The sequence below is a fragment of the Mesoplodon densirostris genome, chromosome 14, assembly GCF_025265405.1.
Source record: "Mesoplodon densirostris isolate mMesDen1 chromosome 14, mMesDen1 primary haplotype, whole genome shotgun sequence".
NCBI classification, from domain to species: Eukaryota; Metazoa; Chordata; class Mammalia; order Artiodactyla; family Ziphiidae; genus Mesoplodon; species Mesoplodon densirostris.
In genome coordinates, this window is record NC_082674.1 from 66,379,620 (window position 1) to 66,522,306 (window position 142,687).

The window sequence follows — 142,687 nt, forward strand, 5'->3', positions numbered from 1 at the left end:
TCTTTGGGAATAACGGGGTTGGGATATTGTGCTTTGGAAGTTTTATGTGATTAGTATCGTTTTCTTGCTGAATAGAAATAGAGACTCCAGAATAAAATAAGCTCAGTATTTAAGATGAAGCCACTTTTTCTACCCATCGGAGCAGTACATTTTACCTGACTGCAGCGCTGTATACACGTGGGACAGAACGTAGGAGGAAGGGTAAAGGTAAAATGTTGTCATTTTCATCAGAGACGGAAGTGGAGATGCCGTCTGACACTGTGAATCAGAAGCAGAGATCTCAGTGTGTCCAAAATCATGAAGGTAATCATGGAACTAAAAGCACATTACAAACCTTTAACTCGCCTGCACACAAATAAAACAAACACACAAATCCCGCAGTAAAAGTTACCTTACTTAAGGGCCATCTTTAGACAACCAACTTATACTGTTATCTTCTGCTGCTTTTAGTAGGGCAGCTGCCCCGAGGACCGCACTGGGGTCTCAGAGTTGTGACTTGCTCCTGAAAGCAAGTTGCTTCTATGCCATAGAATTCAAGTCACCTGCAGAACCCTGACTACGTGAGTGTGAAAAATATGGTTTTCAGCCTTTCCCTCTTTACAGGAAACATGCTACAAGGGAGAGTATGGGACGGGCCATCTCCAGTGTCTGCCCATCAACAAACTTAGACGTACAAGATGTACAGTACGTGCAGAACATTGCAAAACTCTATCGAAGGACACTGAGAGCTTGACTAAATGGAAATATACACCTAGTTCTTTAGTGGAAATAATTAATAGTGTACAGATGCCAGCTGTCCCTAAGTCACTGCCAACCAAATTCCAAAGCAAGACGTTTTGAAGTGCAATATTCTAGAAACTCTGAGTTTAATCCACAGCTCAGTGATGGCTCCACGCTAGCTGTCTGAGAGATGGAGAAGACATGGAGGAAAAAAGGGGTTCATAATTTCGTATAGGAGTAAGATCAGCAGAGAATAGATGACCCTTCGATCTCCAGACTTGACTGAATGATTACATTAATCATTTGTGGGTTAGTAGCTTGCTGGTCTCTAAATTCTTTAAATGACTCAAGTTGGCACTTCAGGTGGAAATATTTCAATGTCATCACATTAGACAGGTCTTGACGTGGGGCTCCCGGGCAACAGGTGACAGCAGCTCTGTCTTGACCCTGTGATGTTGCTCTTCCCAGCCAGGCTAGCACAACCGAAGTGTGTTTCTTCCGGTGTGGGTGTTGGCAGTGTGACCCACTGGAGTGTGACCGGCGTGGTCCCCGAGGTCGGCTTCCACCTGATGTCAGTGCAGGGGCCTGTGGGAGGGGAGAGGGAGTCGTGAGCGGGAGGGATTGAAGGCACAGCCCTGTGGTCTGCAGAGACCCCTCTCCTCTGTTCTGCTCCCCGAGGGGGGACAAGCAACCCAAGGTAGCTGAGGTTGGAATATGGGGTTTCTTGAACCTGAGATTATGATATCATCACTATTGCATGCATGCATGTGTGTGTGTGTGTGTGTGTGTGTGTGTGTGTGTGTGTCTAGGGGCAGGGAGCAGGTATTAGCTTGTTTAATATTTGCTACTATCCTCACTGTACAGATGAGGAAACTCCAGCTTGCTGATGACCTTCAGTCCCCTTCCCAGATCTCACAGTTGGTAAGTGTCAAGGCCAAGGGCCAAGCCCAGAGCTGAACCCTAACTCACAGAGATGGGGCTGGAGAATCCACAACCTGCCTCTACCCAGAGAGCTGGGCTTGTCTTTCCCTCACGCATTTGTATGTTGATGAAGCACGTACATATGCAAACCATCACATGCTGTATTCTCAGGGGTAAGATGAACGGCCAATAGCAGTTACCTTAATAAAGCGGCCCACTCTTTTCTTTTTTCAAGCAAAAATCTCACATATTTATCACTGAAGCAGCCTATAATTGCGGAAGCATAAAAGCAAAAAAAAAAAGTCAATAAAAGCAATAAAAACTAATAAAATGTGTCCAACTGTTCAAAGGGTAGCAGGTTTTCCAGCTTGCTGTGGGAAAATCTTTGTGACCCAGTCCATGTAAATGTGCCCCGCCGCTCATGAGATTCCTTATGGATGGACCCAATGTGGCTGATTTCCTGATTTTGTTACCAGTTTTTATTCAAATCCATTGGGGATGGATTAAAGTTAGCAACTAGTCCTAACAGAATGGAAATATCGGTTATCACTATTATTTAATAAAGGAACGGAAAAGAGGTTATGCAGGCGGCAAGTCTAGATTTTAACGTGACCTGCTGCTCGCATTGTTAAATTTCACTTCGAAGCAGACCCAGGGTCATAATTAAGCGTTCTAAGAAGAGCAGCTGTTATCAGGTAAGATGGTTTGGGATGCAAATAATCCCAGGCCCACTGATGGAAAGCAAAAGACATCGAGCGTCCACTGTCCCTGCGAGTCCACAGAAAGGGCAGGCACGGCGGCTCCGTCCTGTTCTCAGGTGCCAGGTGCCTTGTCCTCTCTGTGCTGCCCTCATCCTGGCTGTTGTCCCAATGTCACTTCCCACACGGCTTCACCATGATGAGGGCTGTCCGGGTACCACATCCAGACAGGATGATGTCTGCTGGGAGGAGAGATGCTGTCCTCCCCGGGCCTCTCTAATGACCGAGGGAAACCTTTCCAAGAAGCACCCATTGACCTCCCTCAATTCCCTCAAGGCTCATTGGGTCGCTTGGACCAGTTCCTGAAGAGAAAGTGCAAGTGTGCCTTGGATCAATCACATTACCCGTCTCAGAAGAAAACTAGGCTCTGTTAAGCTGGGAGGGGGAAGAATTCAGGATACCGGAAGGGAGAGATGGCAAAACGATACGTATGGTACCCGGTCCTGAGGGTAAGCCCCCATGCATCTCACTTGGAAAGAAAATAGCACATGAGGTGCACTGCTTTCCTCCATCATAAATCACGATGAGCGGGGTGATTTACAATCACCCTTGTGAGCAGCTGACAGCAGGCTTTTAGTGACTCATTTGAATAGATGCCCATCAATTTGCTGAAATCTATTTCTATTCAAATGAAAAGAAAGAGGTGTTAATTAACAGGAACTGTGGTCACATTTTCAGTAATTGTGTTCAAGGCAATTTCTCCCAAGTGGATGCTCGCTGTGGGAACTGGATGAACTTGGGGAGCAATCGGGGTGGTAACATGATAGGAGAAGAGGCCACGCATCCAGATTCTGACCCTATAAATGTATCTGGTAAAACCGTACAAGTGCCTGGTGGGATTGCTGGTAGTCATTTGACCCCATCCACCCCTCCCATCTGAGATCGGGGGCATTTCCCTGCCTGTGTGGCTCTGGGTTACAATCAGAGGATGAGACACGAGTGAGGTTTGGAAGGGGAAGTGCAGCAGGGTCCCCACTCTGGGGGGCGGGAACTGCTGGTGGGACGGGCACGGCTTGCAGATCTTTCCCCGGGCGCCAACGTGGTGGGCACAGCAGCCCTGCAGGAGTTCCCGTGGGTGGAGGTGGCGGAATTCCAGTCCTTTACTGGACACTACTCCTGGTGCTTAGGCTGATGCTTTTACTGTCAGCTTCTCTGACCTTTGCTGGCAGCATCCTTGACGTGCCTCTTCCTGCAGTCGGGAAGCCCCCGATGATGCTGTTGCGATTGCCTTGAAGCCAGAATGCAGAGTGGAGACTTTTCCTCATCAAACCCAGACAGGTCAGGTCCTCTGGCTAATCTCTTCCCAAATCCACCCCTACACACACACACACACACACACACACACACACACACACAACTACACACACACACACATCTATACATCCAAATCAGAAAGGAAACAGCCTGCTGGGAGATTGATTGGGGTAATGTTGTATCTCTAGATCAATTTGGGAGAATAGACACTTGAACAATACTGACCCTTCCAATCCATGAGCACACTCTATCTCTTTTTGGAAAGTAGACTCTGCAGCAATTATTAGTTAAAAGGCAGGTGAGGGCTATGGTGTGTCCGTTCTACAGTACTACCCTGTTTCTGTTACAATGCCAGCAAGTCTCAGAACAAATGCTACAACCCGACCAATAACTGTCAAGTAGCATACAAACATCCTAATCTGGTCTCTGAGTCTCTCCTTGTAATCCGTTAAGCATACACACTGCAGCCTTCTCTGCTGGTTAATTCCTGATTTCCGGTGAAATGCCCTTGTGATGGCACATAGCTGATACTTCACTTACTGTAGGTTTCCTTTTAAGGCTCTGGGCTTCAACTCCTGGCCTCCTGTAGCTTTTCTTTGATCCTGTTTAAAAAATGTTTCCTGCAGTCCCATTGTTTCCTGCAGGGCTATGTTTGATCTACTGTGTATGGTTGTATATTCTTACTAATGCAGCATCAAAATGTTTCTATCAGCAGGGTCCTGCCGGGCAACTTCCCTCCGAAAATACTGCCTTTGTTGTTTTTGCTATAAATGATAGATCTGTCTGCAGCCACCGGACTCAACTCATTGGGGCTGCATTTTGTCCAAGCTGAGCATTTCAAAGAAAAGGAAATGGTAAATTAATTAATACTTGTAACAGTCAAATTAATGATAATAGCACTGCTTGTAAAACAATAAGTCCAGTCACTTTGAAAAAGCTCTTAATGATTGACTACTTATGTTTTTAAAAACTTCCAACAGTCAGATATTAAAATGCAAAGAAATTTGTTTACTCTTGTACTGGAGATCTATAATTTAGTCATCAACAGGTAATTATGCAGTGTGGTAGCATGATTATAATGTGTGTCAATTTGCTTGGCTAATCACTAAGCCTTCCTACAATCCTAATACACTTTTTAAAATAAATTTTATTTATTTATTTATTTATTTTTGGCTGTGTTGGGTCTTCGTTGCTGCGTGCTGGCTTTCTCTAGTTGCGGCGAGCGGGGGCTACTCTTCGTCGCGGTGCGCGGGCTTCTCACTGCGGTGGCTCCTCTTGTTGCGGAGCACGGGCTCTAGGCGCACAGGCTTCAGTAGTTGCGGCACACGGGCTCAGTGGTTGTGGTGCACGGGCTTAGTTGCTCCGCGGCATGTGGGATCTTCCCCAACCAGAGTTCGGGCCCGTGTCCCCTGCATTGGCAGGCGGATTCTTAACCACTGTGCCACCAGGGAAGTCCAATACTAATGCATTTTTAAGGGCAAAGCGACTCATCTTAAAACTGATTACTAAGTGTAACTTTTCAGTGACTTCTTAATAACACCTGTGTAGGGGAACAGACTATGCCACTCCAAAATAGGCCATTTTGGCATATTGGTTATTTTTTTAATTAAAGTTACTTAAGAAACAGCTGGTATAAGAACACTCTGACCCACTTTGTCCCCCTGAAAACAGAAAATAAATCTCCTATGTGAAGGTGCTCTCCCTGTGCAAGAAGGTAGAAAGACATTCTTTTTTTTTTTTTTTCTGCGGTACACGGGCCCCTCACTGTTGCAGCCTCTCCCATTGTGGAGCACAGGCTCTGGACGCGCAGGTTCAACGGCCATGGCTCACAGGCCCAGCCGCTCTGCGGCATGTGGGATCTTCCTGAACCGGGGCACGAACCCGTGTCCCTTGCATCGGCAGGCGGACTCTCAACCACTGCACCACCAGGGAAGCCCGAAAGACGTTCTTATCGCCAGAGATGAGGCTTTTAGGGCTGAGAAGGCTGTGCAGACCAGACCTTGTTACTCCTCCTTAATTACTACACCAACCCCAAATCCCTTTTGTCTGGTCAGTTCTTCACAGATGTATTGTTTCTTTGTCTGAAGGTATCAAAGCTACCCGCTTTGGTCACTTCTTTGAATCTCTTATTTTTTATGAGCTCCTGTATGTACAAAATTAAATTTGTTTTTCTCCTGTTAATCTGTCTTAAGTCAATTTAGTTATTAGACCAGCCAAAGAACCAAGAACGGAAGAGGGCAAAGTTTTCCTTCCCTCCACCTGTAATTAGGGGTCCATGTTCTTCATCTTTCAAGCCTTTGGTAGTGAAGCAGGTGTTTTCATTTGAAAGGCGTCCAGCTTTCCCTGGAAAGGGTGTCAGAGCAGCTGCTTCCGGGTGCGTGTGCAGAGAGCTGCAGGGAAGGGCGAATCTTGTGGATCTGGTGGCATCTTGAGTTTCTCCTGATGTGCTGGGTCAGCTCACACGGAGCGACAGTGTTCTTGGTGACGTTTGACAACAGCCAACTCTTGGGACGTCTAGTTCTTGACCCTTCAGAGAGGTTGATAAAGGACAGTGCTTCTCTATTAGGAGACACCCAGCAACGTCTGGAGACATGGTCGCCCGGCAGACCCAGGAGGGGGTCTTCTGGCATCTGTGAGGAGACACCACAGATGCCGCTAAATATTCTCAGAGCCCAGGATGCCCCCCATCCCCATCCCCTCCACAGCAAAGAATTTCTGGTCCTGATGGTGGCAGCTGAGTGTGATGCCGGGCTTTCTGCTTCCTTGGAGGCTGCATGGGCCTCTCGGGTCAAGGCTACCCAGCCTCCCAGAAGCCAGGTTCTGGCAGCACAGCAGCTGGTGTGTGGAAAGGTCCGTTCCGACCCGCCTCTGCTTCGCTCCTCCACGCGGCCGCACCTGGAGACCCTTACTGAGCTGTGTTCCAGTCTCAGGAAAACCAACTGTTTATCAGGTTAGGAAGCTAAACGCTTTAGGCTTTTTTGCTTCTAATTTGTTCGGAGAGGGCAAAGATTTATATATTTTAAGCTGATTAAAGTGAAGGAAGTATTTCCTTTGGGATTTCTAAAAAACTTCCTGTCCTCTTTTTCTTCTTTTTTATAAAAATTTCTCATGCATTTCAGTGTCTGCCGTTCTCCACTGTGTTGTAGATAAAAGAAAGGAGTCTGGATAGTGGGAAATCTTTTTCCCCTGTAGAGAAATCCTTCACCAGGATAATCCTCCAAAGGAAGTAACAGCCATTTAAAATGGGTTTGGGGGGACTTCCCTGGTGGTCTGGTGGCTAAGACTCCACCTGCCAATGCAGGGAACACGGGTTCGAGCCCTGGTCCAGGAAGATCCCATATGCCGCGGAACAACGAAGCCCATGAGCCACAACTACTGAGCCCGCGTGCCACGACTACTGAAGCCTGCGTGCTTAGATCCCATGCTCCGCAACAAGAGAAACCACTGCAATGAGAAGCCTGCGCACTGCAATGAAGAGTAGCCCCCGCTCGCCGCAGCTAGAGAAAGCCCGCATGCAGCAACAAAGACCCAATGCAGCCAAAAATAAAATAAATAAATAAATTTATTAAAATAATAATAATAAAATGGGTTTGGGGACTGAACAAACTGAAGGCATAGAGAAACCCTGCCCTGTGTAATGAGTCTGAGCTCCTCATTTTGCAAAGCCTCTTCTTGCTCGAGGAAGAAGCAAAGATGGTCAGGACCACGGCTGGGAAGGAGCCCCTTGTGGCTGGGCTGTGGGACTTGAGCTGGGTTTCTCACTGACTTTGAATAGCTTGGCTTGGCTATTCACCTTTCCCTCTGGTACCTTCAAAACCCTGCCTCAGAGACATGAAAATCGATAAGAAGACATTAGCAAAGCACTTTGGACCCCTTGAAGGCAATCTCAGAGATGGAAGCTGTACCATTATCCGCATCAAGGTCGGCACAGCCATAAATCAGAGGGACGCACTGAGCAGAGAGCTCTGTGATGGCCTCATCTTTTTCAGAGCTACTCACTATTAGCAGCTAATATGGGTCCATATGGAGAGCTTGTCACGTAGCTCCTATTACCAGCCTAATGGTTTGTCTGGATTCCTCTTCTTGCAGCTCTAACAGAAAAGACGGGCAAATAAATTTTTGAAAGGCCTGGCATGAGCCCCCAGTAAACGCCAAGCACATTTTCAGTTTGATACACTTTGCTCAATGTTCAGGATTAGTTTCATTGGTAACATCTTAGCACAGATGTCACTGGTTTGTAAAAACTGGAGAGTACAAAGGTAGATAGAAACCTGGAATAGTAGAGCTTGCCTCAGAAATCTTTTAACATCTCATCTTATTTGACTCAATGTATTAGTTATTAAGAATTATAAAACACATTCTTTTATATAGAAGGGATCAAAATGGACTACAAGATTCAAAACATATGTTAAACCTAAAAAAGACAAGGAAAGTACACAGAGATAAGAGGAGAAAACAGAGAAGTGCTGCTCCCATGGAGGAGGATTAGAGCGAGGGATACATTCGTTTGTTTGGAATCCAGTGATTGTGTTGCGGGGAGTCTCCTTGGATAAAAACGATTTCGTATGGAAGGAAAAGATACTTACACATGCTCCCAAAGGACACTGGGGCTTTGGTCAAAAACAGCAGCAGCGGGCTTCCCAGGTGGCGCAGTGGTTGAGAGTCCACCTGCCAATGCAGGGGACACGGGTTCGTGCCCCGGTCCGGGAAGATCCCACATGTCACAGAGCAGCTGGGCCCGTGAGCCATGGCCGCTGAGCCTGCATGTCCGTAGCCTGTGCTCCACAACGGGAGAGGCCACAACAGTGAGAGGCCCGCGTACCACAAAACAAACAAACAAACAAACAAAAACAGCAAGAAAATTTAGCTGGAAATTATTTAAGGTCACAGAACACGGTTTGGAGGATTAAGCATCCACATGGGTTTGCAAATTTGCTGTTCCGCATCCCGAGCCAGAGGTGGACCTGTTTAATATTGTCAGGCGGGAGAAAAAGGGTAATAGAAAAAACACTGAAGTTTGGTTGATTTCAGAGACTCACTTGTCTTAAAAAAAATTAAACCTTATCTAATGAGTTCAAGAAAGATTTAAGAATATACACTGCATCGTGTTTAAACAATCTGAGTGAATGAAAGAGAAAAGTGTCCTGGGGGTGGGTAGAGGGAGGGGAGGAAAGTGGGGAGGTGACACCTGCAGAGGGGAGGGGCCCTCAGAATGGGTCTTGAACTCGTGTGGGTCACAGACCCTCTGACAGCCTGATGGAAGCTTTCTCAGAAAAATGATACGTGATTTTGCATATAGTCTCTGAAACACATCCTCATTCACAAGCTGCAGATGATCAACCCCTGGGTTTGGTGGGAAGTACCTACCAGCATCAGGAGACCAGTGTTTGTGGACAATCCTTTGGAATCCTTACAACTTTTAAAACTTTGTGGTAAAATGTACACAACATAAAATCCATCATTTTAAGCACTCTTAGATGTAAAGTTCAGTGGGTCTGTAAACATCTCTTCCTGTCCCCACGTTTAATTCTTTTGTAGATATACCCAGAAGTGGAATTATTAGATCATATGGTAACTGTTTAATTTTTCGAGGAATCACCACACATGTTTTCCACATCAGTTGTACTACTTTACATTTTAATATAACATGGGGTTGTAATAGGGGAGAACATTTTGTATTCTCTTACAAGTTAATCACTAAAGGGATGTTGCCTATAAGCTTAAATTGCACACAATGGCCCATCTCGGACCCCTGCCTCCCAGGTAATGAGCATTCAGCTAAAATACCTGTGTTTAGCTCCCAGGAAACCTCCTGAGCAGGCCCACCTGTGAGTGACTGCAGGAGGGAGAAATTAACACCTCCCCTCTGGAGCCTGAGGGGAACCAGGAAGTGCTTGGCTTTAGTCCCGCCCCCTTTAGTATAAAAGGAGCCTGAATTCTGACTCAGGCAAGACGGTTCTTTGGGGGCACGAGTCCACCATGTTCTGGGTTTGGGGGCTCTCTGAAGGAAGTCGTTATTCTTTGCCCAGCAACTCGTCTCTTGATTATTGGCCTCCTGTGGCGAGCAGTATGAACTTGAGTAACAGAGTTCCATTAAAAGTTTTGTTTTGGGCCTTCCCTGGTGGCGCAGTGGTTGAGAGTCCGCCTGCCGATGCAGGGGACAAGGGTTCGTGCCCCGGACCAGAAAGATCCCACATGTCACGGAGTGGCTGGGCCCGTGAGCCATGGCTGCTGAGCCTGCGCATCCGGAGCCTGTGCTCCGCAACGGGAGAGGCCACAACAGTGAGAGGCCCGCGTACCGCAAAAACAAAACAAAACATAACAAAAAACAGCAGCAGCAAAGTAACTGCTAACAAGCTGGAACCTGGCCTGGGGGATCAGGCAAGGGCAGACGCAGGTCTAGCTGGCTTGTGCCGGGGCCAAGGGTCCCAGAGATGCCTCCGCAGGCTGCTTCAGGAGCAGGGCTTTGCACAAGAGAAGTCAGGAGAGCCGAGAAAGTCCGGGGAAATTACTGTCTTCCTCACGAAATTGTGGGTATTCAGACACAACTATAATTTGAAACGATACATGCACCCCTATGTTCATAGCAGCACTCTTTACAGTAGCCAGGACGTGGAAGCAACATAAATGTCCATCAATAGGTGAATGGATAATGAAGATGTGGTACATATATACAATGAAATATTACTCAGCCATAAAAAAGAACGAAATAATGCCATTTGCAGCAACATGGATGGACCTAGAAATGATCATACTAAGTGAAGTAAGTCAGAAAGAGAAAGACAAATATCATATAATATCACTTATATGTGGGATCTAAAAAAATGATACAAATGAACGAAACAGAAACAGACTCACAGACACAGAGGACAGACTTGTGGTTGCCAAGGGGGATGGGATTGGGAGTTTGTGGTTAGCAAATGCAAACTATTATTATACAGATGGCTAAACAACAGAGAACTATATTCAATATCCTGTGATAAACTATAATGGAAAAGAATATGAAAAAGAATATATATACATATGTAAAAATGAATCATTTTGCTGTACAGCAGAAATTAACACAACATTATAAATCAACTATACTTCAATAAAATTTAAAAAAAAGAAACTGTGGGTATTTAGCAGATGGTCAAGAAAGGGGCATGGGCCAATTACCAGTGAATCAACAGAGTGTTGTGATCCTAGGCAGAGTCAGCGTGAAGTTTCCTTCAAGACCAGAAGTTAGGGCTTCCCTAGTGATGCAGCGGTTAAGAATCCACCTGCCAATGCAGGGGACACGGGTTCGAGCCCTGGTCTAGGAAGATCCCACATGCCGTGGAGCAACTAAGCCCACGCACCACAACTACTGGGCCTGCGCTCTAGATCTCAGCCACAACTACTGAGCCCATGTGTCGCAACTATGGAAGCCTGCGTGCTTAGAGCCTGTGCTCCGCAACAAGAGAGGCCACCACAATGAGAAGCCCACTTGCTGCAACTAGAGAAAGCCCGCACGCGGCAATGACGATCCAACCCCGCCAAAAAAAAAAAAAAAAAGACTGGGAGTTAGATACTTAGAGAAGTGTTATCATCATTGGACTTAATTCTCCTGTTTCTTTTTTCCTTTTTTTTTTTTTTCTGTCAGGGAAGTTATTGTATGTCAGGTCTCTGATCATTCGCCACTAAATTAAGCATTTCTTACTTTTACAGACAAAATGACTTGAAAGTTAATGTAAGTTGAACTCAGTCACCCAGCAGGGTCCTAGCTATGGCCTCCAGCGCATGAAGGCTGGTGCGTGAATTCTGAGTTTGTCACGTAAACTTTATACTTAAATGACAGCTTGGCCGGGAATAAAATGATTGGCTTACATGTGTCAGACAATAAAAAAGCATAGGAGGATTTCATGTTTTACCTTGTATCCAAAAAACACAGTATAGTTCAATCGAGTCCTAGTAGACTTTATAAGTCAAAGGATTTCCAATCTCACAGTTCTTCACATGGAAACAAGGATGGGCAGTCTCTATAATGAATTAAATGAACTGTTGAATTAGACATTTTTTATCTCTGTTCCATAACAATCTTTTTTTGGTTGATATACAGATCAATCAAGAGAATTATCACAAGGAGAGAATAGAAAAATTACGTTGTTATTCGACCCAGAAATTCCAATCCTGCTTTCCTACCCTGGAGAAATGTTCACACATATGCTAGCAGAACTATATGGAAGAATGTTTATTTCAACAATGTTTACAAGAGCTTAAAATGTGGAAACGACCCAAGTTGCCATCAGCAGGAGAATAAATAACTGTGGTTCATTCATCTTGTGTGATGCTACACATCCATGAAAATAATGAGCCACAGCGAGACAGAAGAAGCATGACTAAATCCCAATTATATGCTGAAATAAGATGAAATGTTGCAGAAGAAGGCATGAAGTATATTATACATGCGAAAGCCTGAAAACATGCAGGGGAATACTCTACATTGTATATGGACACATAGAAAAGTACTGAGGAGTAAGGATGTGCAGTTATAAACACTGGATTCTAGAGAGCGGCCAGTGGAGCTCAGAGGGGCCGGGGAAGGAGCGCAACGCAGCTCAAAGGAGCGCAAGGCGGTGGGATCCAGAGCCCATTATCTTTGTGCCGTTTTGTTTCATAATCTCAGGCTGGATGTCTATTCTATCGGTCCTCCAAGTCTGTATGTCTTGCGGAATCGAGATACTTACTATTAACTAGAGAAAACTATATTGTTGAGTAAAACGTAACGTCTGATGATTGAAGTAGACCTCAGTGTTTTTACTAAATCCCAAGGCAGCTCAGTGGTTCACAGGACCTGCTTCACACCCAGTCGTTTCCCCACCTCCTCCCCATGCTTCTCCAGTGCCTTCTACTCCCTTCCTTTCTCCTCCCCAGCCCATGGTGATCTGAAGGTTTACATGTACATCCTGTCCTGTCTGTCTGTCTATCCATCTATCATCTCTCCATCCATCCATCCATCCATCCCCTCTACCTGTCTACATGTCTGTCTATATTGAGTGTTAAAAATTCAACTGAGTAAGTGTTAATGATCTTATTGGCTTTATTCAGCGGTTCGTGAATTGGGCAGCGTCCCATCTGCAGATAGAGAGGAGCCTCGAGCAGCTGGACAGATGAAGGACTTTCATCGTCAGAAGGGAGCAGGGACAAGGAAGTGACGCTGGACAGAGCGGGTTGGTTATTACAGGGTCCCTTTCCTGTAGGGGAAGGACGGCAGGAGTCTACCAGGCAGCTGACCAGTGCTGGTCAGGCGGTTCCTGACCCACAGGGTTAAGATTCCATTTCTGGGAGGGTGGAAACTGTAATGAGGTCTCAGTTTGGTGATGTGGGTCTTAGCTAAGTGACTCCATTTATGAGGAATGCTGATTTATTCTGCTGATTTCAGGTTGTCTTAAATCCCTCTCATTGTTGGAACTGGTTCTAAAATGCTGTACACACTGAACTTGGGAAAATCTCCCCAGACCAGGGTGGGAGGGAAGCATGACCCCAGGAGACCCCTGAGGGGCTCAGCACCAGTCGCCCCAGCTGTGCAGCAATTTCTGAGCAGGAGAAGCTGTCAGACGCTCCTGTGATCTTCTCTGGTTGCCGAGCAAGTCGCTGCCTTATATTTTATGCTGATTTTCTTGGAAGAGCTCAGCCACCGTGCCCAGTTCCAGCCTCACTCATCGCTGCCACCCCCATGACTGCCTGGAACTATTCATCCATCTGACATCAGCCACCTGATGCTTGGAGTGGGATAGAGTCAGACGTGGGGAAATGGGAGGAGATGAAATCCTGCAGTGTGTGTGTTTCTAAGAGTTGCCCAGAGGGTAGCAGCTAAATGTTTAATCCTGTAGTCTCTTTAAGGCATTATTAAAGGCACTTATCTGGGGGTGTGGGTTGTTATTCTGCTGCTATTTTGAGAAGAGTGAACAAAATATTGTATTTAGCTTTTCCCTGTATTTGAACACATGACGTGATCGGGGTGATTCGGTGACTGGGCAGTTTAGGACACTTTGCAGACTTTGCAGATGGAATTAGCAGGTTAGGGTGTTACTGTTGCCAGATCCAAAGCAAGAAATGGGGCTTCCCTGGTGGCACAGTGGTTAAGAATCCACCTGCCAATGCAGGGGACATGGGTGTGAGCCCTGGTCCAGGAAGATCCCACATGCCGTGGAGCAACTAAGCCCGTGCACCACAACTACTGAGCCTGTGAACCACAACTACTGAAGCCCACGCGCTTAGAGCCCGTGCTCCACGACAAGAGAAGCCACCGCAGTGAGAAGCCCGCGGACTGCAACGAAGACCCAACGCAGCCAAAACTTAATTAATTAATTAATACATTAATTTTAAAAAATTAAAATTAAAAAAAATTTAAATCCTTAAAAGAAAAATCTACTCTGTTAGCAACTTCCAGGTATAAAATATAGTATCGTTAACCATAGTCACTAATGAGCTCATTTTAACTTAATCACCCCTTAGAGGCCTTATAACCAACTACAGTCACATTCTGAGGTGGGGGGCTAGGGCTTCCACATCGGAGTGTGACGGGGTACACAATCCGGTCCACAGCACTGTCAGTGAGCGTGTTCTCTATGCTCCTCGTGCAAACAGAAGCGGCAGCTGCCGTGCCCAGGGCAGAGGCTCGATGGACCAGCCGTGCTGGCACAGAGCGACCGCAGCGGCTGGAGTCCCAGCACGGGCGCATGGCTGGCTGGTCACGTCGCCTTCACGGCTGGTTTGACAGCTGTGTCCCTTCAGCACCGACCGTGGGGGTCCCCTTGTGTGCCAGGCAGTCTGAGGGTCACAAATTGTTGTCTGTGTGTCTGATCCACAGAGCTCAGGGGGTCTAGACGTCGGGCAGAGACTCCTGCTGCTCGTCGCTGTCCTGAGAAGCCCCTGGGCCTGCACCAGGGCGCTGGGCACTGGGCCCCGTAATCTTCTCCACAGCCCCTTGTGGAGCTGTCACTGAAGCTCGGGGACGTGGAGTATGCTGCCCGAGGCCAGGCTGCTCCAAACAGCGGGTCAGGATTGGACCCCAGGCCTTCTGTGTCCAAGTCCACACTTTCCTCTTAGAGCCTGGTACCATCGGGGAGAGGGCCTCCCAGGGACAGAAAGGACCACGGGGACCCTGCTTGTGGGGGTGGATTTGGGGCACTTAGCCCTACCCCCGAGAGGGAAGGGCCGAGAGAGCTCCCCAGCCCGTCTGCCCAGCGGCTCCGATTCCTTCTTCCTTCCTCGGCCTCTGCCCTTTGCTGACCTCCTCTTCTTTACCCGGTGGGCCTGGAACTCACTCTGGGGTGGGGACCAGTGGGGGGAGTGGCCTGTCCACCATCCTTCTGGGCCCTGGGCCGCCTGGCTGAGGTGGGGAGACCACAGAGGGGACTGGTAGGGAGTCTGCAGTGCTCGGAATTCCTGGCCCTCGGTTGATGAACACACACGTGATGTCAATTACGCCACAGAAAAGCTGGAAGAAAAGGAAAGTACGCACCTGTCAACTGGGGATGTTCTCTCAGAAACTGTTGGGGGGGCTTCCCTGGTGGCGCAGTGGTTGAGAATCTGCCTGCTAATGCAGGGGACACGGGTTCGAGCCCTGGTCTGGGAAGATCCCACATGCCGAGGAGCAACTAGACCCGTGAGCCACAACTACTGAGCCTGCGCGTCTGGAGCCTGTGCTCCGCAACAAGAGATGCTGCCATAGTGAGAGGCCCGCGCACTGCGATGAAGAGTGGCCCCCGCTTGCCACAACTAGAGAAAGCCCTCGCACAGAAACGAAGACCCAACACAGCAAAAAATAATTAATTAATTAATAAAACTCCTACCCCCAACATCTTCTTTAAAAAAAAAAAAAAAAAGAAACTGTTGGGGTTTTGACATACAGACTGTCACAGTAAATGCAACATGAGGCCAGCGTGGGTTACGGCAGAACCAGTAAGCTGAGGAGCTGCAAGGGACAACTGAGCAATCAAGTAAAAATAATTATAGAGACTAACAGGAAGCCCAGAATTGCTGAGTTTTGTCCTCTTCTGTATTCTGCAAGTCCCGGGGGGCGGGGTGGTCACAGTAGGCGCTTCATGAAGAATAATGCGATCCATCCCTAGGAAGGCAGAATCTCCCCTCCCCACTGTGAACTGTTGCCCCCTCACCTCAGGTCAAAATTCTTCCTGAGTTTTCTATACAAGAGAAAGATAAGAACACCCCAAATTTTGACTTCCAGAGGAATGGTGAAATCAATTATTTTCTCTTACTTCAAAGATGATATATACTTGGTATCCAAGAAATTTTCCCAGCGTTAGTAAGATTGGAGGTTTGCAGGAAGATCTGTTAATATCTCATCAGCAGCATCACCAGCAGGACCCTCAGATCATCAGCAAAGCATCACTACAGTTTTGATGCTCCCATGAAAATGTTTAGAAGGGAGCCACACCTCTGAGTTGAGTTTATACAATCTTCCGAGTAATCTCGCCACGACAATGCACACAAACCTTAGACAAAACTCGGGCCAAAGGGAAGCCGAGTTAGACATAATTTAATATTTTGTCTAGACATAATTTGATTGTGTCTGATGCAGGAACCAGGCACAAAGTGGAGGAAATGGAAACTTACAAACAACCTTGTAATATGCGATTCTGATTCATTCTCAAAACCAAAACAAGTCACTAATGAAACTCCTTGACTTCAGAAGACCTGAGCAGTAATGTGAGTCTGATCCAAATCTACAGAAATTGTACCAAGATGTAGCTATATTTTCTCCTGGGCTAAATCATCTTATAGGACAACTTAGGGGGAAAAGTATTTCTTTAATTTAAAATCATATAGGCCACGCCCCCCCAAACAGTCTGGTGGTTTTCCTGTATATTTTGGGCAGTTAATCTGATGGAATTTCTAACAAAATGTGTCGGGTTAAAATAGATGTGGCCTCATGTCATTGTCTTCTTTCACTCTTTTTACTCCTGAGTCGGTTGATTGATCGGTTGGTTGGTAAATTCTAAGCAAATCTTCAAAAGTGAATGAAAACTCTGTGAAGCATTCTTTCAACAGACATTTAATCATATAATACTTTTCCTTAAGCAGTTTTCAGTTACTTATGTAGTGAAACAGAAAAAAATACATATATAAGGATGAAGGTACTCTTAGAAAAATAGAGAGAATTAACTGCTTAGATGTATGATGATATAGAGATTAATATTAAAATTTTAAGTGTTATAATAATATTGTAGTGATTTTTTTAAAGATCTTTATCTTTTAACGATACAGTCTGAAATATTTATAAATGAAACGCTACCATGTCTAAAATATGCTCTGAAATTAAGGGTAGAAAGAGTGGGTGGGATAAAAATGAAAGCAGATCAGCCATGACTTGATAATTGCTGAAGCTGATGATGAACTTTTGCATATGTTTGAAATTTGCAATAACAAAAAGCATTTTTGAAGAACTTTCAGGACAATCCAAAAATGAAATTGAAAAAAAATTTCATTTATAATAGCATCAAAGAGAATAACAGAAAGAATACTTAGAAATAAGTTTTTAAAAAGAAGTACAAACTTATATGCTAAAAACTATGAAACAAATTAAGTAATGTTATCTAAATAATTGGGGAAAGATCCCCTGTTCTTGGATCCAAAGACTTGTTAAGATGGCAATATTCCTCAGACTGATTTACAGATTAAATGCAAGTCCTATCAGAATCTTAGCTGACTTCTTGTAGAATTGATAAACTGATTCTAAAATTCTTATGGAATGACAATGGATCCAGAATAGCCAAAAAAATCTTTTTTTTTTTTTTTTTGCGGTACGCGGGCCTCTCACTGTTGTGGCCTCTCCCGCCGTGGAGCACAGGCGGACGCACAGGCTCAGTGACAATGGCTCACGGGCCCAGCTGCTCCGCGGCACGTGGGATCCCCCGTACCGGGACACGAACCCGCGTCCCCTGCATCGGCAGGCGGACTCCCAACCACGTTGCCACCAGGGAAGCCCCCAAAATAATCTTTTAAAAGAAGAACAAAGTAGGAGGACTTACACTGCTCAATTTCAACACTTACTACAAAGCAAAGTGTTACCAACCTGGGTCCTTGACCCTTTAATCAACAGAAATTGATCCCAGATGAATAATGCAGGCAAGGCTTTACTGGGACTCGTGCTGTAGCACCAGGGAGAGAAAACAAGTAACGGGTGCCCTTACTTGCTCCCTGAGGGGGGTGGTGAGCTAGTTCCTTAAACAGGTTGAGGGTGGGAGAAGGACGGTGGTCATAGACACAGAGCAACTAGATATCAAAATGAGAAACCCATAGAAAACATTTACAGCTAAATTAGGGGACAAGGTATCCCTGTGTGCCCCAAAATACAAACAGGTAGGAACAAGCCATCAGCATCATGGAACACGCCTGTGCTTGCAGCATCTGTGTAGGAGAACAGAGAGGGAAGCTGACAGAGCATGCAAACAGTTCCTCCTGGGAGATGATGGATGCCTCCTGACTGGAATTGTTTCAAAGGTTTTGATTTAAAGGTCTAAAATTATTTGCAATTTTTTAAAAGCAGAGATCCTAGGGAAAGAAGAGCCAGCATACATTCCAGCTCTGCATAGCTTTGTATCACATTCGAAAGTGCCTCCGGGGAATTCCCTGGCGATCCAGTGGTTAGGACTCCGTGCTTTCACTACCGAGGGCCCGGGTTCAATCCCTGGTTGGGGAACTGGGATCCCACAAGCCACACGGCGCAGCAAAAAAAAAAAAAAAGGTTTAAAGTGCCTCCTTCTTCCCCTTGTCCTTTCAATCATACTATGTCCTGTAATTTTTTTTAAAATTCCAAGTCAAAACTCATCTCTTGAAGAATCCTTTTACGATCGGTCCTTCCAGGTTTTAATCCCTTCTCCTGGATGACTCAGGATGACCCCCTCCGGTTCTCAGATGCCTGATTTCCATGAATTCATTTCCTCTTGTTGAGGTTTTGTGCTTTTTCTAGCTCAGCCTGTCCAAGGAGCTGAGGTTTTCCTGGAGAGGAGGCTGTTTTCTCTGCATCATCCCTCGGTGAGCAGGAGAGATTAAGTAGGACTCAGCAGGAAGGTGATTCTGATGCCAGTTCCTGCACGATCGTGGGCAAGTGGGGACCATTCCTCCGCCACTTCAAACAGTCCGCCAACAGATGTGCCACCTCTGCTCATCAAAGTGCTCTATATTGCTTTAAAACACTGAGGCAATCACTAAAGAAAATGGCAGTATTTTTTCTACCTAATCCTGAGGAAAGTATTGAAAGTATTGCCCTATGCACAGTAAATTTCCCAACAGCTTTTCTTTTTTAAAAATTGTTTTTAATTTAAAAAGCAAAATTGGGCTTCCCTGGTGGCGCAGTAGTTGAGAGTCCGCCTGCCGATGCAAGGGACACGGGTTCGTGCCCCGGTCCGGGAGGATCCCACATGCCACGGAGTGGCTGGGCCCGTGAGCCATGGCCGCTGAGCCTGCGTGTCCGGAGCCTGTGCTCCACAACGGGAGAGGCCACGGCAGTGAGAGGCCCGTGTACCACAAAAAAAAATTTAAAAATAAAAAATAAAAAGCAAAATTGTGTCTAGGTGAGCCGGAAGTGACGTCCTGAAGCACGTTTTCAGCAGCCCACTCCAAACATAATTGGTATTTGGCTAAAGGAACGAAGAGAGGCAGATATTATGTAAATCCACTTGGCCAAGCATAGTTTACAAGGCTGTCCCCCTCCAATAAAGGGTGATATATGATACTAATTTGCAATTTAGATACTGATTAAGGGGCTAGGCAATGCACCATCTTTTCCAACATCTTTTCCAAACAGCTCCAGAAATCTTCTTTCCATTTCAAATAGGTTTAGCTTCTCCTCCTGGGAAAGGAAGAACCAAAGACAGGCTATTAACGGTTTTTTTTGTTTTTGTTTTTGTTTTCCAAGGCTTTTGAGTTTTCACTCTTAAAATCATCTGGTATCACTATGTAACCGTGTAGTTAGAGTGATTAAAAATTAATTGGACTTCTAATAATGAACAGATTTATAGTAGATAAGGTGCCTATTTAAAACGCAAGGTGTCTGCCTCTCAGTTGCCTGATAATAACCATTGTCAAAAGCAGACTTTGTGAATCGTGATGTTGTACATCTGACAGCTACTTTTTTCTTTGCTGATGGGAAGTTAATTACTCAACACACCCCAGAGAAATCAACCTCTTTAAAGGCTAATGCAAACTTCACAAAATAACAAATTGAAAACGTAATTTGCCTGTATCACCCACTTCCCCGGAGTCAGTTGGTCGATAAGTATTCACTGGGCATTCACACTCCAGCTGGCACGCACGTTAACAACTGGAATTCATTACCTGCTCATCAGAAATCTGGCCCTAGCAGAGAGACGACGTTACCGGTCAGATATACGAATCACAGTTTATGCTTCCATGAAGCAAAAGGATGCAGAGGGAGAGGCTTAAGGAGTAATGGAAGGCAGCTTCTTTCTCTCTCCTCCACTGCTCACCAACAATAGCTCAACGCACAGGTCCTTGTATTTTCTCCTTGCAGATCCTTCAAGTTCTACAGAAGCCTGGAATTAAGCACTTCAGAAATTACTAGTCCCAGCAGGGTGATCTACTTCTCAACCTGGTCTTAGCTGATTGCCAGTGAAACCCTCTGTTCAGATGCTCCGGGGCACGTCAGCCAGGTGGACCAGGGAGGTGCCGACCAGAAAAGCTGTCGCATTGTAACAGGGAAGAACAAATCTGACCTCATGTTGGATCTGTTTCTTTTACTTTAACACTTTGTATTCTACTGCTTTTGCTACAAGTTAAGAACCGTTGCCTGTAGTCTGAAATATACAGCATAGCCCATTCTCAAGGCTCTGACTTTAAAAAGCTACAACACTTTTCCATTCCTAGAGAGATAAAAAGTTGCAGAACAGAGAATAACATTTGTCCCGCTGGAGGTTTACAGGAACATCGTGACCTGACCTACATGGACAGCTGCAAGAACAAAGGATTCCAACACCAAGAAGTCTGCAACAGCCAGCCACACCCCTCCCCTTTTGATATAAAAGAAGCCTGAATTCTAACTCAGAGAAGATGCTTCTTTGGGACACTAGTCCACCATCTTCTCAGTCCACTGGCTTTCTGAATAAAGTCATCATTCAATGCCCCGATAGCTTGTCTCTCTATGTATCAGCCTGTTGTGTGGTGAGCAGGATGAGGTTGGACTCAGTAACAAGCTGAGATCTACCATAACCTTCAAGGTCCTTGGCCCCTTTGTCTGCCTCAGCCCACACTCTCCAGGGACCCTGCTCGCCCATCAAAGCCAACCTCAGACACCAGCAGGGAACGAGGCAAGTTCCCCAGAACTCGCTCCTACATCCCCGGACACACGCTCACAGTCTGGCCCTCTCCGGCCCCTCCTGGCCCCGTCACCAGCTTCCCCACTTATCCCCTGTGGCTGGGACCATCCCCTGGATCCTTGTCTGGCTTGGCAGGGTGGTCCCAGCTGTGCTCTGGGGCTCTCAGCCCTGCCCAATCCCTAGGGTTTTTGGTACTCCCGTTGTCTTGAGTGAACAGACCGCTTCACAGCCCACGCTGACTCCCAGGAAACCCAGTCCCAGCCCCAGCTCCGTGTTCCTTCAGTAATGGACTTGTAGGCATGGGGGAGGGGGGCTGCACCCCCTGAGTGTGTTCTCAGTGTTGTTGCCTCCTCAGCAAGTTCCAAAGGTAAAACGGTGATTCTCCACTCCCTTGTGCACCAGTTAAGGCCACGGTGAGAAGAGACTGGAGGAAGACCATGAGTGCCAGTCTGGTCCTTGTGCGGTCAGATGGAGAGGGGCACACAGGGTCAGGGTTCCCCCAGGCCCCCGGCCTCGTGCCCCTGACCTCAGATCCAGGCCAGGTCTCTGCTTGGAGGGAAGGCCCTGCAGGGAACAGGCCCTGGGAATGAGAATGCAGAAATCAAGAGGCCAAAACCCTCTTCTTTACTTTGTGTTCTTGTTTCTCCCTCTGGTTCTTTTCCTGGACATCTGCCATGCAGGGGGAGGTGCATCTCACAGGCCCCTGGCTTCACGCTGGTTTTGCAAGTCCCAATTCCTCCCCTCCTGATCTGCCAACAGTAACTAAGCATCGTCCACAGGGTCAAAGACCACGGCTCCGGGGGCAGCCACTGTGATGCCCACCTGCAAAAGCAGGAGTTGGTGTTCCTTCTTCTCTTCTTCAAAGACCAGGGTGTACGTGGGTCTGAGGAAGCAAGATTTCTATTCAAAACAAAGAAACATTTATTGCCACTGGCTAAGCACCAGGTCCTGTGCTCAACTCTTTTCATATTTACCCAGTATCTTTTGTTTATCCTGTAGGCAACTTGAGTATAGAAACTTTTAGGAGTGTAAATGTAGATTTGATCAAATGTCTACTCATAATAGTTAAGTTATTTAGCTGTAATACGTGTTATAAAACACATTCAGTAATACATAAATTTAGAGATAATTTTTCCAGCCTTTCATTACTTCAGTTCTATCCAAACTCTTCATGTGGTATTCGACATACCTGCCTCTATCACCACCAGAGTCAATTCTGAGCCTCTAAAACAATTTTCCAGAGCTCATAACTTTCAGTTCTTGACTAAACTGAGATCTGGAAGTTTCTGAACAGTATATACACTGCCAGTGGAAAAATCAGCCCCCTTCACAAATATCCGTTCTCATCAATAACTAAGATAGTTGCTTGTTTTTTTGTTCATCCTTGACGTGATCTCTGTAATTTGAATAATTACACTATTCCTTTCTTAACTGATCTGTAAAAAGCCTGTGTGCAGTGACGTTCAGTAGCTGCACGGGCAGGTCTTGCCTTCACACTAATATCAGTCTGCTGGGGGTCTCTTCTTTTTTCTTTAAATAAATGATTCCTCAAGTGACCTCTATAAGCATCCCAAACTAGGATACTTTCAGGCCCTTTCAAGCTTAAATAGTGTTCAAAATAAGCTGAGATTGCATCCCATTTGATGAATCTTTGTACTGCCTTAAATATAAGGTGACTCCTGAGGAGTGAGCTTTAGGGAGGAAAAACTTTTGCCTTATATTGGGGAATATATGATATATTTTCTTGTTTGAGCATCACAAGGACACAATGAAAGGTTATAGAAGTTAACAATTTTATATCAGCATACCCTCCTCACTGCTAGGGATTCGATGGTTGTATTGAAAACAAATGACTTGGGATAACATCTTATATAATTGAGCATTTTAATACACCAGGCACTTTTCTAAGTGTTTTACATGTACGAACTCATTTAACCTATAAAACAACTCCGTGCGGCAGGTATGATGATTGATCCCATTTAAAGTAAGAGGAAACTGAAGAACCAGGTAATTTGTCCAAAGTCCTTGATCTGAACCCATGGAGTTGTCTGATTCCCTATCTTTTACTTATAAAAGGTCAGGAGGCTTCCCTGGTGGCACAGTGGTTAAGAATCTGCCTGCCAATACAGGGGACACAGGTTCGAGCCCTGGCTTGGGAAGATCCCACATGCTGCGGAGCAACTAAGCCCATGTGCCACAACTACTGAGCCTGCACTCTAGAGCCCTTGAGCCACAACTACTAAGCCCATGTGCCACAACTACTGAAGCACACGCACCTACAGCCTGTGCTCTGCAACAAGAGAATCCACCTTAATGAGAGGCCTGCGCACCGCAACGAAGAGTAGCCTGTGCTCGCCACAACTAAAAAGAAAGCCCACGTGCAGCAACGAAGACCCAACACAGCCAAAAATAAATAAATAAATAAATAAATGGCCAGACAGCTGCATGAGAACATATATTGTATTCCTTCTAAAAAAAGTCTAGAATCCCAATGGTTGATTACATATTAGAGCTGCCTGGGCTGACCCCAGAGCAACTCAATTTAAATCTCTGGGTGGAGGGGTATTGTTTTAGAAATGCCTCAGGAGATGTGCTGCAAGTTGAAAACCTACATGGATGGTTCTCAAAAATCTAAATAAAACTCTGAATAACTCATTATGACCATCGTCATCATCATCAGTTTCCCTTTCAATTGAAGCAAGTATCAAATTACGGACCAAGCAATGGGGAAGCCATCAAAATAAAATAGAGACACCAGAAGGCAATCACACAGAGCTGGAGGTATTGTCTTTAGGAAGAAAAGGTACAGCCTCTTCTGTGCAATAATATAATCCGGTGTCTCTAGGTTTATAATGTGTATAAGTCCCCTCCTTATAATACGCATTGGCATTTTATTTTTGAATTGTGGGGTCATTTTAACCCATACAAATGACGGTGCTTCTTATCTGCATTGATTCTACCACCCAACAAATTTGCTGAATGCCTGTCGTGACCAAGGCACCAAGGAAAACAGAAAACAAGGAAGATGTGTCCCCGCCCTCAAGAATCTCAGTCTATTAGTAGAAAAATATGTGAACTTAATCATTACAATTGAGTTTCTATATATAAACACCATAAGAGATCTAGACATAAAATGTTAAGAAAATGCAAAGCATAAAGGGATGATTTCTAACCAGGGGATCATGAAAACTCTCATAAAAGAAGTAGAATTTGAGCTGGGCATTGTAGATAATGACGGATTTCAAAGGGCAAAGAAAAGAGCAGAGTATTAACTCAGAGCATCGTGTCAGTCAACTCTGAGAGGACCGAGAGAACAGTGGTTCCGTGTGATTGGCGTTGGGTTAATGAGAGAAGTAGGAGGGAGAAAAGCAGATAAAGTGCACAGGGGTTGGGGGCCTGGTCTCTTTGCTCTCATATCCATTGCTAGCCATTGCCCTGCTCCGTTCAGTACCACACAGGGCACTGTGCATGCAGCCTGCATCTCCCAGCTCCAGGCCAGCTGGCCTCCAGCTGGGTTTGCCAGGAGACACAGCAGGAAGAGAGGCCAGGTGTGTGCATCCCTTTCTCAGCTCCAGCAGCAGTTGTTTCTCCCATGGCCCCAGCTTCCGCTGGACAGGAAGGTAGTGCCTCACAGCATCTGCCAGAGACCCTGGATTCTGGGCTCTGGTAACAGGGGCTCCTGACTTTGTCCTTTAGACAAGGAGGGTGTCTTAGTAAGCTGGGGATGCTATAACAAAGTACCAGCGACTGGGTGCTTATAAACAACAGACATTTATCTATCCCTCCCAGTTCTGGAGCTGGAAGTCCAAGATCAGGGAGCCAGCACTCTTGAGTTCTGGTGAGGACCTTCTTCCAGGCTGCAGGCTGCATCTTCATGCTGCATCCTCCAAAGGAAGAAAAAGAGAACTGGTTGTTTCAGCCTCTTATAAGGGCACTAATCCCATTCATGAGGGCTCCACCCTCATGACTTAATTACTTACCAAAGGCCTCACCTCCTAATACCATCACATTGGGGATTTAGGCTTCAACATATGAATTTTACGGGGACACAAGCATTCAGCCCATGCAGGGGGTGGGGAGTGATTTTTCACCCTTGCCAATCACTGGGGTGCCTCACCATCCCAGTCATCACCAGAATTATAAACTTTCTGTATTATCTTCCCCAGAATTTGCTGGATCTAAAATATTTTGATAATATATGTCAATTATTTCTCAATAAAACTGGAAAAAATCCCTCCCCCCCAACTTTTTTGAGTAGTTTCTGTTTTTCTGGTTGTACCCTGATTGAATCAAGTTATTATTTAGTGAAAAAAAAACCCAGGAGGTCTTTAAGAACAAGAGGAATGGAACAGAGTTGGGTTTTGAGGTAAGACTGTCAGTAGAGACCTAATGCTGAACACAAAACCTCTTCCCACCTTCTTGTCTGACTTCTCTGTAGCATCCGGGGCTGCTGACCAGTTTCCATCTTCCTATTCGCTCTGCTCTTGGTTCCAGCAATTCCACTCTCTGCTTTCTCTACTCTTCCTTTCCAGAGTCCTGTCTTTAGTCCTTCTTTATTCTCGCTCCAGTCTGTCTCCCTGGGCAAAGTAATATGCATCCATAGCTTTGCCATCATTAAATTCAGCCGAACACCAAACCTGTGTTTTCATCTCTGGCAGCTCTTCTGAGCTCCAGATTCTAACTCTTATCACCCACTGGACACCTTCCACTGGGTGCATGTCTCAAACTCAGTATGTCCAAAATCAAATTTTTCCCTTCTTCCCACAGAACCTGTTTTTCCAATCTTTTCCAGCTAGTCTTGGTGTCAGTCTGTGAGTAGCAAACTCAGTATTTGTATGTTGGGAATGTCTTCATTCGTCCCTCTGAATGACAGCCAGCTAGGTATAGAAGTCAAGGTTGACTATTATTTTTCCTTAGTACTTTGAAATTGTCCCATTTTCTTTTGACTTCTATTTTTTGTAGTTGAGATGTTTACTCTTAACCTAATTGTTATTCTTTTAAACTTGCTATGTCTTTTACCTTTTGTAGCATCTAGAAGTTTCTCTTTGGAATTGATGTTTCACAGGCTCTTTAGTAGGTGTGTCTTAGTATGGATTTTTTTTTTTTTGGTTTTGTTTACATGTGTACTCATTATTTTTTTTTATTCTGAAGAATTATGAGACATGATTTCTTTAAACACTACTTCCACCCATTTCTCTCTCTTCTCTCTGGAAGGTCTGATAAACACTGCTAAAAGTGTAATTTGAGTTCAAATATATATATGCACTGCAAATTCACAAGAGAACAGAGATATCATTTCTCATTTCTTATTTTAACTTTTGACAGCATGAGAAGTGTACAAAGCAGCTTGATGTTATGTGTGGTTTAAACATTATTGGTTATTGGAATGGCTTTACCATGGTTTGTTTGGCATGTAAGTGTTGTTTTGCCTTCTAATTTTAGGATGAATTCATTAATAAACATAATCAAGTCTACAGCAGAAGTTAATTTTCTGCTGATATTCAATGTTTGATAATAGGGATTAAGTGTAGGTTGTTTTGTTCAGAAATTCAATCTCAGCCCTGAGCTCAACACATCGCAGTAGAACTTTACCACTGCCAAGCCACTGAACTGCTGTTCAGTAGGGCCATTCAGGATATTCAGCTTCTATTTCAGACAAAAATTCATGAAACTGATCATGCTTAAGCTCAATAGAGTGATTGAAGTCCTCTGTTGACACCATTGCTTCAATAGCACATATATGTTCACAAATTTTCCACCAAGTACCTACTAATGAAAAATACAGTGAGTAACCATAGGCTTTAAACACTTTTCATTTTCACAAGCTTTTTAAATTTGTCTAACTAAGCTGTTTTTCTGCTCCACACGTTTACACCACCATCACATGTAACACATCTTAACAGATTCCCGTTTGGGTTATACTGAGTCAGTGTTTTCTCAACTTCTTTCGAAATATTCTCACCCCCGGCTCTTCCACACAGATGATTCACAGAGCCGATTCTTCATTTACCCCCAAACTCACCATTGATTTTCCTAATAAACGACAGCTGAGCCGTACCAGTAACATTTGTTGATTCCTCAAGAGCAAAAGAAAACCACGTGAAATCATTTGTCTTTTTGACAAATTGACTACTGATGTTACTTCCAACGTCCCCAGCTCTGTGAGGAATCATTTCTCACCAACAGGTGAATAGCTTTAAATATGTTTATTTTCTCTGGACACATCTCTTTAGCTGCTGCAATAAAATATGATTTAATTAACTCATCCTTGGTAAATAGTTGTCCTTGTTTAACCAATGAGCCATTAGGAAACTTACTTGGCAGGCTTATCGCATATTTGTGCAGAAATTCTGATCGATGAGACATTTTGTTTTACATGTTCTAATTCTTCTGCCCCTTGCTTTCCTGTGGATTGGGAATATTGATTTTTTTAACCCTTTCAGATGTGAAACCGTTCTCCACTTGGAGGCCACACAAAAGCAGATCAGCAGGCTGCTGCTGGTTGAGCCTGTCCTATAATCCTGGAACTGCTGGGACCACATGACCCACCTTCAGGGGGAGTTCTGTTCAGCACAAGAGAGAATTAGAACGTGTGTGTGTGTGTGTGTGTGTGCGTACACGCGTGTGTGCGTATCAGAGACAGTGAGGCCCCAGTTTTATTGTCCTCCCTTTGATTTTGTGAACCCTTCCAGCATCCTTCTCTTGGGGACAGACTGGGTTGATTTTCATCATTTGCAACATAACTTTCCTAACAATAAACTGCATTGATCAATTGCCAGTGTCCTCAGATGGAGTGAAAACCTCTGTTTCTCAAATGCTGAGAGAGGCATGTCTTTAGTGACACCGCCCTGAGGGCTCCCTAATCTGATGGAGTGACCAGAGTCTACATCACGTTTCTCTTGGCAACTGACTTTTTTGGGGCACCGACAACTAAGTCACGACAGTCCTTATAAAGTGGCATAACACATTCTAAAATCAGAACTCCCCTTTTCTTCACTAGTGAAGGCAACTGTCAGCAGACCTTCACATAACATTTTCTGTATGATATTCATGTCTCTGAAAATGCTAAAAATTGAGAGACAATTATCAGAAAAGTTCAAAGAGTTAACAAATCCAGATGTGAAGGAATGTATTGAAATCAACCAATAATGTTAATGGCTAGTTATGGATACTCTCAATATAGCATCAATATAAAACTTTTGAAAAAGCACACGTTTTGCCAGTGCCTATTTATCGGTGTAACAGCTATTCTGAGATAAAACAGGCACTGTTCTATTTTACATATATTATCCCGAATCCTGACAGCAACCCTGAAATGTGTGTGTTATTCAACCCATTGTACAGACGGAGGCTCAAGGAGGTGAAGTAATACATCCAGAGTCTCATCAGTGGTGAGGCCAGAACTGGAACCTGGGGTCATCTGACCTGCAGTCCTAAATACAGTATCAGGCCCTTCCCTCCACGCTCGCAGTGTGGCTATGGCCGTCCTTGGCCTGGGGGTGCCGAGGTCTCTGTTTTATAAAACACGCTTACATGCTGGGTCACATCTCCCTCCTCAGCAGGAGAGGACACAGGAGTAGGCAGATCATAAAAATCCTGGGTGTTACCGCTGTCATCGTGTAGTCACGCTTCACACTTGTGACTTACTGTATTTTGGGACATAAGTCACAATAATGTGCCTGTCTCTTATTTTCAAAAAAAAAAAAAGATGCTGTGGTAAGGATGGCAGGGGGAACCTCCATGAAAGGGACCACAATTTAATAGACACACACAGACCTTTACACTCTGTGAAGCTTCGTAAACGTTATTAAGCCAATTAAATCAAACTTCTAAGAAGCAGCCCACACAAACTGTGTACAGGGTGCTGTAGTCTTATGGTCTGTTATACAAGGCCCTTGTTTCTTTATAGTTATAACATTGCTTTCATTTCCGCAAATCAAAAATAAATGACCACCTCCACTTGATAAAATAATTCAGAAAAATTTCCCTTGGGAGATTTTGACAGACACCTTTAAAAAGACTTTGGTGGATATTTTAGTGTTACTTTATTACTTTTTCCCCCCAATCTTCAGCAGCTTTATTGAGGTATAACTGAAATACAATAAACTGCATATATTTAAACAAGACATTGTGAGAGATACATACACTTACACATGAAATCATCACCACAGTTAAAATAAGGAACATATCTGTGGCCCCCAAAACTTTTCTCTGATCACCCCCTTCTCATACCCGCTCCTCCATAACCAAAGACCTGCCAGGTAACCTCACGGATAAATCTCAAAAGAACTATGCTAAATAAAGCCAGACAGAGCAGGGAATATACTGTATGATATCATTTTATATAAAATTCTAGGAAATGCATGTGAGTGACTTTATTACTTTTTACTGTAAGCATACATTCAATGAAGCTGGAGAGAATACCACATTAGAAGATTAACATTTTTGTTACGTAGTTACAAGTCGAAGAAGTTCGACCACTTATCACTGTAGAGTGAAGATGAAAAGTAGGAGTGATCCTCTTTTTTTATGGTAAAATATAACACGAAATTTACCATTTTAAGCATTTTTAAGTAGATCATTCAGTGGCATTAAGTACATTTGCATTGTTAAACAACTATCACCACCATCCATCTCCAGAACTTTCCATCTTCCTTAACGACCTTGTCCCCCGTAAATGGTAATTCCTCATTCCTCTCTCCCGCAGCTTCTGGCACCCACTCTTCTACTTTCTGTCTCTCTGAATTCGTCTATTCTAGGTTCCTCATATAAATGGAATCCTACAGTCTTTGTCCTTTGGTGTCTGGCTTATTTCACTCAGCATAATGTCCTCAAGGCTCATCCATGTTGTAGCCTTTGTCAGAACTTCCTTCCTTTTTATGGCTGAATAATATTCCAACGTATGGAGAGACCACATTGTGTTTACCCACTCAGGTAGTGTTATTTTAATTTTGTTTAGAAATTCACCCAGGGATATCTCTTTTGAATGTTGTTTTCTCCAACGAAGATCTCCCTTAAGCACATCAAGCCTTCATTCGGGACCAGCCTCTTCTGGGATGTGAAGGAAGAAAGAAAGGCATTGGCTTTCCTGAGCTGCTGTGTCCTCATGCTTCACCTTGAACCTGTATGTTACACCGGGCTCACTATCTTTAAAATGAATAAACTGACGTCTACTTGCTCTGAATCTTCTGCCTGTCTTCCTCCCTACTTCATGTTTTATTCTGCTAAAATGCCTTAGCTTTGCCCCATTAACATTTGAAAATTCCCCCATCCTGGCCTTGAGTTCTGCACATGACCTCCTGATGGAGATTTGCTACCATCCCAAGATCTCTGCTTTCCCCTTATGTTGGTAATTTAAAAGCAATCATAAGGCCATATCTGAGGAGGACAGTAAAGTAACCGATTGTTTCCATGTTGCCCTTCAAAATGATCACCTTCTCAAACATCCATGGACTTCTCTTCACACCTACTTTGCCAGTAACATCGCTCTGCAGTCATGGCATGCTTTCACAGCTGTACCACCTCTGTGCCTTACTTCAGTCACATCCCAACTTCCCTGCCACTGCCTGGACTTGGGGTCCTGACAGCAAAGTGGAAGTGGAAGATGTGGGATGTAGACCATTTTATGTAGTTTTTTCATGCATCAGCTGCATGCCTGCTTGCAGAGCCTTAGTAGGCAATAATTGGTTACACACCAGAAAACCCAGTTAGAGAAAGTCCAGTTGTTATAACTCCATGGCTCCAGATGCATACAGAGAAGCTGTTTTCTTGCTGTCTTCTCCCCTACCTTCTCACTGCATCACTACATCCAACACCTTAGTCCTGGCCATGTATGTCATGTACAGTTGTGCAGGTTGTGCACTGATTAAAGGCACAATATCATAGAGAACATAAATTTATATAATTACTCTGATAACCTCCTTATAGATGGAAGTCAGGGGTATTAAGGAAGGGGAGCCTTTTTCTGCTTCCAACCAAAAGGCCATGTGACCTAACTCTACTTCTGAAGACCCCTTGCATGTGCATACTGGCATGCACACACATGCATGCACACAGAATGTTCTTCTCTCCTGACTGCTCTTTGTGCCTAAAAAATGCCATTTTAAGCCTCCTTCTGCACAACTTAAAGTATCATAAGGTCTGAAAAGCACGGCTTAGTAGTGGTTATGCCTAATCCACAATTAACCGATTGCTTTGCTGTTGCTGGTCCAACAGCGCTCTGAGCAGAGCCTAGGTTGGTTCTGAGGCCCTACTGTTACCAGAACCTCCTCCAGTGCCTTGTCTAGCTCCTGGTCCTTTTGGTCTGGGACACAGGACCGGCCTGAGACAAGACAAGAAATGAGCTGCCTGCAGGCTACGTTACGGAGGCCTTTCCTCCAATATCAGGGTTTCGTACTTGAAATTCAGCACAAAATTCCTGAACTGGAAGGAACTTGCAGATAGAACCAGGACAACTGAGAGTCATAGGCCTCCCAGGCCCTGTCCTCCCCCCAGAACCATGCAGGTATCACCAACATCACAGCACTTTTCCTGCTGCATCTGGATGCAGGAGCCCTTCCAGACTCAGAGCTCCAGACATCTGCTACATTCCTGCCTGATTGGTGTGCATCTGAAACCTCTGTGCCAGCTTGAACCCTTGTCCAGGGTCTCATTAAAACACAAACACCTGGGAGGAAAAATACCTTCAGTCTCATTGAGCAACACCTCAGGAGGACCTGTCACCTGGCATGTGACTCCAGAGTCCTACAGATGAATCCTTTCCCCTTTGCTGTCTACAATCAACTAGAACTTCGATTGTTCTACTTCTGAAATAATCCTCAACTGTGTCTGCATGCCCTTTCCACCAGGGCTGCTAGCATTTTCCTGTTCCTGCCCACCTGGACTGCTGTATCGGACTTCTACACCAGGTGCCTCTCCTGTGACTGTTCTCACTCCAGACACCACCGACAGGAAGCCTGCCTGGACTATGGGGGCTGCTGCCCGGGGGTGGACAGTCATTCCCACTATCTAAAAGTCCAGATGCTTATTCTGATCAGGCTTAAGAAGATATTTTAAGGGTGACACCAGAGTATTTCTTAGGGAGGGAACTATATTTGCTCAGAAAGACACTTTTATTAGCAGGTTTACATGAGGACGATGGGCCCGCTAGCTAGGAGGGGAAATAAAGTGCACAGCATAGAAATAAACAGGAATTCCAGGATTGAGGTGGAGCAGGGGCTGGGGAGGTGCGAGAGCAGACGACACAGGAGAGGAAAGGGGTGTGTGTGTGTGCGTGCACGCCGGGGTGGGGAGGGACGGACGCCTGCACAGATGGCCAGCAACTAGGAGGTCACAGAACTCCTGCATGTGTACCGTGTACTGAAACCGGACAATTACTTAAATGGATGTTGGATGGTGTGGCCAGGTTTCTCGCTGCTGGAGTATGAGTCACAGCTCAGCAAGACCAACGTGGCAATGAGCACAGCTGGAGACATCAGGGTGGACTCCTGTTTAGACACAGATCACTACCTGTAGTAACATGTGTCTATGCACAGGGTCGTGTACACACACATCTCCACTCTGTCGGCTGCAAAGGCCCAGACACAGCAACACCCAGGCTATGAGCACACGGAGCCCCAGATCTCGGTGTCTAGACTGCTCTCCAGCAGAAGGAACCGGGGCTCCTTGGAGAAACAGGGTCTCTAGGGCTGAGGTAGGAAACACACCGCATGAGCCTGGAGTAGGAAATGCTCAAAAAAAAAATCCACAACTACAATGATGAGGGTACATCAGTGGGGGCACTGGAGTTCCCAGTGCTCAAGCTGGAATAATTGGAGCAAGAGAATTAAGTAGTGCGGCCTTATACCTCAAAGTATAAAATCAATATCCATGAGTCCATACTGATACCAATGTGTAAGTGACTAAATAACTGGGGGAGAAGAGACAAATCTCCCCTCATGAAGAATTCCAAGTGATTTATAGACACCACAGCCTCAAGGAGATGGAGCAGAACGCCCCATTCCTTACTGAGGGCTGTGCTCTGTGACTTCCTTCCAAGGAGGACAGACGGAAAGGGGAAAAAAGAGGAACACCTGATAGACTCGACCTCAGCCAGGAGATCAAGGTCAATGTCAACAGCCACAGGTCATGCTGACAGTATGAAGCCTTGATAGGAAGTGACAAAAATCCTATGCGAATGCAAGATGCTAATAACAGGGGGAAATGGGTGGGGCTCTATAGGAACTCTCTGGACTATCTTCTCAATTTTTCTGCAAATCTAAAACTTCTTAAAAATAAAGTGGTTTTTTTTTTTTTTTTTTTTTTGGCTGCGCCACAGGGTATGCAGGATCCTTGTTCCCCAACCAGGGATCGAACCAATGCCCCCTGCAGTGAAAGCACGGAATCTAAACCACTGACTGCCAGGGAAGTCCCGAAATAAACTGCTTTTTCAAAATAGACTCAGAAATGGGAATGTAGCGATGCGATTTTGAGTTATTTTCATTGCTGGGATGTTAAACCCTCCCGTGTCCCAAGCCAGAGATAAAGTCTAATGCAGTGGTCCCCAACCTTTTTGGCACCGGGGACCGTCTTCGTGAAAGACAGTTTTTCCAAGGAAACGGGGCGGGGGATGGCTTCGGGATGATTCAATTGCATCACATTTGTTGTGCACTTTATTTCTATTATTATTACATCATCTCCACCTCAGATCATCAGGCATTAGATCCCGGGGGTTGAGGACCCCTGGTCTAATGCACTATCTCATCCTGGTGTGACAGTGGACTGGGAAACAAAGCAATAGGGCCATGAGGCCCACCTCCTGAGACCCATGGGAGTCACACCCTCTAGAATGGGACTCCAGTGCAGGCACTACGGCCGGGGACCCAGCAGGAGCACAGCGGTGACCTGCAGCAGCGCCGGCAGCAGCTTCATGATGGGCAGCTCAGGGGCTAACCTGAGACCAGTTCCTCTTTCTCAGATTGCTTAGAGGAAGATGTGTTGGCCCAGGTCTAGTCAGGAAAACTACTCTGAGTCTTTCAAACAGACGGCATTCAGTATGGGAGTTTGGGCTCAGGGCTGTCGCAGGGTTGAGAAGAGCACAGAGGAGGGATTCTGGAGAAGCAGGAAGAACGGGTGATGCCCAGCGGTCAGAAGCTGGGGATGCCCCTGGCGGTCAGCTTGTGGGCAGCCCAGAAAAGAGGCTTGATTCCGGGGGGGCAGATCTTTGAAAAGATGCCTCCTCACCTTGGGCTGCTGGGGCCTGGAATCCCCCCACCCTCAGTAGCAAATGGCCAGTGCTAGCAACTTCCAGCAACCACTAGCGGTGGCCATGCTGGACCAGCCAGAAGCAGAAGCTGTCTCTTCTTCCGGCTCATCTTCCACCAGGGCTGACTATTGCGGGTCCTGCCAGGGAGCTGGAAGATGCAGTGTGGACCACCTCCTGCCCCTCTAACCCCCCTCCAGCCCCAGCAGATAAAACAGAGACCAGAGGGTGAGATAGTAACCCCTGACAAGGGCAGGCACGGCTGACTCTAGGTTTGTACTAACCCTCAAGGCCTTTCAGAATCTTTCCTTTCCAACATTACCTACACCTTCTCTTCTCCCCAGGCTTCTCCAGCCAAACAGGATGCCCGCTGTGCCCTGGGATCCTCTCCCTCCCCAGCACCTCTGCCCACTGTGTGTGTACCTTACTCCTGCTTTGAAATTCAGCTCACGTAGGGCCTTCTGCTTGCTGTTCTCACCTGGAAGGGGAGGTGTACTGGTAAACAAACAAAACAAAACAAGCCCTGATCTGTAGCAATTGCTCATTCCCATGGGATAAACACCCCCAGAGGGAGAGTGGACAACTTTGTGAGCCTGTAGCTGTATCAGCCAAACGACGGGGCACACCACGCTCCCTGGGAGCGATGCCTCTCTCCTGTGAAATGCCTTAGCGACCCATCTGACCTGCACCCCTGCCCCGGCACCACTTTCTACCACGAAATATGGTTGCTTCGGTGGGCCTTCGCTCTCCTCCCAGGGGAAGGCACAGGTTGAAGCGCTCCCACTCCCACACTCTCAGCTGCTTGGACACTGACAACTTTCAGAGCTTGTTTCCTGTCTATTAAACACGGCAGCATCAGCAACCCTGTGTTTTGGGGCTGTTACAAAATTCGGTGATATAACACGTGAAAGCATCTCCCACAACAGTCCCTGGCTCGTGTTAGAAGTTTAATAGATGGCAGCTTTTTGTTTTTGTTTTGGCTGCATTGGGTCTTCTTTGCAGCGAGCTGGGACGCGGGCTTCTCACTGCAGTGGCTTCTCTTGTTGCGGAGCACGGGCTCTAGGTGCATGGGCTTCAGTAGTTGTGGTATGCGGGCTCAGTAGTTGTGGCGCACGGGCTCAGTAGTTGTGGCGCACAGGCTTAGTTGCTCTGCAGCATGTGGGATCTTCCCGGACCAGGGCTTGAACCCTGTCCCCTGCATTGGCAAGCAGATTCTTAACGACTGGGCCACCAGGGAAAGTCCCTAGACTGCAGTTTTCTATCTGTCTTAGGCTTTTAACACTCTAGGACAGGAGCCCTATTATGATTCATTTTTTAATCATCCCAAGTGTCAAGAACACTGCCTTGTAACTAGTCATGGTTGAAAATATTCTTGTTAACATATCCATTGAGAAAATGGAGTAGCTGATAGCAAGGGTGAGGCAGGGAGGGGACGGTGAGCCCAGAACTTACTGGGGCAGAGGGTGTGGGCAGCAGGAGAGGGAAGGGAAGCACCGGGAAGTGACCTGCCTAAGCCCACAGGTTTCCCTGTTGAGCCTGCGGCGTCTCCATGGCACCTCCCTCCCCTCGGGCCTTCCCTCTGCGCACACTTGCTGTTGATTAATCCCTGATTCTGGCTTTGGTTGAGCTGGAGATCAGTGTCTTGGGCTACACACGCACAGCCTCCTGGGTGGTAATAAGACAGCAGTGGATGCTCTAACTGCTGCTGCTGATGGTATTTCCATATACTGAATCCTCCGGGGTTGGGGACATTGGCAGCAGTGTCTGGTGGCTGAAAAAAACGCTCAGGTAGGACTGCTGGGTTTAGGGAGTTCTGTACAGAGATAGCATGTATTTCACAATTTCTGGGCTGCTTGAACTAATAAATACCTACCAAGAAAATTTCACCTACAACCCAACATGCTTGGAACCCACATACAGCTTCTATCAGATTTTGCCTTAGGGCAAGCGTCAAAATCTTTTCTCACATCTCTGCTCGTCACCTTTTATCTAAAAATCATGAAATTCCTACTGTATAGCACAGGGAACTATACTCAATACCCTGTAATAACCTATATGGGAAAAGAATCTGAAAAATAATAGATACATGAATACCTACAAGTAAATCACTTTGCCATACTCCTGAGACTAACACAACATTGTGAATCAACTGTGCTCCAGTATAAACTAAAAAATTTTAAAAAATTAAAGTGATCATGGTAAATAAGAATAAATGAAATCAAAATCAAAATCATGGGGGAATCTCCTGGAGGTCCAGTGGTTAGGACTCCTTGGTTTCACTGCACAGGGCCTGGGTTCCATCCCTGCTTGGGCAACTAAGATCCCACAAGCCTTGTGGTGTGGCCACAGAATAAATAAATAAAATTAAAAAATAAAAATCATGGAATCATAGGAGCCTAGGAGCTCAGGGCACTCCCTGCTCTAGACACTTCTTTGCAGAAATCATAGATTTAACCCAAACTCAAGATGTTAATGATGAGGAAACTAAGACTCTCAGACAAAAAGCGATTTGTCCCAGGCTGGTGTGCTCTGGCAGTCTATCCAGGGGTCTCTCTCTGCCTCCAAAGGAAGTGTCACCTGGCATTCTCCTTGGATACTGCAGAGGTGGGGCTGGGGTTTGGGGAGGGTGGAGGGCTGGGTGTCCTGACAGGTGGCCAGTCCAGGTGTGGGCACCATCCTCAGGGAGGGGCTTAACAAGTTTCCTCTGACTCAATGACTCTCCACGGCTAATGGGCAGACCTGGGATTGGGAAGGTTGTATTAGAATCAGAGTCACAGCATTTGTGCTGAGTGGTTCAAAAGATGTAACCAATTACTGCCTTATTGCTAGTTGTGGTGTTTTTCTTGGAGGTTCACAACAAAGCTGAAGAAGGGTATTCGATTAAGTTTAGCAAAAGAACCTGGCATTCCCAGAGGTGAGAGGCGCTGCCGGCCGCTCTGATTCTCCCGGGCGGCTGCTTCCCACTAGCTACCTATTTTACATTTGGTAGTGTATATATGTCCATGCCACTCGCACACTGCGTCCCAGCTTACACTTCCCCCTCCCCGTATCCTCAAGTCCATGCTCTACGTCTGCATCTTTATTCCTGTCCTGTCCCTAGGTTCTTCAGAACCTTTTTTTAAGATTCCATATATATGTGTTAGCATACGGTATTTGTTTTTCTCTTTCTGACTTACTTCACTCTGTATGACAGACTCTAGGTCCATCCACCTCACTACAAATAACTCAATTTCGTTTCTTTTTATGGCTGAGTAATATTCCACTGTATATATGTGCCACATCTTTATCCATTCATCTGTCGATGGAAACTTAGGTCGCGTCCATGTCCTGGCTATTGTAAATAGTGCTGCAATGAACATTGTGGTACACGACTCTTTTTGAATTATAGTATATGATATGCTCAGGGTATATGCCCAGTAGTGGGATTGCTGGGTCGTATGGTAGCTCTACTTTTAGTTCTTTAAGGAACCTCCATACTGTTCTCCATAGTGGCTGTATCAATTTACATTCCCACCGACAGTGCGAGAGGGTTCCCTTTTCTCCACACCCTCTCCAGCATTTATTGTTTGTAGATTTTTTGTTGATGGTCATTCTGACCGGTGTGAGGTGATACCTCACTGTAGTTTTGATTTGCATTTCTCTAATGATTAGTGATGCTGAGCATCCTTTCATGTGTTTGTTGGCAATCTGCATGTCTTCTTTGGAGAAATGTCTGTTTAGGTCTTCTGCCCATTTTTGGATTGGGTTGTTTGATTTTTTGATATTGAGCTGCATGTAAACTCCTTATTTTTAAAAGAAAGATGTTCCAGCCGATCAGAAGGAAAAAGGCAAGGGGTCTGGACTTCATCGATGTTTAGGGGACTAATCGTTGTCGCTGCCACTATTCCAGCTACAGAAGCCGAGAGAACAGTCAGCTTTCAGAGAGAAGCGGTAAAGAACTCCAAACACCTGCCCATCCCCGAGTCCGCCCCGAGCGCTCGGATAGGGGTCGGAAGCACACAGTCCACGGCGGCCCAAGACTAGCGCTTGGGACCGCGCACGCGCACGCGCCGCCCGCCGGGGCCGCCGCACTGCGCCTGCGGGGCGGGGCGTGGCGGGCGCGGCGCATGCGCGCGGGCCCCGCCGGCAGGAAGCGGGCGCGGGGCGGGGCCTTCGGGCCGCCCCCGCCTCAGCCGCTCAAGAAGCCCAGCGGCCGCAGCGCGCGGCCCGGGATGCTGAGCCAGGCGCTCCTGCGCCTCGCGTCCGCCGTCAGCCGCAGGAGGATGAAGCTGCTGCTGGGCATCGCGCTGCTCGCCTACGTGGCCTGTGAGTGCGCCGGCTATTTCTTCCCGCCCGCGGCCTGCTCTCTCCTTCCCTCCCTCCCGCTCTGCGCGCGCGGCCGCCGGCCGGACAGGAGGCGCGGACCCTTGGCCCGGCTGCCCCGCCGCACGCGGGGCTGCGGGCAGCGGTTCCCGAGCGTGCCGCGTCGCCGGGCTGGACTAGGGGGTGCGAATGCTGTCGCCTGGCAGAGCCCCCGCGCTTGCTGCCTGCTCTTAGGAAAATTACTCCGCGTTTGGCTGCAGGGGAGCCCCGTGTCGCCGGACCCCGCCGGCCCGCGGCCGAGCCCAGGGGTCCGACGCCCGGGGGTCCCCGCGCCCGGGATCTTGGCGCCCAGGTTCCTGGACGCCCGGGGGTGCCCCCGCCCAGGTGTCCGCGCCCGGGGTCCTGGCGCCTAGGTGTTCGGATGCCCAGGGGTCTCTGCGCCCAGTATCGGAGGGTGCGGGTGCCGGTCGGCCCAGCACGGAGGCGCAGCCCCGGGGATCCCGGCGCCGCTCCAGCTTGTGTGGTTCTCCCGTCATCACTCACCGCGGCTGCCGGACCTAGGGCAGGAGGGGCACTTTTCAGGCAGAGGGTAGACCCTGTGGTTTCTTAGAGGCAGAAGCTGTCCCTTTAAAAAAAAATATTCGATGGGAATGTATTTTCATTGCTGTTATTAATACTTCCCCAAGTACCAAAATTGGACCAAGTGAGCTTGTTTGAATCCTAGCCACGAGAGTGATAACACGCTGAAACGAAACACCTGCTCACCGGTTGAGTTACCAAGATCTGACTCCCGAGGTGAGGGAGGCTCGGCAAAGTGATTTCAGTTGAGCTCTAGGAAGATGCGGGTGATTGAGACCCAGCCTGTCTGCTGCAGCCCAGCTGGGGGCAGTTAGTTGGGAGTAGTCTTCCAAGGAGGAAGAGCTAGTCTGAAGCTCTTCAGTCTTCAGTGAGACAGCCGAGAACCCAGGGGAAAGACCGCTTGAAGTTGTATAACTGTCGTTAGGACAATAATTATATCTAAATTGTCTGTGAGCTTCCCCATAGGTGCGTGAGGCTGTTTCATTGTGTCCTGTAACTATCTCAACAATCCTAGGAAATAGGTACTATCGTTATTCCCATTCTAGAGGTGAGTCTGTTAAGGCCAAGAGAAATCAGGCAGATTTAAGGATGACCACACAGATGATAACCTATGGAGACCAAGACCAGAGCCCGGCAAGGCCGGGGAGCTGGGGCTAGAACCCAGGGCTGCAGCAAACTCCCTGTCGATTTTGGGTCTTCTGAAGGTAGGGGGTTGTGGAATGCCATTCACAATTCTGTAGACCAGGAAATCCTACTGAGCCCTTACCTTTGTCTGTTCAGCCCTTACTGCTGCTTGTCCCTGTGCTTAGTCCCAGGGGACCCCAAGGAGTGCAAAACACCTGGGCAGTGTTTCTCAAACTGCTCTGTGTGTCAGAATCACCTGGAGGGTTTTCAGAACACAGGTTGCCGCCTCCCTCCTCAAGTTTCTGATTCAGTAGGTCTGGGGTGTGGCCCAGCCATTTGCATTTCTAACAGCTTCACCTCAGATACTGTTGGTGTGGTCTGGGGACCCCACTTTAGAACCTGTGGCCTAAGCAAGTGAGTTGAGTTGGCCACGAATTAGATGCTCGCCCAAATGAGGGTTAAATTATGAACAGGTAGGAAGGAAGGGAGGGAATGCACGGGAGCTTGTGCTGGGAAGTGAAGTGTGTGTAGGAGTGACTAGGCAGGCGGAGGAGGGGTTGGTTCCCAGGGAGCAGCATGTGCAGAGGTCCTGTGGCAGCCAAGAGCAGGGCATGTCCTTTTGAGTGTGGAGAACTGCGGTGTGGCTGGAGTATGGACACGAAGCAGCTACGAGGCTGCCCTGGCAGGCGGGTTGGAGCAGGCGGGCCTGGCGGAGGCCCCGTGCCAGCTCCCGACGCGGGTGAATTTAGCTGTGAGGTTTTAGACTAGGGTGGAGACAGTGCTGGTAACAAGCAGGGTTGCTAAGTCCCCGGGCACTTTGCAGGGAAAAGCATGACCTTGTGGCTCCCGACTGACGGCGTCCGAGGACATCGAAGGTGTCCGTGAGCCATGATGCCTGTGACGTCTAGTCTCTGCTCTCCTTGTTAATTATCTTTCCCTTTTGTTTGAGAAAACGCCCCTGCTCCCAGATGACACACAGCCCCTTCTGGAAATGCTCTTGTGCCCATGCGGGCCCAGCTTCCTTGCTGGCACATAATTCTTCAGTCCAGGCCCAGGGGCTGAGCATGGGCCAGCTTGCACTGCACTGAGGTTCTTCTCCACGCATGTGTTTTCTTCTCGGTAATGGGGACTTCAGCCCTTGTAGCACTTAGATCAGTGCTGTTAGCTTCTTGGAAGAGCTCAGAGGTCTGAAAGTCATGCCAACCTGCTAGGTAGATCCCTAGGCAGAGACTCAGCTGGAATTACCTTTAGTGTTTTTGACAGGGCTAGAGTTTTAAAAGTCACATAGCCTTTGCCAGGTTTGTTGGTGTCCCCAGGCACTGTTTTCCTCTACCCGGAGGCAAGCACTTCACTTCCTTGAGCTGATGATTTTGGTGTTTGTCCTTGTGCCATAGAATTCTAGATACTACCTAGTGGCTTTCTTCTTTAGAAGACTGTTTTTTCTCCTTGCTTCCCCCCCACCAACCCACGCATCTGGTGTGATTTTAAGTAGCTCAGCACTTAGTGTTTACGCGCATGACTAAATGTTGTTCACCTGAGCCTGTGAACTCACCTTTTCTTTTTCCCGGAGCTAATGACTCCACTCTCCAGGCCCTATACTTATTAGACTGCAAGCTTTGTCGCTCATGTCTTTCTCCCCCAAGACGCTGAGCAGCCTCCTGAGCTCCCTGAGGAGGGGCCTTCGGACCTTGTGCCCCTGGCCTCAGCCCCGCAGCCCCGTTGGCCTGGAGATCCTGTCCCCAGATGGCCACCGCCTCATTTCAGCTGGAGGTCAGGGAGGAGCACTGGCAGGCGTTGGCCGCGTCTTCTCTGTCTTCACATTTAATTGACAGGTGGGTGGTGAGGCTCCATCCCTTCTGGGTCCTGGTGCCGAGGCTCAAGCCAGCTCCCGTCTCTCTGTGACTTGGTTTCTCCCGGGAGATGCCAGGCCCTGCCCTTCTCCTGCCCCTGGCGCCATCCTCCACGGCACACCTCGGCTCGGCCCCTCCACACTCGGGTGTGCCCCGAGTGTGCATTTATGGACGTGCGGTTGATAACTGGCCTCCTTCAGGACCACTGTTCTCAGCATGTGAAGTCCCCCTTCCAGAGTGAGGCCTCCGTGCCGCGGGGGGTCAGGGGCACCTGCGTACCCGCCCGCCCGCCCAGGGATGCGCACCCGGCCAGTGACGTGTGCCCACGTGCCGGGTGCTTCCAAGCCTGGCCGCCCAGGAGCCTCTCTCTGCGGTTCTGGGAACCTTCCGAACTGTCCTTTGGAGCATCACCCTGCGGGTGTGCGGTGGCCTGGTCTAGTCCTCTTCCTTTCGTCTCTTCTGTCATTTTAGACTTTTTGGAAACTTTGTCATCTAACTCTTTTTAGTGATTGAGAACATTTATGTTTGCTACCATTTTTTGTTTATGAGCGTTCTCTTTCTCCCTGAATTTAAAGAACCAAAGAGCGTGGTCTTTGTCAGAGTCTCCTCTGCACGGTGGTCGTTTGCTCACTTTTCTTCCCCTGGAGGGTCTCTTCCCCCGGTGGCTTCCTTTTTCCTTGGAGGCTTTCCCGGAACGCTGGGCCATCTGCTCTGTTTGCACGATCGATCTTGGGCGCCGCGGGGGGGGGGGGGGCGGGGCCCGGCTGCCCCACGGACCCTCAGCTGCCTCACTGGTTGGTGGAGCGCTCAGCACCCTCCGGGCAGCAGTGCCGGCTCTCCCGGGCATCCCAGGGACCCGGGGCGGGGCTGAGTGGTACCCTGATCGTCCCCCAGCTGACGGGGCCCCGTGCCGCAGACCCTCTGCCCTCCCCTCTGCAGAGATGGACCGGGCGGGGCTGGAGCCGGCAGGGTGCCCCAGGTCCGTGTGCAGCAGGCAGGGCCCTTCTCCAGCCTCGTCCACGCGACCCGCCCCCGGCTCCCCGTTCTCTTGGTTCCCCTGCCCTCTTCCTTCTTCTTCACCTCCCAGAAGCGCTTGTCCCCATCCCCGTGCACCTTGGGTTTATACCCAAAACAACAGAACAGAGGCGAAGCTTGCTTTCTGACATTTCAGAGGCACTCCTTCAGGTCTGGAGAACCCGAGTTGTGACAGTAACAGCGCTCATGTAGGTTTGGGGGTGTCCTGGGTTTTGTTGGGAGGACACCGTATTTGTGGTGCTTTCCTGCCCTGTCCCTGTTATTCCACCAAAAAGACACTAAATCACCCCTGAAAACCACGTGCAAGCATGTTTTACATGTGTTAGCTCTGCACGTGTGATAACAGACATCAAGCTTCTCTGAGCTGGGACTTCTGTGAGAGTAGTTTTGCCCTTGGTCTGATTAGCCCTGCATAATTGGCGATCGCTAAGTCACTCAGCAGACAGGTGCTGGTGATGCCAGTGGACTCCTGGGGGAAAAAGGGGGAAAACAGGCGAACTTGTGTAAGCGGTGCTTCCGGATTCCCCTGAGCCCAGGGGTCACTATGCTTGTTACCGCAGGTTCCCAGGGTCCCCCCAGACCCAGAAATAGGAGGCTAGAATCACCCCCCACCTTCTTGGTGGCCGGGAGGGGCAACCTGGAAATTGTTTTGACCCTCGATATCTACTGTAAGAATTTCCACACCTAATTTCTATTGTATTGAAAAAATAATTCAGCAAGCACCTAAATAACCCTCGGCCTACATATGCCAGTTCTTTTTTTTCCCCACATTTGCTCATTCTTTTCATTTTTACATATACTCCTTTGTTGAAATATTTGAAAGTTGTAGACAGAGTAATACTTCATGTTTAAATACTTCAACATGTGTCTCCTAAGATCTGCATTTTCTATGTAATCTGATCACCATTATCATAGTCTAAAAATTAACAAATAGTATCATCTGATATGCAGTCCATATTTGAATTCTCTCCGCCTGCCCCCGTGGTACCATAAATGTCCTTATAGCCTTTTCTGTTTTTTGTTTTTTTTTTAATCTAGGATCCCGTCAGGGTTTACACTTCGCTGTTATGCCTCTAACTCTTGTTTTTTCATGACATTTACCTTTTAAAAGCACAGGCTGGTTGTCCTTTAGAAACGTCTAACCTTCTGGACTTACCTGATTGTTTCCTCAGGATTAAACTCAGGTAAATATTTTTATGATAACGCTGGTCCATTTGCATTACATCAGGCTTGTCCACTCTCAGTGCTGAGTTTGATGCCGGGAGGGGCTGGCTGCTGGCCACTTGATTTCCAGGATCCGTTTTCCCAGGACCCAGCCAGGCGTTCTCTGAGACTTACAAGCCAGCGCGCTCAGCATCCATTGCCAGTCCTCGCCTGGATCAGTTTTATATTGGGGATCCCCAAAACGGCAACTTTCTAATTCTGTAAATCCTCCTCTGTTTATTAACTGGCGTTCTTCTGGACAGAGAGACCGAGGCCTGCCCCTCTCTCCTTCTCCTTCCCTTCCTCCCTCCTTCCCTCTCTCTCCCTCCCTCCTTCCCTCTCTCTCCCTCCCTCCCTCTCTCTCTCCCCCCACTCCCTCCCCCTCCCTCCCTCCCCATTCTCCCTCTCTCTTCCTCTCTCCCTCCCTCCCTCCTTCCCTTTCCCTCCCTCCCTCCCTCCCTCCCTCTCCCTCCCTCCTCCCCCCTCTCCTCCCCCTCTCCTCCCCCCTCTCCTCCCCCTCTCTCTCCCTCTCTCCCCCTCTCTCCCTCTCTCCCCCTCCCTCCCTCCCTTTCTCTCCCTCTCTTCCTCTCTCCCTCCCTCCCCCTCCCTCTCCCTCCCCCCTCCCCCTCTCCCTCCCTCTCTCCCTCTCCCTCCCCCTCCCCCCCTTAGCTTTCTGGGGACTGCTGTAATAAATTGCTAGGAACTAGGCGGCTTTAAAACAAGGGAAATTGATTCTCCCACGATTCTGGGGGCCAGAGTCAGAAATCGAGGTGTCGGCAGGGCCGCGGTGGTCCCCTGAAGGCACCTTCAGGCTGCAGGTGCTTCATTCCCGGTGCTGGTCCTGTGGCCCCTCCCCTGCTGTCTGTCAGGTCCCTCCGTCCCTTATAAGGTCACTGGTCACGGGTTCGAGGGCTCAGCTGGATAATCTAAGGTGGTCTTTTGGTCTCAAGATCCTTAATTACACCTGCTAAGACCCTTTTTCCAAGTAAGGTTAGATTCCCAGGTTCTCGGAATTAGGATGTGAACATATTTTGAGGACCACCATCAATTTATACCCCTTTTTTTTTTTTGAAGTCACTATGGACTAGAGGTTCTCTCTATCTTTGAGCACTTCCTTGATCTCCAGATGCTCCAGGCTCATCTTGTGTTTTCTGTGCCCCAAACCTGGAATCAGCCATTTCTCCAAGGAGCCCTGCTTCCTTTCAGTGGAGAGTGTGGATTAGAACTCAGGGTCTGAGCACTCACCGAGGTGTCCTTGCTTCCAGCTCTTGCCGTGGACAGAGCCAGGACAGGTACGGATTTTTTCCAGTTGTGAGTTTATGCCGATGCCCCCAGTTTAAATCGGAATGGGGTTCTTCCTCCCCTGCCCACTTCCCATATTGCCATTTCCTCCCTCCCACTACGAAAATCTTGTTCCTGACATCAGGAACAACTCATTTGCTCTGTACTACCAGCCACACCAGTTTCAGAATCATTGCCTCCTTACCAGTACCAACGACAAGCTTAAGAAAATTCAGAATTTCTCTGTAGTTCTTTTTGTCCTTAGAATCTATCTCACTCAGGGTGTACAGTTATTGTGTTCAAAAGCTCCATGAAACATGTTTTTCTATGCCTGATACAAGTCAGGTTTATTTTTTTTTTCTGTTTGTGCTCCGTTTATTTTAGGATTTCTCTTTTCTTTCTGATTGTTAAAGTGTGTAAGCCATTTCCGTGGTTCAGAAGTCAAACTGAATAAAAAGCTATGTGCAGATGTGTCTTGCTGCAATCGCTGGCCTCCACCCTCTTCCCACTGTTGTTAGTCCATTTTATGCATCTTTGGTTTCTTTTTGCAAATCCAGGCATTAGGCTGTGTGTATACAGACACCTGCTACTCATTGTTACCAGAAGGTGGTGAATCACATAGACCGTTTTGCCCTCTTTTCCTTTCCTTCACAGTATTTCTTGGAAGACTCTGCTATCAGCGTGTGGAGCTCACCTTTGCTCTGTGTATCTCTCCTGTGTGTGTGCCCTGCATTCTCCGTGACCAGGCTCCTGAGCAAAGCATTTTCCTTGTTGCAGATACTCTGCTCTTGGAAATACTGCTGCAGTGAGTAAGCTTGTGCGTGTGGTCCCCCGAGTCATGCCCCAGAACAGCTGTCTTCCCCACACCCCCATCAGAGCTTGTGGACAACTCACCAGGCAGAAGTGGTCTCTCCTGCTTCAGTGTGCATCCTCTTCATAGGAGTGACGTCACGCATCTTTTCAAGTGTTAAAGGATGCTAATGTATCTTTTTTCGAGAACTGTTCAGCTTTTGCCCATTTTTCTGTTGACTTTTTGGTTGTCTTTCCCCTCATTTTTAAGAGCTCTGAACACATCGGGGGTGTTAGCTGTCCTTTGTGAGGTAAGCTGCGGCTGTTTTCTCAGGCCTCGAGTGGTTCCGAGGAAGATATCTGTGGTCTTGGTCCCCGTTTCTGGCACAGAACTCCTAAAACCCTTGGGGTTTCCTGAGCCATAGGGGTGTCTTCTATTGTTCCTAAGATGCCCCTTTTGATCACCCCGAGTTTTTGCTTGTGGGTGACTCAGGGTGGGCCCTAGATTGGCCTGGGACGGGGCAGGTCACTGTCAGCCTCATCCCGCCACCTCCGGGAAGGGGGTTGGGGGCTGGAGATGGAGCTTTGTAAGAAGTCCTCAGCAGTGAGGTGTGGGCTCCTCGGTGGGTGGGGAGCTGGGAGGGCGGTGCCCGGAGAGGCCGTGGAGGCTCTGGTCCCTCCCTCCGAGAGTATCCATTCGTCTGTTCCTGAGCTGCATTCTTCCTGATAAACCGGTCGTCATAAGGAGACTGTCTCTCTCAGTCCTGTGAGCCTTTCTAGCAAATTATCAAACCCAAGGAGGGGGTTGTGGAGCCCTGACTTGCAACCAGTTGGTTGGTGAGAAGCACAGGTGGCCCCGGGCCTGGCAGTGGTGAAGTGCGCTGTCCTGTGGGCCTGAGCCCCTCACCTGCGGGGTCTGCGCTCAGGGCGGCTCGTTGGCGTCCAGGGGGCCGGAGCGCTGGTTGGTGGTGTGGAAACCCCACACGCTGGGGTCAGCTGTGCTCTGGGGGTGGAAACACATCTTAGGACGATTTTTCCGTTTGCCCACGTGGTTCTTAAGAACGTGGTCCAGGTGTTTGGCGGGAGGTGAGAGGCTTGGGCTGTGAGGGGCGCGGTGCCCTGGAGGCCCGGGGGTCAGCGGGTGGAGAGGTGCACGGGGTTGGACCCCGGAGCCCAGGGCGGAGGTGACAGGTGCAGGGACTGGGGGCCCTTGGGGCCAGGAGGCAGCGCTGGAGGTCTGCCCCGGTGGGAACCCTTCAGTGAGAGGAGCTGTTGTTGGAGGAGAGCCGTGCAGCTGAGGAGCCAGGATGTGATCCACCTGCCCCAGATGCTCAGACTCGGGGCCAAGAGCCGCCTGCGTTGCCCCCCACCCGGGCCTGTGGCTGGGTGTCGCCCGCAGCTCTGCACCCTCCCTGGGCTCCAGCCTGCCGGGCGTGGGCTGGCAGGTGTGAGCCTGGTGGGGCGGGGGGAGCCCTGCCGCAGGGACGGAGTCCTGCGGGGCGGGGGGCGGCCGGGGTGTCCCGTGGGGCTGGCTTTGAGGGGGGCACCCCGCGGAACCCTGCACGCTGGAACTTCCGTGTGTGCATACACGTCTCCCTTCATCGTCTTCCGTTTCCTGCCTTTGTCCGTGTGGGATGAACATAATAGAGTACGTGTAATACGCGTGGGTCACGATCACCGGAGTGGGCGATGGGAGTGGTGTGGAGACTTGGAATCGGAGCAGGGGCGGGATGGCGACGAGTCACCTGGAGAGAAGGCGGGAGTGCCGCGTGAGAGGGCGGACACGGAAGAGCAGCCGCGCGCGTCCTGCGCTGGCCGGAGCCTGACGAGGGGACCGGCACGGGGCCGGGGCCGTGGGCTCGAGGGACTCGCTGGGGCAGGAGCGCGAGGGTCTGCCGGCCACCTGGGGGGAGGGGCGCCCAGAGCTGTGCCCATCACAGCAGGAGAGGCGGCAGGGCTCCTGTGACATCGGTTTGGTTTTTATTTTAGTTTAATTTTTATTTTATATCGGAGTACAGTTGATTTACAGTATTGTGTTAGTTTCAGGTGTACAGCAAAGGGATTCAATTATACGTATGCCTATATTCTTTTCAGATTCTTTTCCATTGTAGGTTATTACAAGGTATCGAAGATAGTCCCCTGTGCTATAGGGTAGGTCCTTGTTGGTTACCGATTTTGTATACAGTAGTGTGTATATGTTCATCCTAAACTCCTAATTTGTCCCTCCCCCCTTTCCCCCTTTGGTAACTAAGTTTATTTTGTGTGTCTGAGAGTCTGTTTCTGTTTTGTAAAGAAGTTGTTTAACGGTTGTCTTAGAACGCAGAGCCTTCGGAGGCCTTGAGCAGGGAGGGGAACAGAGGTGGGCTCTCAGCTTGCGGGGAGATCGGCCGGAGCACTTTTTAAACCCCGATGGCTCCCCATCCCCTGAGTTTCTGATTGGGGAGCCCTGTTGGGGCCTGAGAATCTGCATTTCCGACGGGCTTCCGGGGAAACGCTGTGTAGCTCTGGTCCGAATGAGCCTCTGCCCTGTCTACCTCGAGGTTCCCGGGGGCCAGGGGCTGTCCCCTCTCCAGGCTCCTCAAACAGTGGGGAGTCCTCGAGGTGACAATTGGGTTTGGGGTCTCTACTGCCTGACCGGCTCGGGGATCTCACTGGTCACCCTGCACTTTGCAAGTGTGGTGCTGCCCTACCTGGACGGACGTGACGCTTCGGCTCCCCTGCAGACCTGAGGGAACTTATTTCAGACTTTCTCCCTGCGGACTGTGGAAATTGCAGTAATACCAGAGCCTAGAAAGGCCTTCCTCGTGTTTCTCAGACTGTCTTCTGTGTAAATACACCTGCATGAAGTTTTGAACGTGTGTCTAGTGTGAACAAGCAGAAATGGATTCTACTAAGTCTCTCATCTCAGTTAATAAGTGACATTTTTACACGTAAAGACTTTCTAACGGGACCGATGTTATTAACGCCCACAGTTTCTTGCGTTTTTAACCACTTTGGGGCAAAAATTATTCCCATGGAAATGTTGGTGCAGCTTTCTTAGGAGAGTCTCTGGGAAGGTGTGAGTCACTTAAAGGTGTTCTGTGCTGAATTTTGGGACCCGCCAGCTGGGACTCTGGAGGCTGCGGGGTGGGGAGCTGGAGGGCTTGTGCTGGGGCTCATCCCGGAGGCCGTCCTGGAGGAGGCGTCTCGGGAGGGAAGCAGGGCTGGCGCAGGGCCTCCTCACGGGGCCTGGGAAGGACGCCAGCCGCCAGCCTGCCGGGGCTCCCCAGACCGCCTCATCCGGGCAGCTTCCATTCTGTGTAACCGCTGGCACGAACGCAGGTCGGGCCGGTGGGGCAGGGTTCTGGGCCAGCTCTCCTCAGGTCGGGGGGCAGGAGGGCTCCCCATTCCGTGGCTGCTGTCCTTCGTGTGTGGTGCTGCCTGACCCTTAGCACCTGATGGTTTTAGGGAGACCTGGAGGCGGGGAACCTCCCTCCTCTGACAGCCCCCTGCCTTACCTGGAGAATTTTAAACAGAATCGTATCTTGTGATGTGAACCGTCTGATCGGTTTAGGATGCGTGTCCTTGTCTGCTTTGAAGGCCTTCAGTTGAGCCACCGCAGGGTCTATATCTGTTCCTCGGAGGCTGGAGTTGTCAGGGTTCGTGGGAGGTGAGCAGGGCTCCTCTTTCCTGGGCGCGTTTGATGCTGTGATCACACAAGGCAGGCAGCCTACGTGGTAGGGATGGGGGCCCCTGGGACCTCAGCCACCCTTTCTGCCCAGGCGGGAGGAACTTTGCCCGGATCCTGGGTCGATGGGAGATTAAAGCACCTGTCGGTGCTCTGGTTCTGGTTGTTTCGCTGCGTGACCGACCACTTCAGGACTTGCTGGCACAGAGCAGGGGCTGTTTCACCACGCTCATGGGTCCGTGGGGTGGGAATTTGAAAAGCAGAGTCTGTTCTCTGGTGGCGTCTAGCCTGACGGTTGGGACTCACACAGCGGGGCTGGAGGGTCCCCTTCCCGGAGACTCGGCTGGCAAGTCTGCCCCTGAGGACAGCTCGGCCGGCGTGGTTGTTGGAGCCCCTGTGGGTGACCTGTCTGCCCTCGGGCGTTCGCGGTCCTGCTGGCTGGCCCTGGGCTGCAGGATCCGGTGTTTCAGCAACCGAGGCCCACGTGCACGCTGGTTCTGACCGGCTGCCCAGACTGTGGGGAGGGCCAGGACCCCTCCTCTGATGGGATGTGTCACCTGTGGCACCAGGGAGGTTCTCGGTCTCTGAACATCACGCTGACGCTGCGGAGTGCGGCGGACGGGCTGGGCCTGGCCTCTGATGAGCCCCGTCTCAGGACCCGGGAGGAGCAGGGGCTGCCAGGGGAAGGCACCGCACCGCAGCGTCCTGGAACTTTCTCTGCAGACGGTGCGTGGTTCGGATGAGCCCAGGAGCCTGGGCGGCACGGGTTTCCATTGTGAATCCACCTCTGGATGAAGCGTTTCTTACCTGCGCAGGTGGAGCATCTTCCTCGATCAGTGGGCTGCGTGGCCCTGAGGATTTCACGTGGTCTCGATGCTCAGTTTGGGTTTGATCACGTGTCCCACGGGCATCTGGGGGGAATGAGCTTAGCAGCCCGGTTTGGGGAAAACAAGGCACCTCTCTCCGTGGGAGTGGGGATGAGCCCGGACCCTAGACGGGCCATGCAGGCCTGGGAACGAGACCCCCGCATGGCCCTGTCACACGGCTGTGGGGTGACCTGACAGGTCACAGGTGCTCCTCTTGGCTCTGGTCTTCAGCTGTGACGTGGGAGTGACAGCGTGACCTTGGGCTTGGAAACGGTGAGCCCGGGAGGCCCCTGGAAGGGCCCTGGGGTCATTCCAGCGCCACCGAGTCCCTGCGCCACCTTGGCCTTGTCCCGAGACCCAGGCTGGGGCCGCCGGCCTCCTGCCCCAGGCCTCCGTTCCTGCCCCCCGTTAGACACCTCTCCCCGTCACTGTGGGATGGAGGGGGAGCCGAGAGTGCGCTTGTCCCAGCCGTTACCCCTCCCGCAGCCGCCCCCGAGCTCTTAGCCTGTGACAGCACCCGTGTCACACCCGCCCTGACCTCCCGGCCTATCCTGACACCCCATCCTCTGCTTTCAGCTCACTTCTCCTCTGCCCGTCTGCCCCTCACACCCCTGCTTCCTCTGGTGCTGAAACCCTGCTGCCTTCCCCACACTGAGTGATGCTGGTCACCGGCTAACCAGGGGCCAGCTACCAAAGGGGAAGCAGTGGTGCCCACATTCAGTTCATGGGCAGAATCCTCGGGGGAGCTTGTCAGGAACACAGCCCCGGAGGCCCACCCTGACCTGCAGCCTCGTCTTCCCTCCCCAGGGACCTCTGCTGCCGTTCTCCTCCCAGGGCATCCCTCTCCTTCTGAGCCCAGAAGGTGGCTCTGCTTCTGAAGATAAAAAGGACTAAGCAAGTGATGTTTGTAAGAAAGGAAAAACATTCCCTGACCTCCGTTGGGCTGGTTTTGGTGCCTGGCCCGCCCGTGCTTGGTGTTTTGAGTGTGAATAAGGAAACTCCTGCTCTTGCAGGGAGACCCACCGTAAGCCGCCAATTAAAAAGAGGTGTGCCGTGGTCACCATGGCCACACAGGGGGCCACAGCATCCCCTGCAGCGGGGAGGTGGGGGCTGTCCCGTGAATGGAGTGCCCAGCCGAGGTGCCCGGAGACCCCTGTAAAGGCAGCTGAAGTGGTGAGGAGGTGCGGAGTCCTGTGGGAGCAGGGGGCTGCAAGGAGGTCTGATGGTGAGGAGGGGGGGCGGTCACGAAGCCCTGGGGTGGGCGGGGAAGAGCAGCTGGGGAGGAGGGCGCGTGTCCGGGTGCCCGCGAAGGGGCATTTCCTGCCCACCGTCCGCATTATCCATTTGTAAAGGGCGGTGAAGCTCCTTCGGTGCGCGTCTTCCCCAGCAGATCCCAGGGCCGCCCACGCTTCCCGAGGGAGAGACAATAAAGCAGAGCCCTGGTGGGGTGGGGGGATGACTCGGGAGACTGTGTGTCTACTTCCCGGGAGGGATGGCAGCCTTACCTGCTCTCAGGTGGTCTAGGTGACCACAGGAGGACCGAGAAATGTCTCCAAAATGGACATTTTCAACAGATTCAAGAAGAGGTTAAGAAGGAGAAAACGGAATAAACTAATAACCGAGGGAGGATTTGGGAAGATGGTCAAAAGGCTGTCACCACTCGGAAAGCACCTTAGGGCTGGGTCATTCTCGCGTGCAGTTAGTTCCCTGGCACAGAGAGAGGGGGACGCTTCTGGGCTGTTTTGACGAGGAGCTAATCCTAAAGCCGGAATGAGACAAGGTACTCATTTCAGGTCCACAGTGAAGACAAATGTCGCAGGGTCTGCACCTCCTGGTTCACGGACACCTGGCATCCCAGGTGAGCAGTGACCCAGATACAGACTGGGGACAGGGGGCATGCAGCTTATCAGGGGCTCAAGAATGTTTTCCGTCCTTTTTACAAAGCAAGGTAAGCACATAGATACAAGGAAAAACTAGTCACATCAGCACTTGAACTCAGTATTTTGGCGTCTTCAGATGGTCTTTTTTTTTCTGTGTAATTTTTAGTAGCAGATATATTTTCTTGTCTGGGGCTGTCACACCTGCATTATCAGGTTGCAGCATGGTTTTGTTGCCGTATTTTTATTGAGATGTAATTGACATATAACGTTTTACTAGTTTCACGTGTACCTGTGATGATTCAGTGTGCGTGTGTATTGGGAAACGATCACCATAAGTTTACTTAACATCCGTCACCACACAGTTACAGATTTGTGTGCATGCGTGATGAGATCTTTGAAGACTCACTGTCTTAGCAGCTTCCTTCAAATACTCAGGACAGTGTTGTTGACTACAGTCACATGCTGTACACGACATCCCCAGGACTTATTTTAACCGCACTTCACACCACCCATCCCTCACCTCCCACCTCCCACGTCTGGCAACCGCTGATCTGTTCTCTGTACCTGTGAGCTTGGGTTTTTGTTGTTTGTTTTTAGATTCTGCATGTAAGTGAGATCCTACGGTATTTGTCTTTCTCTGACATTTCACTCGGTGTAATGCCTTGAGGATCCAGCAATGTTGCCACAAACGGCAGCATTTCCATCTTTTTACGGCTGAATCATATTCCATCGCGTATATGCACCATACCTTCTATACCCATTCATCCGTCATTGGACACTCAGCTTGCTTCTGTATCCTGGCTATTGTGAATAGTGCCGCGGTGAACATAGAGGTACATGTATCCTTTGGAATTAGTGTTCTCATTGCCTTTGGATAAATACCCTGGAGTGGAATTGCTGGATCGTGGTAGTTCAGTTTTTAATTTTTTGAGGAACCTCTGTACCATTTTCTGTAACGGCTGCACCAGTTTACATTCCCACAGTGAGAGAACCAGGGTTCCCTTTCCTCCGCACCCTCACCAACACCTGTTATCGCTTATCTTTTTTGATAATTGTTAGTCATATTTAATGACTTTATGATTTTATCACGTGAATGGCTATATCATAATTTATGTAGTAGTTCCCCAATTGTAATGTATTTTGGTTTATTCTTTTTTTCTTTAATTATAAATAAGACTGTGACTTGTGAAGGCAGCTTTCTTGTGTGTATACTTATTTCCTGAGGATAATCCTCAAAAGTAAGATCACGTGGTCCAAAGGCACAAACATTCTTTGTTTTGTAATGAGTCATGAATATAGTACAGCCTCATTTTAATTTCTCCCATTTCTTGCTTACTTGCCACTTTCTACTTATTTATTGCTTATCTTTTCGATCATAGTTTCTTCTTGTATTTGAAGAGGGCTGTGCTTTTAGGGTTTCATCATTCCCCTTGTTCACAATGGGGGTCTCTTGGGAGGAGCATGATTTTGGACACTGAGAACTCTCCAGTAAACGTTTATTAACCCCCTGCTGGGTATCGGCAGATGCAGTGAGAACATGCCTAGTGTCGCCCTTCACCTCAGGGCTTTCCCAAGCTCACAGAATTGCCAGCCCCAGACTCCAGGGTGTGTGTGTATTTGCTCCCTGCTTTCCCCAGAGTCTGGTAGCACCTGAGCGCTCCTGGCCTCGAGAGGTGCGCATCACTGGGGGCGTGGTCACGTGGGGGCCGTGTCGGGATGCGGACAGAGCCTTAGCGACACCGTTCTCTAAACGTGGGCGTCTCTCTGTGAGGTACCCTCTGGTCAGTAACTTCAAGTGCGTGTCGTGATCTACTGTGTCTGTAAAGTCACCCCTGGTAAAATCCACTGCGGCAGCCGGACTGGTTTAGACACGGTTACTCAGGTGTCTGCCGTCAAGGAGGTGGCCCAGCAGATGAGGCTGTGATGTAGGGGAGCTGGGTGAGGGCTGAGAGAGAGGACGGCCACAGGGTCAGGCCATCCTCTACTTCTCTGAGTCTCGGTCTCGTCAACATTGGACGGGAGAGGTTGGACTGAGGCCTGGGATCTCTTTTATTCTTTGAGTTCTTTGATTCCCATGACTGGCTCTTCCTCAAAGGCTGGGGACGTACTGCATATCAAAGCACATGTGCACCATGGCACTCCAGGCCCCAAAAGGTTATGCCAGAGTTAGGGGTATATAGGGTCATCTTTTCGCTTACGTTTAGTCGCACTTATTATTTTATTTATGTAGGTATGTATGTATGTATTCTTGGCCGCACCGTGCAGCATGCAGGGTCTTGGTGCCCCGACCAGGGATCGAACCTGCACCCCCTGCAGTGGAAGCACGGAGTCCTAACCGCTGGACCTCCAGGGAAGTCCCAGGACTTATTATTTTGAAAGTGTGCATTTTATTGTCTTCGTGAGCTACAGTTTTCATAGGCAACTTTAAGATATTGGTTAAAAATTAATATTATATTAGTTGGAGTCCTTGAATGTTGTGAACTTAAATATTGACTTTTCCTTTTTCTTTCTCTTACAGCTATTTGGGGCAACTTGGTTAATATGAGGTAATTGTTTTTAATAACTCGGCTGTTATGTTTGGGTTGAAAGGATACATTTCATGGTTATACATATACACCACGATGTCATGGGCTGATTGAAGACGACGTAAAAGCGGAACTGAGCTTCTTGCTGTTCACACGTCCAGCTCGTCTTCTCTCCTGGGGTGCTCTGGAGGACGCAGCTGGTTATCACGCTGACCCCAGTCCAGCTCAGATGTGACGGTGAATCTCGAGGCAGCCGTGGAGGCTCCTTGGTGGTGCCCGCCTCAGGCCTCCCTGGCCTTGTAGACAGAAGAGGGTGGACCTGAGCTTTCAGGCTCCTGAAATGTAAATGGCATTTCTGGGCGGCTTGAGCAAAGCACTCAGGGGCACCTTTCCAAAGCCTCTTAGGGAAACCGAGGCTGCCCTCACCCCCAGGAGCAGACCAGTGGATGCTTGAGACCACTGTCCGTCCCAGGGGAGGGAGGGCCGGGGGACCTTCTGGCCTGAGTGAGCATCGTTTGTGTTGCTCAGCAGAGCATGAGGGCCACTTGTAAAAGTCAAATCCTTGTGTCAGTATTCTTAAAAAAAAAAAAAAAAAAAAAAATCAGCGAAAGTAATAAGTATTACTGTATTCACTGTAAAAACAAAGTTGGTGCCCTGAGTACAGTTTTACATTTAAAGAAAAATCCCCTCCACTTTGTATTTCTTGGTGTGACAATCGAAGAGCAGCAGTCGCACCGCGGTGACAGCAGGTTTGGGAAGTCGGCGCAGCTGCGGGCAGCCGGGGAGGGTCGCTCTGCCCCCACTGGGCTCTTCACGTCCCGCGGGGTTTGCAGGGCGGCTGGGGCCGTGTTGACCCAGTTCCTCCCGCCGGGGCTGGTGTGTGTCTCCTGACAGAGGCCCCTGTGTGTGGCTGGAGGGCTGCTCAGGCCCCATTAAAGGAGCTCTGTCTTTGCACTTGGAAAAACTCCATTTTGCATTAAATCCCAGGAAAGCCCAGCAGAGAAACTTGTACTCCCTATAGACACGCTTCCTGCCTCTAATTTACAATCCCTTGTTGGGTGGAATGTGAAAGTGAGATGGTCTTAGTTGAACAGAAGCGCCCCGTAAGGTGGCGGTGAGCCTGGGGTACGGGGCTGAGGGGCTACCTCCAGCCCCCTCCTCCCTCGCCATCCTGGGGGGTTGGTGCCCAGGACGGGTCCTCAGGGAGGGAGGGGGCAACATGCAGCCTTTGGCCTGTGTTATGGTGATTTGTTCAGAAATACACCTGGGAGTCACAAAGTCTTTCAACTGGTCTCAGTTTTGTAGTTTTCTCCTCAACAGGTCCATCCAGGAAAATGGTGAACTCAAGATTGAAAGCAAGATTGAAGAGGTTAGTCTCTTTTCCAAACTCTGCCCCTCCTTTTCCTGCTCATTTGTCCACTTAGTTCCTTTGCTTGCGCTGGTATCTTTATTGTGGCCGCTTGATGCCGACCTGTGATTCTGAAACCATCTCGCAAGAAATCATTCCCTCATTTAAGAAGAGACTTTCTGTTTATTAGGCTGTGGCCGCACCTCTGTGTCAGCATTTGTCCATTTGTAAAGGTGCAGTCTGTTAAATTCTGCCCTACAGGCAAGATGGATTTACGCTCTTATGTGACTTTTCAGGGGAGCCTTTCCAGGCTTCCTTAGAGGAACGGCAGTGAGGACCTTCACCAGGGATGGGGGCAGGGGCCGCCCTCCACTCACCTGAGCAGGTGCCAACAGGAGACACGGCCCAACTCGTTTGCGAGGACCCGGGGACACACAGAGCAGGGCGGGCGCACAAGCGGACACACAGAGCAGGGTGGGCGCACGAGCGGACACACAGAGCAGGGTGGGCGCACGAGCGGAGGGGAGGCTGCGGCCTGCCTCACTGAAAGCCGGCAACTCTAGCCCACTTCACACCTTCTGGTTAAAATAATTGCTCGTGTTTTAGTCCAGTGTCGGTGCAGACAGACTGTTGTAATATGGGCTGTGGGAGGGCTGGGGGCCGCTCACTGTGATTTGGAGGCACATACCGGTCATCCTGTGCAGCCCGGCCCTGGCCCGCGAATGCTGTGGACACACGGTCTGCGACGCAGGCGCTGTGCTGATGGCAGGCGACACACCGGGGGCAGCCCCCAGGGGTCCTCTCTCTCACCTGAAGAGAAGCGGGGGTGGTGATCACCTGTTTTCACGAGCCTGAACCACCTTTGATGTTGCCCGTGAGGTCGGGAAGGAAAAAGGTGAATTTCCTGAGAGCTTAGGCATCTCTGGAGTGAGAGATTCCAACACGCGGTTCAGTATCTCGATTCTAGGATTGTGAGTCACGGGGTCTTAACCTCAAGCTGGAGGTGAATCGTAGAAGGAATTAAAATCTGTTTCACATCACGTCCTGTCCGTCTGGAACATCAGAATGGGTGCATGTGGCGGAGGACTGGGTTTCTGCTTGAAAACTGATACTGGTTATTTTTGTTTTAGATTGTTGAACCACTAAGAGAGAAAATCAGAGATTTGGAAAAAAGGTATGTGTACCTTTTCTTTTGTGTCTAAGAAAATACTTATATCTTACTGACCTTAGAAGGTCAATATCTAATGTCAGTTCATCTCAGCTGAGTAATTAACTCTGTAATTTCAAAGATACAAGGCACTTTCAAGACGGACTTTTCCATGAGAACGTCAATTTTTACTCTAAAATTCGGATGCATTGTTTTTAAATCTTTTTTTCCTTTGCTCATTAAAAACTATTTCTGATGGAAGCTATGGGCTCTCTCCAGAAAAAAAATTTATTTAAATGATTTTTTTAACATCTTTATTGGAGTATAATTGCTTTACAATGTTGTGTTAGTTTATGCTGTATAACAGAGTGAATTAGCTATATGCATATGTATATCCCCATATCCCCTCTCTCTTGCGTCTCCCTCCCACCCTCCCTATCCCACCCCTCTAGGTGGTCACAAAGCACCGAGCTGATCTCCCTGTGCTATGCGGCTGCTTCCCACTAGCTATCTACCTTACGTTTGGTAGTGTATATATGTCCATGCCACTCTCTCACTTCGTCCCAGCTTACCCTTCCTCCTCCCCGTGTCAACTCCATTCTCTACATCTGCGTGTTTATTCCTGTCCTGCCCCTAGGTTCTTTAGAACCTTTTTTTAAAGATTCTATGTATATGTGTTAGCATACGGTATTTGTTTTTCTCTTTCTGCCTTACTTCACTCTGTATGACAGACTCTAGGTCCATCCAACTCACTACAAGTAACTCAAATTCATTTCTTTTTATGGCTGAGTAATATTCCATTGTATATATGTGACACATCTTCTTTATCCGTTCATCTGTCGATGGACCCTTAGGTTGCTTCCATGTCCTGGCTATTGTAGGTAGAGCTGCAGTGAACATTGTGGTGCGTGACTCTTTTTGAATGATGGTTTTCTCAGGATATATGCCCAGTAGTGGGATTGCTGGGTCGTATGGTAGTTCTACTTCTAGTTTTTTAAGGAACCTCCATACTGTTCTCCATAGTGGCTGTATCAGTTTACATTCTCATCAACAGTGCAGGAGGGTTCCCTTTTCTCCACACTCTCTCCAGCATTTATTGTTTGTAGATTTTTTGATGATGGCCATTCTGACCGGTGTGAGGTGATACCACACTGTAGTTTTGATGTGCATTTCTCTAATGATTAGTGATGTTGAGCATCCTTTCATGTGTTTGTTGGCAATCTGTATATCTTCTTTGGAGAAATGTCTATATAGGTCTTCTGCCCATTTTTGGATTGGGTTTGTTTGTTTGTTTGTTTGTTTTGCGGTACACGGGCCTCTCACTGTTGTGGCCTCTCCTGTTGCGGAGCACAGGCTCCAGACACGCAGGCTTCACGGCCATGGCTCACGGGCCCAGCCGCTCCGCGGCATGTGGGATCTTCCTGGACTGGGACATGAACCCGTGTCCCCTGCATCAGCAGGTGGACTCTCAACCACTGCGCCACCAGGGAAGCCCGGGTTGTTTGTTTTTTTGATATTGAGCTGCATGAGCTGCTTGTGTATTTTTGAGATTGATCCTTTGTCAGTTACTTCGTTTGCAAATATTTTCTCCCATTCTGAGGGTTGTCTTTTCATCTTGTTTGTAGTTTCCTTCGCTGTGCAAAAGCATTTTTTGCGGTACGCGGGCCTCTCACTGTTGTGGCCTCGTCCATTGCAGAGCACAGGCTCCGGACGCGCAGGCTCAGCGGCCGTGGCTCACGGGCCTAGCCGCTCCACAGCATGTGGGATCTTCCCGGACCGGGGCACGAACCCGTGTTCCCTGCATTGGCGGGAGGACTCTCAACCACTGCACCACCAGGGAAGCCCCTGTGCAAAAGCTTTTAAGTTTCATTAGGTCTCATTTGTTTATTGTTTTTATTTACATTACTATAGGAAGTGGAACAAAAAAGATCTTGGTGTTATTTATGTCATAGAGTGTTCTGCCTATGTTTTCCTCTAAGAGTTTTATAGTGTCTGGCTTTACATTTAGGTCTTTAATCCATTTTGAGTTTATTTTTGTGTATGGCGTTAGGAATTGTTCTAATTTCATTCTTTTGCATGTAGCTGTCCAGTTTTCCCAGCACCACTTGTTGAAGTGGCTGTCTTTTCTCCGTTGTATACTCTTGCCTCCTTTATCAAAGATAAGGTGACCATATGTGCATGGGTTTATCTCTGGGCTTTCTGTCCTGTTCCATTGTTCTATATTTCTGTTTTAGTGCCAGTACCATACTGTCTTGATTACTGTAGCTTTGTACTATAGTCTGAAATCTGGGAGCCTGATTCCTCCAGCTCCATTTTTCTTTCTCAGGATTGCTTTGGCTATTCAGGGTCTTTTGTGTTTCCATACAAATTGTGAAATTTTTTGTTCTAGTTCTGTGAAAAATGCCAGTGGTAGTTTGATAAGGATTGCACTGAATCTGTAGACTGCTTTGGGTAGTATAGTCATTTTCACAATGTTGATTCTTCCAATCCAAGAACGTGGTATATCTCTCCATCTGTTTGTATCATCTTTCATTTCTTTCATCAGTGTCTTATAGTTTTCTGCATACAAGTCTTTTTTCTCCTTAGGTAGGTTTATTCCTAGATATTTTATTCTTTTTGTTGCAGTGGTAAATGAGAGTGTTTCCTTCATTTCTCTTTCAGATTTTTCATCATTAGTGTATAGGAATGCAAGAGATTTCTGTGCATTAATTTTGTATCCTGCTACTTTACCAAATTCGTTGATTAGCTCTAGTACTTTTCTGTTAGCATCTTCAGGATTCTCTGTGTATAGTATCATGTCATCTGCAAACAGTGACAGTTTTACTTCTTTTCCGATTTGTATTCCTTTTATTTCTTTTTCTTCTCTGATTGCTGTGGCTAAAACTTCCAAAACTATGTTGACTAATAGTGATGAGAGTGGATAGCCTTGCATTGTTCCTGATCTTAGAGGAAATGGTTTCAGTTTTTCACCGTTGAGGACGATGTTGGCTGTGGGTTTGTCATATATGGCCTTTATTATGTTGAGGTAAGTTCCCTCTATGCTCACTTTCTGGAGAGTTTTATCATAAATGAGTGTTGAATTTTGTCAAGCTTTTTCTGCATCTGTTGAGATGATCATATGGTTTTTATCCTTCAATTTGTTAATATGGTATAACACATAGATTTGCGTATATTAAAGAATCCTTGCATTCCTGGGGTAAACCCCACTTTATCATGGGGTATGATCCTTTTAATGTGCTGTTAGATTCTGTTTGCTAGTATTTTGTTGAGGATTTTTGCATCTATGTTCATCAGTGATATTGGCCTGTAGTTTTCTTTCTTTGTGACAACTTTGTCTGGTTTTGGTATCACAGTGATGGTGGCCTTGTAGAATGAGTTTGGAAGTGTTCCTCCCTCTGCTATATTTTGGAAGAGTTTGAGAAGGATAGGCGTTAGCTTTTCTCTAAATGTTTGATAGAATTCGCCTATGAAGCCATCTGGTCCTGGACTTTTGTTTGTTGGCAGATTTTTTTTTTTTTTTTTTTTTTTTTTTTTGCGGTATGCGGGCCTCTCACTGCTGTGGCCTCCCCCGTTGCGGAGCACAGGCTCCGGACGCGCAGGCTCCGGACGCGCAGGCCCAGCGGCCACGGCTCACGGGCCCAGCCGCTCCGCGGCACATGGGATCCTCCCAGACCGGGGCACGAACCCGTATCCCCTGCATCGGCAGGCGGACTCTCAACCACTTGCGCCACCAGGGAGGCCCTGTTGGCAGATTTTTAATCACAGTTTCTGTTTCAGTGCTGTGATTGGTTTGTTTATATTTTGTATTGCTTCCTGGTTCAGTCTCAGGAGGTTGTGCTTTTCTAAGAATTTGTCCATTTCTTCCAGGTTGTCCATTTTATCAACATATAGTTGCTTGTAGTAATCTCTCCTGATCCTTTTGTATTTGTGCAGTGTCAGTTGTTACTTCTTTTTCATTCCTAGTTCTGTTGATTTGAGTCTTCTCCCTTTTTTTCTTGATGAGTCTGGCTAACGGTTTATCAATTTTGTTTATCTTCTCAACGAACCAGCTTTTAGTTTTATTGATCTCTGCTGTTGTTTCCCTCATTTCTTTTTCATTTATTTCTGATCTGATCTTTATGATTTCTTTCCTTCTGCTAACTTTGGGGTTTTTTTGTTCTTCTTTCTCTAATTGCTTTAAGTGTAAGGTTAGGTTGTTTATTTGAGATTTTTCTTGTTTCTTGAGGTTGGATTGTTTGCTATAAACTCCCCTCTCAGAACTGCTTTTGCTGCATCCCATAGGTTTTGCATCGTCATATTTTCATTGTCATTTGTTTCTAGGTATTTTTTTTTTTTTTTTTTTTTTTTTTGCGGTATGTGGGCCTCTCACTGTTGTGGCCTCTCCCGTTGCGGAGCACAGGCTCCGGACGCGCAGGCTCAGCGGCCATGGCTCACGGGCCCAGCCGCTCTGCGGCATGTGGGATCTTCCCAGACCAGGGCACGAACCCGTGTCCCCTGCATCGGTAGGCGGACTCTCAACCACTGCGCCACCAGGGAAGCCCTGTTTCTAGGTATTTTTTTATTTCCTCCTCAGTGATCGCTTGGTTATTTAGTATCGTAGTGTTTAGCCTCCATGTGTTTGTATCTTTTACAGTTTTTTTCCTGTAATTGATATTTAGTCTCATAGCATTGTGGTCAGAAAAGATACTTGATACGATTTCAGTTTTCTTAAATTTACCAGGGCTTGATTTGTGACCCAAGATATGGTCTGTCCTGGGGAATGTTTCATGAGCACTTGAGAAGAAAGTGTATTCTGTTGTTTTTGGATGGAATGTCCTATAAATATCAATTAATTGAAGCTTGTGTTTACTTATTTATTTTCATTTTGGCTGTTCTGTCCATTGGTGAAAGTGGGGTGTTCAAGTCTCCTACTATGATTGTGTTACTGTTGCTTTTCCCTTTTATGGCTGTTAATATTTGCCTTATGTATTGAGGTGCTCCTGTGTTGGGTGCATAAATATTTACAATTATTATATCTTCTTGGATTGATTCCTTGAACATTATGTAGTGTCCTTCTTTGTCTCTTATAATAGTCTTTATTTTAAAGTCTATTTTGTCTGAGTATTGCTACTCCAGCTTTCGATTTCCATTTGCATGGAATATCTTTTTCCATCCCCTCACTTTCAGTCTGTATGTGTCCCTAGGTCTGAAGTGGGTCTCTTGTAAGCAACATATATATGGATCTTATTTTTGTATCCATTTAGCCAGTCTATGTCTTTTGGTTGGAGCATTTAATCCATTTACATTAAAGGTAATTATTGATATGTATGTTCCTATTACCATTTTCTTAATTGTTTTGGTTTTGTTTTTGTAGGTCTTTTACTTCTCTTTTGTTTCCTGTGTAGAGAAGTTCCTTTAGCATTTGTTGTAAAGCTGGTTTGGTGGTGCTGAAGTCTCTTAACTTTTCCTTGTCTGTAAAGGTTTTAATTTCTCCTTCAAATCTGAATGGCATCCTTGCTGGGTAGAGTAATCTTCGTTGTAGGTTTTTCCCTTTCATCACTTTAAATATGTCCTGCCACTCCCTTCTGGCTTGCAGAGTTTCTGCTGAAAGATCAACTGTTAACCTTATGAGGATTCCCTTGTGTGTTATTTGTTGCTTTTCCCTTGCTGCTTTTAATATTTTTTCTTTGTGTTTAACTATTGATAGTTTGATTAATATGTGTTTTGGTGTATTTCTCTTTGGGTTTATCCTGTATGGACTCTCTGTGCTTCCTGGACTTGATTGGCTATTTCCTTTCCCATGTTAGGGAAGTTTTCAACTATAATCTCTTCAGATATTTTCTCAGACCCTTTCCTTTTCTCTTCTTCTTCTGGGACCCCGTAATTCGAATGTTGGTGCGTTTAATATTGTCCTAGAGGTCTCTGAGACTGTCCTCAAGTCTTTTCATTCTTTTGTCTTTATTCTGCTCTACGGTAGTTATTTCCAGTATTTTATCTTCCAGCTCACTTATCCATTCTTCTGTCTCAGTTATTCTGCTATTGATTCCTTCTAGAGTATTTTTAATTTCAGTTATTGTGTTGTTCATCCCTGTTCATTTGTTCTTTAGTTCTTCTAGATCCTTGTAAAATGTTTCTTGTATTTTCCTCATTCTGTTTCTGAGATTTTGGGATCATCTTTACTGTCATTACTCTGAATTCTTTTTCAGGAAGGTTGCCTATTTCGTCTTCATTTATTTGGTCTTGTAGGTTTTTACCTTGCTCCTTCGTCTGTGACATATTTTTTGTCATTTCATTTTTTTTTTTTTGATGGGTGGGGTTGTATTCCTGTCTTAGTGGTTGTTTGGCCTGAGGTGTCCAGCACTGGAGTTTGCAGGCAGTTGGATAGAGCTGGGTTTTGATGCTGAGATGAGATCCTCTGGGAGGCCTCACTCCAGTTGATACTCCCTGGGGTCTGAGGTTCTCTGTTAGTCCAGCGGTTTGAACTCGGAGCTCCCACCACAGGAGCTTGGGCCCAGCCTCTGGCCTGGGAACTGAGATCCCGCAAGCTAGTCGCTGGGGGTTCCTCCTGCCCCCTTAGGTGTCTGTGGTCCCCCACCGGTGCCTGGTAGGTGCCCTAGTTGTGTGGAGACACAAAGTTAATTGATGTTTTTCAGGAGTCTTCCTGAAGCCCGACCCCAGATCCTATGGGAAAGCCTTTCCTCTAAGGCCCTCTGTCAGTTTGATTTCTGCAACCTGTGATGATTCAGACAAATGTCCACATCAGTGTCATTGGTCCCCCCGCCAATAAAATGCCCAAATAGTCTGAATGTTGGTAGAAGGAAGGATCTAGGGGTGTTGCAACCTTCCTTTCCCAAGCCCTGTGGATTTCTCAGTTCCTGCAAATTCGTGGCACACAGTTTGAGGCCACGTCTGCCCTCTTTTGGCTCCAGCAGGTGGTCAGATGGTTTCTAGCACCTGTTGACCAGTCTCAGAGGATTCCAAAGTAGGAATGCCATATGTTGGGCCTGGAACCCAGGACCACATGGAAGCACCATGGGACGTAAGGGATGGGGAGCCTGTGATCATCCCATTCAGTCATTCGTTTGCTTTTGTCCCCCTACTGACAGTACATCGGGAAGCTTCCAGAACTGAGTCCAGGTGAAGTGGCTGGGAGGGAAGAACGGTATTAGATCGTGGACACTCTTACTTGAATCGATTTCCAAAAGAAGGTCCTGGGTCCTGCTCATGCTTTGTCTTGGCTCCATCTCTGTCTTGGCCTCAGGCACGGGGACCTCTCCCTTGAGTGTGTGTAGCAAACTCCCAAGTGTCTGGAGTAACGGTTGGGTCTTAAGAGCTTTAAAAAAGAAAAATGAAGACATTCATTCATTAAAGTTGGTATATATTTTTTTCCCCTGGGACGTGTTTGGACGATGTGCTTAGCCTTGTGTGAGCCTGTTATCAAGTCTAGAATAAGAAGGAAGAAATGGAGAGCAATTTTGTTTGATCTCGGTGTTTTCATTAAGTGATCAAGGAGAAAGGAGGATGGAGAAAACTCATCAAACTCGATGTGTTCGTTCGCTCTCTTCCTGCCCTCAGCTGATAGTCCTGTGCAGTCAGCAAGCTATCAATTCTTAACTGGAGCAAACGTTGTTCCTTGTTTTTTTAACTGATTCCATCACGAATAGAAGGCTGTTATTTGTGCTTTAATCTCTCTTGCCACTATTCGGTGCTGAAATGACACTGCCTGTAACATTTCATTGGATGGGAACCAGAAATCCTGCCTTTGATAGGACTGCTGTAATTTGAGGAATGTTAATTGAAGCTTTTTAAAAAATAAATTGTTTACAGTAAGAAGTAATCCACCACAAGTTTTACCTTGGCTGAAAAAGAAAGAAAAAATCTGCCCACCAGTGATCATTTTCTTTAGAGAATAGCCTTAACTTTCTTATGAAAAGAAAGTGAATCATTTCGGTAACTTTTCTAAGGCAGTGGCTTTACACACAGGATCTCTTGAATTATGAGAATTATACAGTTCCCTTTGGTACTTCTGTGATGTTCTTGTTCCTTTTAACTCGGGAAGAGAAGCACACGTATGACTGTAATCTTAAATAGTTTTCTGGTAACTCATTCCTGTGAAACCGTGAGAGTTCCCTGTAAGCTGGGCACCGAGGGTGTGTGCTCGCCCCGCGGGGCTGCTTTGCTGTGACTCAGCCTGAAAGGGTCCTGTCCCTCCAGTGGGTGAGCCAGTCAGGTGACAGCTGGGCCCTGGTTACTGGGTGAGTCAGAAGGTCAGGTGCGGACGCGACCTTGTGGAAGTTGGAGGAGCTCAGTCTAGTTTCATTCCTCCTGACTTTGTGAGATAGGAATGTTTACATAGCCATTCTGACCCCGGCAGCATAAGAATGTCACTGGGAGGAAATATGTGATCACGTATACGTCACTTGGGGGCAGAGGGGCCCCAAGAAATAAGGACACAGTTGACAGGTCAGCAGCAATTTACACAGGGAGGCACAGGGGTCAGTGCCGTCCTAGCAGCCTGGGTCGTGGACTCTGCCGTGTTTTGTTTTGTTTTTAGAGAGTACTGACACCTGGGCCCCACTCCCTGCAATGATGCTCTTATTGGCCTAGCATGCAGACTGGGCTTTGGGAGTTTGCACATCTCCCCAAGTCATTCTAATGTATAGGCAAGTTTGATTTCTTTTCTTTCTTTCTTTCTTTTTAATTTTTTTATTGAAGTCTAGTGGATTGACGGTGTTGTGACTCTGTGGTCTTTGGGTCCTCCTAACCTCACGCTGCAGTTCGTAATAGTTGGATAGCATGCTGTTTCATTCCATCTCCACATCTTTAAACATTCTTTGAATAGATAGCAGGTAATAATGCTAATTGAAATTCTGAGTAAAAGTACCTAGGCTCTCCTAACAAAGAGGAGGGTTAGAGTGTGGAATGGGATCACTAGTGACCATGGGGTCCATCTGGGGGTAAGGAAAGGCCCGTTACTGAGTTCACGCTTCCTTCTGCCTGCTTGCCGCGTCTCCCTCAGAACTGCAGGCTTCAGGTGGGCGGCCTCCCTACCCTGCCCCATGGCTGCTGTGTCCCCAGCGCAGGGCGTGGCCTGGAACAGGTGCTCCGGAAAAGGTGCCTGAACACACAAATACGTGGGTGAGCGACACCTGGGTAGGATTTTAAAGGGGCCCTGGCCTTAAAGAAGCCCACACCTCGCCCTTGCCCTGTCCACCCCGCTTGGGGCTCGGGGCTGAGCCAGCCCCCCCTCGCACGGCCAGCTGGGTCACCTGGCTGTCACCACAGCCTGGGGGTGCACACCCAGGAGGAACCTGGCTCCTACCTAGAGCTTTGTGCCCTGAGTCCTCAAAGTGAGGAACGAGGGCTGTGAGATCATTTTTTAAACGTTCAGTAACATGATCACCCACGTGGAATCTGAAACTTGGTTGTTACACGTCGAAGAGAAACAGGGCACGAAAGCAGCCAGCGTTGCGTTTCTTAAATCAAGGGCTTATTAACACACACTGTTTGAAGTGGTTTTCTTAGTCATCCTGCACCAGTGACTGTGTGTCAGGCAGCTGTGTCTGCTTCAGTTTTATTTCTTTTAAGTATATTTCCTATAAGAAAACCATTTGCTCTTCCTGCCTGGTGTAAATAGCGTATCTGGTTTCATGTTAAGCTTTCATGCAAAGCACTGTTCCAAGCTCACCACTTGGATGAAAATCGGTTTCAGTGGACAAATTGGTCACCTCTTCCTGGATGCACGAGTCTTGTCCTGTGTTCCCTCCGCCCACTTCATTCCCAGGGTGCGGCCCTGGCCCCCCCACTCCCCGTGACTCTCTCTAAAACCCTTGAGCCTGGAGGGGATGAACCCTCGGTGGGTGGGTGAGGCATCAGGACGGCCTGGAGGAGAAGCGGGCTGGTGGGCAGCGCGGGGAGGGTGGGATGGAGCTGAGTCAGCTGGGCCCGTGGATGCTGGGAGCTCAGACTGAGGCTGGAGCAGGGGTGTCGGGCCCTCGGAGAACGGGGTACCGGGCAGGTGGGAGGCTGCCCCGGCCAGTGCTTGCTTTGTCATCCTCCCTGGCGCCGCTTCATCAAGCGCTTGCTGTGGTGGCCGGGTTCCAGGACAGCTTGCGGGCAGCCCTCTGGCTCGAGGGAGCAGGAAGCCTGAGGTGCCCAGAGCGCCTGGGGGTCTTGCCCCAGGGCTGTGGACAGGGTCACAGAACTGACACGGGAAGGCTGGCATTCTCACCATCCCCTGGGAGTCTCCCAGCTGCCTGCCTGTGTTGGGCGTCTGCATGGCGAACTTGACCTTTTGAGAGTCCGGAAGCTCCTATGGGGGGTGGGGATCACATGCACTGCCAACCCGCCCAGCTCTGTTGTCAGCGAGCTTCACTCCTCAGGAGACGAGAAGCACCTGCTTCAAGGTCTTCTGTCTGAGGACCTGTCCTGCTCCGTTCAGTTCAGCCACTGTAAGGAGGTGCATTCCACGTCCCGGCTGCGGCGTGCAGCGGATGATGACAGGGCCCCCGCCCAGCACATCTGCAGTTAAAATAATAACTTTAGGGCTTCTCTGGTGGCGCAGTGGTTGGGAGTCCACCTGCCGACGCGGGGGACGCAGGTTCGTGCCCCAGTCCGGGAGGATCCCGCGTGCCGCGGAGCGGCTGGGCCCGTGAGCCATGGCCGCTGAGCCTGTGCGCCCGGAGCCTGTGCTCCGCAGCGGGAGAGGCCACAACAGTGAGAGGCCCACGTACTGCAAGAAAAAAAAAAAAAAAAAAACTTTAGAGCTGTTCTCTCCACATTTTTTAAAAAGCCCTTTTGTTTCTGACCGAATCACTTTAAGAGTGGATATTTCAAGTCTCTATTTATCAACTCTCTTTTGAAACTTTATATGTCTTTTATGCTGCCCCAGTCCTGGAACATCCATGTGGGTTGGGGACTGGTGGCACCTTGATGGGGTCAAGAGGCATTGAAAGATAAGGTGAGACCCCAGACAGGGGTTCAGAAGGACCATGGTGGGCAGAAAGGGCTGATCCCCAGTCGCTGTGTCCAGGGCCCCCAGCTGGGTAGGGGAGGCTGGAGTTGTGAAACTGCCCAAACAGGGGAAGAGTCTTACTTAACACCTTCTCTTCCTCTTGGGGGTACAGTCGGCAGGGTCGGGTCTGTGACTCCACACAGCCGATTTCTTCCTCCCAGGCCTGGGCATGGCATCTCGAGAACGCCACCCCCTCCCGTGTTTTGTGTTCAGCTCTTCCTGCCGGTGGTACTTCCTGACGTTTTCCCTGTCCGGGGATAGCATCACATGTCACACCTGTTTGATTGTAAACAAGGACCAGGTTGATCTTGAACTCAAGATTAACCAGTGCTTGCTTGGTTGCCGCAACCCTCTTTTGGAGAAGAGAGGGGGGCAGATAGTAGCAGTTCTCAAATCCGGCATTTGTATTGGTGGCAAGTAGAGAAAATACTCACATGAGATGTTTGACTCTTTGTTTTATAATCTCTTTATGTTATACAGCTTCACCCAGAAATACCCGCCTGTAAAATTTTTATCAGAAAAGGACCGTAAAAGAATTTTGGTAAGTTTACACATCTGATTCATATTTGTAATCAAGAAATTTGCTTTTTAAATGGAAGTGTAATTCACAACCCATAAAAGTCACCGGTACAGTGTATACAGTTCAGCGTATACAGTTGTTTATGGTTTGTTCACAGAGTCCTGCACCAGCTCCACATCCTAATTCCAGAACATTTTATCAGCCAAAGAAACCCCATAGCCATCAGCAGTCATTTCCCATTGCATCCCCCTGCGCCCCCAGCTCCTGGCAACCATGGGAACGACTTTCCATCTCTATGGATTTGCCTGTTTGGGGCATTTCAAACGATACAATGTGTGGTCTTTCTCGTAAACTTCAATGTTTCCAAGGTTCGTCTGTGCTGTAGACGAATCCGGGCTTCATTCCTTTTTAGAGCTGAATAATATTCCACTGTGTGGTCGTACCACACTTTGGTTATCCAGTCGTCAGTTGATGGGCATTTGGGGTTGGTTGTTTCTCCTTTGAGGTTATTGTGAATTAATGCTGTTGTGAACATACGGCTGGGTACAAGGTTCTATGGGCATAGGTTTCCTCTCCTTTGGGGTATATGTACACCTAGGAGAGGAATTACCAGGTTGTATGGTGACCCTGTGTGTAACTTTCTGAGGAAATGTGAAACTTTCCAGAGCAGTGGTTTTTAAACCCTTTGCTGGTTCACACACCACCTTGATAAATACACCGGGGGCTTCCTCGGCTAGTGGTCTGCTTGTTAAACGCGAGTACAAATTCACCGGTGAAAGGACCCCATGTGCGTGCCATGCAGCAGAGTGTGTCCAGAGAGATCGACGCCTTTGCATTTTGTAAAAGTGCCAGCTTTGTTGAGATATAATTCATGTACTGTGCAACTCACCCCCTAAAGTGTACAATTCAGTCGTTTTTAGTACATTCACAGGGTTGTGCAGCCATCATCGATTTCAGAACATTTCGTCCCAAAAGAAACCCTGAGCCTGTGAGCAGTCACTCCCCATTTCCGCAGCCCCTCCACCCCTAGGCAACCACGAATTTACTTTCTGTCTGTGGACATTAGCCAATTCTGGGTATTCATACAGGTGGAATAATGCACTGTTTGGCCTTTTGTGACTAGCTGGCATGTTTTTAAGATTTATTCATGTTGCAGCATTTATCTGTACTTCATATCTTTTTATTACCAAATAATATTCCATTGTATGGATAGGACACATTTTATTTATCCATTTATCCTACGAGTCATGTGGCAGCTCTTTAAACTTTGGAGAAACTGCCAGACTGTTTGCCACATCGGCTGCACCATTTCACATCCCATGAAATGCAGCAGTGTACGAGGAATCCGATTCTCCACGTCCTTGTCAACACTTGTCGTGATAGGTCTTTGTTTGTAGCCCTGCTCGTAGGTGTGAAGTGCTCTCTCACTGTGGTTTTGATTTGAGTTTGCTGATGGCTGACAATGTTGAGCATCTTTTCATTGGCTTACTGGCCATTTCTGTATCTTCCATGGAGAAATGTCTACTCGGACACTTAGCCCATTTTAAAATTGGGTTCTTTTTCTTTTCATTATTGAGTTCTTTATCCTAGATCTAAGTTTCTTATCAGATACTTGATTTGCAAGTATTTTTTTCCCATTCTGTGGGTTGTCTTTTTGCCTTCTTGATGGTACTCTTTGAAGTTTTAAATATCGATGAAGCTTATTTTTTCTTTTGTTCCTTGTGCTTTGGTGTCACATTTAAGAAGTCATAGCCTAGGGTCTTCCCTGGTGGTGCAGTGGTTAAGAATTCACCTGCCAATGCAGAGAACATGGGTTCGAGCCCTGGTCCAGGAAGAACCCACATGCCGTGGAGCACCTAAGCCTGTGCACCACAGCTACTGAAGCCCGTGCACCTAGAGCCCGCGAACCACAACTACTGAGGCCACATGCCACAACTGCTGAAGCCCACGCACCTAGAGCCTGTGCTCCGCAACAAGAGAAGCCACCACTACAAGAAGCCCGTGCACCACAACTGCTGAGCCTGTGCTCTAGAGTCCGTGAGCCACAACTACTGAGCCCGCGTGCCACAGCTCCTGAAGCCCACGCACCTAGAGCCCGTGCCCTGCAACAAGAGAAGCCACCGCAATGAGAAGTCCATGCACCACAACAAAGAGTAGCCCCTGCTCACCGCAACTAGAGAAAGCATGTGGGCAGCAATGAAGACCCAAAGCAGCCATAACTAACTAACTAACTAACTAACTAACTAACTAACTAACTAACTAACTAACTAACTAAATAGATAGATAAATAGATAAATAAATAGATAAATAAATAAATAAATTTAAAAAAAAAGAAGAAGACGTCACTGCCTAATCCAAGGTCACAAAGATTTGCCATGTTTTTTTCTAAGAGTTTTACAGCTTTAGTATCTTACATCTAGGTCTCTGATCCATTTTGTGTTCATTTTTATACATGGATTTAGATAAGGGTCTCCCGTCCTTTTGCATGTGGCTGCCTAGTGGTCCAGCACTGTTGGCTGACAAGACTAATCATGGCCTGTTGAATTGTCTTGCCACCCTTGTCAAAAATGAACTGACCATAAATGTGAATGTTTATTTCTGGACTCTCAATTCTGTCTGTTCATCTATATGCCTATCCTTGTGCCAGTACCCCAGTGCGTTGATTACTGTAGCTTTGCAGTAAGTTTTGAAACTGGGAATTGTGGGTCCTCCACCTTTGTTCTTCAAGATCATTTTGACTGTTCTGGACCCATTACAGTTCCTTGTGAATTTTAAGACCAGCCTGTCAGTTTCTCCAAAGAAGCCAGCTGAGATTCTTACAGAGACACATGGAATCTGTAGGTCAGTTTGGGCAGTATTGCCATCTTAACAGTATTGTCTTCCGGTTCTTGAACATGGAGTGTCTTTCCATTTATTTAGGTCTTCAGTAGTTTCTTTTAACTTTTTTTTTGGTAGTTTTCAGAATACAAATTTTGTACTGTCTTTGTTAAATTTATTCTAAGTGTCTTATCCTTTTTGATGCTAGTATAAATTGAATTGTTTTGCCAGTTTCATTTTTATATTGCATATTCTCTTGGTAAATAGAAACAATTGATTTTTGTCTTAATGTCCTGCAACCTTGCTCAACTCGTTGGTGAGTTCTAATAGTTTTAAGTGGATTCCTTAGGGTTTTCATGCAGGTCATGGTATTTGTAATTATAGGTGGTTTAGCTTTTGCCTTTTCAATATGGATGCTTTGTATTTCACCTTCTTGCCTAATTGTCTTGGCTGGACGCTCTAGTACAGTGTTGAATAGAAGTGGGCGGAGCAGACGTCCTTGTCTTGTTCCTGATCTCAGGGGAAAGGTTTCAGCCTTTCACCATCAAGGGCCCTGTTAGCTGTGGGTTTTCAGAGATGCCTTTCATCAGGTGGAGGAAGTTCCCTTCTCTTCGTAGTTTTTCATTTTGCAACCAACCTTGCATACCTGTGATAAATCCCAGCTGATTACCATGTACAATCCTTTTTTATATATTGCTGGATTTGATTTGCTAATATTTTGTTGAGGATTTTTATGTCTATGTTTATAAGAGATATTGGTCTTGAATTTACCTTTCTTATGAGGTCTTCTGGTTTTTGTATCAGAGTAATAATGGCCTTGTAGGATAAATGGGGCAGTGTTTTTTCCTCTTCTACTCTTTGGGAAGACTTTGAAGATCTGGCATTACAGTTGACCCTTGAACAACATGGGTTTGAACGGTGCCAGTGCACTTATATGTGGATTTTTTTCAGTAAAGACACACTACAGGGACTTTCCTGGTGGCGCAGTGGTTAAGAGTCCACCTGCCAATGCAGGGGACATGGGTTCGAGCCCTGGTCTGGGAAGATCCCACATGCCATGGAGCAACTAAGCCCGTGCACCGCAACTACTGAGCCTGCACTCTAGAGCCCACGAGACACAACTACTGAGCCCACGTGCCACAATTTCTGAAGCCCACACACCTGGAGCCCATGTTCCACAACAAGAGAAGCCACCGCAATGAGAAACCTGCGCATCGCAATGAAGAGTAGCCCCCGCTTGCCACAACTAGAGAAAGCCAACACGCAGCAATGAAGACCCACTGCAACCAAGAAAAATAAATAAATAAATACATAAATTTATTTACAAAAAAAAGACACAGTGCAGTCCATACTACACAGTCTGGTTGGTTGAATCTGAAGATGTGGAACCACAAATGTGGAGGACTGACTGTAAAGTTATCTTGAGGGGCCTCCCTGGTGGCGCAAGTGGTTGAGAGTCCGCCTGCCGATGCAGGGGATACGGGTTCGTGCCCCGGTCTGGGAGGATCCCATATGCCGCGGAGCGGCTGGGCCCGTGAGCCATGGCCGCTGAGCCTGCGCGTCCGGAGCCTGCGCGTCCGGAGCCTGTGCTCCGCAACGGGGAGAGGCCACAACAGTGAGAGGCCCGCATACCACAAAAAAAAAAAAAAAGTTATCTTGGATTTCCCACCGTGTGATAGTTTGGCACCCCTGACCCCTGAGTTGTTTGAAAGTCAACTGTAAGTCTTCTTTAAATGTTTCGTGAAGTTCACCAGAGAAGGCATCTGCACTTAGGCTTAATTCAATCTCTTGTTACAAGCCTATGCAGTTTTCTGTTTCTTCCTGAGTTAGTTTTGGTAGTTTGTATCTTTCTAGGAATTTCACTGCTTTAGCTGCATACCCTAAGTTTTGGGAATGCTGTTTCTTCATTGTCATTCATTTCAAAGTATTTTCTGATTTCCCTTATAATTTATTCTTTGATCCATTAGTTACTTGGGAGTGTGTCATTTAATTTCTACATACTTGTGAATTTCTCAGATGTCTTTGTTATTGATATCTAATTTCATTCCTTTGTAGTCAGAGAACATACCTTGTATGATCTGAATCCTTTTAAATTTGTTGAGGCTTGTTTTATGGCCTAGGATATAGTCTCTCCTGGAGAATATTTCATGTGCTCTTAAAAGGACTGTGTGTTATGCTGCTGTTGAGTGGAGTGTTCCATAGGTATCTGTTTGGTCCAGGTGGCTTATCATGCTTTTCAAGTGTTTTATTCCCTTGTTAACCTGCTGCATAGTTCTGTCCAGTATCGAGGATGAGGTATTGTTGTTTGCCGTTTTTGTTGTTGAATTCTGTTTCCCCTTCTGATTGTTTCAACTTCACTTCATGTATTTTGGGTCTCTGTTGTAGGTGCATAAATGTTTGTAACTGTTGCATCCACTTGATGGATCGACCCTTTTATCCTTATAAAATGCCCCCTCTTTATCTGTGAACATTTTTTGTTTTAAAGTTTATTTTGTCTGATAGCATTGTAGCCACTCTGTCTTTATTATTGTTGTTTCTATGCTGTGTTTTATATTTTCACATTCAGCATGTTATATCTTTGAGTTGACAGTGTCCTTGTTAGACAGCGTGTGGTTGGATCTTATTTTTTCTACTGTTCTGCCTTTTGAGTAATTGTTTAATCCATTCATATTTAATATTATTTTCGACATAGTTGATTTTTATTTTTGCCACTTCATTTTGTTTTCTGTTTGCCTCACATCTTTGTTCCTCTGTTCTCCATTACTGTTTTCTTTTACATTAAGTGAATCTTCTCTTGTATAACATTGGAATTCCTTTAAAGTTTTTTTTTTTTTTTTTTACTGTATTTCAAAATTTTATTTTGTTCCTGGTTGCTCTAGTGCTCACCACATACGCCCTAACTCATGACTCTGCTCCAGGTTTATACTGTGGTCCAGTGAGGCGTAGAAATGCCCCCCACATTAGTTCTGTGTATTATTTCTATCCGTGTTACAAACCCAACACACTGTTATGATTATTACTTTATACAAGTTTATATCTTTTAAATAAGCTGAGTGAATAAAGCAGAGAAAGGATATATTTATGGAATTTGTTAACATTAACCTTTTTATAACATTTTTATCAACCTTCATTTGTTCCTGGGGGTTTGAGTTAACTTTGGTGTCATTTCCTTACTGCAGACAACTTAGCTCTCACCTACCTTCTTTGCACTATTGTTGTCAAATATATTTCTGTATTCTATAAGGATAAATAATATAATTATATATATTATTTTGTTCAAGTGGCTTTTTCTTTTTTGTTGTGGTAAAATATATATAACAAAATTTATTATTTTAATCATTGTTAAGTGTATAGTTCTTTGGCTTTAAGTGTGTCCACATTGTTGTGCTAAGTAGTTTGGTCTTTAAATTTAAAGCAATTAAGAGGAAAAGGAAAAAAATGCAATTATATTGCCTTCTATAGTTACTCAATTACTTTATTCTCCCCCCACCCCCCAGTATCATCTGCCTTCTGCCTGAAGAATTTAGTATTTCTTGTATGGCAGGTCTGATAGCAATGAATTCTCTCACTTCTTACCTCTCTCTGTTTTTTATCTCTGTAAGTTACCTTTGGTGTCTGTAAGATTCTTGGCTGTAGTTTCTCTCTACTGCTTTCTCCATCATTTGTTATGAAACGTCAGCTGTGAGTCACACTGGGGTTCCCTGCACTTCAGGGGTCATTCTGTTTTCCTCTTGTTCAGTTTCCTGCGGCTGCTGTAATAATTCCACCAACCCCGTAGCTCAGAACAACAGGAGCTCCCAATTCTGGATGCTGGAAGTGTAAATCCAAGTTGTCGGCAGGGCTGTGCTCTGTCTGGAGGCTCTGGCGGGAGTCGTTCCCAGCCTTTCTCTGCACTCTTGTGCGGCCAGTAGTCCCTGAAGCCCTACCTTGTGGGGCATCACCCCGGCCTTTGCCTCCATCACCAAGCGCTTCTCTCCCCATGTCTCACGCTGGACTCACGGTCCACCCTGATCCACTCTGACCTCACCTGAACTAATTACACCTGCAATAGCCCCGTTTCCAAATAAGATCACGTTCTGAGGTTCCCAGAAGGACATACATTTTGCAGGACAGTACTCAACCCAGTGCACCTGCTTTCAGACTTCATCTTTGTCTCTGGTTTTAATCATTTTTAGTGTGACGTGTCTGTGTGCATCTACCTGTGTTTACATTTTCCTACATGGAGTTAGTGGAGCTTCTTGAAGTGTAGATTACTGTGTTTCATCAGTTTTGGGGAGTTTCAGCCATTATTTCCTTGAGCATTTTTCTGTTCCTCTTTCTTCCTTTTTCCCATTACATGCATGTTGGGGTGGTTATTGGCGTCTCATGTATGTCAGAGGCTCTATTCACCCTCCCTTATTTTCTCTCTCTTTTTTAAAAAATTATTTATTTATTTTTGGCTGCATTGGGTCTTCTTTGCTGCATGCAGGCTTTCTCTAGCTGTGGCGAGCGGGGGCTACTCTTCGTTGAAGTGCGTGGCTTGTGCATGCCACGCACAGTGAGAGGTCACTGTGGTGGCTCCTCTTGTGGCGCACAGGCCCTAGGCGCACAGGTTCAGTAGTTGTGGCGCACGGGCTTAGTTGCTCCACAGCATGTGGGATCTTCCCGGACCAGGGCTCAAACCCGTGTCCCCTGCATTGGCAGGCGGATTCTTAACCACTGTGCCACCAGAGAAGCCCTTTCTCTCTGTTCTTCACGGTGCATAAGCCCCCTTTGGTCCAGCGTCAAGTTGGCCGATTTGTGCTTCTGCCAGGTCCAGAAGATTGTCAAATCTCTCTGGTCCGCTTTTCTTTTTGGTTTCTGTGCTTGTCAGCATAGAATTTCCATCTGTTTCTGTCTTATAACTTTTCTCTTTTTTGTCTCTCTTTAATTCCTTAATCTGGTTTCCTCCACTTCTTTGAGTATATATATTTGTGGTGGCTGCTTTGGAGACTGTCGAATCTGTCACCTGGGTCCCACAGGCAGTTTTGTTGCCTGGTTGCTTTCCTGTGCATGAGTCACATGCAACTGTTGCTTTGCACATCTCCACATTTTTGGTAGAAAACTAGACATTTTGGGTAGTTCATTGCAGCAGCTCTGGATCCTGATCCCCCACTTCCCCGAGGCCTGTTTTATTTTGGTTTGCTTATTTATTTGTTCGGTGGCCTGGCTGGTCTACTCTGGTGACGTCTGTTTCCGCTGGAGTGTGAAGATCTGGTGGCCGCTCCTCAGAGGCTGCAGCCTCGGGAGTGGACCCGGTCACCTGGATGACGGTGGTTCCAGCAGGGCCCTTGTCATGGTCTCCTTCCCTGATTGCTCTGTTGAGCCGTGTGCCTTGTGTGGTAGGCTCTGATAACTGGCCGGTGGGGTGATGGGTCCTTTCGTCAGAGCTTTGCATTATAAATTGCTCCTCAGTTTTACCTAATTAAATTCTGGCCCCTTTGCAGAGGGAGATTTGAGCTCAGTCTTGGAGGTTTGTTCTGACCCGGGAAGGCTTTTGGGTCTCTCCCCGGTTCCGTCTTCTAAACCAGCTGTTATCATAGAGCTGCCAGCCTCCTCCTTACTGCTTGCCACCCTGATCCCCCTTATGCTTGAACTTCCCCACTGTCTCTTCCAAGTAAAGTCAGTTCCTTTAGGGAGATCAGTGGCGCCTGATCAGTTACAGGCTTCCATGCCTGGGGCGGAGCTTTTGCTCCGAGTCGGGGGTGGGAGCTGGTTGGGGGAAGGGAGCGCTCGACCAGCAGGCTCGGGGGTCAGGAGTCCAGACTCTCACGGTTCTTATTAAATTTTGGCAGATTTTCATGGATAAATGTTTCCGTATCTGCTGTATGCCCTTAGGACAAAATCCAGAGACTTAAATATTGGCTTTTGAATTAATTTTCTCCTGTTGTGGTTATCTTGTTTCACCAGGTCTGTGGAGCTCCTGGTATATCTGTGACCTTGGCATATCAGTGGTTAGGACACAGGGGTGTCTGTTCTTGGCCGTCATCTCCAGTGTAGGATCGTGCATCCCAAACACCAGAATAACACTTGTGAATCAGTGTTAAACTGTTTCCCCCACAAAATCTCCCTTTTCTTCTAGAAGTTACAGGAAGTCTCTTGCCCTTTTGGGTAGCTACTAAACCTCACCCTGAGTAGACTCTAAAGCCAGTTGTGCACCCATCTTTTGGGTTATTTCCATCACATCAAAAATGTGTAAGTATTTAGGCATGAATTGAGAAATATATCAGTGAAGAGAAAAGCTGATTTTCCTAATCTCCCTGCGGCCACACGTCAGAGTGATCAGAAAATCTGAGGCTCTGCGCAAATGTACAAACCCTACACGGCCTTGCTAGGGTTCTTGTCATTTCCACGTGGGATGGTTTTCCTGTGATGCTGGGCACCGTCGAATTTTTTTTTTACTTCACGCATAACCACAATCCATGAGCCTAGTGTTTTTGACTCATCTACCGCCTCATAGGTTAAGTCACATCTCCGAGTCATTTGGTGCCCAAGGCTGGCATATGGTTGCTGAAACTTAAAGCCTTTTCAGTAATTGTTGACGCCTTCGCACAAAGAAGAGTTTTGTTCTGAAAGACATCCTTTTTCTTTTTCTTTTTGCTGATGGACGGGGCAGCATGAGATTGCGTGCTGCCCTGAGCTGGACCCGCTAGCTGCCTGTTGGCCCTGACAAGAGCAAGCAGCACACGGGGCAGAGGTCATGGACTGCAGAGCCAAGCAAAGCTGTGCACGGCCTGATCTGTTCCGTGTACGAGGCCTGTGTCTGTTCTTCCCACTGTCCGCTCCCTGTTACTCAAAGGCCTGCGTTCAGCGGTCATTTTCCTGAGGAGGCTGCCTGAGTGCTAAGCTTCTGCCCGTTTTGTTTCTTTTTGAAATGCTTTCCTAAAGGGGTGAAATAGATTAGGAGAAACATTTTATTTTATTTTGGTTTTCTTTTTTTAATTTTAAAAAATTTATTTGCTTATCTTTTCATTTTTGGCTGTGTTGGGTCTTCATTGCTGTGCGCAGGCTTTCTCTAGTTGCAGCGAGCGGGGGCTACTCTTCATTGCGGTGCGTGAGCTTCTCGTTGCGGTGGCTTCTCTTGTGCAGAGCTCGGGCTCTAGGCGCGCAGGCTTCAGTAGTTGTGGCACGCGGGCTCAGTAGTTGTGGCTCGTGGACTCCAGAGCACAGGCTCAGTAGTTGTGGTGCACGGGCTTAGTTGCTCCGCAGCATGTGGGATCTTCCCAGACCAAGGCTCGAACCCGTGTCCCCTGCATAGGCAGGTGGATTCTTAACCACTGTGCCGCCAGGGAAGCCCGAGAAACATTTTATAACCGCCCGGCTAGGTTACATAAATCTTAAGTATTTTAGATAGAAAGGAATTATTTAAGAAAAAAAATTTTTTTAATCTATTTTAAGAAAGGCTAAGGTGCTTCCAGCAATTTTGTCACCACTGAGATTAGTGAAGTGTTGGCAGCTATTGTGTATGATTTAATGCCCTGCATTTCTGCTGGCTCCCAGGCCTCACCAGTTATTTTAGATGCAGAGATAAAGTTAGCAAGCTACTGAACATCTTATTTTAGGAAACATTTGCATATAGATAATAGAGTTACATTAAGAGGGGTTAAATTTCTTCTGAAAAGATGTATTTTTTTGCAGAAATATTCATATAACGTCCACAATTTGAGACATACAAAATAAAATTTGTAAGGAAAAAAAAAGGTGTGATTTTTCTGATTTAAAAACTGTGGGAAAATGCAATAAAACAAAGGTAAGATAAAATGAAATCTTGCCCCGTGAGGTAAACACTAGTGGTGAGCCAGATTGGAAACCCAGTTATTTTTCAGAAAATTATTTTTTCAAATCATCATTCAGGCGTACAGGTAACGCGTAGGAGCGCTAAGATAAAACACACACCAGACAAGTCGACAGGTGGTGGAGAGAATATGAAATTAGGACAGCTGGGCTGATTGCGTCATTCCGGTGATCTGGGGATCTTGGCCCAAAACTCCACCCCCGCCAGATGTCAGTTCGCATCCCTAAAGCAAAGGGGTTTAGAAAATCGGCCTCCCGATAAAGAATGGACGCAGCTGATAGGAAACTGTCGGACATCAGGGCTTCTCAGCCGTGCACGTTCTAAGTGTCTGTATTTGTGTTTTCCTCCGAGCACATACATCTCAGTGGTGGTGGACGGATGGCTCTTCTTGGGCTGGTCTTACCCGCCCCCTCCCCCAATCTGCCTTTTCTCCCCAGGCTGCTCTGCTTCTGCCTGCAATAAACATGGGAATTACACATCAGATTTCACGTGAACAGGGGACTTCATGGCAGGTTAAATGTTTTAAAACCATATTCCTAGAGGTTAAGGTGTTTTTTTCTTTAGGTTAAAAGGAGTGGGTGGGGCTTCCCTGGTGGCGCAGTGGTTGAGAGCCCGCCTGCCGATGCAGGGGACACAGGTTCGTGCCCCGGTCCGGGAAGATCCCACATGCCGCGGAGCGGCTGGGCCCGTGAGCCGTGGCCGCTGAGCCTGCACGTCCGGAGCCTGTGCTCCGCAACGGTAGAGGCCACAACAGTGAGAGGCCCATGTACCACAAAAAAAAAAAAAAAAAAAAAAAGAGTGGATGTTTTTTCTACTGTTTTTCAGTTTGGAACAGGAGGGTGACGGGAGTGTGAAGTTTGAAGGAGCAGCAGGCAGAGGGGAGGGGAGAGCAGGACAGGCAGAGAATAGAGTTTCCCATCCCACGTCCGTCTTCTGGGTTTATTCTTTTCGCTCCTGTCCTCCAAAAACAAAATACGCTTTATCCAGCCCCCTCCGCTGACACTGTTTAATTTGAATCACGTCTTTTTATTAGTTTAATTTTTTTCCAGTCATAATTGCCTTTACACATTGGGTGGGTTTAAGTTTTAGAAGCACATCAGTGGTGATCTCCTTCCCCTCGTGGGGCCCTCAGAGCTGCCTTACTTCTGTTTGGCTGGGTCGCTGACACTAGGTAACCAAAGAGTGGAACTTAATCATTTAGGGCCTTGGTCTGCACACAGTGTCTACGGCTTATTAATTTGTTCTTATAAACAGTTTGGAAGATACTAGTTCTTCATGAGGCTTTTTTTCTTTTTTTTCTGTTTTACTCATCATTTCCCCATTTTATTTTAGTTAAAAAAATTTTTTTTAGTTTTATTTTTTAACATCTTTATTGGAGTATAATTGCTTTACAATGGTGTGTTAGTTTCTGCTGTATAACAGTGAATCAGCTACACATATACATATATCCCCATATCTCCTCCCTCTTGCGTCTCCCTCCCACCCCTTCATGAGGTTTTTGAGTCCAGTTTCAGTATCACATCCTTTTTTTTTGGTAGTTCACTGAACAGATGCATGTTGCTGATCATTTTTTTTAAAGTGATGCTAAAAGTATTAGAAACACGTAAGTGATGCTCAATATCCCATCCACTGTAAAACAAGGACCTTTTAATAACGTCAGATTTTGAAACTCGTAACTACTGTCTTCCTGTGTTATCTAGTGGCGGCAGTTTAGATTTGCAGGCTGCTTAGAAGTTTCGGAAGGTGCGACTCCCTGCTCTGGAGTGAGAAGAGACGTGCTTTGAAACCTTCCTGATCCCCTTCCCGCCCCATCCTGTGTTCAGTGGAGGCCGCACCAGGACCCCTCGCTCGCACGGGTGCTCACTGCACGCTCCCCTGCTGTCCGCACGCAGGTCACCGGAGGCGCGGGCTTCGTGGGTTCCCACCTCACAGACAAGCTCATGATGGACGGGCACGAGGTGACCGTGGTGGACAACTTCTTCACGGGCAGGAAGAGGAACGTGGAGCACTGGATCGGCCATGAGAACTTCGAGCTCATCAACCACGACGTGGTGGAGCCTCTGTACATCGAAGGTGAGCGAGGACCGCCCCGTGCCGGTTGGTGCCAGGTGGGTGGGCAGGCGGGCAGGCTCGACGGGGCGGCAGCCCCGGGACGCCGGCTGCCTCGGCCATGCTGAGTCCCTGTCTTGTTTTGGAAATGGTCTCACCGCGTCCCAGGCACCACCCTGGCCCCTGTGATGGAGAACAGCCGGGACGGGGGTGTCTGAATTTGCTGTCACGTGGCAGCCCTGCATTCGAGCCTTGTGGGCTGTTGAGGGGGCTCGATCAGGGCCCCCCGGTCCTGGTGGCCTCACAGTCTGATGCCTGCCGGCTGGGGGAGTCACTTCTAGTCTCCAGGGAGCTGGCTGATGGAGGATGCTGGGCTCATAGCGAAACACCCCATGTCAGAGTTCAGAGCCCTCGGGTAACTCTGCCACCCTAAAGGAATTAGGTTTGGGGGGCGCTGGTGGGTTGGATGGTGGCCCCCAGAAGATGTGCACCTCACGTGCATCCTCACTTGCTCTGGCTGCAGCCCTGAGGGTGGGAGGCTGCACCCACCTGCACTTGGTGCGTGCAACCTGGAGCCAGGCGGCTGCCCAGCTGTGGGGCTGGTGAGGCTGTACACACACCGCAGGGGTAGCTGGCTCTGCTTTTCCCACGGCCGCCACATCATGGGCCTCCTCCCTGTCCATAAAAGGAACCTTGCAGAGCTCGTGTACTGACTGAGCAGTGCTCTTGTACCGATACGCTGCAGTTTCTGTAAATTTCCCCTTATTTAAAGGTCTCCAGTGCTTCATTATAAATATCTTCGAGTTTTACATCCTTGGTAAAGAGTCCAGACATGAATTGTGCTAAACACTAAGAAGTCTCCTTCGTTGTTTGGTGGTGTCTGCTTCACTAATACATTAGTAGCCTTGAGCGTTACCTTAAACGACTCACAAAAACAGTTTGTTAATTTGGTAGAAAACCCATGGCTTGGTGTACATGTTTTTGGTTACTAAAAAGGTTAGACTTTCTAACGTGTTAATTCCCAGAGGAAATCCAAATAGTTCTTCATCATGAGGATGTAACTCCTTTGGTGCCTGTTTAGTAAACCGCCGCCCCCTTCTGGCTTTTGCTTTTTAGGTCGACAACCAAACTGAGCAGCAGTGGTAACTCAGTTGTGTGCCTTGAGCTCTGACACCACAGCTGTTCTAGGCCGCTTCTGGCGCTGGACTCCACGGAGAGGGCGTGCACGCACACACACACACACACTCACTCACACTCACTCACACTCTGCATGGACTCTCCCTGCCCCTCACCCCTCCGCCCCCTGGAGTGCACAGGCTTCTTCCAAGTGCCAGATCGCTCCCGCCCGTCCCGGCCTCCTCCTCACTCTCCCGCGATGCCCACCAGACCCTGAGCTCCTCGCGTGGAAGGGCCGTGGTTCGGGGGCAGCTGTGCTTTTCAAATGTGGTGATCCCTCCTACCCACTGAGGTCCCGGTCACAGCTGAACTTAGCTCGATGGCATGCATTATTCACTCCCCGCCCCCCCGCTTTGCGTGGTGAGAGTGTGTAACAAAGTACAAACACTCGGTGTTTACTCTCTGTGGGTACCTTTTTCCTAATAGAAGCAGCCTTAGTTGATCTGATATTTACAGCACAGCAGGAGTGTCTTTCTGCTTTGGCAAGTGTTTTGCGGGATTGTGTTGGTCTGTTTGTTTCCCGGGCTGACAGGTGTGGGCTTTAACGTGGCAGGAGTGGTGTCACCTGACCTAGCAGCATCCCAGCGGAGCTTCACTAAGTTCTCCTCAGCACACGCTTCCTCCTCTGGTTGTTTTCAGAGTGTAGCCATCATGGTTTATTCTCTTTCCGTATTTCCAGTGGGAAAGTGACTGTTGTCTGGGCTCAGGACGTGGTGGTCGATGTGGAAGATGAGCTGTGAGCGCGGTAACTCACGTCGGGGCTGAGGTGGCACCGTGACCCCAGGGGCCCCCTCGTGTAGTTAATTATGAAACGATCAGACAGGAAGCATTGTTGTCACGGGGCTTACAATGGAGGCCTCTGTGTTGTCTGGGTTAGATGTTTGGGGGAGAAAATCGTTGCTTTGGAAGGAATCATAAGTAATTATTGAAATAACTTAATCGGATTTCCTGTTGCTTTAAAAGAACTCTGGATTTTACCCACCACAGCGTTTAAGTTTCAGATGTTGAACCCACCCTGCGAACTGGCTCTGGAAGGGGTACATTTACCTGTTCTTCCCACCCACCCATTCAGGACACCGGGAGGTTTCTGAGAAGCTGGGGTCGGGTAGAGGGTGTGTGTAGTCTGTGGGGTGGACGCCAGGCCATCGGGACGGTGGTGATCGCTGAGCTGCGGCCCAAGACTGCTCCATGGACGCAGGCAGGCGTCTGTCTGGGGAGGGGGCCCCGGGGAAGCACAGGACAGCGGGCAGTGACCGGGCTCTCAGAGCAGAAGGGAGCAGGGAGCACCGCGTAGGGGGGAGGAGCCGTCTTCGTCTTCGCAGGTGGCTGGATGGACTTCAGGTCTCTGTTCTGACCTGTCGGGACCCCGGAACAGCCTCTCCCGTCCTCACAACAGGGAAGATGAGCAAGCTGATGACCCGCAGCCCTTCTTGGCTCCAGCAGGGAGCGGAGGTCACGGGGCAAACTGCCACCTGGGAGCTGGAGATGGTGGTGGACACAGAACCCTGACTGGGGCGGAAGCAGCTGCGGGCGGGTGGGAGCTGCCCACGGGCAGGGACAGCGTGGACGGGCCATGAGTCCGGGCCCCGGTTCTGGGGGTTGGGGGCCCCGTAGTGAGCTTCACCTCCAGGAGCCCCATGAGGTTCTCCGTGACGATCAGCTTTCCAGCTGGGGGAGGGGAAGTGAGCCTTCCTGAAATCCGCCCAGAGCACCCTGTTTTCCCCCAAAGGCCTCTCAGGGGGACTTCCCCCAGGGCCTGCCTGACAAAGAGGAGACGCGAGCCTGGGACCTGGGGGCTCCCCGGCCTTCAGTGGAGACCCCGAGGGTGACAAGAAGCAGAGGAAGCACAGGCCCAGGCCCAGGCCCAGTTAAGGAGGGGTCTTTAGAGAAACCCGGGGACAGCTGGGGACACCAAGCAGGGGCACGGGGTGGAGGTACAGCCTCTGACCCCGAAGGCTGCAGAGCACCGAGTGCAGCCTGCGTCCAGCCAGTGAGCTCAAACCTCGTGCCGGAGGCCGGTTATCTCCCAGCCCTGGTGCAGCATGTGTGCCTTTCAGCGAAGAACTGCAGGCGTGTTCCAGGGCACGAACACAGTCTGCAGAGGCGGAGCAAACATCAGACCTGGACAGACGTGGCAGAGACTTGGAGTTACCACGAGGGCCGTTTCAGTAACTATGGTCAACGTGCAAAGGATGCTGGTGAGAAAAGCAGACTCTGCAGAGATAGGTGGGTAATGGAAGCTGAGAGGTGGAAACTCTCAGAATCAAAGGGAAATGCCCGAAATAGAAAGCATTGTGCAAGAAATGAAGAGGGCCTTCGATGGACTCATCTCAGCCGAGGAGAAGGACAGGGAGCTTGAAAGTGTGTCAGTGAAAACTTCCCAAAGTCAAGAACAAAGAGAAAAAAGAGTAAAAATCCAGAGCGGAATATCCAAGAACTGGAGGCAGATTACAGAAGGTGTAACGTACACACAGGGAGATTCCCAGAGGAGAAGAAAGGAGGGAACGGGAGAAACGTGTGACGTAAGGATGGCTGAGAATCTAACAAAGTTAGTGACATGGACTACGCCAGGGGCTAAGGGAGCTTGGAGAACACCAGGCAGGATATGCCCCCAAAATCTACGCATTCAACTTGCATTCAACTTGTAGAAAATTACTGATGAAGAGAAAACCTTGAAAGAAGCTGTGACGGGTGCAGGTCACACCTCACCCATAGAAGAACAAGGATGAGGATCATGCAGACTTATCTTCAGGAACCGTGCAAAGAAGAGTGGAGGGAGATATTTAAATAATTGAAAGAAAAACCCCACCAACCTAGAATTCAGCATCCTGTGAATTTATCCTTCGAGTGTGAAGGAGGACCTGCCAGGATGCTGCTTTGAACCTATTTAAGGAAATTATGTGAAAAAGGAGAACATGCATTTACTTTACTGTTCAGTCTCTCATTAATTTGAGCTCTTTCAGGCTCATTTCTCAAGGTTCCTCTTTTCCCAGCTGTGGTTCCTGCACTCAGCCTTGTACATGGGACAGGGCCTCCGGAGGGTCACTTGGCGGCCGACGGCCAGCACGAATGGCCGTGCCGTTCTTCCTCCCCCAGCTGGGATGCTTGAACGTCACGCTCATTTTGGGTGCAGTTTGTGCTGTGCAGTTGGCAGGCTTTGAGGGCTTTTTTCCTGGGCTGTGAGGGCTCACCCTGCTGCTCTGTTGTTAACGTTTCTTCATATTTTCCGAGCACCTCTTGTGGCTGATCCTTTACGCTTGTTCTGAAGTTGCCCCACTCTCCTCGTCGTAATTCCTTCCAGAAGACTCTGTCAGGGACTGGCGCTGTGTCCTCCTGGGACGGGCACTGGAGCTGCTGTCCTTACTGTTGGCAGGCAGGACAGCCTCGTAGGAAAGAGGCGCTGTTTCAATCAATGTAAGGAATGGTCTTACAGGGCGTGTCTTAGTCCTTCCAGCTGCGGTGGGTGGGGACAGCCGCTGGGCTAAGCTGTCAGATGATGGAAAACACGACAGACCAGATGGAACGGCCTTCGGATGAAATAAGCCCCCAGTGTGCAGTCCGTTTCGACACTGGCCGACCCCACTGAGCGCTGCTCCCACGTCAGCCCCGCCGTGCAGGGGATGTTTCCAGTTGCAGGTTTCCTGGGTCTGCCTGGGAATCTACATTTGCACATGCTCTAGGCTGCCGTCCTGCAGAGAGCGGGGCCATATGTGGATAAATCGCGAGGAAGGACGTGTGTGGAGCCCTCGCTGAGGCAGGAGGAGGGATTGGGAACCCGAGGTCCAGGCCGCCAGCGGTGACCACGTGAGGTCCTGGCCACACGCCCTGACGCCGGGCTCGCACTGGCGTGGGTGAGGATGAGGATGAGGATGCACGCGAGGATGCTCGTGTTTGAACTTCGCTCTCTGAAGTTGCCCTTTTTCCTCTGTCTTTGATGCCGTTTCTTTTTTTTTCCCACTGTATATGTTGTCGCCTCAAGTGTGAAACCAGTGGTGAAGCATTTGTGCCAGGAGGTCACAGCCCATTATGCCTTGATTGACGCCGTCTGCAGCCCTGCTGGGGGTCTGTGAACCGGGAGGGGTGCTGAGCAGGCTCCACGCCGTGGTCCTCGCTCTGCAGGCCCATCTGGAGCCCAGCGCAGCCCCACTTGCTCGGGCAGCGGTGGGGAGTGATGAGGTGTCCCTGGGCTGCTGGGACTCCCTGCAGCCCCTGGGCCTTTTAGCAGGTGGGTGGGAACTGATCCAGCCTCTTACCTACAGAGCTGTCAGCTGGAAAAGTTAGCTGTCAGCTGAGGTTGATGGGATTCTGTGAGAACTATCTTGTTAATTTACAATTTGCATAGAACTTCTGGGTTTTTTTTTTTTTTTTTTTTTAATCTGTGTGTCAACTCCGAAAAACTTCTGGGGGTCAGAAAGCAGTCACAGGATTTTCCTCTTAATAAGGTCGACCCCTTCAGTGAATTCCCATATCTACAGACTGTAAACCATTTTAAAAGGTTTTGTGTTTTTTTAGTTTCTTGAAAAAGGATTATTCTCTGAACAGCATGGGTTCCATTTTTAAATCAACCCAGTAGTTTTAAAACGTGGTTTTACAAAATATATAAATATACGCGTGTAAGTAAAGGTCCAGAGTTTCCCCGCCTGGAGCGTCTGCGGCAGGATGCCAGGGGTCCGGGCACCTTTCATTCAGAAGCTTCCCTGGGGGGCTCTGATTGCAGAGAGAGGACTGAGGAGAATCCTCTGCAGGCTGGCAGGGTGGGGGGTAGAAAGTGAGGGGAACACATGCAACCAAAACTATTCATTTCCACCTCCGCTTTGGTAAAGGCACTGATCCTCTTTTTGGGTTTGCTTTCACTGCTCCTAAGCCTCTTTTTCTGTTTTTACCTTTGTCACCATGTTTAAGTGCACTAACCAGCAGTGTGAAGTATGTTGTTGTGAATTAGAGCTCCAGAACTTTTTCATCCTGCAAAACTGAAACCCTGTACCCACCAAACAGTAAGCTCCTCCCCCAGCCCCCAGCAAATTGTTGGTACTTGCTGTCTCTGTGAATCTGACTGCTCTAGGGACCTCGTGTGCGTAATAGAATCATAGAGCATTTGTCTTTTTGTGACTGGCTTATTTCACTTGGAGTAATGTCCTTAAAGTTTATCTGTCTTGTAACGTGTCAGAATTTTCTTCCACTTTAAGACTGAATAATATTCCACTGTTTGGATTTGCCTCGTTTTGTTTATTGGTCCATCTGCCTGTGAACACTTGGGCGGCTTCCATGTCTTGGCTATTGTGAATGATGCTGTCGTGAACATGGGTGTGCAAATATCTCTTTGAGACTCTGCTTTTTAATTCCTTGGGCTATATATCCAGAAGCGAAATGTCTTATATGTTAATTCTATTTTTAATATTTTGAGGAAATGTCATACTGTCTTCCACAGTGGCTGCAGCATTTACATTCCCACCGGCAGCGCACAAGGGTTCCAATTTCTCCACATCCTTGACAACAACGTTTGTTACTTTCTGTTCCTTTTTTGTTTTTTTGAAGTAGTCATCTGATGGGTGTGAGGTAATACCCATTGTGGTTTTGATTTGCATGTTTCTGATAAGTGACATTGGGCATTTTTTCATCCACTTGTTGGCCATTTGTATATCATCTTTGGAGAACTGTATATTCAGTGCTTTGCCATTTTTTAATTTGGTTATTTTTCATTTGTAGGAGTTCTTTATATATTCTGGATATTAGCTTATCACATATGTGATTTGCAAGTGTTTTCTCCCATTCTGTAGGTTGCCTTTTTGCTTTGGTGATCGTGCCCTTTGATCTTGCCAGAAAAGTTAACTTTGATGTAGTCTCACTTGTCTATTTTTGCGTTTGTTGCCTTTGCTTTTGGTGTCACATCCAAGAAATCTTGGCCAAATTCAGTGTCATGCAGCTTTCCAGCTATGTTTTCTTCTAGGAGTTTTATTACTTTAGGTCTTATACTTAGGTACTTAATCCATTTTGAGTTGATTTTTGTGTGTGGTGTAAGATAAGGGTCCAGTCTTATTCTTTTGCATGTGGATATCTAATTTTCCCAACACCATTTGCTAAAGAGACTGTCCTTTCTCCATTGAGTGGTTCAGCACCCTTGTCAGAGATTGTGTGATCATACACAGAAGGGTTTGTTTGTGGGCTGTCTATTCTGTTCCTTTGATCTTTATGTCTTGATGCCAGTAACACACTGTTTTGTTACTGTAGCTTTGTAATATGTTTTGAAATCAGGAAATGGGAGTCCTCCAACTTTTGTTTTTCAAAATTGTTTTGATTATTTGGACTCTTGAGATTCCATATGAATTTTTTTCTGTTTCTGCAAAAAAATGCTGTTGAGATTTTGATGGAGATGATGTTGCAGAGTATTGTTTTTAAAATAAGAAGACTTAAAAAAATAAAAATCCCATCAGGAGTTTGCTGGAAAGCTCTTAGCAAAGCAAGAACACGTCAGTAAACACCGAGAAGATAGGACCTGCAGCCTTGCACACGTAGTTCTTGCCTCCTGTGGTGTATGGTCCCGGTATAGGAAAGACCGTAGTTACCAGGTTATACCATGAGTCTGTCTTCACCTAGAACCCCTTCCCAAAGACGCCGTGTGCACAGAACCATCCGGGTCCTGGTGGCTCACGTGTCCTCCGTCCCCAGATGCCCTAGGGCTTGAAAGACCGTGATCGTTGGGGTGAGTTGAGCGGAGACCGAGCCCCCGCCTAGAATACTAGGCTCTCCTGGTCTGAGGATGAGAAAGCATCGTCCGCTGCTCACCCTGGGGTGGATGTGTCGGGAAACAGCCCTGGGTCCCGGATGGCACTGCACTGATGCCCACGCCACCCCGGGGGTGACAGAAGACTTTCAGGGGGACAAGCGGTGTGTGATGTGGGGAGATTGGTCAATGTTTGGTCGGGGGCTGGTCTCTGAGAACGTCATACTGCAGAATTCATCGTGGGGACCTTTTTTTTCAAGTTTGCCTGTTCCACCCATCATCTCTGAAACCTGGCTCCTGATGTGCCCTGACCTCAAAGGACAGCAGTGGTCCTGGCTGGGAAGAGGGTTGGGGGGCAAGGGGACAAGGGGTGGAGGGGCAGGGTCCCTGCAGGCGCTCATGTCAGGGCCGAGCCATGTGGGAGGGAGGGTCCCACTGGCAGTGGTGTCTCGGACCCCGTCCCCTGGCTGGCCTCGGCGGGGGTGGTTTTTCTTGACTGTAGCGCAGTGGGTGGCATCACAGACACTGTGTCTGCAGGGATGGCTCCCCCAGGGGCCACGGCCCTGCCGGCCTCTGCTGTGGGGCAGGGGTCGCCTGACCCTGGGGAGGGAGGGTCGCAGGTGGTGACATTAAAGTGGTCACGTGTGCACCAGGGGAGTTGTGCGGAATCCAGACATTTCGCCGTTAGTGGCCTTAAAAACCACCCTCCGACCGTCACCTCTGGGTCTGTTGTTTATACGCAGGATAAATAAAAACAGAGCAAAAGGCTCTCTTCTCCCACACTTTTGTGCACTTCGTGTCAGCTTTGTTTTATAAATTTAAAATGTTTATTTTAATATTCATGCTTAACTCTGTCTGCAGAAGCAGTCTGCCTTCTGATTTGAATGCTTTATCTGGGAGAGATCTTCTCAGAAAGCAATCAGCTTGGTAATCAGACCGTTTCTGATTAGAGGAGAACAGGCCACGTCAGGGGCCAGCATGTTTTTGTTCCAGATTAATGAGACTTTCTATTTTTGTTTAAAGTTCTTCCTATCGCACATGTAAACTAGTTTGTAAGAAGAAGGAAACGTGACAACTAGAATTTCAGCAGAAGACACGTACACCTGTATTACACGATCTGATTCTTAGGAGTTCAGTTGTTCAGTGTTTTCCGCGGACGTAACAGGCGTGGTTTTGCCCCCCACAGTGGACCAGATCTACCACCTGGCCTCTCCAGCCTCACCACCCAACTACATGTACAACCCCATCAAGACGCTGAAGACCAACACCATCGGGACTCTCAACATGCTGGGTGAGTTGGCCTCCCTTATTTTGCAGCTGCTGTCGGGGTGTCTTGGTCCAGCGTCGGTCACTGACTGTTCCAGTTTGATCTTGGTCTCCGTCCGTGCCCTTGGTGTGACTTGATGTGCCATCAGAACTTGTCATGGGGGTCGAGAGTGACATCCCCCGGCTCCCGAGCGGCCGCCCTCCCCTCCTGTGCTTTCCGGGACTCGTGGCATGTGTGCCTCGGCGGCTCTGATCCGAGATGGGGCGGGTGGACCGAGCCCACGCGGTTTGGGTGCTGCCCCTGGGAGGATGGGGAGCGCACCTCTCATGGGGTGGTGGAAACTGAGCTCTTGGCTCTGGACCGACTTGCAGGACTCGCCCTGGAAGTGGGAGGTGAGAGCGTGAGCACCGTCCCAGGTGGCCACACGTGCGAGTCCACAGACAGCTGGCCTGAGAGCCAGAGTCTGGGCTGTGTACACGTGGATGATTGAAATCAGGCGCTTCAGTTCCCACAGGTTTAGAAAACCAGGGGTTTTGGTTAGGTGCAAAGTGGAAGAGAGGAACCACTTCTTTAAATGTCAAGTAAAAAGTGGATTTAATAAAGGAACATTTAAGACAGGTTCCGTAAATGGGTTTGGGAAATAGCACTGCATTTTAGTTTGAGCGAAGCTGGGAGGCAGGTGTGAAGAGCTGTGGGGATGGGAGCTCAGTCTCTTACACTAAGCCCTCGGGGGAGCAGGCTGTGCAGGAAGTGAAGGGTGATTCCTCTGATCCAGAGAGGGCGTCGGCCTGCAGACGGAACAGAGCCCGATTCTGCTCACAGGTGCGCCTGGTGGAGATGCCCCGTTCTTGGCACTGCAAGCGCCTGCCCCCTCTCTCCAGCCGCCCAGCCCCTCCTCCACACAGAGCTAGAGGCAGTGCGGGAACAGCCTCGTGTGCACGGAGTTGTTTAGAAAGACGACTTGCCTCCCCCCCGTCCCGTCCACTCGGGGCGCTCAGATGAGGATTACACTCAGGGGCTTGGTGACCGTGGGGGACGGACAGGTTCCCAGAACAGGCGCCCTCAAGTGCCCTTAGAGCTCCGGGGCAGGGAGGCTCGGGCTGGGGCTGGAACCACGATGAAGGGGGTGTGGGGAAGGGTCTTCCAGGGGCGACATGGACAAAGGCTGCAGGGGGACAGTGGCCAGGCTGGAAGGAGACCCAGTGGGACTCGGTTTCCTGAGATGGGTGCAGTGTCACTAGCTCTTCCGCACTTGGGGCGGGTGCTCTGAGCCTGGGGGGCCCTCCCTCTGCGGCGTCACCCCCTGCCGGCCCCGAGCGTGGCTGTGTCTTGGTGAAACCTTGTCGTTTCAGTGCAAACACCGGCCTCGCCCCAGGAGGGGGCCTCGTGGTGAGGGGTGTTCTGTGACTGTATCCCTGTCAGTATCCTGGCTGTGATGATGTGCTGGTCTTACACATTGTTACCGTTGGGGAAACCAGGCAAAGGGCATCTGTCTGGATTACTTGTAACAACTGCATTTGAATCTACGCTTTTCTCACATTGGAAGTTAAATTAAAAAAAAAAAAAGATCTCAGGATCCTCTGTGACTCCCACCGCCTCTGTGCAGCAGTGGGTCTGGCGGGGTCCGCCTGGCCGGCATCTCTGGTGTGGGAACACAGGAGCTGGGCCTGCAGTGCCGGGAGCCTGTGATTCCACTTCAGCTGCAGCCCTCTTGCCGTTGTCTTCCTCAAGCTCGTCGCGGCGTCTGCACCTCTGCCAGCGCCGTTCTCTGTTCTTGCTGTGCATCCTCAGGGCTCCGCCAGGTGCTCCTATACACTCAGGCTGGGACCCTTCTGTCTCGCCCCCCGACACCCCTGGGATGCCCGCAGCTGGCATGCGCCCTGAGCCTCTCCCTCCGGTGCACCTGACGGCCCAAGTTGGCCCTCTGCCCTGAGCAGTGCCTGGCGAGTGGCACGGCCAGGCCTTCATCCCGTGGAGTTTGTGCACAGAGGCTCCGTGGGGGAGTCGTTTGGGAAGCAGGGGGTGGAGTGCAGGCAGTGGGTTTCTCTGGGGCAGGGCCTGCTGTGTTGGGACTGTGAGAGCATCTGGAGGACTTACCTGAGCACTGCAGGTGACGATGCTCTAGTCCGTTCTACATGGAGGGGGGTGACCCCGGGAAGGGTTCAGAGCAGGACGAGGATGTGGCCAGTTGCTCTGGAGAAGATGCTCTGGAAGCCGAACCTCAAAGGAGGGAGGGTGCGGGACGGAGGTGCCCGGACAGGAGACGGGCTCGGGGGCAGTCGGAGATGCCTGGGGCATGTGGGGAGTGGGGGCGGGAGGCCGACCATTGAGGGGGACAGTGGGGGGGGCTGAGGTTCGAGGGGTCTTGCCTTCTCCCTGCGGGGGTGGGGCGGAGTTACCTGATGAAATACCGGGTGGTACTTTCGGGCGAAGGAATCTTTATGAAACTACTCAAGTCATGACTTAACAATAAACCCAGAGACTCTGCATTTGGCCCTGCTTATAGTTACGAGTGTCCAGCTAAATACTGTGCTTCTGGAGGTTCATTCGTGCTTTCCTTACTATTTTAATTTTTGGTTCCAAAGTAGATGCAATAAGAGTGGGTAACTGAAGATGCATGGATGATCAGATACAGTTAATACTCAAAAAATGCTTAAATTGGCTACAGAAATGAGCGTGTGCACATGTTTTCCTTGTTCCCTGAAGGTGACGGTGTCCTGGTGTGTGTCTCTCTGCAGGGCTGGCAAAGCGAGTCGGAGCCCGTCTGCTCCTGGCCTCCACCTCGGAGGTGTACGGAGGTGAGTGGGTGTCGCTCCGGCCCCCTGGATGGTTGCATCCCATCTCAGGCAGAGAAGGGACCAGTGAGTCTGGACTCCATTTCCAGGAAGGCCCGGCTGGCTCTTGCTCTCCAGCAGATGGCAGCAAGGAGCTCCCTCCTCCGGCTGGGGCGAGCCTTTCTCTCCTGCTGAAGGACCACCCCCTGAGGATGGTGTCCTGTCACTTTGCCCGAGAGCATCCGCCACTTACCAATCCACAAAAGTGTCTTTGCTCCACAGGTGCCCCAGAAGTCAGATCCTTGGGGACTTTGCCAGTTTAGCTGGAGCATTTGCTCCAGTGAGAGCAGGGTCCCCCAACCCCTCCGGGAGCTCAGGGGTCGGCTTTAGAGCCTGCTCGGTGGGGAGATGTGGGCTGGTTGCCTCACCTGTAGGAGGATGGGTTCTGGAAGAGTCTTAAGTAGGTGGAGCCAGAAAACCCAGGCGCCTGCTTTGCCCTCCACAGGCCTTGAGGCAGTGAGCGTCCGGAGAGGGCTGAGGACCACCTGTCCACTCACGGGGCTTCCTGCTCAGCCCCGCCAGCTGGGCGCAGGGTTCTGGAGAACTGCTTAGTGGACGCAGCAGAAGCCAGATGCTAATGCGATGCGATTTTCTCCTTGCGTTACTGTCGCGGAAAGGAAGTGAGAAAGCAACATGGGAAGAGATGCCTTTTAAAAAAATAAATAAATAAGGGAACCAGATGGAAAAAACCCATAGAGGCAGCAATTCTACTGATGCAGTTCTGCTCTTTGCCACCCCCGTGGGAAAGCAAAGCACCCACCGCCCCCTCTCACCTGCTCCCCCTTGGCCCTGGGAGCGGGGCAGGCAGGGGGACCTTTATTCCCCGTCCCCCTGCTCCCCACTTCCAGCCTCTGCAGAGGCCCAGCGGGTCCCCGAGTGGCACCGGGCGGCCCATTGTGTTACATGTCCCAGCAGCATCAGTGCTGACGCTGTCGGGGCCGCATCCTTGTCACCGTCTCAGAGCGCTGGCGGCACCCGTCCAGGACCCTGACGTCTTTCCCATGCTCCCCCCCCACCCCCCCAACTCAGCATTGCATCTCTGACGGCAGCTCGCGGTCTTCAGGGCTTGTGAGTGACGTCGGGGTAACTCACGGAGGCCCCGCCAGCCCCGGTCTGCAGGCACCCACCTCCCGTGGGTTCCGTGCCTGGTCTGCCGGCCTTCCCGATGCTGAACGGGGGACACAGAGTCCAGACGAGGTGTCCCTCTGCACCCGCGCTTCTGCCGTAGCAAGGTGGTCTTGTGTGTCGTGAACCTCGGGCTTGTCCGCCCGGACAGTACCAGTCGAGGGGTGGTGCCTGTGCCCACCCTTCTCTTTCTGGTCCTTTGCCACGTTCAGGGTCTCCCTCTGGGAGTCCAGCTTGCCCAGCCCTCGGCAGAAATGCCCGAAGAGGTTTTGCGTCATCAGCACATCCATGTGAAGTCCCGTCGCTGGTTTTCTTCTCTCGGGGCCTGTTTGCCTCTGAGCTGTTCTGCTTCTCAGGGAACTTGAAGCACAGCGGCAGCTGCAGAGGTCTGGGTCCTGTCCTGTCCCGGCTCACGCCCCGTTATGCCCACGAGCTTCAGCTCTGACCTAAGCAGAAAGGAATTGTAACGTGGGGCTGGTGAACCTTATCCAGGTTTCTTGGCAAAGATTTATGCATTTTATAGCAGAGTTGTGTAAAATTCCTGCTGTACTGGATAAATCAGGTATTAATTGATTCCAAGAATGCACTTGTGTTAAAAAAAAAAAAAAGAATTTGTAACTAGGGACTTCCCTGGTGGTGCATGCAGTGGTTAGGAATCTGCCTGCCAATGCAGGGGACGGGGGTTCCAGCCCTGGTCCGGGAAGATACCACACGCTGCAGAGCATCTAAGTCCGTGAGCCACAACTACTGAGCTCATGTGCCACAGCTACTGAAGCCCGTGTGCCTAGAGCCCGTGCTCTGCAACAAGAGAAGCCACTGCAATGAGAAGCCCGCGCACTGCAATGAAGAGTAGCCCCCACTCGCCGCAACTAGAGAAAGCCTGCATGCAGCAACAAAGACCCAACGCAGCCAAAAATTTTTAAAAAGTCAAGATAATATTTTTAAAAATAATAATTTGTGACTAGGTTTCTTTAAATAGTCCATTCCTCTGGTACATCTTAAAGTGTGATTGGTTTACACACCAAAAAAACAGGCGTTGGGAAGTACACAATGCGTGCTGGGGAAAGAGCTCTTTGCATTGCATGCTTGTGCTTAGAGGACCAGGGCCGACCAGGTCCTCAGGTGTGTCACTGAGGCTGCCAGGTGGTTCTGGTGACAGCACAGGTGAAAGCCATTCTGTTCCAGAGAGAGGCTCTTAAAATGTTTTCAATAAATCCATGCTTTATAAAAGTCTATATTTTATAAATGTGAAACTGGACCCTATGTCTTTTCACATAGATGTTTAATTTAGTCTGTATAGTAATCTAAAAGTTAAGAACAGTTTACGGGAGGGGGGAGACTTAAAATCGAGAGACTTTGCTCTTTTAATTAATTTTTTTTCCTGTAAAAACTCATCACTGATACGAGCGGTCAGGATAGCGTGTCCCGCTGGACTAGAGGTGGACCGAGGGGCGCTGAAGGTGCTCCTCTGATAGGTATCTCTCCAGGTGAGATGTTCACCTTGGTCTTTCCCAAGCTCCCTTTTGCACCATCAGTATCCCCTGTTCGTAAAGTGTATGAACGTGAACAAAGGGAGACTCTGAAAGCACTTCCTTATTGTTCCCCACCCCCGCAGACCCTGAAGTCCACCCTCAAACCGAGGAATACTGGGGCCACGTGAATCCCATAGGACCTCGAGCCTGCTACGACGAAGGCAAGCGTGTCGCCGAGACCATGTGCTACGCCTACATGAAGCAGGTATCCAACCCAGCTCTGGAGCTGGCGGTGTAGACCAGGACTGTGCTGGAATAAAGCACCGTGACTGACCCTGCCCGGGGGTGGCTGTTTCCCCAGTTTCCCACTGTCATAAATTAATGGTGCCATCAGCAGCTTTCCCCATGTGTCTCCTTTTTTGAAAAATGATTTCCAGGGCTGAAGCCTTAGGTTTGGAATACCCTTGAGTGACTGGGACCAGCCTTATGCCTGCTCACCCACCAGCAGTTAATAAGTTCCTCTGTTTTCCCGAAGCCTCCGAATCGGTGGAATTTTTTTTTTTTTTTTTTTTTTTTTTTTTACTTTTACCTTTCTTTCTGTTTTCTAATGGGTATAATTCATTTTGGCTTTAATATAGGTCTCTTCAGGGATGGTTATTTATACTTACTCTGATTCCCTGCTTCCTTAATCACGGCTGTGCTGGGGCTTGCCTGTGGATCTTTCCAAGTTACAGATTTGCTCACCTCCACGCTGGAGCAGGTAGAGCCTACAGCCGAGAGGCGGGGGTCTGGGATCCCACCTGGCTCCCCACTGTCTACTCTGGAGACGTGACCCATTGGTCACAGGGCCTTGTCCTGCCTGCCTGAGGGCTGTGCAGGGGCCAGTCAGACGTCCAGATGGGGCCCAGCCAGGCCATCCATTGTGCTTGACCAGCTCTGGGACCCTCACAGACACGCCCTTGGAGAGACGTGTAGGTGAATAACCGTGGACGGGGCTGGTTCCAGGACAGGCTGCTGACAGGCGTGGTGGCCACACTCTGGGACCCAGAGACGAGCAAGTGTCCATCCTGGAGCAGCCTTCTCAGGCCGAGGGTTCCTCCTGCCGGCCAGCTCGGAGGTCAGCTGGCCACGGACTTTGTGTGATGGGAGACCCTGCCTGGGTACCCAGTGCTGAGAGCTCGTGGCTGGGCTGGGGGCACTGAGCGCCTTGTTTGTTTTTTGGAGGGCAGTTGGCAGAGACTTTTTTCTCTTACATTTTTAATGAAATACCAATATTGACGACCCAGAAAATAATCTTGTGCTGAGGTGCAGGTATTGATATTTAGGTTTTTCTGCCTTATTTCTTGGCCAGGAGTAGGACTGATTGTTTTCTAAGCCACTTTGGGCAGTTGGCTTGTAGTATCCATTTATTTTAATCAGTTTTAGAAAGGACAAACTATATCATTTTGGAGCCCAGAATATCTTGACCCAAAAGTTGAATAAGATGGTCTCCCAGGTACACAGAACAGCCTCTGTACACGTTGGTGCCTAAGAAAACTAACTGGAGTGTGTGAGGGGACATAAATCAATAGGGTTCTCGGCTGTTTTGCTTTCAGTCTGTGGGTGTATTAGTGAGTTTTTGTGTAGGTAAAGCTGGCGGGCAAGTAGGACATTTTTTATTGAATTTTTAGTTCTTATTAAGTGATGAGTAGTGTAACTTACTAACAAGTATTCATATTCCCTTAAGGTATGAGCTCATGATAACTGTGGTGTTTAGTAACAGCGTAGCCAACATTTATTGAGCACTGACTAGATGCCAGGACCCAGGGTGTGGGTTCCACTGCGCATGTGCTGACCCGGGATCTGTAAGTGCCGTCCAACTCGTGAGCGCAGGATCACAGCTCCCTCCACACCTGGGGACCGTCAGCGTGTGCATTTCTGCTCACACAGGTCTCGGGAGAGGCACGCATAGATGGTGCTCCCCGTAATGTATCCTCTAGGAGCCCCATGTGCGGCCGGCCGGCAGTGGCCGTCGGGAGGGTGGCGCCCGCTGCAGAATGCCTCTGCTGCAGGGGCCGTCTGCCTGGGCTTCCCACCAGGGGCCCCAGCAGATGATGTCACCTGTGTGCAAAAGTCACCTGGTGGTTAGGGTGACAGTGGGCTTCTCCCTGGGGACAGTGCACAGACTGCTCCCCGTCACAGTGTCAGGTCCAAGGGTTGCTTTCGGACACAGGCTCAGCACCTTTTGTGAAGCTCGGGTCTAGGCCAGCAGCACCGTGTAACCTGTGCATTCTGCTCAGCACACCTGCCCCGGGACTCCCGTCTGCCCAGGTGAGCAGTGCTGTCCGGGCATCTGGAAATGCACCGTGGAAGGCCTGCCCCTGTGGCCTTGGAGGCAGGTGTGGGTCCCGCTCTCCCCACAGTCCCTCACCCACTCCTGCCGTCTGGCCCTTAGGTCTGGGAGTGACCATGCGTCTGGCCCTGTGGCTGGCGGAGTCCTGTCTGGTTCTGGTGGCTGCAAGGCCAATGGGCTGATGCAGGACAGCAGGGCTGGGGGCCTGGGCCTGGGTGGAGGTCCCTGTGGTCTCGCCCGGTTCTGAGTGGCCTTGAAGAAGGCCCAGCATGAGCTTCAAACCTCGCATGCCTTGTTATTCACGTTACACGTACTGTGTCCCCTTCTAGGGAGAGCTGTGGGTCCAAGACTGTGACCACAGCTGAGTCTAAACAGTGTACCTGTGCTCGCTGTCCCTTGTTTGTCCGAGTCATGCTGAGGGGAGGGAACCGTGGGCATCTTCTCTCTCTGTCCACAGGGCAGACACCACACAGTTGAGGGGTGTTGGGATTCTCGTACTGCAGGTTGCTTTGCCAGGATAGAAAATAAGAAAACACAGAGAAGCAAAAAGGAAAAAATACTACCACCCATGGTCCCATTCAGAGATAAACGGAAGGGAAAAATAGGGCAATTCTTTCACTTGGGATTTTACATTAGCTGTGGCAGGGGGTGAGTCAGAGCCCCTCCTGCCACACTGGGCTGGCCCCTGTGGGCACAGCCCGGTCTGGGGCAGATCAGACCATCTTTGGAGTTCAAACAGCAGAGCGACTGATTTTCAGTATTCCAGCTCTCCTGCTTCAAAACTTTGGGTGTTAGTTTTTGCTATCTGGAGGCAAATGAAAAAATAATGTCCAGTAAAATGATGAACCAGGTGGAATAGAATGCCTTTGGCATATTTTTAGTTAATTATTTTAATAATTTAATTTTTTTAATACATAAAGGCATGTCCCCTCTTAAGCATAAGTCATCATTTTATTGAAAAGACCATATATGGTATGTGGATGTATCTTTCTCTGAATAAATCTAATATAGAAGGATTGAGAATATAAACAAGATAAATCCAGGGATGAATACACATTTTATAAAAGATTTTAAAGGATTCTCTTCTGGGTTTGTTGTAGTGAATTAAATATCCTAAAATGTATTCAAAATAGAATTTGATTTCCCAGGAAAATCTATCGCAGGTTCGTTTCAGGGCACGTTTCTTACATAAAGAGGGGCTCCCTGGAGTCTTCTTCCAGGGGCTGGATTGAGCTGGCAGTTGGGATCAAAGGGCATCGCATCTTTCAGGAACACTTGAACTTGTCAGAGAAGTTACATTGGGCTCGTCCGAGCCCTTGGACGTGGTGGTTTCGTAAACGTGCAGACTTGTCCAGAAGGCTGCGGTCAGCGCTTGTGTGCTTTGGAGCTCACGGCCCCGCCTGCGTCTGACCCTCAGGGGTCTGAGCCCCACCCACGGGGCTGGGTCTGCGAAACAGGCCGCCATTCCTGAAAACACAGACCGCAGAGCAGAAAGAAAGGAAACTCAGAAACCCTCTAGTCCAGGGCCTTGAGGGTATGGTTTTGTTTTATTTTCTGGCATTAGAATACTTAAATGCCTGGTATGCATATTATACCTTAGTTAACAAAAAAGTGTTCAGCAACCAGCTAAAGGATGGTTGTCCAATGAGCGGGGTTCACCCCAAGGGGCTAATTAAGCCCGTGGCCTGGAACCCCCAGTGCAGGCCTGTTTCTGGTGCCCACTCCCCACTGGCCGTGCGCTGAGCCTGGGCATGGCCTGGGCCTAGTGACCACTCTGGTCTGAATGTTAAGGGTCTGGCGGGACCGTTGAGGGCAGTTGCCAGGCAGGCATCCCGCTGTCCCCAAACCTGTGTGGCCTCCCTCTGCCACCACCGAGCGTGAACGGGAACTTTTCTGCACCTTCGGGCATCTTGCTCAGCAGCTGAGCTCTTCCTTCTGTAATGGCCTCGGTCTCGTCCCCAGGCGGGGAGTGGACCCCACGAAGGTATGTTTATGCGAAGCCGGGGGGGATCGTGTCGTTCGGCCTTCGGGGCTGTGTGACCCCCTTACTTTAGGGATGGCATGTCCTTCTCCTGGGGGCCTGCCATCTCTGGGGGCTTCCCGCTCTCTGGGTGTCCTGCTCCCTGCAGGTGAACGTGTGCTGGGCGCCTCCCTGAGGGTAGGCCTGGCACAGCGGAGAGGGTGTGAACGAGCTTGAGAGCCGGGGCTCCTGGGAAGCACGTGTCAGCGCACCTGGTAGTTGGGAGGAGCTGCCCGTCCCCTGAGGCCCCGGACCCAGGTGGACAGGTCACACAGCCAGTTCCCTCTGTGCTGCAGTTCATGTGTGCAGAGCCCAGCGTTCCTGGGGGGGCGGGGAGGGAGCAAAGCACAGCCCCCCAAGCGCCCCGCCAGCACATGGCCTGACCGCTGCGAATGTGCTGAGCTTTTCATCCCGTCTTGGAATAAAGCCACCTTCACCCACTTGGGATTTTCTCATCTTAACAAGTAAATGCAGGCGGAACTTGGGAGTTGTTTTCTAGTGAGAGCAGCATCTCTGCCCCTCCCTGCCCCACCCCCCCGTTTTTGAAATGCTACCTGGTCAGTTCAGTAGAGAACAGGGTTGGTTTATTCCTGGACCTGGAATTATAGCTCACACCTTAGGCCTAGGAGTCTGAATGCCCATGGGAAGGCTTGATGGCATGTTGCTGGGGCTTGGCAGAAATGTGGCAGCTCCGGTTTCTGAAAGCCAACTGTGCGCTGGATCCACACCGGCCAGCCACTGCACGTGGGCACACGTGGAGACCTAGATGAGGCCGCTGGGGGCGGAGGTGGCTGGCAGCTCCAGCCACTGGGAGGCCTGGTGGGGCCCTAGGGATGCCGCAGCCCACAGCCGTTCACTCGCCGTACTTATGGTGGAGAAATTTTGTGCTAAATCAGCCCCATCGGCTATGGGTCCCTCAGGTTCCCAGCCTGTACCGGCTGTGATACGTAGAGTCAGCAAAGAACTGTACCGACTAGCAGGACCCCGGCAGCAGCTAAGCTGTCATCACCGGGCCTGTGCTGAGGCTGACTTGCATGCGAGCCCCGCCCTCTCCCACTTTCCCGGTGAGGAGAGACAGACGGCGCGGCCTGGCCACTGAGCCCCGGGGCTCACAGCCCACCCCCCCCCAGCCCTCTGACACCCGGAAATGCGCGCCTGTTGTCTGATGGGTGATGGATTGCTGTAAGAGTCCGCTGATTCAGAGTGTGATAGAAACATTTAACTTCTTATCACTGACAAAGCAGTCTGTGAAATTGATAATTAAACAAGATAATTTGCAGAAGGCTTTTGGGGTTTAAAAAAATATACTTTCCTTGACTACATGTTTGAAAATATGCTTTCCCCAATTACAAAAGTAAGAGATGTTTATTGTAATAAAAATGGAAACATTAGAAGTACAAGTGGGAAAGTCTGGAAAGGTCTGGAACACCCGTTTTTGTAAACAATGTACGTTGGCATCATCCCAGGCTGTTTAGCTATATATAGCCTGTATCAGGTGCCAGATTGTCTTTGGTTTTTCACTGAACGGATGAGTTTTCCAGCAGAACAGATTGGGGATGTGTAGTAGGTACAATGTAGCCCTTCCGGAACGCTCACCTGCCCCTCCTTTCCCAGGACAAAGTGCTCTCTTGTTTTTCTTCAAATCAGCCATTAAACATTCACTAACATTTAAATCTCTGTTGAGTGATAAATTTATACAAAACATTATGTGAAAGAGAGGATGAAAGAGATGCATAGCACGGTCCCTGTTAAGAAAGTAGATATTTACTTACTGGGGAAAAAATGTATACCCATCATTAACCCCTTGCACTGTTTTAACTGTCTCTCAGGTTTCTGCAGCACGTTTCATGCCGGGGGCCTGAAGGTGGTGGGAATCGGGGCTCATGTGAGTTTGGTGTAACTTGCAGCCTCCAGATTTGTTTACAGAGAACAGAGCATCTCATCAGGACGGAGAAGCGCCTGCGTCTGGAAGGAAGAGCAGAGGTACGTGTGGGGCGCCGGGGCCGCAGGGCTCACCCTCCTGTGTGTTGCAGGAAGGCGTGGAGGTGCGCGTGGCCAGGATCTTCAACACTTTCGGACCCCGAATGCACATGAACGATGGCCGGGTGGTCAGCAACTTCATCCTGCAGGCGCTGCAGGGGGAGCCACTCACGGTGGGTGGCGGGCGGGCGCGGGGTGGGGGGGGCCTGCCCTGAAGTCGGAAGTCCCCGCTGCCCTGGGAGGGAGGGCGGTGCGTGGAGGGAACACACAGGAGCCGTGACCCTGGACGGGGCTCATGTCACCCTGCTCCCCAAGCTGCAGACACCCTGGTGCCTCGGGCTCAGGGCCTGCCTGCAAAGGCCTCTCCCGCCGTGCTCTTGGCCCATGACTGTGCCCAGGGGCGTCTCTGTCCACAGGGCGCCTCAGGGTGCCCCTGGGTGAGGTCCCGGGCCTGGTGGAGGGCCTGGCACGGCCGGACCCTGGCGTTGTCAGGGCTGAGGTCAGGCTACGCCCCTGGTGGTTGAAGGCTCCCGTGCAGTCCGCGGTTCCGGGACCCTCCGTGTGGTCTCCCCCCAGGTGTACGGATCCGGGTCGCAGACAAGGGCCTTCCAGTACGTCAGGTAAGACCCCCAGGCGGGCAAGGGCCGTCCAGCCCCATCTGGGTCACTTGTTCGTTTTGCTGTTTTCATTCCGGTGAAGCAGCTGGGTTGACAGTTAGTTCTGCTCTTCCCGCGGGCGCCCCCCCACCCCCCACCCCGCTCCCGCTTCTCTGCCAATAGAGGTCGGATGTGCTGGTCTCCTGCTGCCACCTAGTGTCTTGTCGGCCAACCTGCCGGCCCCGAGGGTCACCCAGGGCCTCCAGTTCAGGCCACTGAGGTGACGGCCTCAGGTACACAGCACACCTGCAGATGCCGAAATCAGTCCCTTTAGACGCGCCTTCTGGGGTGGACGGGGTTATCATCATTGAGAGGTCAAGTGGCCTAATGCTGACAAATCTGGTGCCCAAACCAAATGCAGACAAAAATATTTTAAGAACTTTGTTGAATAGCCTCGCACGGTCATATTTACTGTTTTCTTGGTAGTCCTCCTCAGTCTAGTTTTTTGTTGGCTAGTTCAGTTGGTGGCAAGTTTTAAAGTGCGTTTTGGGTTCTGAGAGAAGAGTTATTATCTGAGCAGTTACATCTACCAAAATATTTCCCACGTGGCACAGTGGTGAATTCTGCATAGGTTTGTGGTGTCCTAAATCATTGGGAAATCTAGTTGTATGTTTTGGGACCGTATATTTGCACTTTTCAGTACAAATACCCTGGAGTGCCTGTCCATCAGAAAATGCTGTCCCTGGTGCCTGCGGGATGCTGTCAGGCGAAGTGGTGGCAGGTCCTGGGGGGCTCCCACCCCACCTCGGCCCGAGCAACCACACCGATTTTTGCCTGGTTTAAAAGAAAAAAAAAAATTAAACACAACCACTGTAGATTTTTTTTTTCCTATAAGTGTTTGTGAATTTTCACATTTAGTCCAAAAGAAAGCTGAGTAAGTGTCTTATAAGGAACAGTGGTTTTTCTCTCCCCATCGGTTAGTATCTTGCCCAGCAGGGCAAAAGCCTGGGACCATCATGTCACTGGCCCACTTTGTTGCCCAAATAGTCTAAGAAGGGATTCAGCCAGGAGCTAGCCGGCCTGTTCTCATGTCAGAACACTTCACCCGGGAGCCGTGCGCTGCAAGGAAGCGATTGCGGCCCGTGTCTGTGTGGGGACCGTGCTCCTGGGATCCTGCGCTCGGGTACCATCTTTTCATCGTGACACGTGTCCACCCCGCCTGCCCTCACCCGGCCCCCATCTGTGCACTTTCTCGAGGTGGGGGGGGGTCTTGATGTCTTAGTCACGTTGAATCTCCTCCAACAGCCTCATCAAGGCCCCCAGACTCCTCCAGCCGTACCACCTCGTGGAGTATTCGAGAGACTGTGCAGTGAAAGGGGCATCAGTTACAACCCGTTCTTACTATTTCAAAGGCATCAGATACAAAATTCATTTAAAGTAGCCTCTCAGGTGCTTGTTTTATGCCGGTGATTAAAATCCTTTAGGCATCGAGCGATGCACAGGCTGCATTCCATCCCTGACAGGACGTGCCTCGCTGGCCGGCCTACGCAGTCCACGCGCCCCATCACTGACCCAGATGCCAGGGTGCACCCTGGAAGGGACCTCAGTGGTGTCACTAGAAGTGGTGTTGGGGGCCCTTCGGGCAAATCCTCTCTTCGTGAGGCCGTGCTGTCTGCTGGTCTCACATCTCGAGTTAGTGGGCTCTGACGTGCTGAGGCTCCCCGACTTCACCAGACTCAGGGAAGGAGTTTTCCCAGCTTTCGCTCTCCATTGTTCAAGGCTTGGCCCAGAGAGTTAACTTACCAATGCTGGGCTGTTTTAAACAAGCTATTTTGTAGAAACTGAGGCTCTTTTACTTCACAGTTAAAAATGCACAATGTTCAGATCTGTACTTACTGAACTAAATTACCCGTCTCCAAAATCCACAGTTGCCCTGTGGCAGCGTTGCACCGTTTCTGGGTGACCGTTGCGGTCTCTGGGTGGCGTGTGTGCTGACATCCTGGCATGACCGTGCTTAGTGCTCTCAGGGCCAGGGTACGTCCTCACCCCATCACGGAGGCATGCTTTGTTGTCTTAAAAAGTCACTTTGTCAAAATGACACTTTTAAAGAGCTTCAGGTTAAATGGATGTGATCTGTGCAGTTTTGGCATTAAAAGTTGCCAGTTTTTTGCATAAAAGATGCATGCCCCTCCCCCTCAGGATGATTACATAAGTGTCCATCACCTTCCAGCTTAATATGGACCCCCCACATTAAAAATGTTTGTGGATGCTACTGAATGGCACATTTTAACGTCTTTTCCAAATATGCAGAGACGTGTGCTGTCAGAGGACGTGTTGGGATGTGGTCGTTAACGGCCATAGTGATGAAGGGACTTTTTGCCAGTTTCTAGAAGCGAGGAATCATCTGAAGTCAGCGGTTCTTTGCATCTGTGCTTGATCCGTGAGAGCAGAATGGACTTTAGGCGTGTTCCTATAAAATGCCCATTGGTTGACACCAAAAACCCAGAAAATCATCTGTTTGCTAAATACCGCTCCCCCCCAGATTGTTTCTCAGTGAAAAGGAAAGCAAAACCTGAGGTTTTCTTTTGGAAGTTTAGCACAGTAACCTGCTCCTTGCTGGTCACTGCGGAGGAGGGGAGAGGGTTCCAGGCGGCCGCATTTGCATCCCCGGAGCAGAAAGAACCCTCCCGGCCTCCTGAGACACAGCTGGTGAAAGTGACTTAGTAAAGTGCTCGTGTAGCAGCCAGGTGTCATTTTCACGAAGTCACTTTGTTTTGACAGAACCACCCTTTAACGCTTCTGAAAATAAGAACCAAACCTTGGTAAGCAGAAGTTTGCCTCTTGACCATCACCCTCACGGCCCGCTCACTCGCCATCTGTCTGCAACACCCAGACGCCCTCGCCCGTCCCATCCGGGTGTGGGGGTTCCTGGAGGGAGGTGAGGGGCTGGAGGTCCAGGGAGCTGGTTTCAACACTCAGGGCTGTCTGGCTTTCCCTGTGGCTTGCCAGTATGAGACTTACATACTGGAGTTCTTCCATTGCAGGAGACCGTATTTTTTTAAAAACCATCTGCTTTTCCATATGGGCCGGCTACCTGGGTTCCCGTTAAACATGGACTTTGCTCAGAAACTTGCATACACGCCATCTTTTTTTGGATGTGTGCCTACTTTATTTTCATTTGCTAATTGCCGAAGGATTTCAGAAATATACAAAGTAGGGAACTCAGCCCATCACTCAGCTTCCATCCTGCTCAGCCATCTGCCTACACGCTCCCACAGAAGGCAGATCCCAGACGCCACGTCATTCCATCTGTGCCCTCTTATGTGCAGGGTTTTATTTTGACGTCCAGGCTCCCACGGAGGTTTTGGTTTCCTTCCGGGAGGTGGCCGGCTTGTGTCCGCTGCTCGGCACCTGCGGGCCTTGGCGGGCACCTGAGCAGCCTCCCCTCTCTTCCAGCGACCTGGTGAATGGCCTCGTGGCACTCATGAACAGCAACGTCAGCAGCCCCGTCAACCTGGTGAGTCCCTCCCTCCACCCACTTCCTCCCCAGCGGGCCGGTTCCTGCTTGGCTCGTTCGCCGGCAGCACACTCAGGGCACGTGCCTGTCTGTTGCTTGCCCAGTACTAGAGGGAGATACACGGAATAGAACAAAACAGGAGTCCACAAAGAAGTAAGATGTGGGACACGTGGCTGAGCTACATGATAAAGTAACCCTGCTCCATCCACCGGAAGGGCCAGGTCTAGAAATTCGTGAAGCCTTTGGGGGTTGTAGGTGACGTTCTGTGGGTCCTCTGTCCATCACTGAGTGTGCAGTTGGTCTCGGTAAGGCTTGCTTTCTGGGGCTGTAGACGACGGAGTGGCGAGGACAGTTTCCCTCACTGTCACGTCTGTGAGTGCCCAGACCCGCTTCGCGCCGCTTCCTCCCTCACTTCCTGCAGCCCAGATGCTCCCGGGAGGGATCAGGAGCTGGCTTTGCCTGACCTCTAGTCCAGCCTCGCTCACTCTTGGTGCTAGAGGATGTGTTTCTTTGCAGAGCAGTTTGTCCTGTCTTTGGCCGGTTCTCCCTGGCAGAACGTTTTTCCTTCTGTTTAGAGGTAAAACCTCGTCCTGTGTGTGCCCGCCCGCTGTCCTGCCTTCTCCGTGGGGACGCCCCCAGAGCTGGTCTATGCCCCTGTGATGTGACAGCTTCCCCAGGACTTCCCCAGGCTCCTCTCCAGCTCTTCCAGGGATCAGGTTGGGCTACAGCCCTCTGACCCTTTCGGTCACTGTCTCCTGGTTTCATTCCATCCCGTTTAAAATGTGAGGTGTCCAGTGTAGACTGCCTGTCATTCTAGACGGTCCACATCTGCCAATGGTAGCTGACCTGAGGCCGCCCCCCACACTCTGCTCATTGGGGGAGCCCCTCCCCTCTCACCACCTCGGTCTCCTTGGCCACCTCCCCTCCCTAGGAGGGGCTAAGCTCACAGGTGTGGACGTGCCTGCTAATTTCTTGAAAGCACTTCACTCGCAAACCGCTCCTTGTACTTTTCTTCATGACCAGCAGTCTGAAGCACGCTCCGGAACGTTCATTTCTCCTGGGTTGGGCGGGAGTTTCTACCAACAGCAAAGGACGGGCCCTGGAGAGGTCACTCCCTGTGGGAACTTTGACCAATTCATGGGTACCGACTACTGGCGGCCGGAAGCACCCAGCCAGCGCTGTTTTCATGCATTTTCGAAGAAACAGGCGGTTAAACAGCATAAGCCGTGTCTCGTGATCCTCACTTCATCTTGAGCCTTCACTGCCCTTACCCTGTGTTTTCACTTCTCGCCCTTCCAAGTGCACGTCTTAAGCCGCGTCATTCTTGCCCCTCTGCACGGGGCCGTGCAGGAGTGTCCAGCTCCTGTAGAAACCTGTCTTGTTTCAGGGGCGTGTCTGCCGGTAGCCCCGGGGTGCTCATAATTAGGCCTAGGGTCCCTACTTGCCTCTTTTACCTTGGTCTCAGACGAAACCAGGAGACTGGGGACGAAGAGTGCTGGGACGTACAGTTGCTAGACTTCATGGTGCTCTCTCAAGGGACGAGCAGGCTCGGGGAGGGGAGGGGCCGTGGCTTCTGGAAGGTACCGTGGCAGGAAGAGGAGGGGGGCGTTCAGAGGCCCCCCAAAGTAAGCCCGCCATAGAGCCACATCCTGTCTCTCACACGGGCTGCCCAGGGCCCGCCTGCGAGCACGTTTCGTGTCTGTTGGGACTCCTGTCAAGGCTCACGCGTCTTCATTACCGAGGGGGTGAGCACGGCGCCCCCAGGGGGAAGCAAGAGTGTCCTGGGAGAGCTGAGCTCTCAGAGCCAGGCTTTCCTGCAGAGCGACACTGAGCCTATAGTACCTGGAAACCATCCCATACCTGGGCCAGGGGACACAGCACCCTGATGCGCTGCTACACAGGTGGGCGTCTGGGACGGCGTGCATGTGGTGCGGGAGGGCGTGGCGTCGCTGTTGCGTTTACATCTCTAACCAGGGACCTTTCTTCCTTAGGGGAACCCAGAAGAACATACGATCCTGGAATTCGCTCAGCTAATTAAAAATCTCGTTGGTAAGTAGGACAGAGGCCTTCCTGCGTGTGACCGGCCGCGCTTACCCTGTCGGTTAATTACGCCTCGCCTGGACGGTGGGTAATTAATAAATGCTAATTGAATTGGATGAAAAGCAGAACTTAATCAGGAGTGCCTCACCGTTTTGTGATTCTAAGTGACAGAAAGATGAAGGGGTGCGGGGAGGGGCCCAGCTTTTTTCACCCTTGTGACAGAAGGTCTGTGTGGAGCAGAAATGGTACGTCTGTGCTCGAGACGTGATTGTGGTCGGCAGTTCTGCCCAGGTGACCACTGTCTGGTTCCGGACGCCAGCTGGGCCAAGCACAGGATTTCAGGGAGCAGGAGAGCGACACCAGGGCTTGTGTGATTCTGGTGGAATCTGGTGGTGAGTTTTTTAGGTTCCATGTGCGGTTCTGGCCAACCTGGCCACGGGGAGTTGCAGGCGGTGTGGACACTGGGCGTAGCCCCCAAGAGGGCATGCTCTTAAGCCATGAGAAGTCTGTGCGTTTTCAGCCAGCCATGGGCTGCTGGTGTCTACGAGCTGTGCCCTTGGTCACAGGGTCAGGTTCCTGGGGCTCGGGTTGGGGAGTGTCTGCTTCCCAGGGTTGATCAAGAAATCAGAGTCCAGACACAACCAGATTGGAGTGGGGTTGGCTAGACCAGGCGAGCATGATGTGGGCCTGTCTAGACCCTACGCTTAGCAGGCTGGATTCTCTGCAGTTGTCCTTCCTGGCACTGTCCAGCCTGGACAGTCGGACAGAACGGGATGGTCCTCCTGGGATGAAAACCACAGCACAGGCACTTGTTAGAAATGCAGAATCACACCCCCTGCCCATGTCTCCCGGATCAGAATCTGCGTTTTGCCAGACTCCTCAGGTGGTTGTGCTCACGTTGAAGTTGAGAAGTTTGTCTGAAGCCTGGGTGGATGGTTGTGCAACACATCAACCCAGACCACTGGCTTCAGACAGCAGCTGTTTTATTCGCTCCAGATTCTGTGACCAGGGCCAGGGGCTCCCTCTGCAGGCCTGGTCACTGGGCTGGCTTCATTCTTTTGGTCCTAGGAAGCCGGACCAGCCAGGCTTCTGTCCTTCTGCTTGAGGTCTGTCCAGCAGGGTGGCTGGACATCTTTTGTTGGCTCAGGGTGGCTCCAGCAGGGCGTAGGTGGCAGGCCCTTGTAAGGTGTCAGCCTGGGCTGGCTGACGGTCACTCCCCGGCGCTCTGCCTGTTAGATGGGCTGAACGGAGCCTGGCTGCAGGTGAGGGGCTCCCACAGGGCGTGAACACCTGTGGGGGGGCTTGTCGGGGCAGCAGGGTCACAGCCCCCCTGGCAGCAGTGGGCACAAGGCTGTGTTGCTGAGGGGGATGGTGTGCATGGGGCCTGCCCTCTCCTTCCCCTCAGGGTGGCTCAGGCTGGTGTCCTGCCCTTGCCAAGTGCTGTGCAGTCAGCAGCACAGTCCCGGGGGTGTGTGTGGGAGGTGACTTGGGACACAGCACTCCCTCTGCACCTGTATACCTGCACTAGTGGGCCTTGACTTTGATGTATGTGGTGAGTCTCATCCCAGTGGTTCTTGATTCTCTTCTTACCTTTTTTTTTTTTTTTATCAACAACACAGGCAGTGGGAGTGAAATTCAGTTTCTCTCCGAAGCCCAGGATGACCCCCAGAAAAGAAAACCAGACATCAAGAAAGCGAAGTTGATGCTGGGGTGGGAGCCCGTGGTAAGTGGGGGGCCAGGTCCCGGGGGGGCCCCATTGCCCTGTGGGGGGGCCCCATTGCCCTGTGGAGGCCTCCCACCCCCACACCTTGTCTGTTCCTTGGGGGTGCTGCCACGTAGGGTGGCCTAGGGGCTTGGGTGGCCCCAGCAGTGTCCTCTCCAGGCCCACACAGGGCTTGTAGCCTGTGTCCCTTATTCTCTGTTACAGGGAATGGCTTGGTCCCAGGTAGCCCTGCTCGGCCTCCATCTACTTAGCCAGGGTGTCATGGATGTGCAGGGCCGGCCATGATGCCCGTGATGTGGGCGAGCTCATCCACCCCAGTTCCCACGCAGGTGGAGCAGGGTGGGAGTGTGAGAGGCTGAAGGGGGGAAACGGTGGGCCTCCCCTCCTTTCTGTTGCCCTTGGAGTCCATCAGGCTAGTTGGTGTGGCCTCACTGGGGATGCCTGTCCCCCAGGCTGATGGTCCCCCGCCCCGGGGCTGGGCGTGGCTGCTGCATTCCTTTTCTCCAGGTTTCAGTTTAGAGATCATGTCAGCTGATTCGGTTTCTGTTTCCTGTTTGCTGCAGGGCAGCTCTAAATTATGAGGCTTCCCAGGCTTCCCAGGTCATGGGTCCCTTGTAGGTCTCCGGGGGTGAAAGTACAGAGAGTAAGTGTCACCCAGAGAATCAGCCATGTGGATTCGATACAGATGCTTCCAAGCATCTTCCTCCATGGAGACTTCTGAGAGAAGGGCGCACGTGGGCATTATTTTAAGGGTGCCTTTTGTGACTGATTCAAACTGGAACAGACTCCTAACCTGCACAAGGAAGTGTGGGTCTCTGGGGCTGCAGCTTCTTCAAGTGCAGTCTGTCAGGGTGCACAGGCGCAGACAGCCTCGAGGGACCCGGCTGTGCCCCTCATTCTCGCTCTCTCTTTAAATAGGTCCCACTGGAGGAAGGGTTAAACAAAGCAATTCACTACTTCCGGAAAGAACTCGAGTACCAGGCAAATAATCAGTACATCCCCAAACCAAAGCCCGCAAGAATAAAAAAAGGACGGACACGCCATAACTGAAAACCTCGCCTTTTGGGACAGGAGATGCCCTGTTTCACACTTGACAAGATGTATTTTTCTTTTTTTTAAAGAAAGACTTAAACAGGTATCATGAAGAACAAACTGGAATTCATTCTGAAGCTTGCTTTAAGAAATGGATGTGCCTAAAAACTCCCCTAAAAAAACTGCAGATTTTGCCTTGCACTTTTTAAATCTGTCTTTTTATGTAAAATAGCATTGATGCATCTCTGTGTATTTTCAAATTTTTTACCTTGCCGTGAGAGCCTATGTCGTGACTGTCATCGACAGTTTTGTTTACTGGTTTCTTTGTGAAGCTGAAAAGGAACATTAAATGGGGTGATTAAATGCCGATTTATTTATAAAGTGGGTACTTATAAATGAGACGTTATACTATGCACAGAGGAGAAAAAGCAGACCAGCAGTATTGTCAGGTAGGTAGGTGGCATACCGCATTAATTCTCAGGCAGATAAAAAAATTCTGTTTGAGAGCTTTATGTTTCTTCTAATTCAGAATTTTTCCAAGGTCTAGTTTTTAGTTGCAGACTTGACTTTGAAATGTTTCTGTTATCACAATCCAGGATATTTGAAATCAGTCACTACTGTGTTGTGCTGCATATGGTGGGGGTGGGAAGTTAACATATTCTTGGTTAACAGTGGTTAAATATGCTATTTTAATAAAATATTGAAACTCAGTTTTAAAGGTTGGCTTTCTGCTTTGCATGGTGCATCATCGGATGGCTAAGAAAAATATTGGAGAATTTAATTTTAAAGAAAATTCGGTAACTATCCAGGTTGGTATAATATGTAACTTGATGAGTGGATAGTGGAAACATTTCTGTGCTGCTGGGGCTGAATCTGTGCAAACAGTGTTCACTGCAGTGTGGAGAGATTTTCAGGTCTCACCCAGGGTTAGAATCATTGTGTCCTCCCCTGGAAGCACGGATCAGGTGGAGAAAAGGAAGTGTCATTAGTGACCTATGGAGTAGAAACTGAGAGCTTTCATTTTCACTAAGAATTCTTTCAAGGTTTAGTGGTAGGGCTTACTGGTAGGGTTTTTAAATTCCTTTTATAACAAATGGAAGAACACATAGGAAGTTAAAGCTACACATTTTCGAGTCAGTTGGCTCCATGTGGTAGTGACAAATGCTGCAAGGACACCAAGGGGATAAAAGCATCAAACGGGGCACTGTGCTCGTTTCCATACTAACCAGGGTAAAAACTAGGCTTGCCTGTCTGTCCTTCTAAATCTCCTAGGGATATCTATTTTTTTAATTGGACATGTTTTTCCAATCAGAATCTGTGGGGTCAGACCAAGGAAGCTGTGGTTTTGTTTTATTTGTTGTGCTAAGGTCCCCAAAAGATTCTGGAACTGAAGGTCGATGCTAGAGTGGGCATGGTGTGAGAAGGAGAGGACTCAGGATGCCTTCTTATATTTAGTTGTCATTATTTGGGCCTGAACTAAGTGACACCGTAATTTACTGAGAGGGAGTGAACGGAAACTTGTTTGGGAACCACTAACGGTGATGGCCAGGCACTGAGGAAAGAGCGTAGGCATGGAGGGAGTTTGGTGGAGCTCAGCTGTGCAGTACAGGTAGGGAGAGCCCCAAAGCCCCAGGCTCCAGAATTCTCTTACCTCGTTATGTGCTATATCTGGAATATAGGAATATCTAGAATTCCTCTGAGATTCTCTCCTTCGACTTTATTCCCCCCAGTTTTCATAAAATATACTCATGGAACAAGGAAGAGAGGGGGGAGCTGAAAAAAGTATTCCTAGGAAAAGGGCTGACAGTTTCCTGAATTTGGCAAAGCAACATAAAGGTTCAGATTCAAAATGCTGAGTGAACCCCAAATGAGATAAAACCAAAGAAATCCACACCAAGACGTCATAGTTAAACTCAAAACTAAAGCTGTAAGAAAAGAATCTCAGAAGTAGCCAGAGGGAAATGACACATGATCTCCAGGTTCAAAACAATCAGAATGGCAGGCAGCAAGTTCCTCAGAAACCAGGGCCCCAGAAGTACGTGGCACATTTTTCATGGGCTGAAAGAACTGTCAATCCAGAATTCTATATCCCACGAAAATATCCTTCAGAAATGGAGGGGAAATCAAGACATTCTCATATGAAGTAAAACTGAAAAGTTTTCACCAGCAGATCTATCTTAGAAGTATGACTAAAGTAAAATTCTCTAAACAAAAAGGAAACACTAAAATATGGAAACTTGGGACATCAGAAAGGAAAAAAGAACGAGGAAAGAGCAAAAATATGAGTAAATATAATGGGTTTTCTTTCTCCTCTCAAAGTTTTCTAAATCATATTTGATGATTGATGCAAAAATTATGTTTTATGAGTTTTAATGTATATAAATGAAATAAAATAACTATATTATAGATATGGGAGAGTAAAAGAAAGTAATGTTTCCAAACTGGTAAAACTTGACACCAGTAGATTTTGAGAAGTTATGTGTATATATACTGTAATACCTGGAGCATCCACTAAAAATCTGTACAAATGCCCAAATAGAATTCTAAAAAAAAAAAAAAAAAAAAAAAAAAAAGATTTTTTTAATTTAAACTACGTGAAGGGAGGAAAAAAATAGAAACAAAAGACAAGCAGAAAACAAAAAGTAAAATGGCACATTTAAGGCTTAACATAATACATTAAATGGAGGCACCAGGAAGCCTGCAGAAGCCTCTTAGACAGCCTCCTCCACCATGGGGCAGACAGCAGAAGCAAGAACTACAACGCTACAACCTGCAGAACAGAAACCACAATCACAGAAAATTAGACAAGATGAGATGGCAGAGAAATATGTCCCAGATGAAGGAACAAGATAAAACCCCAGAAGAACAACTAGATGAAGTGGCCATCTACCTGAAAAAGAAGTCAAAGAAATGATAGTAAAGATGATCCACGATCTCGGAAAAAAGAATGGAGGCACAGATTAAGAAGATAGAAGAAATGTATGACAAAGACCTAGAAGAACTAAAAAACAGACGAACAGTACAATAACTGAAATGAAAAATACACTAGAAGGAATCAATAGCAAATAACTGAGGCAGAAGAATGGATAAGTGACCTGGAAGACAGAATGGTGGAAATCAGTGCTGCAGAACAGAATAAAGAAAAAAGAATGAAAAAGAGGACAGTTTAAGACACCTCTGGGACATTAGATATACCAACATTTGCATTTAGGGGTCCCAGGAGAAGAGAGAGAGGACCTGAGAAAATACTTGAAGTGATAATAGCTGAAAAATTCTCTTAACATGGGAAAGGAAACAGTCATCAAAGTCCAGGAAGCACAGAGAGTCCCAGGCAGGATAAGCCCAAGGAGGAAAACACATTGAGACCCATAGTAATCAAATTGACAAAAATTAAAGACAAAGTAAAAATATTAAAAGCAACAAGGTAAAAGCAACAAGTAACATACAAGGGAATTCCTATAAGGTTATCAGTTATCAGCTGATTTCTCAGCAGAAACGCTGCATACCAGAAAGGAGTGGCATGATGTATTTAAAGTGATGAAAGGGAAGAACCTAAACCAAGAATACTCTACCCAGCAAGGCTCTCATTCAGATTAAACAGAGAAAGCGAAAGATTTACAGACAAGCCAAAGCTAAGAGAATTCAGGACCACCAGACCAGCTTCGCAACAAATGCTAAAGGAAGTTCTTTAGGCACAAAAGAAAAGGACACAACTAGAAACAAGAAAACTATGAATGGAAAAGTTCACTGGTAAAGGCAAACATACAGTACAGGTAGGAAATCATCCACACGCAAATATATCAAAACTAGCATTCATGACAAGAGGAGACCACAAATACAGGATATTGGAAATGCATCTGAAATTAAAAGACCAGCAACTTAAAACAATCCTGTTTATCTACAGACTGCAATATCAAAACTTCATGGTAACTGCAAACCCAAAATCTATAATAGATGTTACAGACACAAAAAAAATCCAAACACGACACTAAAGTTGGTCATCAAATCACGAGAACAAAAGAGAAGGGAAGAAAAAACACCTCCAAAGACAAAACAATTAACAAAATGGTAATAAGAACATATATATTGATAATCACCTTTAAAGTAAACAGATTAAATGCTCCAACCAAAAGAAATAGATTGGCTGAATGGATACAAAAACAAGACCCTATATATGCTTGCCTACAAGAGACCCACTTCAGATCTAGGGACATACAGACTGAGAGTGAGGGGGTGGAAAAAGGCATTCCATGCAAATGGAAATCAAAAGAAAGCTGGAGTAGCAGTACTCATATCAGATAAAATAGACTTTAAAACAATGTTACCAGAGACAAGGAAGCACACTACATAATGATCAAGGGATCAATCCAAGAAGAAGACATAACAACTGTAAATACATATGCACACAGCACAGGAGCACCTTAATATATAAGGCAAATGCTAACAGCCATAAAAGGAGAAATTGACAGTAACACAATAACAGTGGGGGACTTTAACACCCCACTTTCATCAATGGACAGATCATCCAGACAGAAAATAAGGAAACATAGGCCTTAAATGACACATTAGACCAGATGTACTTAATTGATGTTTATAGAACTTCCATCTGAAAGCAGAATACACTTTCTTCTCAAGTGCACACAGAACATTCTCCAGGATTGATCACATGCTGGACCACAAAGCGAGCCTCAGTAAATTTAAGAAAATTGAAATCATATCAAGCATCTTTTCCGACCACAACACTATGAGATTAGAAATCTACTACAAGAAAAAACCTAAAAAACACAAACACATGGAGGCTAAACAATGTTACTAAACTACCAATGGATCACTGAAGAAATCAAAGAGGAAATCAAGAAATACCTAGAGACAAATGACAATGAAAACACGATGATCCAAAACCTGAGACACAGCAAATGCAGTTCTAAGAGGGAAGTTTATAGCAATACAGTCTTACCTCAGGAAAGAAGAAAAATCTTAACCTAACCTTACACCTAAAGCACCTAGAGAAAGAGGAAAAAATAAAACCTAGTTAGTAGAAGGAAAGAAATCATAAAGATCGGACTGGAAATAAATGACATAGGGACTAAGAAAACAACAGAAAAGATCAATGAAACTAAAAAGCTGGTTCTTTGAGAAGATAAAATTGATAAACCTTTAGCCAGGCTCATCAAGAAAAAGAGGGAGAGGGCTCAAATCAATAAAATTAGAAATGAAAAGGGAGAAGTTACAATGGATACCACAGAAATACAAAGGATCATAAGAGACTGCCAATAAAATGGACAACCTAGAAGAAATGGAAATCCTAGAAGAAACGGACAAATTCTTAGAAAGGTACAATCTCCGAAGACTGAATCAGGAAGAAATAGAAAATATGAACAGACCAATCACAAGTACTGAAATTGAAACTGATTAAAAAACTCCAAACAAAAGTCCATGACCAGATGGCTTCACAGCCAAATTCTATCAAACATTTAGAGAAGAATTAACACGTATCCTTCAGAAACTCTTCCAAAAATTGTAGAGGAAGGAACACTCCCAAACTCATTCTATGAGGCCACCATCACCCTGATACCAAAACCAAAGATACCACAAAAAGAGAAAATTACAGGTGAATATCACTGACGAACATAGATGCAGAAAACACTCAACAAAATACTAGCAAACGGAATCCAACAACACATTAAAAGGATCATACACCATGATCAAGTGGGATTTATCCCAAGGCTGCAGGATTTTTCAGTATCCACAACTCAGGGTGATGATACACCACAACAAATTGAAGAATAAAAACCATATGATCATCTCAATAGATGCAGAAAAAGCTCTCGACAAGTTTCAACACCCATTGATGATAACAACTCTCCAGAAAGTGGGCTTAGAGGGAACCTACCTCAACATAATAAAGGCCATATATGACAAACCCACAGCACACATCATAGTCAACAGTGAAAAGCTGAAAGCATTTCCTCTAAGATCAGGAACAAGACAAGGATGTCCACTCTTGCCACTTTTCCTCAATATAGTTTTGGAAGTCCTAGCCATGGCAATCAGAGAAGAAAAAGAAAGAAAGGGAATCCAAATTGGAAAAGAAGTAGTAAATCTGTCACTGTTTGCAGATGACATGATACTATACATAGAAAATCCTAAAGGTGCAACCAGAAAACTACTAGAGTTCATCAATGAATTCAGTAAAGTTGCAGATACAAAATTAATACACAGAAATCTGTTGCATTTCTATACACTTAAAACAAGACCAGAAGGAGAAATTAAGGAAACAATCCCACTTACCATGGCATCCAAGTGAATGAAATACCTAAGAATAAACCTACCTAAGGAGGAAATAGACCTGTACTCTGAAAACTGTGAGATGCTGATGAAAGAAATCAAAGACGAAATAAATAGATGGAAAGATATACTATGTTCTTGGATTGGAAGAGTCAATATTGTCAAAATGACTATACTTATCCAAGGAAATCTACAGATTCAGTGCAATCTCTATCAAATTACCAATGGCATTTTTCACAGAACCAGAACGAAAAAATTTTAGCTTGTATGGAGACACAAAAGACCCTGAATAGCCAAAGCAATCTTAAGAAAAACGGAGCTGGAGGAATCAGGCTCCCTGACTTCAGACTATACTACCAAGCTACAGTAATCAAGACAGTATGGTACTGGCACAAAACCAGAAATACAGATCAATGGAACAGGATAGAAATCCCAGAGATAAACCCATGCACATATGGTCACCTAATCTATGACAAAGGAGGCAAGAGCATACAATGGAGAAAAGACAGCCTCTTCAATAAATGGTGCTGGGAAAACTGGACAGCTACATGTAAAAGAATGAAATTACAACATTCTCTAACACCATATACAAAAATAAGCTCAAAATAGATTAAAGACCTAAATGTAAGACTGGATACTTTATAGAGGACATAAGTAGAGTATCTTTTTGGATCCACCTCCTAGAGTAATGAAAACAAAAACAAACAAATGGGACCGAATTAAACTTAAAAGCTTTTGCACAGCAAAGGAAACCATAAACAAAAAAAAAACCCTACAGAATGTGAGAAATATTTGCAAATATCATTTGCAAATGATGTAACCAACAATGGATTAATTTCCAAAATATTGATATATCAACAGCTCATACAGCTCAATTGCAAAAATAATAATAACCCAATTAAAAAATGGGCAGAGGTTCTAAATAGACATTACTCCAAAGAAACCAAAGGATGTCCAACAAGCACATGAAAAAATGCTCAACATCACTAATTATCAGAGAGATGCAAATCAAAACTACAGTGAGGTGTCACCTCACTCCAGTCAGAAGGGCCATCATCAAAAAGTCTACAAATAATGAATGCTGGAGAGGGTGTGGAGAAAAGGGAACCCTCCTACACTGTTGGTGGGGATGTAAACTGGTGCAGCCACTATGGAGAACAGTGTGGATGTTCCTTAAAAAACCTAAAAATAGAACTACCATATGACTCAGCAATCCCACTCCTGGGCATATATCTGGAAAAGATAAAAACTTTAATTCATAAAGATACATGCACCTCAGTGTCCACTGCAGTACTCTTTACAACAGCCAAGACGTGGAAACAACCTAAATGTCAATCAACAGATGAATGGATAAAGAAGATGTGGTACATATATACAACAAAATAGTATTCAGCCATAAAAAAGAATGAAATAATGCCATTTGCAGCAACATGGATAGACCTGAGACATTATCATACTAAGTGAAGTAAGACAGAGAAAGACAAATACCATGATATCACTTACATGTGGAATCTGAAAAAATGATACAAAGGAACTTATTTACAAAACAGAAACAGACTCACAGACATAGAAAACAAATCTATGGTTACCAAAAGGGAAAGAATGGGGAGGGATAAATTAGTGGTAACAGGTACACACAAATGTATATTAAATAGATAACAAGGACCTACTGTATATAGCCCAGGAAACTATACAAAATATTCTGTAATAAACTATAAGGGAAAAGAATCTGAAAAAGGATAGAGATACATGTGTATAACTGAATCACTTTGCTGTACACCTGAAGGTAACACAACATTATAAATCAACTAGACTTCAATTTTTAAAAAAGAGGAGGAGGAGTAGGAGGAAGAAGAGATCAGTGTCTGGACCACTCCATCCTCCCATGCCCAATTTAAGAGTTAAGGCTCTTGAGGGAACTCTACTCAGTGCTAGGTGGTGACCAAAATAGGAAGGAAATCCAAAAAAGAGGAGATACATGTATATGTATAGCTGATTCACTTTGCTGTACATCAGAAAATAACACAATATTGTAAAGCAAATACACTCCAATAAAAATTAATAAAGCTCTTGGTCAGCATCTTCTTCCAATGGAAACTTCCATCCCTTATTGAAGCTTTATATGAAAATGGTTGGTTTCAAATCCTGGAAATTAATTCTGATCCATTGAGGAAGACAGTATTTCTTGACTTAAAGGGGATGCATGGAGGACCAGGTGGTGATTCGAAAAGCACTTGGCCCAAGGCCTCTGAACAAGCTTGGAGAATATTCCACCTAATGGGAGCTCAAATACTCACCTGGCCATGGGGAGCTCCTGCCAGAAGGAAGCTAGCTGTCAGTGCAGTATCAGGAGGAAACAGTAGTTTGCTATTTCCAGGCGCACTACAGGCTCATGAAACTGCAGGCCCATGAGGCATACATTGGAGGGGGAGGTGAATCCTCACGTGGTGGGGGGTAAGGGGGCAGGGAGGAGGTGACCCTGTCATAGTGGGGGTCAGGGGGTCAGAAGGAGGAGGTGGACCCTGTCATAGAGGGTGTCAGGGGAGGAGGGATTAGGTAGACCCTGTCATAGAGGGGGTCATAGAGGGGGGCAGGGGGGCAGGGATTAGGTGGACCTTGTCATAGAGGGGTCAGGGGGGCAGGGACTGGTGGACCCTGTCATAGAGGGGGTGAGGGGGGGAAGGGATTAGGTGGACCCTGTCATACCGGGGGTCAGGGGGTCATGGAGGAAGTGTTCCCTGTCATGGGGTCAGGGGGGCAGGGTGGAGGTGGACCCTGTCATAGGGGAGTTCAGAGGTGGACCATGACATAGGTGGTCACAGGGGCAGTGATTAGGTGGACCCTGTCATAGAGGGGATCAGAGGAGGGCAGGCAGGAAGTGGACCCTTTCATAAAGGGGGTCAGGGATTATGTGGACCCTATCATAGAGGTGGTGATGGGGGCAGGGTGGAGGTGGACCCTGTCATAGAGGGGGTCATACAGGAAGGGAGGAGGCGGACCCTGTCATAAGGGAGGTCGGAGGGGAAGGGATTAGGTGGAACCTGTCATAGAGGGGGACGGGGGCAGGGATTAGATGGACCCTGTCATAGAGTGGGTCAGGGGGCAGGTAGGAGGTGGACTCTGTCATAGAGGAGATCGGGGGGGAGGGATTAGGGGGACCCTATAATAGAGGCAGTCAGGGGGACTGGGATTAGGTGGACCATGTCATAGAGGGGGTCAGGGAGGCAGGGATTAGGTAGACCCTATCATCGAGGGGGGCAGGGGGGCAGGGATTAGGTGGACCCTGTCATAGAGGGGGTCAGGGGGAAGGGATTAGGTGGACCATGTCATAGACGGGGTCGTGGGGGCAGGGATTAGCGGGCCGTATCATAGAAGGGGGCAAGGGGGCAGAGATTAGGTGGACCAGGTCATACGGGAGGTCAGGGGGGCAGGGAGGAGGTGGACCCTGTCATAGGGCATGGGAGGGGGGCAGTGTGGAGGTGGACCCTGTCACAGAGGAAGTCAAGGGGGCAGGGAGGAGGTGGACGCTGTCATAGAAGAGGTCAAGGGGGCAGGATGGAGGTGGACCCTGTCATACAGGCTGTCAGAGAGGCAGGGATTAGGTGGACCCTTTCATAGAGGGGGTCAGCGGGGCAGGGATTAGGTGGACCCTGTCATAGAGGGCGGCAGGGGGGCATGGATTTGTTGGACCCTGTCATAGCATGAGTCAGGGGAGCAGGGAGGAGGTGGACCCTGTCATAGGGGTGGTCAGGGGGGGCAGGGATAAGGGTGACCCTGTCATAGAGGGGGCCAGGGGGGAAGGGAGGAGGTGGACCTTGTCATAGAGGAGTCAGGGGGACAGGGATTAGGTGGACCCTGTCATAGAGGGGGTCAGGGGGGCAGGGATTAGGTGAACCCTGTCACAGGGTGGGTGAGGGGGGCAGGGAGGAGGTGGACCCTGTCATAGGGGAGTTCAAGGGGGGAAGGGATTACGTGGACCGTGAAATAGAGGGCGGCAGGGGGCCAGCGATTAGGTGGACCATGTCACACGGGAGGTCAGGGGGGCAGGGAGAGGTGGACCTGTCATAGAGCATGTGAGGGGGGCAGGGAGGAGGTGGACCCTGTCACAGAGGAAGTCAGGGGGGCAGGGAGGAGGTGGACGCTGTCATAGAGGAGGTCACAGGGGCAGGGAGGAAGTGGACCCCGTCATAGGGGAGGTCAGGGGGGCAGGGATTAGGGGGACCCTATAATAGAGGAGGTCAGGGGGGCTGGGATTAGGTGGACCCTGTCATAGAGGGGGTCAGGTGGGCAGGGATTAGGCAGAAACTGTCATAGAGGGGGTAAGGGGGGCCGGGAATAGGAGGAGCATGTCATATGGGAGGTCGGGGGGCAGGGAGGAGGTGGACCCTGTCATAGGGGAGGTCGATGTGGAAGAGATTAGGTGGATTCTGTCATATAGGGGGTCATGGGGGCAGGGATTAGGTGGACCCTGTCATAGGGGAGGTCAGGGGGGCAGGGAGGAGGTGGACCCTGTCATAGAGGGGGTCAGGGGGTCAGGGAGGAGGTGGACCCTGTCATAGAGGGGGGCAGGGGGGCAGGGATAAGGTGGACCCTGTCATAGGGGAGGTCGGGGGGCAGGGGGAGGTAGACCCTGTCATAGGGGTAGTCAGCAGGGCAGGGATTAGGTGGACCCTGTCATATGGGAGGACAGGGGGGCAGGAAGGAGGTGGACCCTGTCATAGAGTGGGTCAGGGGGGAGATGGACCCTGTCATAGGGGAGGTCAGGGTGGCAGGGATTAGGTGGACCTTGTCATAGAGGGGTCAGAGGGGCAGGGATTATGGGGACCCTGTCATAAAGGGGGTCAGGGGGGCAGGGATTAGGTGAACCCGGTCATAGATGGTGTCAGGGGGGCAGGGAGGAGTTGGACCCTGTCATAGGGGAGGTCAGGTGTGCAGGGATTAGGCAGACCCTGTTATAGAGGGGGGGAAGGGGTCAGGGAGGAGGTGGACCCTGTCATAGAGGGGGTCAGGGGGGCAGGGAGGAGGTGGACCCTACCATACAGGGCATCAGGGGGGCAGGGATTAGGTGGACCCTGTCATACAGGGTGTCAGAGAGGCAGGGATTAGGTGGACCCTGTCATAGAGGGGGTCAGGGAATAGGTGGACCCTGTCACAGAGGGGGTCTGGGGGGCTGGGAGGAGGTGGACCCTGTCATAGGAGAGGTCAGGGGTGGCAGGGAGGAGGTGGACCCTGTCATAGAGGGGTTCTGGGGGGCAGGGAGGAGGTGGACCCTGTCATAGGGGAAGTCAGGGGGCCAGGGAGTAGGTGGACCCTTTCATAGGGGAGATCAGGGGGGCTGAGATTAGGTGGACCGTGTCATAGAGGGTGTCAGGGGGGCAGGGATTAGGTGGACCCTGTCATAGGGGAGATCAGGGGGCAGAGCAGAAGTGGACCCTGTCATAGGGTAGGTCAGGGGTGGTCAGGGAGGAGGTGGATCTTGTCATATGGGAGGTCAGGGGGGCAGGGAGGATGTGAAACTTGTCATGCTGGGCATGTCAGGCCAGCAGGGAAGATTTTGAGGACCCTGTCACGGGGGGTTTTAGGGGGGCAGGGAGGAGGTGGACTCTTCCATGGAGGGGAGGAGAGATAAAGGGGTGCTGGAAGGACCGCCTAATCTGAGCTATAGTTTGTGTTCTGTTCGTAACTCTCGTTGTCTTGGAGGTGACATTCTACCCCTCTGTCCATTGTCCTCACATGTAAATGTGAGACTAGGTCACCTGTTTCTTTCCGGGTGCAGTCAGGCTCCACCCAGCACACCTTCTAGAGCGGTTGCCCCGACAGGCTCTGTGTGAGGCTCTGAGGACTTCCTGGCACAGACAGTGGTGATTTGCATCCTGGGTTCACTGTCCAGCTGGAGAAACGTCTGTCACACAATCACCTGTGTGACTGATAATTTTCCCAAAGAAGGAGCCTTGGAAGAGGCACCCTGACAGGGTGCCCTGGAAGAGCTGGGGCGGAAAAGTGACAACACTGAGCTCTGAAGGAGGTCTGGGAATTAAGAGACAGAACTTTCCAGAAGGAGGGAGGGGAACGGCAGGCTGAAGGGGTTGGGAGGCTGGGGCCTCTGGAATCTGAGCCAGGGGCGTGGGGGAGGGAGGAGGCTGGCCAGAGAGGCAGGGGCCAGACCTCCTAGGACTCATGCATTTTCACCTTAACCTCAGAATAACTGGAAGCTTTCACCCTGGATATATTACAGGAATTGCACTGGGAAGCCCTTCACATAGGGAGTTTCATGAATGGGGGAAAATATTGCATTATTTGTTTTTAATAACCCTTAACTCAACTTGAGCCTTTTCTTCAATTATAAATGTCGACCAGAAACCGCAGTAGTGTCAGGTCTCCCCTGGGACTTTGTCACCAAGTATACCTGTCACAGATCTCGTGATTTGTACCATGACGAGCACATTTATTACCATGTCACAGATTTGTCTTTTAAAGTGTTGATACCTTTTTCAATATAGCTGCTTTCATTTGTAATCTTGTGTATTTTATGTATCAAAAAGCATTATTCTTAGAAGAGATTTCCTAAACACACAAAAATGGTGAAGACCGTGTGATTTTAAATCAATGATCAAGTGGGAGCCTCTAGTGGTCGTGGGGGCAGATTAGACAGATAACCTGAGTCATCAATGCTCCAGTGGGAGCAGATGAACTGCGGAACATGAGTTTTAAAAATCTGTTTAAAATGCATCCCTTAGATGACAAAAGCAAGGAATCTGCAGAATCCCAAAATGAAGCAAGAATTGCCTGGAGGATTCTGCAGAATCCTGTAGAGCCTGTGCTTCTCTGACGGCTGCCCGGCACTCAGAAGAGGAGACAAAGCCGGGGTCAGACGGCCCCTTTCAGACTGAGCCCCCAAAAGGCTCCACCTTGATGAGGGTAAGTGACGAATTAACCCATCACAGTGAAAAGGGCAGTTAGGATGCTTTGGGTGGGAGTGGATGGATGGGTGGGGGCACCAGGAGAACAGGGACCCTGAGGGGTCCCTGTTTGGTAGACGCCCACCCCCCAGCCCTGGCCCCTGAACCTTAGGCCACTAGCAACAAGAGATCCAAGTGCTGGCTGGAAGAATCCAACTTAACTCAGGCTTAACGTTGCGTGCAACAACGAAGACCCAACACAGCCAAAAATAAAAATAAATAAATTTTAAAACCCAAGAAACAGCTCCAAAGAAAATGAGTACATCATGGTTAGAAATCACATGACATCAAGGAGGTGAGACACCATGAGTGACAAGCAATGGGTGGCAGCTAGAAATAGAGCCGCAAAGACTTCAGATGGTGGAAATAAAGTTTAATACCTTTAAGGAAATGAAAGGGAAACTTGAAAATCTGAACATATGACAAGACATAACTAAGCACATTTGAAAAAGGGAAAATAGTGAAATTTATACATCTGAATAAAGTTCAAGAAATAATAGGACGGTGAAGAAGTAACACTAAAAGAAACAGAATTTTCCAAATTTGTTGAAAGACACCAACCCTCAGATTAAGAAGCCCAACGAACCCCAAGCAGTATAAATATACAGACACAGATATAAGTAACAAAGGTGGGTCTGTTATAAAAGACAGTTGGAGAGGATGGTGTCCCCTCCCCACAAGAAAGACAGGTTATAGTGAAAGCCTCCACATCAACAGTGGAAACCACAAGGCTATATGACAGTATCGTCAAAGTGCTGATGAACTCAACCAAGAATTCTACACCAAGTAAAACAAGGGAAAGTGAAACTTGGGAGTTTACCATCAAAGGACCCTCACTAAATGGATTCTGGAGGATGGAATTAAAGCCAAAGGAAAATGAGCTCAGAGTGTGGTCTGAGTCTGAAGGAGAAATAGTGAACCAAGTGGCTTTGTGACATCTAATCAAACCAGCAACTATAAATGAAACAATGGTAACTTATGGGGAAATAAAGCAGACTAGATTTAAAATGCCAAGTTATTGTAGCTTATAAATTGGGAGGGGAGGTTGCAGAATAAAGTATTTTGGGGTCCTTGTATTGTCCAAGAGAAGACTATGGCTATTGATTACTGGTGACTTGTTAAATATGGATTAAATGGGCAAACACTAATAGAACAGACCCAGTGTAACCTTCAAAGGAAGTGAAAGGAAAAGAATAAGTGAAGGAGAACAAACAGTCCAAATGAAGGCAAGAGAAGAGGAAAAGGGGGAGCGGAACACGTAAAATGGGACAAGTCAAAATTCAAAATGTGATGTTAGAGATAAAACCAAATCACAAGGGACTTCCCTAGAGGTCCAGTGGTTGAGACTTCGCCTTCCAATACAGGGGGTGCAGGTTCAATCCCTGGCCAGGAAACTAAGATTCCCGCATGCCGCATGGCCAAAAAACCAAAACATAAAACATAAGCAATACTGTAGAAAATTCAAAAAACACTTTAAAAATGGTCCACAACAACAAGAAAAAAATCTTAAAAAAAAAAAAAGAAACCAAATCATAAATCACAATACGTGTAAGTGGACTAAATTCTCCTGTTCAGACCTTAAGAGTTATACCCTATTTTAAAAACAAAACAAATTTCAGCTATGTACTCTTTGCAAAAAACACACCTAAAGCACACAGAAAGATAAAAGGCCCAACTATGAAAAGACAGACCAGGCAATTAGTAACCAACAGGAAGCAAAATATAGTCATGTTAATAGCAAAGGAGAATTCAGGCAAAAAGCATCATTAGAAATAAGGAAATTTGCTGCATAACAATAAGTGATTCCATTCACCGGGAAAATGTATCGATTCTAGATGTGTGTCCCATGTGAATCTGTGTATAGCCTCGTGTGAAGGCAGACTGACAGAATTAAAGGAAAAACTTGTCAAATCCATTGTCATAGTGGATTTTAACACACTTATCAGTAATCGGTAGATCAAATGAACCAAGAGAATTAGTAAGAAAATAGAATATGTGAACAGTGTCACAGTCGGGCTTGAGCTAATGCACTTGACTGCATCTGATGTCTGGAAAAGACATTTCTTTCAGGCCCACATGAACACGTGCTGGTTTGGCACATGCTCAGATGTAAAGCTGGCCTCAGTATATTTCAAAGAATTATGTTCAGACTACATTGTTTTAAAACCGCAATGCAATTAAGTTAGAAAACAAAGCCAATAAGATAATTAGAAAAATTCATTCACTTGGAAATTTAATAACACTTGTAATCGACTCATGGCTCAAAGGAGAAATTATAATTGAAATTAGACAAATTCATCATCTAACTTTTCACATCAAACTCACGGGACACAATTCTTGAAAGGAAACTTAGAATAGTAAAAAATTGCCTTTGAAAAAAATAAAGCTCAAAATTGAGCTAAGGTCTAACAGAAATCAAAGACCCACAGATGCAGAAGGAAGGAAATTAAGAGAACAGAAATTTATGAAATAGAGAAGCACATCAACAAGGCAAAAACTACATGTTTGAAAAGACAAAATTCATTTTGTTTAAAGGCACAAATGAAATGGAGTGAAAAAAACATAACCACAGATGTTACAGAGAAAAAAAGATAAGAAGATACTAAGACCAACTCTCAACACACTTCAAATTTTCATATAATCAATGACTACTGAGAAAGATAGAATTTAGCGAAACAGATTCAAGGAGAGAAACGAAGCCAGAATAATCCCTTACCTGTAAAAGAAGTGCATTCAATGGTTAAAAATTTTACCATGAAGAAAACACCACATGCAAATGGATTTATCAGAATGCTCCCAAACATTCAGGAAACTGATAATTCCATTCTTACATGAAGAAATACTAAACAATTCATTTTAAGAAGCCAGCATAAACTGGACACCCAAACTGACCAAAACGGAACGGGAAAGAAAACTACAGCCCAATCTTCCTCATGTAAGCGGACGCAAAAATTCTGAACAACTATTATCCAACCAGATCCAACAATGAAAAAAAAAAATCATGATGAAGTTAGTTTTTATTCCAGGAATGAGACTGATTAATATTAAAATGTATTACTAGAATTGTTAATTACCACACTTAAAAGGTAATTAACAGACAAAGAAACTAGAATTCAGTATCCATATATGACATTTAAATTTTTTCGTAGCATATTTTTAAAAGAATAGTAATTTCCTTAACTTGACAAAAGACATCAACCAAAAACATGCAGCAAACATACTTTATGGAGAAGCACGGAAACATTTAAGATGAGGAAGAGAGAGAAGACATCCTTTCCATCACGCCCACCCTGCCTCCCCCTAAACACTGCACTGGGGTTTGCAACAGACCCAGAGTAGTTAACAAAAAGAAACAAAAGTTTGTGGGTTTTTTTACAGTACGCGGGGCTCTCACTGCTGCGGCCTCTACCGTTGCAGAGCACAGGCTCTGGACGCGCAGGCTCAGCGGCCATGGCTCACGGGCCCAGCCGCTCCGCGGCATGTGGGATCTTCCCGGACCGGGGCACGAACCCTTGTCCCCTGCATCGGCAGGCGGACTCTCAACCACTGCGCCACCAGGGAAGCCCCAAAACAAAACTTTTAATAGAACTCTGTTACTCAAGCTCATACTGCTCGCCACAGGACAGACCAATAATCACGAGACGAGTTGCTGGGCCAAGAATAAGGACTTCCTTCAGAGAGCCCCCAAACCCAGAACATGGTAGACTCGTGCCCCCAAAGAACCGTCTTGCCTGAGTCAGAATTCAGGCTCCTTTTATACTAAAAGGGGGCGGGACTAAAGCCAAGCACTTCCTGGTTCCCCTCAGGCTCTGGAGGGGAGGTGTTAATTTCTCCCTCCTGCAGTCACTCACAGGTGGGCCTGCTCAGGAGGTTTCCTGGGAGCTAAACACAGGTATTTTAGCTGAATGCTCATTACCCGAGAGGCCGGGGTCCCAGAGATGGGCCGTTATGGAGAATTTAAGCTTCTAGGCAGCATCGCTTTAGTGATTAACTAGTAACAGGATACAGAGGTTCTGCCCCATTACCATAACCCACTGTCAACGTCCAGTCCACAATCTTGTGGGAAAGGGGACAAAGACTGCCCTGGCTATTTCCTACTGAACGGGGGCGATGAATATTCTTTAGAATCTTTAGTTGGTGGTAAACATTCCCCACTTTTGGAGACAGAAATTCAAGAAAAAACACAAACAGCGCATACAGGTGCTAGCCTGCAGAGAAGCAAACGAACCAGCTCACAAATCGGGTAAAAGTCCAACAACTCTTTCCTCTCTCCAACAGGGTACACCCCACTCCAATACGAAACCAACTGGCTTATTCCTGAGAAAAAGCCCCAAACGGAGAGGAATCAATTTCCTGGCTGTACACACCAGAGCCACTTACCCTACCGTACGGAGGCCATCGGCTCCCAAACGTGGATTCCTTCCTTCCACTGCCAAGCGCTGGGGCAGCCGGTGCTGCTTCAGAGAACTCTGAAGGGAAGACCCTCAGGACACGGGGTCCCGCCAGCTGCTCGGGTCTTACCCCAGAATTCCCCAACCAGGGCTGGCAGGCCACGAGCAGCAAGGCTCCTGGGTGGCTTCTTCAAAATTTGTTACCAAGTCCAAGCTTGTACTGCTCGCCCCACGACAGGCTAATAAATTGAGAGGCGAGTTGCTGGGGCAAAGAAGACTGACTTTATCTGGGAAGCCAGCAGAGCAAGATGGCGGGCTGGATGCCCAAAGAACCGTCTTGCTGAGTCAGAATTCACGCTCCTTTTACACTAAAAGGGGAGGGCATAAAACCAAGCACTTCCCGTCAGCCTCCGGAGGGGAGGTGTTAATTTCTCCCTCGTGCAGTCACTCACAGGTGGGCCTGCTCAGGAGGTTTCCTGGGAGCTAAACACAGGTATTTTAGCTGAATGCTCATTTACCTTAATCTCTCGGAGGCAGGAGTCCGAGATGGGCCATTGTGTGCAATTTAAGCTTATAGGCAACATCTCTTTAGTGAATAACTTGTAAGCGAACACAAAATGTTCTTCCCTATTACAACCCTATGTTATATTAAAATGTAAAGTAGTACAACTGATGTGGAAAACATGTGTGGTGATTCCTCGAAAAATTAAAGTTACCATATGATCTAATAAGTCCACTTCTGGGTATATCTACAAAAGAATTGAACGTGGGGACATGAAGAGATGTTTACAGACCCACTGAACTATACATCTCAAAATGCTTCAAATGATGGATTTTATGTTGTGTACATTTTACCACAAAGTTTTAAAAGTTGTAAGGATTCCAAAGGATTGTCCACAAACACTGGTCTCCTGATGCTGGTAGGTACTTCCCACCAAACCCAGGGGTTGATCATCTGCAGCTTGTGAATGAGGATGTGTTTCAGAGACTATATGCAAAATCACGTATCATTTTTCTGAGAAACCTTCCATCAGGCTGTCAGAGGGTCTGTGACCCACACGAGTTCAAGACCCATTCTGAGGGCCCCTCCCCTCTGCAGGTGTCACCTCCCCACTTTCCTCCCCTCCCTCTACCCACCCCCAGGACACTTTTCTCTTTCATTCACTCAGATTGTTTAAACATGATGCAGTGTATATTCTTAAATCTTTCTTGAACTCACTAGACAAGGTTTAATTTTTTTAAGACAAGTGAGGCTCTGAAATCAACCAAACTTCAGTGTTTTTTCTATTACCCTTTTTCTCCTGCCTGACAATATTAAACAGGTCCACCTCTGGCTCGGGATGTGGAACAGCAAATTTGCAAACCCACGTGGATGCTTAATCCTCCAAACCGTGTTCTGTGACCTTCAATAATTTCCAGCTAAATTTTCTTGCTGTTTGTTTGTTTGTTTGTTTTGCGGTACGCTGGCCTCTCACTGTTGTGGCCTCTCCCGTTGCGGAGCACAGGCTCCGGACGCGCAGCCTCAGCGGCCATGGCTCACGGGCCCAGTTGCTCCGCGGCATGTGGGATCTTCCCGGACCGGGGCACGAACCCTTGTCCCCTGCATCGGCAGGCAGACTTTCAACCACTGCGCCACCAGGGAAGCCCTTCTTGCTGTTTTTTTTTTCTTTTTTAAATTTGGCATTTAGTGTGGACTGAATTCTAATACATTGAAGACCCCTGCTCGGTCCCATGGCCTGGGTTGGTGGGAATTCTTGGAGGGGTAAAACTTCAGATAGCAGAGGGGAGGTGCCTCTGAGAAGTGGCTTCTACCTCAGAAACACGCAGGGAAGGAAAACTCTCGCCAGCTCAAGTTTCATCCAAATGAACTCTGAGACTTTTTAACAAAATGCTTTTATTTCTATTTTTAAAAGAAATGCATTGTTAGGTACTTGCATGAAATCTCGAAAGGCAGTTACGTTCTTTGCTTTAACTCTTCCTTTGTGGCCTCAGAAAGCGGGTAGGAAAGATGAGCAGAGACCAGGCGCAGCAGACACAGCCCGGGCATCGTGCGGAGCCCGTGGCCCCGAGCCCGGCTGAGTGATGGTCAGTAGTCGTCATAGTTGACGCTGGCTCCGTGCCTGAAGCTGTGGGGGCTCCGGGGACCGATCGCAGCGTCCTCGTCGTAGTGGCGCTGCTGGTAATCGTAGTAGTCGTGCCCGTTCCGACCTCTGTTTAGCCAATAGGTGATGTCATCCTCAAATTTCTGGAGGAAAAGAGGATGAGAGGGGATGAACTTAAGGACGCCATTTCCCAGAGCACATCTTACTGACACTGTTTCTCCGGGATTTTTCTTCAACGATGAACAACCCCTCCTAAGAATAACTCCTGCCACAAGGACCTACTGTACAGCACAGGGAGGAATTATATCCCATATCTTGTAATGACTTATAATGGAAAAATCTGAAAAAGAATATATGTATAACTGAATCACTTTGCTGTACACCTGAAACTAACACAACACTGTAAATCAACGCTACTTCAATAGAAAATAATAAATAATCGTTTTTTAAAAAGAATAACTTCTGGCTACAGCATCCCTGGGCCAGAGGTCAATACTAACAAGATGGAGAACACGGCTGAAAACTTCTTCCCCCAAAGGAGTACACAGCCTTCCCCTTGAACACGTCTGTCTGTGAGTTCTAAATATACCCCAGACTTCAACATTTTTCTCTTTTTCAGTAAAGAAAATGGACATCTGCCCAATACAGTAACAGCTGGGCCTGTCCCCAGGCGCTGGGCATCTGATGTGGCAGACGCTGACCCCCTCCTCGTCCCACCTTGGCTGTTGCACAGGCTGCGGGCTTCATAAATGTGGTGCATGAAACCACATTGCAGCCTCGGGGCGGGGAATTTGGACACATCTGGTGGTGACACTCTCACGCGTGTTGTGTTGCTCAGACAGGCCTGGATACGGTGATTCAGGCCACGAACGGTTACTACGTGGGCACGATTCAACCCTCATCCCTGTCTACGCACTCGGCCTGGGGCTCCAGCCTCCTCTGACCCTCCCCCAGTCCCTGCCTTGAAAAGGAAACAGCTTGCTTGTCTCACAATACTGCAGTTTTTCCCATAGTGAAGTAGTATCGTTCCTTGGTTTTTCTCATTTTATAATCTTGTTTGAGGTTCTGGCTTAACATTTTTTTTCCAAAAATTTTTTAAAATATTTTATGAATACAGAAATAATGCAGACACATTTAACAAATGTGTATGTGAGAGGGAGACAAAGACAAAGGGAGATATTTCCATTGCCAAAGGCAACCACTACTGACATTTGGATGCATTTCCTTCTGGTCTCTTCTATGCATCATATTTAGTTGTTATACTCTTACTGGATCCCCAGTTTTATTCTGGTTTTGTCACCAGTCATTATTTTAGCCATTTCCCCATGTCAAACTCTTAACACACATTTTCTTGAACTGCAAATACAGATAATCAAGGAAATGCAAATTACTAAAATATGATATAGCATTTTCATCTATCAAAAAAGTAAATTTATTTGTTTTAAAATTTTTTCAGTGGCAATACCCGATGTTGGTGAAGATCTGAGAATAGTGGGGTTCTCACGCACGACTTATGGGAAGATGAAATTTGCTGGTACTTAACGACCCTGACGTGTGATTCTATCTTCTGGCCCAGCAACTCCACTGGACAAAGTGATACTAAGGAAGGAGAAAACTACACACGAAGATGCAAATAACAGTACCTGCCTTTTGGGGTGTTGTGAATGTTAGGTAATTCATATACGTATGAGACCCGTGCCTGGCACAGTTTGGCTATAAGTGCTTAGTGATTTGCACAGCAAGAAAATTATGTTTGCCGAGCAAAAAGATAATTAGGGAACCACTGGTATATCCAATGGTTAGGACCGGGAAGGAAATTATACAGCTACAGGATTGCATGCTATGCAGCCATTAAAAATGATGTTTATGGGGCTTCCCTGGTGGCGCAGTCATTGAGAGTCCACCTGCCGATGCAGGGGGCGTGGGTTCGTGCCCCGGTCAGGGAAGATCCCACATGCCGCGGAGCGGCTGGGCCCATGAGCCATGGTCGCTGAGCCTGTGCGTCCGGAGCCTGTGCTCCGCAGCGGGAGAGGCCACAACGGTGAGAGGCCCGCGTACCGCAAAAAAAAAAAAAAAAAAAAAAAAAAAAAGGATGTTTCTGAAGAGTTTAATTTTGTTCACCTCTTGCAGTATTTTGTATACACGCTCCATTCACAATATGAGCCATGAGCCCGTCTGGAAAAACCCTTCCAGCTGCCCCCGTGGGAGACGCCACCCTCCGTCCACTCCCTGGCTGGGGCGGTGAGCTGTGCTCTCCATATCAGGACTCACTCAGCACAGCCCCGTCCATCACCCTGCAGACTTGCTCCGGGGCAGCAGAATCGCACACCTTAACTCCACCACTGGCTGACCTGTACCTGGTCCCTGGCTGGGAGTCGGTGATGATAAGCAGTCTTTTTCCTTAATTTGGTGAATATGTCCACTCATGCTACCTTCCTGCAAATGCATTGACAAATTTTCCCAAAAACATCTGCAAAGACCCGTCTCTCTTTAAAAGTCGCTTTGCATCTCTTCCCATTATCCTCATGGGTCTTTGCATCGATCTTGCTGTTTCTGACAGTTTTTTGAGGCAAAGTTGAAAATGTTTCGGGAGGTGGTGAGTTATTTTTAAGGACACCCAGGCAAAACTGACCAGACACATTAAAAGAGTCCCTAAGAAAACCAGATTCTCGATGAATTTAAGTCCCAGCCACTTCGGGTGGGGACGTCTCTGGAACTCTGCTTCCAAAACCTGATGGGAGAGATTCCCATTTGGGCATAGTGGGATGGAAAATTCCAGCTAATACCCTTACGCCTGACAATCATGTGGTCCAATGCCTGTCAGCTCTTGACACAGAATGGGGGCTCTGGGCTTCCCTGGTGGCGCAGTGGTTGGGGGTCCGCCTGCCGATGCAGGGGACGCGGGTTCGTGCCCTGGTCCGGGAACATCCCACATGCCGCGGAGCAGCTGGGCCCGTGAGCCACGGCTGCTGAGCCTGCGCGTCTGGAGCCTGTGCTCCACAACAGGAGAGGCCGCGATATTGAGAGGCCCACGCACCGCAATGAAGAGTGGCCCCCGCTTGCCACAACTAGAGAAAGCCCTCGCACAGAAACAAAGACCCAACACAGCAAAAATAAATTAATTAATTAGTAAACTCCTACCCCCAACATTTAAAAAAAAAAAAAAAGAATGGGGGCTCTGACTTCAGGGCAAATAACAGAACTTAATTCTCTGTGCCCGTTTCCCCAAAGCAGGCCTCCCCGCCCCCATCCTGCCCGGCAGGAAGCCAGGCTCCAGCCAGAACACCCACCGCTTCGTCGAAGCCCAAGTACAGGAAGTGCTGGTACCACTGCTGCACCTCGGGCCGCGTGCGGTCCCACAGCTGCCGCCTGAATCGCCCCAGGCTGCTCAGGAACTCCTTGGCCCTGCTCTCCTGGACGGTCACCGGGGTCGTAGGGGGGGCAGGGGCTGAAACGAGGGGTTCCCCAACCCCAAGTACAGAGAATGAGTTCTTTCCTCATTGGGGTGAATTGCTCTTCTCCATCCCCCTCCCCGTCCCCACCTGGCAGGAGGTGGCCTTAACTGGCACATCCTTCCTGCAGGGCGCACGTACTGTGCGGGCTCCCGCCGTCTGTCCCGGGCTCCGGGGTAGCGAGCCCTCCTGTCCAGGCACAGCCAGGTAACAGGCCCGGGGCGGGAACCGAACTCAGCTCCTCCTCTGCAGCCCCTCACCAGGTCCAGACCCCAGGCCACAGGGCCTGGGCAGGGGCTGGTGCTCCCCCTGGGCTCTGCCGTGGGGAAACCATCCGGTGTCCAGTGCCCCTGGGTGCGTGTGCCTTGTCCGCACAAACACGGGCGTGCTGGGATTGCTTAGGGGGCCAGGGGAGGAAGAGCTGGAGCAAGGGTCTGAGCAGGCCGGCCAGCGAGCCCAGAGGCACAGCAAGTCCTCAAGTCAGGCTGCAGTGTGACCATGAACGCTTCAACTGTCTCTTGATGGGGGTGACCCTCGCTTTCCCACGGCGTCCCCGGACGCCTTTCCATCGTGGGCTCAGCTGCAGAAAAGGCCTCGCTTCGGCAGATGTGCTCGGGGAAGTGCTGTGCCGCTGGGCCGGCCCTGCTGCCCGGCTCTGAGCCTCTGTGCCCTCATCTGCAACACGGGACTGATGGGCCTGCTTCCCGTTACGGAGGCTGCGCAGGAAAAGGAAGTCAAATGCCCTTGTGTCCATTGGTCACGTGGATAAATATCGGCACATTTGTGTTTTCACCTCCTGTTCACCTGTGCATTTCCCTCAGGGCCTGTTACACTGTTCTGTACACAGCAGGTGCTCAATATGTGTTTCTTGGCTTGAGCTGAACAAAAGCTGAGGATGTACACGGAGGCCATGTCATCTCCGTGTACACGGAGGAGTCATGATCATCTCGGCCGTTTGCTCTCCAGCCCCCCTTAGACAGGTGGCCCAGCCAGGGCCCCCGTCACCCCTGGTGTCCCCGAGAGATGTCTGTCCAGCACAGGGAGGGGCCATCTGAGGGGCCTGGGAGGTCGGGGGGTGGACCAGGGCCTTGGGAGCAGCTGGAAGAGCTGGGGAAGATGCTGGCAGCTCCCCCAGGAGCCCCTCCCCCGAGAGGGGCCGTGTGTGCTCAACAGGTGTGTGTGTGTTGGGGGGGTGTCCCTGCGGGGCCACCTGGGAAGCAGGTGCATAAGCGCTGGCGCCCCCCATTGGGGAGCAGACTTCAGTCTCCTGGAGCCCCCATTAATCCAGGAGAAAGAATAATTAGTTAAAAGTTCACCTCAGAAATGTAGTCTTGGGAGGAGATATGGGGATGTATGTATATGCAGAGCTGATTCACTTTGTTATACAGCAGAAACTAACACACCATTGTAAAGCAATTATATTCCAATAAAGATGTTAAAAAAAAAAGAAATGTAGTCTTCATTCTAAGAGATAGATAACTTGCTAATTTCCAGGTAAAGACAAAAGTTCTGGGGGAAATGGCTTTCACAAGCCCACACAATGATCGAACTGATTACAGTGGGCCCAGAACTCACCTGTGTGGCTCCCCGACAGTTCTGTTTCTACGTTTTGCTGCATTACCATATCTATCTGAGGCCTGTTCTTCACAACAGGTGTCAGTAACAAAATGGTCTTTCTGTTTAACCCTCCTCCAAGAGCTAGCTGGATACGGAGGACACCCACAATACCACTCTGTGCTGCCCCAGAACTGAGGCTGTGTGTGCTCTCAATTCAGGTACGTGCTCTAAGGGGTATCACGATTCTAAAATAAACAGCCTTCAATTAACACTACAGCTCTGTTCCTTTCATTTCTGAGTCCACACTGACAGCTGTCAGAAAAGCATTAACTGGCAATAATATTTACCTGATGAAATACCGCACCACATCCCCACAGGACGAGCCCTTCAGATCTGCTAACCTTCTAAGGAGTAAACACTTCTGATTTTCCAAACACAAGCCTCAAGTGAGCACATCAACATCGCTGTTTCATCGCAACCTGGTTAAGAATGCAACCCTTATCTGTATGGGCTATATTTACCTTCCCCTTTCTGAAGCATCAGCTTGAGTTTGTTTCCACTTATGCCACCTAAAGGAATGAAAATGGAAATCATTTCAGGGTTGCACTGCGCCCTTAAATTTCTCACATGCAATAATCCGCATTGGAAAAGATCACTTCATACCCCTAGGTTGCTTTAGCAACTTGGTAGTATTACATTATTTAATGCTTGTTGCATTTCCTGTTGTGTAGAAAAAGCAATTCAGGCTGCCTGTGGCTCAAACTAGTGACAAGGACCATGGCCGAGCAGGGCACTTTGAGCTACTTGAGACCATCTGAGCTGTTCTCTAGGAAAAGTGACGTTGTCTTTTGAGCCCTTCTGTCATAATATTCGGGCAGCCACCTGTCATATGCACCTGCCTGCAGACTTAACTTTTCATGGTACAGTCGATCAACTAGTGTCCCCCCAAATTCATACCCACCCAGAACTTCCGAATGTGAACTTATCTGGAAACAGCATCTTTGCAGATGTAATGAGTTAAGGACCTCGAGGTGATATGATGCCGGGTTTAGGGTGGGCTCTAAATCCAGTGACCGGTGGTGTCCTTATAAGAGGAGGTGAGGCCACAGGGAAGGCAGCCGTGGGAAGACAGAGGCAGAAGTGGAGGTTCTCCTCCACAAGCCAAGGAATGGGGCTTCGTGTGCTAAAAGCTCAGCCTCGTTTTGTAACTTGCCCTGATTGTCTTAAAATCAGGCATTAGGGGCTTCCCTGGTGGCGTAGTGGTTGAGAGTCTGCCTGCTGATGCAGGGGACATGGGTTCGTGCCCTGGTCTGGGAAGATCCCACATGCCGCGGAGCGGCTGGGCCCGTGAGCCATGGCCGCTGAGCCTGCGCGTCCGGAGCCTGTGCTCCGCAACGGGAGAAGCCACAACAGTGAGAGGCCCGTGTACCGCAAAAAAAAAAAAAAAAAAAAAAAAAAAATCAGGCATTATTTGAACCATTTATTGTTGTTTTTATTCAGATCTAAAAGTGTTTCTACACTCTACAAAACGATTTTCATTTGGTGTCCTAAGCATTCCAGCTCAATGATGGTAATATTTTAACTGATTCCTATCGCTGCATTCTCGGTATAAACGAAATAAAACACAAGTTCTAAAAAGGACTAGCTTAGAGCCGATGCCCACTTGTTGTATTCTGATGTGCTTCTTAAAATGGGAGGAACAAAGAGGGAGGTGATAAAGCACGTGCTGGGGAGTGATGGACTGGCCCCCCAAGTGGTCCTAGATTAGAACAGCCATCACCCTCCCCCCACCCCCCTCCCAGGGCTCCTGCTGCCCCCCTGCCCGCGCTGAACATCCAAAACGCCGAAGGGGGTCCTGCCTTTCCACCCCACCGTGCGGCTGCTTTGCGGTGGAAGATGCACCAGCTTCAGGGAGTCCGGGAAAGTCACCTCCCGCCTTCCAGCCTCAGCAACTTCGCCGTAGACCTGGGGTCATGACCCCTGCCTCTCAGAGCCCCGCGCCTCAACGGCGCCCCTTGCTGGCATGAGCCGGGAAGGACGGTAGGAGGGGAGGTAGCGCTGTCAGGGCAAAACCTCTGACTTCAGGTCGCCCTTCTGCGGTGGGGATGTGGGCTCCCCAGGGTTCTAAAGTCCACACCCCGAACCCGCCGCATTTACGGCGTGTGTGTGTGAATGCGCGCATTCTGTAGGGAACGGAGCCGGGATTTTCAACCCATTCACGGAGGGCTCCAAGAAGTCGAGAAAGTTAAGCCTTTCTCGCTTGAGAACTTTTCCCCAGCTGGGAGGTGAGGCCTGCTCGCAGCTCTGCAGACCTGGGACTTGGCCGAGCCAAAGCGCCGGGAAGGGAACGCCTGGTAGGCGCTCTGGGGATGGCCCTTCGCCTCCGCTCAGCCCTGGGCGCACCACCCGCCTACAGCGCCCACCGCGCCCGGCCCTTCGCGTTCAGCCCGAGGCTTCTCCGCCTCCTTTTCCAAGCTTGCCGCGCACATCCGAGACCCTGCCCTTGACCCAAGCATGCCACTTCCCACCGCGCAAGGGCAGAGCCCGGGACCCCCTGTCAAACCTTGGCCCTTGTCCGGGCTCAGGATGGGCGCCTAGCCCCCACGCCCTCCCCAAGCCTCTCCCCGGCACCCTGGCATCGCCCCCTTACCTGGGCCCACGCACAACAGCAGGAGCAGCGCCAGCGCTGGCATGACCAGGGCGGCGGGCCGCGCGGAGGAGGCGGCCATGGCTGCACAGAGTGCGCTGGAGGGAGATGCGGGCGCCTCGGCGGCCGCTGCGCGAAGAGGGTCAGGCGCGGGGGACTGCGCACGGGAAGACTGCGCACGGGAGGACCGCGCATAGGGGTACTGGGCGGGCGGTCCCTGCGTCCCTGCCGGGGCGGGACCCGCCGGGCGGGCGCTGTGCCTTCAGGTCCCGGGCCAAGCGTGCGTGCCAAGCCACCGCGCCCCTCTCTCCGGCTGCGGCTCCTCCAAGCCCACGGGGGGTCCGGGTGCGGGGGCCGCCAAGGACCGCAGGCGAGGGGCAAGCAAGGTCCAGCCGCCCCGGGAGGGGTCGCGTTATCCAGAGAGGGGAGGCCTCCGCCCGGGAAGGACTGAGGATGCCGTGCCGGATCCCCGCTCAGGCCGCCGGGTCTCGCGCCTACCTGCCCCCGCTCTGGTTCGCAGTCCCACTCCCCTCCGCGCCGTGCGCCCCGGCCTCCCCAGCCCGCTCCCTCCCGCGCAGGCCTTTGGAATGTCCTGGATTACAGATGCCTTTGGCAGTTCTGTGCTTAGTGCTGTTTTGAACGTCTCCACACTCTGGGTTCAGAGTTGCGTTCCAGGAAAATTTCTCACTCCAGACGACCCCGATAGACGAGGCTTTTAGTGACCAGGAGGCGGTGAGCCCATCTGGTATATTTCTCAGGACGTATTTCCCCCTCGTGCGCCCCGGATCCACGCACACTGAAGAGGCACCACCGTGAGGCCCGGCGAGAACCGAACGTGCCTTCCCCCGTGCCGGGCCTGTTCACACACGAGGACTCCTCGCAGGCAGGGCGGCTGCTGAGAACTAACCTCTCTAGGCCTGTCTACACCGCGGCCGCTTCCCTTTTTAAACCTTTGCACCCTGACCCAGCTCTCCGCGTGATGCGGTTGGCGCTCTGCAGCCAGAAAGAAGCCCGTTTACGTTGAGCCAGCAAAGGCCAAAGGACCAACGGGAAGGCGAGAAGGGGCTCTGAGAGAACCCCAAGCCTTGGGCTCACAGGCTTCCCGAGGCGCCAGAGAGAATCCGGAAGATAACCTCATACTTGCAATGCTGGCAGGGAACAGCTTATAAACCCCCGGGAGCGGGGCAGGATGAGAAAAAGCAAAGCAGTACCTGTCCTTCTGCCCAAGGACAGGACGTTTATCGCGAGGAGGAAGACCCGAGCAAAGGACTGGCTTAGAAGAGGCGTGGAAGATATTAACCGTAATCTCTCGCTTATCTTGTGGAGGTCTCCCGGCTCATCCAATCTCCAACAGCATTTGCTTCCCCTGTAACATTGAAATTCTCCTCTTAACCAGGGTCTGATCAGAACCCAGTCGTGTTGTCTGTAAAGGACAGCAGCCATCTCCTTGAGTTTTCTTTTTCCCTCTGGTGGAAACAGGCCTTCATTTCACACCCTCCCACTGACAGTTACAATGCACTTGGCGATTTTATTTTTTGTTCATTCCAAGAGGGAAAAAGAAGTCTGCTTTAATCAGCTCATGCAGTTGTAGGATTTGAAGGTAAAGTAAATATTGAATCCTAATTTTTTATTAGCCTATATTAAAATAAAACCCTCAACTGCTGTTTTAATGTAGAATTGGTTAGAAAAATCAAGGATCCCACGGAAAATTATTTTACAAGAATTGTCAATAAGGTGAGAAGAACACATCCTGAGGACTAGGCCCTGCTTCCTCTCCACAGGGAGGGGATGGAGGTGAGGTCATTCACCAGCACCCTCGGAACTGCTCAAATGACATCCCTGGGGCCGGGGAGCAGCAGCCTGGGCCCCAGCAGGGCGATGGTGAAGTTGTCAGAACTGGATACTGATGCTGAGTCTTCTTCCTGAGCTAAGCTTACACTTCCAACCAAGAAGACAAAACTGGTGACCATTTGAGGTAAAGGACCCATCTGGTAATCACATAAGGCTTGGATGTCCACTTGTCTGTTTATACTCTTTACAAAACGAGAATGGTTTCCAGGAGATTTCACAGTTCCCGGGTAAGTGGAACATTACACACCCTAAATAATGGCTGAATTCTCCATCTCTGCCATTAATAGAGACAGTCCCTTCAGTGTCAACTTTTTATTGAAATGTAACATAATATAGAAAAGTGCGGAGATCAAATATACAACATAATGATGGAGAGACCAGGTTACTAGCTCTCCGGGAGCCCCTGTGTCCCTCCCAGTCCCCCCCCTCACCCCACGTATCAGTTTAGTTTGAGGCAATTCTCTTTTAAAAACACTTCATTGGTATTTTATTTTCATTTCCTTAAAACGAAAAAAACTCAAAATACAAAGACTTTGGATTACCGGTAGGAAGATAGTAATGATAAAAAGAAGGATTAAAGGGGTCAGATTCATGACTATCCATTGAATCCAATTTAATTCAGTATCAATATCTGTTTCTCAAATGCTCAGTGGACATCCCTGTAGACAATCTCCCAGAGTGAAATGTCTTTGGCTCCCGTGTTCGTGTACCTTACACATTGTTAGTAATATTTATTGCCGTGAATAAAGGCTCACAGAGCATTGCGTCCACCTGTCCCAGTCTTTTGTCCGTTTCCATCCATGCCAGGTCTCTGGTTGCTTGGGTCCTACTCACTGGGGTTTCTCTCTGTCTCTCTCTCCTGCACAAACATGGGAGGGTTCACTTGTAGGGAGGGCGTGGGAGGGAAGGTGACTATGATGGGGCTCAGGGCCGTTACTGCCGCTTCAGTGAGAGGTTCGAGGTGTGATGAAACCCCCCCATGTTTATTCACAGGAAAACAGCCCTGGGTCAGTAGCAGGACCAACACCCTGCCTTCCTGGGGGCTGCCAAGTTCAGGTGCCCGGCTGGAGATGCTGTGCCAGTTCCGACCTCCAGCTTCCCCTCCATTTGTTTACTTGTTCACCTGTATTTACTTATAAAAGGAGGCACTGTGCAAAGTCCTTTTCTTCCTATTTACTTAAATTCGCCATTCCCTTTCTCCCTCTACTAATGCTGGTCTAGTCCTTATTTCTTATTCCACCGTTTCTCAGACTCGGTCTAAAAATCCCAAGGTGCTTGTTCAGGCAGGTTCCTGGGCCACATTCCCTGGAATTGTGATCCACTTGATCTTGAGTGAAGCTCAGGGCTCTGCATTTTTGGGGGGATGCTGATGCAAGCAGTGTTCAGGGTGCTCCCCGGCTCTCCACCAAAACTCACCTGCTGCCCTCAGCTTCCACTCCACCGAGGTTGTCCACTGACACGCCTACATGTGGCCTGTCTGGCAGGAGGGGCCCGGGGTAGGTCCTGCAGGGAGGCTCAGGGCTCCCAGAGAGAGTATCCCAAGATCAGCTGTTCCAAAAGACAAGAGGAAGCTGCCAGCACCTTAAGGTCTTGGCCTGGAAGCTGACCTGAGTTAACGCCACCGTATTCGTTTGATGGAAGCAGTCACAGAGCCCACCATCCAGGGGGCCTTCAGGGGGAGGGCCAAAGGTCCCATTTCTCAGTGGGGGGGATGTCAAAGGTTGTGTGGCTGTCTTTAATCCATTGCACTCAGCCACCTTTCAAGGTCAAGCTTAGATGCTGCCTGCTCCAGGAAGTCTTTCTTGCTTCCCACTTTGGGCCACGAGCATATTTTCCTCTGAATTCCTCTAAGCCTATGTTCCCCATGAAGGTGTCCCCATTCTACCTTATTTTCCTTTGAGCTCCTCAAATTGTTTGTTCCCTTTTTTATGACCCCATAAAACTGACACCCAATAAATATTGCCTGAATGAATAAATGTTGCCATCTAAAAGTGAATCTGTAGTTACACAGATCTTATATAAATGAGATCATTTCATACGTCTTTTTTAAGTTTGATATTAGAAAAGTACACGTTATAGCTAACTAAAACTCATAGCAGC

At 48.7% G+C, this 142,687-nt stretch overlaps 2 protein-coding genes across 3 annotated transcripts; one reads left to right on the plus strand and one right to left on the minus strand.

Annotated features, from left to right (window-relative positions):
- The first annotated feature begins 38,358 nt into the window (after positions 1-38,358).
- On the plus strand, positions 38,359-112,050 carry UXS1 (UDP-glucuronate decarboxylase 1). 2 transcript variants are annotated; one of them, XM_060117200.1, is made up of 15 exons: positions 38,359-38,522; positions 54,812-54,839; positions 56,124-56,187; positions 57,297-57,340; positions 68,787-68,847; positions 81,349-81,529; positions 90,589-90,693; positions 93,408-93,467; positions 96,244-96,365; positions 102,486-102,605; positions 103,009-103,052; positions 106,485-106,545; positions 108,537-108,594; positions 110,205-110,308; positions 111,227-112,050. In XM_060117200.1, the coding sequence occupies exons 1-15, from the start codon at positions 38,429-38,431 to the stop codon at positions 111,356-111,358; spliced, it is 1,278 nt and encodes a 425-aa protein (XP_059973183.1). In that variant the 5' UTR covers positions 38,359-38,428; the 3' UTR covers positions 111,359-112,050. The 2 variants fall into 2 exon arrangements, with proteins under 2 accessions (XP_059973183.1, XP_059973184.1); XM_060117201.1 differs by having other exon boundaries at positions 56,139-56,187.
- A 19,014-nt stretch (positions 112,051-131,064) lies between these two features.
- ECRG4 (ECRG4 augurin precursor) lies at positions 131,065-138,818 on the minus strand. Its single transcript, XM_060117971.1, has 4 exons — positions 138,740-138,818; positions 136,611-136,658; positions 134,371-134,528; positions 131,065-131,223 (listed from the first exon to the last, which is right to left on the minus strand). The coding sequence occupies exons 1-4, from the start codon at positions 138,816-138,818 to the stop codon at positions 131,065-131,067; spliced, it is 444 nt and encodes a 147-aa protein (XP_059973954.1).
- Positions 138,819-142,687: the final 3,869 nt, after the last annotated feature.

Coding starts and splice junctions, on each gene's coding strand:
- ECRG4 (XM_060117971.1), bottom strand. CDS start 138,818: ATGGCCGCCTCCTCCGCGCGGCCCGCCGCCCTGGTCATGCCAGCGCTG. Junction 134,529..136,610: donor GATGCTTCAGAAAGGGGAAG/GTAAATATAGCC, acceptor CCCTCGTTTCAG/CCCCTGCCCCCCCTACGACC. Junction 131,224..134,370: donor ACTTGGGCTTCGACGAAGCG/GTGGGTGTTCTG, acceptor CTTTTCCTCCAG/AAATTTGAGGATGACATCAC.
- UXS1 (XM_060117200.1), top strand. CDS start 38,429: ATGCTGAGCCAGGCGCTCCTGCGCCTCGCGTCCGCCGTCAGCCGCAGG. Junction 102,606..103,008: donor TGCAGGGGGAGCCACTCACG/GTGGGTGGCGGG, acceptor GTCTCCCCCCAG/GTGTACGGATCCGGGTCGCA. Junction 106,546..108,536: donor TCAGCAGCCCCGTCAACCTG/GTGAGTCCCTCC, acceptor TTTCTTCCTTAG/GGGAACCCAGAAGAACATAC.